Below are 144,179 nucleotides of genomic sequence, written 5' to 3'. Positions count from 1 at the left end.
ACAAATTATATTTTTTTATTTAGATCTACAAATTTTTATTGACCTAACCTTTGAAGTTTAAGTGATTTTTAACCTTTCTAGTGAAGGGTTAAATCGAAATATAGTATTAAATGACGTAATTAAATATAGTATTCAAATTTATACACGATATATAGTATTAAATACTCAATTTTATTCATTGAATTGAAATATATTATTAGTTAATACAATCATTTATAAAATGAATAAAAATGTCAGAACGATTTAAAAATTTATATTTTCTAAAATATCTATATTCAAGAAGATATTTGAATATTATCGCGATCCCCATGTCTTTTGTAGTTTGTTTTTAGATCCCGTCACAGCCTTCCGACTTTTTGGGTGTGGATGGATTTGTCATTAGGATCAACAAATTTTCGAGAATGATTGACCCAATAATGGAAATAATTAGCTTGTTCTAGCCTATTATATCTAAGATAAATAGATTTAAATTTATTACCACTTTTGATTTACAGGAAAAATATATTTGCATACCCTTACCACGAGTCAGTCATTATCGTCGAATCTTGCATCACATTATCTTTAACCACACGCAGTGTGGTATCTTAATCCCTTGTTGTTGTAGCAGTCAGAAAAATTTCATTAGTCTCCCGACATATGCCACCAATGATCCATATAGCCTCGGAGGTCAAATGCCGACCACGATTATATTTGCGCTTCTACACATGAGTTTCATCAATTTCAATAACGCGGCCGGTTCCCCCGATCTTTGAATAATTGGAAGCTATATGGAACCCACATACTTTACGAAATTTTTTGAACCTACATAAGTGAAATAAAAAACCATATTTTACTTTAAATTACCATCTAGAAATTGCATTCCTATCATAATCTAATTCTATCGAAGCATTTAAAATTGTATAACGGCCTAAAAATAATTTGGTTTTTGAATATTTTTTAAAGAATTAGTACTTATGTACAAGTACACTAGTCTTAAAAAATTTTCAACGTCCCGAATCCCTTCAAAAATAGAATATAAAAATTGGTCATTTATAATATCAAAATTAATATTACCTTTCCATATCGAATGTGATCTACATTGCATCGGTATCGCAAACTCTTTTTGTTATTTTCCACCCTCATTATGGAATTTCAACGAGTATGTTGTATTCCTGAAGGTATTAAATGGTTAATTTTTATTGACTTCACCTTTGAAGTTTAAGTAATTTTTAGGAGAATTTTGCCTACAAATTTAATTTTTTATTTAAGATATTTAAAAAAGTTTTTTCTATAAATTTTTATTTAAGATATTTTAAAAGAATCCCGGAAAAAAACCCCTGGAAAAAATACCCCCAGGAAAAAAAACCCCGGAAAAAACCCCCAGAAAAAAACACCCGGAAAATAAACCCCCAAGAATTTTTTTTCATTTTTATAGAATTTAGTTAAGACCTAATAATATAGATATATTTTTATTTGGCCTACTCTCCATAAAAAATGCTTAAATAAGAAAAACTTATGTTTAAATTGGTACTGGGAAAAAATGCCTCAATATATATATATATATATATATAAATAACTATGTAATGTAAAAAAAATTTGCTATAATAAAAATACAATACCATCTTTAAATATGATATTAAATAGACTAAATTTGACAAAACTTAGAAATAAGAAATGTTTATTTTATTGGTAAATCATGATTATGTATATAAAAATTTTGTAATTTATAATAATAATTATATGGGTTGACATCGAATATTAAAGGAAATCGCTCTTAAAAAATCTGGAAGGCTTCGCACCCCATCACGGTATTCTTCGCAAAGTTTCTTTAGCCGAATCTGGTTGTTAGAACTCTGTGATTTTGTTTTCGATGTCCAACTACCTACACGCCATCTTTCAAGTTTGGTTTCATCGGCAGCCACCTCGCATTTCATTTTTTTAATGAGTGCCCAGATTGATGGGTGTTTATTCCCAACCAGATTAGAAAAACGATGATTCCAACCTTCGCATAGATTATTTGTTCGTTCTTCATCTGAGAGAGTGCTTTGATTCACGTTCCAGGTTTCTGGAGGAAATCGAGGCTCAATTCGACGTGTTTGGGATTGAGAATTGCTTCTCATGACCTCCCTTGATACTCCATTGACACAATTTTTATCGAAATAATCAAGAATGTCCTTACCATTGCTCGGAGTAATGATCTCAGGAATGTCATTGCATTGTCCATCATAACGGAACGAATGCTAAGCCGTCCATCATGCCACAAAAAAAACTTAGAGTTTCATCGGTCCTGTATTCGCTTTCCAGACCCAGCTTCTGAATTTTTCTATGTGTACTTTGACACAAATGGTAAAAACATCCTCTAATTACGATGTGACCCCTTAATCGAAAAAATAAATATAAATTATTAAACATATTAATAATCATACCAATGATACTCTTAACAGCGGTCATAGCAGACTTTTCGAAATCCATGTATATATACCATGGATCAGGAAACAAATCCCTTTCCTGACATTTAGACATTATTGTTTGAAATATTATTTCATAAGTACTTTGAGTTTTTTTCTGGAAACAATAAACCGCTGTGATAAAAATATTGTTTATTGCTACTCTAATCACATATAATAGTAGAAAATTTTTTGGGGACATGGCAAAATTACCATCCATATACCACTCTGTCCTATATGATATTAGATTCAAGGAATCATCTGCGAACATTATTATGCGTTCTTCAACTTGTGGGCCATTATCAAATAATAAAAATCGTTTTGAGTTCTGGGAGCCACAATTTGCTCAATCACCTATAATATTTAAATTTTTATGAAAATATAATTATATTTAAACTAATACCTTCAATAACTAGGTCTTCCAAATTCTCAAGATTTAAAGGGTGTTGCATTGCTTTGTGATTCCTTAGAGTTCTTTTTATAGAATCTTCCGATAACATATGCGACTCAACTCTATGGTCTAATTTTACAATTTCCTCTGCATAAATTTAAAGAGGTTTTGCCAAAGAGTCTGCACATCGCTTCTCCATGTTAACAATGGATTTCATTGCTACTAGTCCATCAATATTTGATGGATGATTATGAGCTGTATCAAGAAACGGGTCTTGATTATCGAGTGTTTAAAAAAGTATTGCTCGGCATTTAAAAGAAGAATTCTTTGAGCAGCGCCATCTAATCTTGTTTGAGCATTTTTTTATGTATGGTATAAGAATAACCTTCAAATATGAGCTTTCCAGGATGAATAAGATCCATTAAATTTTTTTTATGAATAAAATATTTTTGTAAATTTAATTTTTTTTTTGTCTTTATACGGCTTAAAGATCCAAATTATTATTGTTTAATTTATAAATAAATACCAATTATAGCGTTTTTAATTGATAAACAATTATTATTCTTTTGATTAAAAATACAATTTAAAACATAATGATCATAATACATTTTAATATCTGTTCATTTAACTAGTTGCTGAATAATAATATTTTTAACAAATTATTAATTTGCAATTGTCTAAATACCAATTATAGCGTTTTTAATTTATAAACAATTTTTATTCTTTTGATTAAAAATACATTTTAAAACTTAATGATCATAATACATTTTAATAAGCTAAAAACTAAAGGTAGTTGCATATCAATGAGGTAAGAAATCATGAATAAATTAAAATTATCACATATATTCAAAATACCAAATGCAAAAAAATCGAGTATTTTCCCTTTGCATTTTAATGGTTTCACTGAATTAAATTGTATATTGGTGAATGTATATTTGTTTCTATTATAATAAATCACGAATTTATTTCAATATTCATCTTTTAAATATGCAATGAATTAAGTTTATATTTCTTTATATACTGGCTGCTAACAACCAATCAAGTTATATACAGATGTATTTCTAAAAATTGATTATCTGCTTAAATAAATTTGTATTTTAAAAAAATCTGTTTGGATTGGCCTATTTATGCAAGCAGTTACTTCTAATAATTTAGAATATACATAACGTTTTAAGTATCAATAGTAAATAAAAATAACCCATCATATTTGGGGGTAAATTTGGATGGTGCATCATATTCATAGGAGGCACACCAACTCCAGCAAGGCTCATGACAGTAGGAGGAGGTGGGGTGGAGGAAGCATGAATGGTCTATCAGCAAAATTGATGAGGTCATAATATTTTTAACAAATTATTAACTTGCAATTGTCTAAATACCAATTCAATATAAATTATTGCTAGATTATACTTAAATATGAGAGTGTATAAAAAAAATCTCAGGGGGTTTTATTTCCTGGGGGTTATTTCCGGGGGTTTTTTCCGGGGTTTTTTTTCCAGGGGTTTTTTTCCTATTACCATTTTGAAAAATATTTTCTAAATGTTGTATTAGGGGTAAAAAAATATAGGAATTCTTAATTCCGCATCGTTTATATATGGAGGAGAGAGGGGGTAGGAGAATTTTGCCTACAAATTTTTTTAAAAAAAATAATTTTTACTTCCGATTATTCTTCCATACAATCTTAATATTATTTCCTCTTTTTTTATAAAATGAATATTTTTAAAGTGGGTGTATATACCCAAAATGATGAAACAACTTATGAGTTTTGTCTAAACAACCATTTAATACCTTCAGGAATACAACATACTTGTTGCAATTCCATAATGAGGGTAGAAAAAAACAAGAAGAGTTTGCGATACCGATGCAATAGGTGTCGTAGATCACATTCGATATGGAAAGGTAATATTAATTTTGATATTATAAATGACCAATTTTTAGATTCTATTTTTTAAAGGATTTGGGACGTTGAAAAATTTTTAAGACTAGTGTACTTGTACATAAGTACTAATTCTTTAAAAAATATTCAAAAACCAAATTATTTTTAGGCCGTTATACAATTTTAAATGCTTCGATAGAATTAGATTATGATAGGAATGCAATTTCTAGATGGTAATTTAAAGTAAAATATGGTTTTTTATTTCACTTATGTAGGTTCAAAAAATTTCGTAAAGTATGTGGGTTCCATATAGCTTCCAATTATTCAAAGATCGGGGGACCCGGCCGCGTTATTGAAATTGATGAAACTCATGTGTAGAAGCGCAAATATAATCGTGGTCGGCATTTGACCTCCGAGGCTATATGGATCATTGGTGGCATATGTCGGGAGACTAATGAAATTTTTCTGACTGCTACAACAACAAGGGATCAAGATACCACACTGCGTGTGGTTAAAGATAATGTGATGCAAGATTCGACGATAATGACTAACTCGTGGTTAGGGTATGCAAATATATTTTTCCTGTAAATCAAAAGTGGTAATAAATTTAAATCTATTTATCTTAGATATAATAGGCTAGAACAAGCTAATTATTTCCATTATTGGGTCAATCATTCTCGAAAATTTGTTGATCCTAATGACAAATCCATCCACACCCAAAAAGTCGGAAGGCTGTGACGGGATCTAAAAACAAACTACAAAAGACATGGGGATCGCGATAATATTCATGAATATCTTCTTGAATATAGATATTTTAGAAAATATAAATTTTTAAATCGTTCTGACATTTTTATTCATTTTATAAATGATTGTATTAACTAATAATATATTTCAATTCAATGAATAAAATTGAGTATTTAATACTAAATATCGTGTATAAATTTGAATACTATATTTAATTGCGTCAATTAATACTATATTTCTATTTAACCCTTCACTAGAAAAGTTAAAAATCACTTAAACTTCAAAGGTGGGGTCAATAAAAATTTGTAGACCTAAATAAAAAATATAATTTGTAGGCAAAATTTTCCTATAAAAATAATTTAAATATTTTACCACAAAAAAAATTAAATTTGTATGCAAAATTCTCCTAAATATAACTTAAATATGCGGAATTAATAATTCCTATATTTTACCACAAAAAAAAAATTTGTATGCAAAATTCTCAAAAATATAACTTAAAAATAAAAAATTGATAAAAAAAAATATCATAAAAAAATAACATAAAAAAATAACATAAAAAAATAACATAAAAAAATAACATAAAAAAATAACATAAAAAAATAACATAAAAAAATAACATAAAAAAATAACATAAAAAAATAACATAAAAAAATAACATAAAAAAATAACATAAAAAAATAACATAAAAAAATAACATAAAAAAATAACATAAAAAAATAACATAAAAAAATAACATAAAAAAATAACATAAAAATATAACATAAAAATATAACATAAAAATATAACATAAAAATATAACATAAAAATATAACATAAAAATATAACATAAAAAAATAACATAAATAAATAACATAAATAAATAACATAAATAAATAACATAAAAAAATAACATAAAAAAATAATATAAATAAATAACATAAAAAAATAACATAAAAAAATAACATAAAAAAATAACATAAAAAAATAACATAAAAAAATAACATAAAAAAATAACATAAAAAATAACATAAAAAAATAACATAAAAAAATAACATAAAAAAATAACATAAAAAAATAACATAAAAAAATAACATAAAATAATAACATAAACATAAAATAATAACATAAAATAATAACATAAACATAAAATAATAACATAAACATAAAATAATAACATAAACATAAAATAATAACATAAACATAAAATAATAACATAAACATAAAATAATAACATAAACATAAAATAATAACATAAACATAAAATAATAACAAAAAAAAAATAATAAAAAAATAATATACCCTCCGAAAGTGGCAGTAACCTAAAAAATATATATTCTCGAAAATGAATGATATTTTATGGTTAATTGATAATAAAATAATTTGGAATTAATGATAATTAGTAAATTAAGAGAACCCATGATAAATTAGATTTCTAAAAGTATGCATATTCTAAAGTCACAATGGGGCCAACAATATGAGGGTAGAATGAGCTCATTTGTTGAGAGCGTGTCATATAATTATTTAAAATTATTTATTATTGAAAATTATTTTGTTTAATATTTATCAAATTTATAAATAGTTGCCTGATTTTATATATCACGTGTAGAACTCGTGATCTCTTTGTCTCAAAAAAGTATAAAAGGGACTAGATTTTATAATTATTATGACTTTTTGTTTTTTTTATATTTTATTTAGTAGGCGAATAAAATTTGGAATTGAATATTTATTAATTTTAGTTTTAGAGTTGAGTTGTTAAATTGTGTGAGTTATAAAATAGCGTTGTGCTGGTAGAGTTATTTATTGTATATAATTTTAACAATTGATGTTCCCAGCTTTGTCTCCCCCATTCTTTTTGGAGCCAGACTTATAGCTATAACAACGATATTAGACCAATATCCATTGGTTCAACTTTTCGCCTCCTTGTCGCTAAAATGATTAAATTCATTATAAAATAAAAGGCCTCTCACCTTCTCACCCCCTTTCAATTAGGGGTAGGAGTCATTGGCGGATGTGAGGCAGCTGTATATCTTACTCTTCTTAATTTGGAGAGCAATCCCACAAATGGAACACTTATCAAAATTGATTTTCTAAAGCGTACAACACCCTCTTTCTTAACTCATTCTTGCAATCAACGAGAAATTCCCATGCTACACCAAATTTGTCTATTCTTATTACCAATTCCATCAATTTTGCAATTCAACTCTCAAAAATAGTCTCAGCCGAGGGTATCCAACAAGGGTTCCACTATGATCCCTTTTATTTTGTCTGGCAATAAATATTATATTTCAAATCATTAATTCAGAATATTCACTCTCCACGTCTTGTATATAGACGATGGAATCATTAATGGACCTCAATTGGAAACCAATAAGGCCGTACACATTATCAAGGAAATGGGATGTGCTGTTAGTCTCATTCTCTTAACCCTCCCAAATCTGAGTTTGTGTAAACTCCTCAGATCAAAATCCACACAATTTCAAGATTACCTCCAAGGAGGAGCTATCACATCTAGGCACCCCAATAGGCGGATTTACTACAATGAGTGGCTTTCTCAATTCTACTCTTTGTATCCTTTTTAAGCCTGATGACCTCCTTAAATTGCTACCCTAGCATTAGTAATTCTTCCTCCAAGAACCTCTTTAACATTCCACGTATATTTTATGCTCTCGACTCAAGGCCTATTTTTAAATATCCTATCCCTCTAAGTAAATATGAAAAAGGAATCTAAAATTTATTGAAACAACAGGGGCTCACGCTTCATTCCCACCACTAGTGGTAGTTTAGGGATTATATCTCCCACCGATCTTGCTCTCACTGCCTTTATTTCGAGCATTCTACTTTTGAAAGCCACGATTACGTCCCACACCTCACAAAATGAATTTTCCTTAGATGATGCTATCCTATGGAGGAAACGCGTTTATGATGTCCCATCTCCCAAATTCAATAGACAGAAGAATTGGGGCAGGCTAGTTGTAGCATGCTGAGTTGAATCTCTATTTTCTAGCATGCTCTGCACAGACCGTTCTCTCTTCACTTCTTAACTTATTGGATTTGTGTATGAATTTTCTGAAACTCCAACTAACCAACAATGAGATAACCTACGCAATAAGAATCTGCCTAAATTGTACAATCACCTTTCCTCACTTCCGCTCTGGCTGCAGAATCCCGATAGACGACAAAGGAAATACCCACTGCAATTCCTTGATCCAGCGAGCATTGCATAGAAATCCTCACAATTATCCGCTTAACAGATCGGATGGAAAGCGGCCTGAGGGAATCACCCTGATTCCATGGACACGGGGCCAATTTTTGGTGGGACTAATCTTGTATAGATACATTAGCATTATCCAACTAAACTCCAAACTTACTTGAGAAAAAAACATAAAATTTTAAATATTCGGAAATATCAGAAGATCACATCTTTATCACGATAATACCTTAACTTCCTTTGGTAAGCGTGCATTATCCTTCTTCAAGGATTGGATCTTACATCTGCAAGCATACTGGCGATCCGCGAGAAGGCATCTTCCTCAGACAGAGACTGGCTGTAGCTATCCCTAAAGAGAAATTACAAAGTTTCAATGGCAGTTTTTCTCCACAGACCTTCGTTAGACTTGCTTTTCTCCCTTATTCTTATTTATACAATATTTTACCTTTATAATGTTTAATTTGGAATTTATTTTTTTTCCATATGTAAATTTTATGTTGATTTATATTTTAAAAAAAAATTATTTATAATTCATAGAAATATAATTTAGTTAACTTTAAAATAATAAATGAAAAGAATAGATAGATTCGCAATAATATCCATACAATAAAACAAATATTTAAGATATTAGTCAGTCGAGAGCCTTCCTGGTATCCGATAAAAGATTTTTTAACCTAGGTTCAGTCTGGCTGGTTCTACCTTTGCTGATATAAAGCCTTTTTTTATAAATCATTTTTTATTTAGGCGAGGAGCGAATTTTAAACATTGTATTGTTTGTAAATGTGCCATTTGAGCTCTAATTTGGAATCAATTTTTTTTCTCGTCAGAAATGAAAAATATTTTTATATATGAAATCACCATTAAATTTGCTTTTTAATTGTTTATCGATATATTATATTCAGTTTTGGAAAATTGACAAACCATATTTATTATTTAAATATATATGTCGTATTGGGATATGGAATCATGTAGGATTCGGAATCCCAACGTGGGGATTCAAGATCTTGAATCCTCAAGTTTTATTCGGGATCTTTTTTTTTAAATAATTTTTCTAAAAATATTCCGAATCCCCATGAAAAAAAAATTCCGAATCCTCATGAAAAAAAATAAAGAATATAATTACTTTTTCTTCTCTTTTTTGTGGCTGGTACCATATATTAAAAGGCCAAAATAAGGGATTTAAAAAGAGAATTTAAAAAAAAAGTAAATAGTATAAAATTAAGGCATATAATAAATGAAAAGGGATGAGGTTAAGACATTGTTTTAAAAAATATTAAAATATATTACTTTTTCTTCACTTTTTTTGCGGCTGGCACAAGGCCAAAATAAGGGATTTAAAAAGATAATTTAAAAAAAAGTAAATAGTATAAAATTAAGGCATATAATGAATGAAAAGGGATGAGGAGGTTAAGACTTTTTTGTTTTAAAAAATATTAATAAATATATTTATAAAAAATCCGAATTATTGCAACAATTTTCGTTGAACATTTAAGCAGGGACCCGAACTGTTATTTATAACGGAAGTTCAATCCGATTATTACTTAATTTTTTATTTTATACCAAACCTCCCTTATCCCCACACCCTAAAAAGAAAAAATTTCCCGGCAAAGTTAAATTATATTGATGTTCTAATGATCCATTTTATTGGCTAAACCTTCTCACTCCACACCCTAAAAATTTCCCCGACGATTTTAAATTCTATTTATGTTCTAATAATCCATTTTATTGGCTAAACCTTCTCACTCCATACCCTAAAAATTTTCCCGACGAATTTAAATTCTATTTATGATCTAATAATCCATTTTATTGGCTAAACCTTCTCACTCCACACCCTAAAAATTTTCCCGACGAATTTAAATTCTATTTATGATCTAATAATCCATTTTATTGGCTAAACCTTCTCACTCCATACCCTAAAAATTCTCCCGACGATGTTAATTCTTCTTTACATATTCCAAACTCCCCTCCTATAATACCACACCCTGAAAATTTTCCCGATGATAAACCTCTTTTATCATTTTTGAATGTCTCATTTTATTTACCAAATCCCCCCACTACATCTTAATATTTCCCGAAGAATTTTTTTTTGTTTACCTCAATTTATTATTTCTCTTGTCTTCTTGAGCTCCGTGAAGTTGGCCGAACATTTGAAAGCACTAACGATGAATCATATATCATTTTTTAGTGCTTCGTTAGTGCTTATTAGTGCTTCAATCCGTATAGTAGCTGAATTTAAGGAAAAAAAGTTATAAGCAAAAATAAAAATTTGTGCCAACTTCACGCTTAAAAGTTGATTGAAAGCACAAACGATAAAACTTATATCATTCTTTAGTGCCTAGTTAGTAGAGGTTAGTGCTTCAATCACTTTCGTAGCCGAATTTAAGAATAAAAAGTTATTGGCGAAAAAAACAAAAATAAACAATTAATGCCGACGTGCCAAAATAAAAACTAGAGTAGTACTAAACATCCGGTTTTCGCCATTATTTCGTGCTCAATTAGTAAATTTGAATTCCGTAATTAATTTGTTTAACCGTTTTTATAAAAATTGTAATACGCTAAGGATTATGAAAATATATAAAATTATAAAATATGTAATTGATTTATTAATCACATGTGGGAAATTCTGTGTTTAATTTATTATATTACTCAAAAAAATTTTGATTACTTGTAAATTTTTATAGTATGTAACACATTTCCATAATGTGAAACATTCTTATATAGTTAAATAACTTTCCATAATTATTGTAAAAAACATTTTGATTTTGATATAATTTTTTAAAAAAAAATTTTAATAATAAAACTTTAATAAAGACGAACGTCAAATTTATGAATCGAGAATATAATTTTTTATTTGGTCTAAAATTTTCTTAGGCGTCTATAAAGGTGTCAGAAAATTTGTAGGATTGATATGGCAGTAATTTATCGAATCAGGGTAACTCTCAGAATTCCTGCATAAGTATTAGTGATCTGCATCGGGCCTAATTTTCAAGCCCGGCCCGGTCCGAAATTTTTTTTAAAAAATTTACCGACCCGGCCCGGTCATGTACGAATTTATTTAAATATAGAAAATAATTTTTAAAATTACTCAAAGTAAAAGACATATGTTATATGTTGTCTAGTTTCTATAAATAAAATCAAATATTTTTATTTTACATAAAAAATTCAATAAATAATTGATAAATTTAGATATATTTAAAAAAAATTCTAGGCCCGACCCTACCCGGCCCGAATTTTTTTAAAGATATTAGGCCCGAACCCGATTTATTTTAAAAAAATTAGGCCTGGGTACGGTTCGATGGGTACTTTTGCAAATCTCTAATAAGTACAATAAAATAATAAAAATTATATAATTATTACACAAGAATGGGGTTCAATGGACCCATTTAGGCAGTAGTGGAAATAATATTGTGACTTGGTTTTCATGTATTTTGGGAGCCAATTCTACCACTTTGTTTAAGCTTAACGGTTGGTCTTCATCTTTAGTATCTGGATATCTTAATCGTAGTTCTTTATCCAGTTGTGACATCTTTAGTCCGGCGATTAATTGATCTCGAATTCTCAGTTCTACATTGTCCAAATTCGCATCTTCGGGCTAGCTACTTTATATTTTTTAAATAGCTCATTACGGATTCAGTAGGCCCGCGACTTATGAAATCAATTGATGCCAAAATAGTTCTTTCATCTTTATATAGTTGTTTTGCTATTTTATATGTCAATCCATCCTACCTCCTCTATATTCCTAGGATAGAGTAATTTTTTGATATCAGTTATAATGTTTATTCCTCCATAAGCTATAAATAATTTTTTTAAAGTGGCGTCAGTTTGAGGAATATTTTTCACATTTAGTATATATTTGATATAATCAACGTAGTCCTCGATAGAACAATCTTCCTTTAGTCCTATATAATTTTTTTTTTTAAACACAAAAATATATACTATTAAACTTGGCACGACTTAGATTTTTTTTTTTATTTCGTCGCCATTTTTTATAGTCAAAACAATAGATTCTTTATTATAAAATTGTTTCCTATATATAGTCTTTTATAATTAGGTCATTTAACTTCTACTAATATGCAATTACATTGACCTCCATAAATATAAAATGTAAGAAAGTTATATAATTCAAATAGCCTAACCTTTTAAAATATATATAAACATTTAAATATAACAGTAATTAAATTAACCAAAATTATAAATTAACGAGAGCCAGAATTTTAAATTTATTAGAGCAAAACCAAATGTAGCCCTGAAAGTAGTGTTGAGTCATGAACTTGAGTTTTGATCTTGAGTCATGAACTTGAGTTTTGATCTTGAGTCATGAACTTGAGTTTTGATCTTGAGTTATGAACTTGAGTCGTGAACTCAACAGGTTATCTTAAATTTTATGAAACTCAATTACTTATATTAGTATAGTTAATTGGTTGGTTTTGTAATACCCAAACCTGGCGCTTGGCTCTAAAATTAGACTAAATCTGCTATGAGCACGAGGCACATGTATCTTAAGATATTTCTTATTGAACTTATTAGTTAAATATATGGTTATTTATTACAGATAAATCGATAGATATAAAAGACCTATTGAATATGCAACAATTCAAGCGCCACTTTTTGAGTGAAGCTATTTCTACGTAAACGGAAATTTTAATAAATTTTATCACAATACAAACATTTGCGCTTAGAATTATTAGTGTCTATAATATAAAGTAATCTTTTATAGAGGTAAAAGAATTGTCTTGCTCTTGTTCCATATCTACCTGGTCCATAAATTTTTTTTTTATAAAAATAAAATAATTTTATACTAAATATCTGGTTAGTCCTTTTGGTAGGCTCATTTCATTATTCTTTTTTCTTATTTTTTGATGTTATTTTTTTTAATGTTATTTATTTTTCGATTTGATGAAATATAACTACTTTTCATCTAAATATTTAATTTAACTTCCATTTCCATCCATCTCCTTTAAAAATTTGTAGGCATTATTCATTTTTTTATAAAAAATTATTTAATATTTCAAAAAATCTTAAATAAAAAAAAATTATTTATTTGATTTTTTCATTGTAATTATAAAATTTAACTCATATGATTTATAAAGATTTAAATAAATAAAATAAAAATAATTTCAAAGCGGAGTTGAAAAAATAAAAATAAATAAAACAATGAATTAGATGCAAAAAAATTTAAAAAATCCCCCACTCCTTAATTAGGTGCCAGATAGGCGATTTGGTTTTTTATTTTATTATAAAATTATTTTCTTTTTTTTATTTAAGATTATTTGAAATATTAAATAATTTTTTATAAAAAAATGTATAATATTGCCTACAAATTTTTAAAGGAGATGGATGGAAATGGAAGTTAAATTTAGGGGGGGGGGGCTATATATTTAGATGAAAAGAGGTTTTATTTCATCAAATCGAAAAATAAATAACATTAAAAAAAATAACATCAAAAAATAAGAAAAGAATAATAAAATGAGTCTCCCAAAAAAACTAACCAGATATTTAGTTATTTTATTTTTATAAAAAAATTTTTTATGGACGAGGCAGATATGGAACAAGAGCAAGACAATTCTTTTACCTCTATAAAAGATTACTTTATAGACACTAATAATTCTAAGCGCAAATGTTTGTATTGTGATAAAATTTACAGTCTCCATACGGCTACAAGTATAATATATTTCTAAAATATATTTTTGATAAAATATGATAAAATAATAGGAAAATAAGCAATAGGTGATGATATGTAGGTTCTATTTTCATTTTCATAAAACTTATAATTAACTGTAATAAATTTGAACAAGCTTGTTAACCGATCTTTTTAAAACGATCGAATCCCGATTACGTTCTTTTCAAAAAAAGAGGATCGACCTTTTTTTCTATTTAAATTTCTGAAGGAAATTTCTGACCGATGCAAAATTAACTAATATATGTTATAAATTTATTATAATTGAATAATAATATAATATAACCGATGCAAAATTAACTAATATAAAAATAAATTAAATATGGTAGAAATTTATTGTAATTGAATAATAAATATAACAATTATAATATATTTATTTATAATTAAAATTAGCTTTTAATAATAAAATTTTTTCTAAATTATCATCATTTAAACATCCGCAGCGCTCCACAGGAGCGCTTGATGTCAAAGGTGTATTATATTCAATAAATATTTTTTTTAAATTAATATAAATATTAAAAATATTCATGGAATCATCTTTTGAATAAAAAATTTTTTTAACGGAACAAGCATTTTGTACAGTATTTTTCCCAAAAAAAGCATCAATGTCATCCATACATTCATTTGAGGTACCGCATATGGTTGTTCCTACATATTTTCCAAATGGGCAACTAATCTTTCTTTTACCATCATATTTTGTGGCAGATTAATATAAGGCCAATTAAGTTTAAATCTAGGGTGAATCATGGCTGCCAATATGTTACTGTCTTCATACAGTGAAGGAAATCTATATTATGAAATGATAATTAATTCATTTTATTCATATAAATCAAATCAAATATCTGCAAAACTTAACCCTTTTAAATTTTACAGTCAAGTCTGGCACATTTTGTATGGTATTTATTTATATTTGGGTCATATCATAAATATTGATTAAATGTAAACTTAATACTTAATATACAAAGAAATTAACATTGTAATTTATTTACAAAGAATATTAATCTAAATATTAGCAAATAATCTAATAAATTTTTAATGTCTTCAAAGGCCCATTAATATTTTACTAGATATCAGAGGTTTAGTAGAACTGGCTTGTTAAAAATATTTTACTAAATTTGCCAGATCTTTGCAATTTTTAAATATATTTTGCAGATATCTGATAATATAAAATAATTGCATAAAAATATATTACCTTTTATCAATACCTCTAAGAACACTATCTACAAGGGGCTGACAATACCGCAGGCAGCTAAATTTTGTTAATTTATCTATCAATATCGATAGAACGGGAGTTAGATATCCCTGCTCCATATTATCCTTCCGTTCCAAGATTTTTAACGAGATCGCCAAAGGTTCCATAACCTATAAAATTTAAATTTATTTAGAGAATATCATTGTATTACTGTTGCATACTCTTTAACAAAAAAACATTCTTCTTGCCTAAACATTGCAAATCCAATTTGATCACATACTTGTTCTACTTCTGAAAACTTTTCAGAAAGCATCTTATCTATTAATTTCATGGATTGGTAATAAGAATTCCATCTTGTCTTGTTGGGAGCTATTAAATATCTTCCCAATTTCTCCAATAAAATATCCGCCATTTTTGACGACATATTTTGTTTATTAACTAAAGCAAAACATTTTGCAAAAGTGGATCTAGATATTCGTTTATAATTGATATCACTATCTGCCATTTCCGCATCTGTTGTTGCAATAGGGTTAAGATTATGGCAACAACAACGTTGATGTTTTGGTAGGCTGTTAGTAGGAATAAGGTCATCAACGGATAATATGTCATCCAAATTTATCAATTCCATACCCTCACTACTATCTTCTCCATTTTCTCCAAAAACTCTAGAAAAAATAAATTTATTTAAATATTTTTTGCTAAATATAAATATTACTTAAATGCCTTGACAAAGTTGGTTCCATTGTCAGTCACCTGTTTAATAGGTTAATATAAAATAAATTACCAAATATATAAATCCTATATTAAAAATTTTTAATATTTTTTAGCCAACCTTAAAAATCATATAAAAATATCGCACCCTAATAAATTCATTATCCAAACTAAAGAAATAATGCCCAAGCATTTATTGGGCATAAGAAAACTTCAACCAGAAGAAAACAAAAGATTAAATAAACTAATACTGAGATGTATTATTAAAAATAATTTAGCATTTAACATATTCGACTCAAGAATTCCGGGATATATTTGCTTTTATATTTAAAAATGAAAAAATTTGGACACGACAAACAGCGAAAGTATATTTACATTCGATGTATGAATCCAAATTAAAACTAATAGCTAAATTAAAAAATGTACATAGTAAAATCTCTCTTTCAACCGATATTTATACAGGAATCAATAGTATGTCTTACTGTTCTATTACTGTACACTATATTACAAATAATTGGAAAATTAAAAACTATCTTTTAGATTTAATCAACTTCCTCATCCGCATAGTGGGCAAGATATAGCGAATTATTTATTAAAATCTCTCGAAACATTTGAAATTCAAAAAAATGTTATAGCATTAACTCACGACAATGCTAGGAATATTATTAATGCAGCTGCTATAATGAGTAATCATTATAAGGAAAAATATAATATGCCCTTCTATAGTAATAAATGCCTGGCGCATGTTATAAATTTAATTGTTAAAGAAGGGCTTAGTATTTTTGATCCCAAATTAGAAAAAATACATAAATTGGTGAAATCACTTCACCTTTCGCCCAAGCTAATGCAAAAATATCTCGAAATTTCTGGAGGCACAACCACTCGACGTGGTAACTAGGTGGAATTCTAAGTATCTCATGATTTCTACAATAAATAAAGTAATTTAACCATAATCTTAAATGTTATTTATATAATATATTTTATTTTAAAGAATTTAAAGGCTATTAAACAATTAGGGGAAGAATGTCTTCCCAAAGATGAATTTTATCTTAATATCAATGAGGAAAGATATTTAAAGGAAATTGAAACCTTTCTTAAACCATTTTTCAAGATTACTTGTGAAGTTTCTTCGGAAAATACAACTATTGGAACGGCGACTTTATTCGTCTCTTCGATAGGGAATTTCTTAGATGAAACATTTAATTCACATGCTAATGATGATATCAAAAAGGCAGCTAAATTAATGCTGACCAAATGTAAAGCCTACGAAGGCTTATTTGGTACCCTTACAAATTACATATCTAGCTTCCTAGATCCCAAAACAAAAATATATGCCAAAATCTATCTTAAATAATAAATATGACGAAGAATTTAAACAAATACACAATGCTTATTCCTGGCCACCATATCAAGCAACGGTATATGAATTTACAGATCACATTGATTCACAACCCTACTCAGTTATTATGCATAATAAGCTGCGAAAGTAAATATAAATACTTAGAAATTTAATTAACCTTGTATTTTTATATTTATTTTCAGAGATGCTATCGATAATCCAGACCCCATGAGAGATGAGATCGTGGAATATCTTAAGGAACCCGTTGCGCCAGCATCGACAAATATCTTAGATTGGTGGGCAAAGAACGCCACCATATATCCCACTTTGGCGTTAATGGCTAGGGACTATTTAGCTCAACAATCTACAAGTGTAGCAAGTGAGAGGACCTTCAGTAAAGCTGTTGATTGTATGACTAAAAAAAGGAATAGAATGGCTTCAGAAACCCTCAAAGAATGCCTGTGCCTGAGTTGTTGGGGCGTAGATCTATTGGAATAATGTAAATATTATTACATACTTTGTTGTGATTGTGTTTAGACCATATTAACATATATAATTAGTCCGAATAATGTTTTTGTAAATTTTAAACAAGACTTTTACTTGCCCTCTCTTAAAAAATTGGTAAAATTTAATGATTTTTTAATTCTTTCAATATATCTTTATATTTATTTTGAAGCTTTTCTGAAGAAAAAGATTTGGCAAATGAAGATTGAACTAACGATATTTTTTTATATTGAAATATTTTTTTATAGCTAAATATTTTTATTTATTCGATTTTTTTATTGTAATTATAAAATTTAACTCATATGTATGATTTATAAAGATTTAAATAAATAAAATAAAAATATTAGTTATAATTTATTTTAATAGATAGGCCCTGGTTCGAACTAGTTACTGTTTTGAAGAAATTAATAAATTACTAAAATTCTTAAAATGTATATAAATTTTAGTGAATAAGGCATACGCGATATACCGAAGGTCAGGACACAATTTTTTGAGAAGAAAAATATTTTGGGGTTCATAAATTCTTGGTTTTTAAAAAAAATATATCAATTAAAAATTTTAATCCTCAGAATTTGTCTCTTAATTACCTCAATTTAAATCAGGAAAAGCTTAGGCAAAATTTGAGATAATTTCCATATATAACGTTTTTTTCAAACGGTTCTGGGAAATGTTACTAGAAACCTCTTTATTTCCAAACAGGATTAATTTTAGGAATTGATTTTTTCCATTCATGTTATCAAAATTTCCGTTAAAAAGAATTTAAAAATTTTACGACTCAAGTTAATGACTAGTTCACGACTCAAGTTCATAACTCGAGTTCATAACTCAAGATCAAAACTCAAGTTCATGACTCAAGATCAAAACTCAAGTTCATGACTCAAGATAAAAACTCAAGTTCACGACTCAAGTTCGGAACTCGAGTCGTAAAAATGAGTCGACTAATCGACTAAAAACTCGACTTGAGTCATAGTAAAGCCAACTCGGATGAGTCGTTTAACAACACTACCTGAAAGTGTAGAAGAATTGAACTAAAATATGCATACGTGGGTTGAATTTTAAAAGGGATGTAAATTTGTACAAAAGTTTATTATATTGAGATGAATTTTAAAGGAATAATACACGAGGTGTTTAAAATTATCGTAAAAGTTTATTATATTGGTATAAATTAAAGAAGTATATGTTGAATTTTAAAAGGTGAAATACTAAAGAGAATATATATATTGCGATGAATTTTAAAAGCAGAGATACAAATAAGTGTTTGAAGTTTGTGTAAAAGTTTATATAATATGATAAATTCAAAAAGTATGGGTTGAATTTTAAAAGGAGAAATCGATGTTAATATTGAACTATTTGCTAAGTTTACATTAAATATTCATAATTAAAACTGCCTTTCGCGACTCGAATTGATAGAATAAAATAAAAATAATATACAATATTTTCAGAATAAAAAAAATGGATCGACATTGAATAAGTTAGGTTTGGTTTATTATTTCTTTAAAAAATTTGGACTCGTGACCTAAATTTGATCTATGCCTTATTGCTCGCAAAGGCTTGATATTTTATGTTGTTGTATAGTAAAAGCATGAACTTTTACTTAATATTAAATAGCGCTCAAATTATAGAAGTTAGAAGGCATCATTTTTTTAATAAAATGTAATTCAAAAAGTATGGTTTAAATTTTAAAAGGAGAAATACCTGGTGTTAATATTGAACAATTTGCTAGGTTTACAATAAATATTCATAATTAAAACTGCCTTTCGCGACTCGAATTGCTAGAGTAAAATAAAAAAAATGTAAAATATTTTCAGAATAAAAAAAACTAGATCGACCCAATTGAATAAGTTAGGTCATTTATTTCGTCAAAACGAAAAATTTGACAATCCATATATATATTTAAAAAATCTGGACTCGTAATCTAAATTTGACCTATGCCTTATAACTCGCAAAGGCTTGCTATTTAATGTCGTTGTAAATTGTAAAAGCACGACTTTTACTTAAATAACGCTCAAATTATAGAAATTAGAAGGCACCACTTTTTAATATTTGATAAAAGCCATCAAAGATTTAAGAAACATGCTGAGCCAATATTTTTTATTAAAAAAAAATTAGATTGAGGACGGTAATTTTTTAAAATTAGATGGGGTAGGACCGTTCTGACAACAAACCTGCTTAACAATATATATTTTGAATAATTTTGAAATAATAAATAATTTTCAAAATATCTTTATTTTATCCTTGTTTAAATTTTAAAAAAGTTTAAAAATATTACATATGACAATTGTCAGTTTTCTATGTTATATCTAAAAAAAATCAAAAAAGTTCAAAAATAACTATATTATGACAATTATCACTTTCCTATTGTATATCTTCACTGAAATTTTAATTTAACATGTAATCAATATTTATTTTTACCCATTTGCCTTAAAAAAGTTGAAAAGATTATGACAATTGTCCCTTTTCTATGGTACATCTTCACTGAAATTTTAATTTAACGTGTTTACAATATATATTTTTACCCATTTGCCTTAAAAAAATTCAAAAATTTTAAAAATAACGATTATGACAATTATCACTTTCTTGTAGTACATCATCACTGAAATTTAAATTTAACATGTTAACAATATCTATTTTTACCCATTTGTCTTAAAAAAATTAAAAAAGTTTAAAAATAACAATTATGACAATCGTCACTTTCCTGTGGTACATCTTTACTGAAATTTTAATTTAACATGTTAACAATATCTATTTTTACCCATTTGTCTTAAAAAAATTCAAAAAAGTTCAATAATAATGATTATGACAATTGTCACTTTTCTATGGTAGATCTTCATTGAAATTTTATTTTTACATCATAATAATATAAATTTTAACCTATTTGCGACACAATAAATCAAATAATTTAAAAAAATAAACGATTATGACAATTGTCACTTTTCTATGTTACATTTACATTACATCTTCATTGAAATTTTAATATAAATTTTTTAAAATATAAATTTTTACCCATATATGCCAAAAAAATTTTTATAAACATAACGAATCATGAAAATTGTCGGTACATCTCTATTGAATTTTATTTTAATTTAACATGCTTAATTTCAAAAAATATAAAAATAATAATTTACTATAACATTATAATATGAAGATCTTTGAAGATCGTTGATCTTAAATTTTTTTAAATAAAAGATCTTCAAAGATCTATGCTCAAAATTTTTTAAAAATAAAAGATCTTCAAATCTTATGATCCTCGAAGAACTTGCTCAAATTTTTTCAAAGAAGATCTTTTGTACAACTCTGAAAAAAAGTGATAAAACATATTTCTTATTTTTTAAAAACAATTTAAGCAATAACTTGGAATTAATTTTTTTTTAGAAATGAGAAAAATTTAGATATTTGTTTAATTTACATTTTAATTATGAAAAATTAATTTCAAATTATTGCTCAAATATATATTTTTTTTTAAAATAAGAATAAATTTAATATATCGATATACACATCACATCATTAAGATGCAAATTGAATGGTGATTTCAAATTTATAAATATTTTTCATTTCTAATAAAAAAAATTGAATTCCTAATTATTGCTCGAATGACTTAAGTTTTTTACAAACAATACATTTTGAAAATAATAAAAAATGAAAGTTTTATACCAGGATGTTTATTTATAAACACAAGCTCGCATAAATCGTTTGATCTTTGTTTTATATAAGAGGCACTTAAAAATTCCCTCCTGGCATTAATAAAAATAATAAAAAATAAAAGTTTTATGCTAGGATGTTTAAAAACACAAGCTCGCATAAATTCTTTGATCTTTGGTTTTATACCAGGTACTGCACTATGGTCTGGCTGACCCAACTTATACAGATTTGAAGGCCGATTAAAAAAAATGTAAATTGTTTTTGGTGAAGCAAACTACTTTTTTATGGAGTTATATATATTTTATGATTTTAAAAAATGTATATGTATAAGTATCAAATTTTTATTTTAAATTTGAGTGCTCTTTATTCAGTTCCTAATAAAGGATCACGGAATCTTATTAGATATTATTAACAGCAAATATTATTTTAGAAATTTTCACAAAAATCAAACCATTGCCAAGCTCTAGACAAAGAATATTGATATTATTAATGAAAATTAAATTGTAAATTTCCCTTTAAGATCGCAAAAGAGGTTTGATTACTGTTGAAAACTCTAATCATACCATTTTCGTTGTTAAGTCTAAATAATATATGTAATAGGGTTACACGCCAATTCGGTGCGGATAATACGGCGCAAAGCAAAGACAATTTGATACTATGACAATTCTGCACGGCAATAATTCATCGCGGCGATAATCCGGTGCGTATCTAATTAAGCTGTGATTATTATGAATATAAAAACAAATATATTATTATTCGAAATTTATAAAATTGAAGGCCGTGTTGATAGTTGTTGGTTATATTATTTAGATCCTGGATATATACATGTGCAAAAAGACTCGGAAAAATACCCAGGACAAAAAACACTGGACAAAAACAACGGACAAAAACAACGGACAAAAACAACGGACAAAAACAACGGACAAAAACAACGGACAAAAACAACGGACAAAAATAATTTAGGACAAAAAAGCATCTGACAAAAATGCCCCCATTTTAATATTTTAAAATTCTTAGAAAATATTTTAAAATAATATTATTAATTTATTCTACAAGGTTCTAAGCATCTCTTAGATTTTACCGAATTTAGTGGGCTTGGTATTTAATAAAATCCGTATTCATCCTCATCTAATATTAACACAAAACCTTATCTTTTTTTGCATCCCCAAGTTAGCCGCTAACGTTGTCCATGAGCTTGTTACCAGGCCTTAGTCTGAAATGCGTATTTCCTGAAGAAAGATGCTTATTAGCGGTTTCTCTGCAGTTCTAAGCTTCTGTCAGATTTTACTTATTTTAGTGGGTTTCATATAAATTAGTATTTCTCCTTATCTAATGTCACCCATATTTAACTTTGTTGGATTTTATTGGTTGTTTTGTGCTGCTTACAAGCTCTAAATGTCTGGATTTTACAAAATGTAGTTATGGTCTAATATTAACTCTAGCCCACTTCGAGCCTTGCCATGAACAACGTGCATACATTTAGCCAACATCAAAATTCCCATTACTCCACAAATGTGCATGATTTTTTTGGTTCCACGTCAATTCGGCGCGGAAAAATTGGCGCACGACAATTCGGCTCTGGGACAATTTGACACACGACAATTCGGCGTGGTGACAATTCGGTGCAGCGACAATTCGGCGAAGCGCCAATTCAGCGCGTATCTATTACAGTTGCAATTTATTTTAAATTACTTAGTATAAAAATATAAGGATGATTAAATAGAAGTCATTTTTAATGTTGGTTTTATTAATTATTTCTTCATATTTATTTTTACAAAAATCTCAATTTTATTTACTAAATGTGTAATATCGAAAAAAATTAACTAATATTTATACCTATTTCTTTAATGGACCAATTTACCACATTATAAGGTAAGTTGATTAGTAGCCAATATTATTAAGCCTGGAGATTTTGCGCATAGAAGGAAGAAAAAGAAAGAAAGATTTGACCTCTATCTCTAATCTTATATATTATTTTGGCTACAATCTTAATCAACCGTTTTTAAAAAGAGACCCAAAATACCCCCCTGATAAGTACTATAATGTTAAATCTTAAATCCCCTTTTCACGCCTAATTTTAGACAATAAAAAAAAAATTATAAAAGTTTAAAAAAATAATATACCCCCCCCCCCTCCTGATAAGTAATATGACCAAAATCTCGGCTTACATAACATTGGCTACTAATCAACATACCTTATAGGTAAATTGGTCAACCAAAGAAATAGATATAAATATTGGTTGTTAATTTTTTTGATATTACACATTTAATTTTTGATTATAATAGAAAAAATTAGCCTAAGCATAATATTTTTTTTTAAAAAGGATTAATAGAATTTAAGGATTTTTAATAAATCTAAAAAATGAGTCAGTCTTAATTTGATTTTTTTTGGATCATGGCTGGGTCTATTATTGAAAACGGTCGATTTAAATTCTAGCCAAAACAATATGTAAGATACGAGATATGGTCCAAACCTTTCTTTTTCTTTCTTTCTTCTATGCCAAAAATCTCGGCTTACATAACATTGGCTACTAATCAACATATCTTATGTGGTAAATTGGTCAACCAAAGAAATAGGTATAAATATTGGTTAATTTTTTTTGATATTACACATTTAGTAAATAAAATTGAGATTTTTGTAAAAATAAATATGAAGAAATAATTAATAGCAACATTCAAAATAATTTCTATTTAATCATCCTTATTTTTTTATACTAAGTAATATATAATAAATTGCAACTGTAATAGATACGAGCTGAATTATCGCCGCGCCGAATTGACGCTGCGCTAAATTGTCGTTGCGCCGAATTTTCCGCGCCGACATGACATGATACCGATTTTTTAATAAATTATGTAATAATGCACAGCGGCTGCGCATTATCATTAGTTAAATATATTTTTAGCGAAGAATCAAATACAGATGTGAAAGAAATTAATGATTTTTGTGAATTTTTGTCTGGGGGAATTTTCGCCCATGACATTTATGTTCGGGATTTAATTAATAGGACAAATGTTCAACCATTAACATGCCCTTAAATTTTATTAGTGTCATATATTAATCAATTTGTTTTGTCAATGCGATAAATTGTCGGCTCGCCAAGTTGCCACCGTACGTCGAATTGATGTGATGCCGTGTAGTAGCGCCCAAGCTAACTCAAACCAAGTTGATCCATACGAATTTTGATCGATCGGACTTGGACAGACATTTAAATTATTTTGTTTTCCTAATGTTCTTATAATTATTATTTTCAAAAATAACCATAAAATTGTTTATTATACTTAAGCGCTTAATTTTTCGATTTCGTTGAAATATTGTACTTTCTAAACAGTCCAATAAAAAAAATTGATAAAACCAATTTCTAAGATAAAGTGTCGAACCGGATATATAAAAAAAATATTCTGGGTGTGATCGGACTTGAAAATAATAGGTTCGATGAATGTATAGTAAAGGCTAAAATTTAATATAATAAAATAAAAAGTTAGATAAAATATTTAACTAGATATCGATATTGAAACTTTTATGGCTGGAAAATTAGTACAAAAAATTTAACTAGTCGGGGCAGACTTTTAGTAAAATTTTAACGGGCAGCCAAAATTTTACCTGGCCACTTGTGCAAAATTTTTTAACAGGCCTGGCTTTGCAGGTCTCTAATTTAGTATCAAAATGCGGCTAGATCGAAGGGAATTCTCAGAAACCTGCAGGCCCAGCCTATAGTCCGCCCATCCAAATATAGTATTATTACAAAAATCCTGACAGGGCCTAAAAATAAATAGTTAATTATGAACCCGGGCTGGGCCGATTAAATACTTTTTTTAATTATATCAATTGACAAATTGAAAAGGCATTCCATAGTTAAAAATATCTGGGTTGAAAAATTGGGATGGGTAAATTTTTTAAATCTCGCCGGGCCTAATTGAATCTCTGCAGATCTCTGCTAAAAATACTCTGAAGAAATTATATCAGAATAGAAAAAAGATTATCGGGAATTCAATTCACACCAGGCTTCTTACGTAGAAAATATATATAATATAAATCTATTTTATAAATAGTAATTTGATAATACTTATCTTTATTTTATATTTATATAATTCTTATTAGATTACACCTTTTTTCATCATTACATTATTTTTAATTATATCCACTCAACTCATTTTGTAAATTGGTTTGCAAGGTGTAGAATAAAACAGAAAAAATTTATAATAATATGTAAACATTATTATACTTAATATTTTATAATAAAATTTGAAGTTACAATGATTATATAATCTTATATAAATAATATTATAGTTATAATTTTATCCTGTATAATTATAAGAAAGGTGGTGGGAGGAGATATATTTAATTTAACAAAAAAGTTTTTTTATAAATTGTCATCTTGATATAATAATTATGCCCTAATTATCCCGTAACAAATGATATAGTAAATATTTATGAGTATAACATTAAAAATAATTGGTTAGGATTGACTATGATAACCTAACCATTTCTCTCCACTGGTATATATTATATAAGAGGCGACATATTATTATCATTTTCATGTATATTATTTATAGTTATAATGTATATAATTATTAAAAATTCAAATTTGTTTAATTTGGGTGTTTTTTTAAATGGGGGAGACCAGGGTTAATCTGTTAATTTTTGTCAGAATAATCCTAGGTCCTAAAATAATCGTCGTATCTGAAATTATAAAATAACAAAGATAGCTTAAATACATGGCTAAAATTATATATTGATAAAAATCTTTAATATTTAACACCCAGATTATAGTACAAAAGTAAATTTTTGATCCCCTTAACCCAGGGGCATGTTGAATCAATTTATTAAGACTTATATAGGATAACCAATATTTATTTTTTGCTAATCCTATAACATTAGAATACATAATTTATTTAAATATATTAAATCAGCTAATTTTATCTAAAAATTTTATCATAAAAAAAAGTAATATAAACTATTAATTATAAAAAACATATCTAAAAAATATATACTTGTCTCTATAAAATATTTTTTTAAAACCCAAAAACTATTATTTAAGTTAAGTCAGTATGAATAAGACATGTATTGATTCGGCAAATTTTCATTTTAAACTTATTTTATTATTATAACAGTATATATAATGGCGAAGGCGCGTAGCCAGGAATTTTCTAGAGAAAAATACTAATCATAGTATTAACTTTATTACAACAAAATTTATTAGAACTAATCATATAAAATGCATTTTACCCATTCATATTTGAAAAAATGAAAATTTCGATCACAAATAATCAAATATTGGGAGATATAGAATATGAGCGAATATAATATTGTTAAAAAATATTATAGAAATATAAACCGATTTAAAAAGTAAATCAAATTATTTTTCATAAATGAAAATTTAATCTTCTTTGCGATGGCGCAAATTTTTCAAATTTGTGCTGTATTGGGGATTAAATCTTGATGTATATTAAGTAATACTAGTCCATTCAATCGATTTCAAGATGTCGGGCTTCTGAAATTGCTGAAATATATACAGATTTAAATATATTTGGAAAAAACTTCAAAATATATTTATGCAATACTTCCTTCCATGGCGTTTCTTGGAGGATTATCAAGTAAAATTAATTTTTAGTACCAAGATTTTAATTCTGAAATTAACTGGCCTTCAGTAAAATTGAGTTAAATATTTAATTTTTTCAATTTTAAGATTTAATATTTTTTCAAAAGGATTTATAGGTAATAGTATTCGTAAATTGAATAGAGCCATTTGATGAATTCCAAATCTTTCATTGATTTTAGTCAAAAATGCATCCAAAAGGGTTTAAAAAAATGTAAAATATATTCTATATTTCGCGGGATAAAATATACACAAAGAAGATTAAATTTTTGTTAAAATTTATAATAAAATATAATCTATTAATTCATCAATACCTTGTATATTTTTTCTAATATTTTGCTATTATGGGGAGGATGGGGTTTCTTTGCTTGACCCCCTCCCCCACCATTGGTTACATGTTTGCTGAGGGATATAAGATACGTTTGCTCCCAAATCTTATTATATGCTAATATATAACCAAATTTGAACTTCTAAACATTACCGCTTTTAAAATTCGGCTGAACTGACAAGCCCTTCGCGCTGACTAGATCTGTGTTTCCCCTATAATATAAAATTAAAAGAAAAGAAAAGAAAAGGAAATATATAGAATGTAAAAATTTCCAATTTATTAGTTCATAGAGGTGACAGGGGCTGGTCAGCACCCTGAATACTTTGCTCCTAAAATACTTAACTATGGCTGTCAAAATTTTTAGCTAATATATCATTTAGGATTATTTATATTATATCATGAAGCTTGAAAAAAAAATATTAATAAAATATGAAGTAACTTTTTAAATAAATTATCCAAATCTATAATATATATAGAATATTTGCACGGATGGACGTTTTCAAGGTAGGAGAGTTCAGGGCGAGATCATAACTTATATATCTCGAGTTTAAAAAAAAAATAATTTGATTAACATATTGTTTTTATCAGTAATAAGTGGGCAATCCGTATTTAGTATTGGCCGAAAACTTTTTCACCTTATTTTTAAAAATAACTTAATACCTTTTGCTTAAGAAATATTAGTCAAATATTGTTAGAAGATTATTTGATACATAACTTATAGAATAGATATGCCTCGAAGTCTCTATTCCAAGTATAAAGTGAGTTAGATTTATTTATGCTTGTCTGTTAACCTAGGAGTAAAGTATCAAGGGAGTAAGATTTGTTCATAAAATCGTCAATACTCAAAAAATGACACCTATAATGATAAAAATGCAATATTAAACTGTAAGCAAGCATGATGTCTCCTAATCAACAATCAAGTATATATAATGAATTTTACATAATTAAATTGTTACACCATAGATAGATTGCACTCAAGTTCCATTGTGATTATCTAATAAATATTTAATTTAAACATTTTGTTTAAGAATTAATATAATGCCTAATTTTTTTATAATTACTGATGTAAGTGGCACTTCAAAATCAAGGTTACATTATACTTAAGGATAGAGCTTGTTGATATTTATGTATTTTATATTTTGCTTCGTAACAATAATAAACATACACAATGCACAATGTTAACAAACCCATAGATTAACTTTAATTATAATGCGTATTGTATTGATATATATGGAATATAATTGACACTCATTTTTTTATTTATAATATTGATTTAAAGTGTAATTCCCAGTCAGTGGTCAATAAAAAGTGATAAATAGTATTTCTCCCGATTTTAAATATTATAAAGATATTCCAACAAAATATTGCCCTTAGTTAATTATTAAAAACTAGGATAAAACTTTAACAATGAATGATATGGAAAATTTGTATTGGCAACATTATTATTCAAAAAGATTAGATTTTCAACCCAACTTCCTACATATTGATAACAACCATAAAGTTGACCATTTGGAATATAGTCTTCAAGCTCACCATGAATTTGCCGCTTACCAATATTTCATGTCCCACTATTGTGGAAGCCATTTTAGATATGCCCATTACCCAAATGGCAATTACCAACCTCCCCCACTCCAAATATTTGATAACTCACTACTCGGACTTCTTAATAGTACATCTAACTGGCCCCTGATGACAGCCCACCAAAGTTATGTCAGTTTGATAAGCAAAGCCATTTTGAAATCGCCAGATCGAAAACTCGTGCTAAGCGACATTTACCAATATATATTGGACAATTATCCTTACTTTCGGGACAAGGGTCCTGGCTGGAGGAACAGCATAAGACACAATTTATCCCTCAATGAGTGCTTCGTTAAAACTGGTCGAAGTAACAACGGCAAGGGCCACTTTTGGTCTATTCATTCGGACAATGTGGACGACTTCATCAGAGGTTCAAAAAAACTTTTAAATAATCTTCTTTATTCAGTAAAAAAACTTTCTAACAGGTAGTAACCACATGAACAATGTTTATGACCCAATTTTAAAGTTCTGCAACCGGAATCTGGCCAAAAATAAATTGAGTATATTTTAAAAAAAAATAGACTGGGCTTAAAAAATATAAATTAATTCTAAAAAAATAAATAGAAAATAATATTTTTGCCTCTTTTACTAAAAGAAAACGAGAATTAGGAATTCTCTATGATTTATAAAGCAATTGGTGATTTTTATTTTATTCAACTTTCTAAAAATTTATTTAATTTATATTTTACAATAATAAATTTGTGGCTTAAAATAAAAATCTGGGTTGGTAATTAGTAAAAAATTCAGACAATACTCGGTCTTAAAAATTTTGAAAAAATTAAATTTGTAGTGCTCTAACTATTTTAATGAGACTACTAAAACCAACTTTCATAAACTGCTCCCTATAATCCCTGCTATGGTTGAATAAAAATACTGAAAGTTGGAATAGAACTTAACTATAGATGATATATAAGTTAGCAAATTTCAAACATTTATTTTTTTTTTAGAACGCGCGATTTTGAAAAAAATTTTTGAAACACCTTATTTTATCGGGATCATAATGATATATATAAATTTCAGATAATTTCGTCAAGTTTTATTTAAAAAATATAGATATTAAAATTTTTTAATATAAAGTAAACAGTAGTTCAAAAGTTCTCGGCAAGAGTGTGTAAAGTTCAGAGTGAGAATATGATTCCGGTAGAATGAAGTCCTTCAGAATTTAAAAAAAACAGATATAAATAAAAAAAATTTTTAATTTACTAGTAAAAACTCAAATTTGCGAAATATTTATTAACTATTATTTTGGTAATCATGTTATTCTTATAGTTATAATATGTTAAAATTAATATCGATAGGTGATTTTCGACGAAAAAAAGCCAAAAAAAGAATAAAACAAGCTGCTATTAAGAATGTGTACGAAGCATTGGTATCTAGCAGTGGTTTAATGCACAATAAAAATATCGTAGCTGATTTTTCGTCGCCCATTTTAGAGTCGGGTAGTATCGAGGTTTTACCTAAGTTAAAGAATCTATTTTGGACTTTAGTTAGCCAAGCACGAGAAAGCCAAATGTTTGAATCCAATAAAAATAAATCGATTCAAGAAAATATTCCATACCAACCAAACAAGCAAAATAAAATATATAATTTGACTAAAAAATCGAATACAGAACTCAAGAACTATCATTCTATTAAAGTGGAGCACCAATCGATAGTTAATGAGATGCCTAAACAAAAGAATTATAATGATATCAATATTCTTGATGACACACTCAAATTCAAAATAAAAATGTCCCTTTCTAGACCTAAAATTTCAACTAAAGATAGGAAGAAATTTGACATAGACAATATACTAAAACTTGTTTAATATTGATCAAGTCTGTTATTGTATATAATATATTTTTTTTGTTATTAGATCATGTAAAAAGAAATAAATTGTTTTGTTATCAGCTCTTAAATGTTATATTTTTACCCATTTTTATAATTATTATCTTAAATATAATAGTAATATTATATTGTCTACCTACTACATTCATATATAATATGTACATTCCATAAAAATAAATAAATTACCTCTTTTACTTTTTAAAAATCTATAGTCATTTGTATAACCCACTACTAAAATGTTTTTTTTGGAGTAGTGTTAATTTTTTCCTTTACAAATATTTTTATAAGGACCGTACAAAAAAACTTTAAATCATTATGGACCAGTTTGGGCGGGCAGTGCTAATCTCATTGTTACAATTAATATAAAATTTTTAAACTTGTTTTAACTTTGTAAAATTTTAGAAGCTTATTAAAATGTATAACACTATTTTACATTAATAACGGATTATAGATTTTTAAAAACTTTAATGTAATAAATAAAATAAAGTATAGAATATAAAACTTTATATATTAATAAATTAAATCATAGTTCCATGAAAACTATAGTATATAGTTTCAACCGGGATATTTTTTTTAAACTCTACCTTTATTTACCAATTATATGTAGGTGTGAATTATAAACATTATAATAGATGGCTTTAATAATGTCGAAGTAAGTTTAATATGAGAGTAGATCATCTGAAGGACTGAACATCTCGGGGATATTGTCTAAGATGAAATATATTAAATGTTAAACGAGTATATAGGATTTAAGGTTAGAAGATGTTAGGTTAATTGTTTGAGAGATATGAGTTAGGGTTAAGAAGATATATTAAATGAGTTTCAATAAAATTTAATATTTTTATTAATAATTTGCAGAGTTGTTAAAAGATACTTTTAAAATGGATCTAGATACAAATAAATCGCCTAAGTGGATCCAGATATATGGTGTGAAAACGCATCTAGAGACAGATGCAATTTTTATCTACTTATATACAGGGTTGAACAGAAACTATTATTATAAAAGCACAAAATACGTAAACAACATTTTACTATTTTATTCTTATTCAATTCGAACACCATATAAAATATTAATAATAAAATGTCTGTTGAATAATATAATTTTAGTTTTACAAATTGTAACCTTTATTTTAGTTTTATAAATTGTAACCTTTATTTTAGTCGTAACTTATATTTTAGTTTATTTTAAGATTATATTTTCATTTTAGTTTTATTTATTCAAATATTACTTTTGTAAAAAAGATATAAATACGTTGTAAAAAAGTTTAATAATATAGATAATAAAAGGTAATAGGAAAAAAAACCCCTGGAAAAAAACCCCCGGAAAAAACCCCCAGGAAATAAAACCCCCGGAAAAAATCCCCAGGAAATAAAACCCCCGGAAAAAACACCCCCAGGAAAAAAAACCGCTTGGGATTTTTTTTATACACTCTCATATTTAAGTATAATCTAGCAATAATTTTTATTGAATTGGTATTTAGACAATTGCAAGTTAATAATTTGTTAAAAATATTATGACCTCATCAACTTTTTGCTGATAGACCATTCATGCTTCTTTCACCCCACCTCCTCCTACTGTCATGGGCCTTGCTGGAGTTGGTGTGCCTCTTATGAATATGATGCACCATCCAAATTTACCCCCTAATATGATGGGTTATTTATATTTACCATTGATACTTAATACGTTATGTATATATTCTAAATTATTAGAAGTAACTGCTTGCATAAATAGGCCAATCCAAACAGATTTTTTTATATACAAATTTATTTAAGCAGATAATCAATTTTTAGAAATACATCTGTATATAACTTGATTGGTTGTTAGCAGCCAGTATATAAAGAAATATAAACTTAATTCATTGCATATTTAAAAGATGAATATTGAAATAAATTCGTGATTTATTATAATAGAAACAAATATACATTCACCAATATACAATTTAATTCAGTGAAACCATTAAAATGCAAAGGGAAAATACTCGATTTTTTTGCATTTGGTATTTTGAATATATGTGATAATTTTAATTTATTCATGATTTCTCACCTCATTGATATGCAACTACCTTTAGTTTTTAGCTTATTAAAAAATATTATGATCATTAAGTTTTAAAATGAATTTTTAATCAAAAGAATAAAAATTGTTTATAAATTAAAAACGCTATAATTGGTATTTAGACAATTGCAAGTTAATAATTTGTTAAAAATATTATTGTTCAGCAACTAGTTAAATGAACAGATATTAAAATGTATTATGATCATTATATTTTAAAATGAATTTTTAATCAAAAGAATAAAAAATTGTTTATCAATTAAAAACGCTATAATTGGTATTTATTTATAATATTAAACAATAATAATTTGGATCTTTATGCCGTATATAAAGACAAAAAAAAATTAAATTTACAAAAATATTTTATTCATAAAATTTATATTTTATAAAAAAAATTTAATGGATCTTATTCATCCTGGAAAGCTCATATTTGAAGGTTATTCTTATACCATACATAAAAAAATGCTCAAACAAGATTAGATGGCGCTGCTCAAAGAATTCTTCTTTTAAATGCCGAGCAATACTTTTTTCAAGACTCGATAATCAAGATCCCGTTCTTGATACAGCTCATAATCATCCATCAAATATTGATGGACTAGTAGCAATGAAATCCATTGCTAACATGTAGAAGCGATGTGCCGACTCTTTGGCAAAACCTCTAAATTTATGCAGAGGAAATTGTAAAATTAGACCATATAGTTAAGTCGCATATGTTATCGTAAGATTCTATAAAAAGAACTCTAAGAATCACAAAGCAACACAACACCCTTTAAATCTTGAGAATTTGGAAGGCCTAGTTATTGAAGGTATTAGTTTAAATATAATTATATTTTCATAAAAATTTAAATATTATAGGTGATTAGGCAAATTGTGGCTCCCAGAACTCAAAACGATTTTTATTATTTGATAATGGCCCACAAGCTGAAGAACGCATAATAATGTTCGCAACAGATGATTCCTAGAATCTAATATCTAATAGGACAGAGTGGTATATGGATGGTAATTTTGCCATGTCCCCAAAAATTTTCTACTATTATATGTGATTAGAGTAGCAATAAACAATATTTTTATCACAGCGGTTTATTGTGTACTCCAGAATAAAACTCAAAGTACTTATGAAATAATATTTCAAACAATAATGTCTAAATGTCAGGAAAGGGATTTATTTCCTGATCCATAATATATATACATGGATTTCGAAAAGTCTGCTATGACCGCGGTTAAGAGTATCATTGGTATGATTATTAATATGTTTAATAATTTATATTTATTTTTTCGATTAGGGGGTCACATCGTAATTAGAGGATGTTTTTACATTTGTGTCAAAGTACACATAGAAAAATTCAGAAGCTGGGTCTGGAAAGCGAATACATGACCGATGAAACTCTAAGTTTTTTTTGTGGCATGATGGACGGCTTAGCATTCGTTCCGATATGTGATATGGACAATGCAATGACATTCCTGAGATCAGTTACTACGAGCAATGGTAAGGACATTCTTGATTATTTCGATAAAAATTATGTCAATGGAGTATCAAGGGAGGTCATGAGAAGCAATTCTCAATCCCAAACACGTCGAATTGAGCCTCGATTACCTCTAGAAACCTGGAACGTGAATCAAAGCACTCTCTCAGATGAAGAACGAACAAATAATCAATGCGAAGGTTGGAATCATCGTTTTTCTAATCTGGTTGGGAATAAACACCCATCAATCTGGGTACTCATTAAAAAAATGAAATGCGAGGTGGCTGCCAATGAAACCAAACTTGAAAGATGGCGTGTAGGTAGTTGGACATCGAAAACAAAATCGCAGAGTTCTAACAACCAGATTCGGCTAAAGAAACTTTGCGAAGAATACCGTGATGGGGTGCGAAGCCTTCCAGATTTTATAATAGCGATTTCCTTCAATATTCGATGTCAACCCATATAATTATTATTATAAATTATAAAATTTGTATATACATAATCATGATTTACCAATAAAATAAACATTTCTTATTTCTAAGTTTTGTCAAATTTAGTCTATTTAATATCATATTTAAAGATGGTATTGTATTTTTACTATAGCAAAATTTTTTTACAATACATAGTTATTTTACTGAGGCATTTTTTCCCAGTACCAATTTAAACATCAGTTTTTCTTATTTAAGCATTTTTTTATGGAGAGTAGGCCAAATAAAAATATACCTATATTATTAGGTCTTAACTAAATTCTATAAAAATGAAAAAAAATTCTCGGGGGTTTATTTTCCGGGGGTTTTTTTTCCTAGGGGTTTATTTTCCGGGGGTTTTTTTCCTGGGGGTTTATTTTCCGGGGGTTTTTTTCCTGGGGGTTTATTTTGCGTCGGGTTTATTTTCCGGTTGTTTATTTTCCGGGGTTTTTTTTCCAGGGTTTTTTTCCGGGATTCATAATAAAAATATATTTATCACCTTTCTCTACATGTTGCCTCGGTGTGAGGTTGGCAAAAAAGACTCGTGCATTTTTAAAAAATTTTTTTTTTCTTCCATATATTTTTATGGTGAGGTGTTATAAGTAAAAATATTAAACAAATAAATTTTATAAAAGAAGGAGGAAAAAAAAGTAAAAATTATTTTCACAATGTTTTCCTTCAAACTGATTAATATACCTTTCGATGTGTCAATTTACTTATGATTGTGATATACAATATTCAAGAGAACCCAATAGTGATGATGTTATCTTTGAATTTTTTAGTCTCAAAGAGATGATTTTTGAACAGCTAAATGAAAAATTTTATGTTTATAATGATTTGGAGTTTATTTAACTCCGGTGTATATTTATAAAAATATAACGTATCATTTTTATTTTAAAAGCTTATATGAAATGTTATAAAAGTTAACAATAAATGGACACTAAACCAGATTTCATATTTTATAAATTTCCAAAACTTATTGGACCCCTTACTGAGATTTATTTAGATAGGGTGTTAAGTTATTTTTCGAGCAGCACATTACCGGACTCCATTAAAATAAATATTTACTTAATAATTTATCTGATGATGTGTTTGATAATATTAAATCAATTTGCTTAGATATCGATATATTAGATCTTAAGATAGTGATTACGAAATTAGCTTACCTTTTACCTGTACAAGATAAAAATATTTTAATAAACAAATTCAACTTAAGCAGAATTCGATTGGGAACTTCATGCAATGGTACATAAGAGTATCAACGCTGCATAAAAAATATAATTTTTCAGACGACAGTAGGATTAAAGAAAAATTACGTACGTCTACCTTAAATGACAAAATAAAATATACATTGAAAATATTAATTTAACTTTAAATGAAATGGTGGAGTTAGGAACTAGATTAAATAGTATTAATGATAAACCAGATATTGATAATATAAGTTATATGAATAACGATAAAAAGCCTGATAAAAAAACCTTAACAATAGAAATAGAAATGACAATAATAATTATTTTAGACCTGATAATAATTTTAGAAATAATTATGATAATAGAGATAATAATATAATAGGAATAAAAATAGGAATTATGACAATAATAATAATTTTAGACACTATGATAGGAAATACGGTAATAATAATTCTAGATACCAAGATAATTATAATAACTATAACTACAACAACTATCGCTACAACAATAATAATCAATCTAATTATGGTAGAAATAATACGTGGCATGATAATAATCAAAGAAAACAGATCCAATACGTTGACGGAAATCGTAACAATTACCAATCTTATAACAACAATTCAAATAATTATAGAGGTAGTAACAATAATCAGAGAAAGCAAATACAATATAACAACAACTCAAATAATAATAGAGGTAGCGACAACAATAATAGAAAGCAAATACAATACAACAACAATGATTACAATATGAATATTGAAGAAATTATGGAAGAGAAAGTCGACTCTACAAAGAACAAAAATGATAACGATTTTAATGTTAACAACTTATCTGGGGACATGCTTAATGATAAAGATAATGCAAAGTATGCAAGTTGATACAGGTTCCAAACATACTATCATACCTCATGGTCTGGCTAAAAAACTTGGTATTATCAATGTTAAGAAATCCAAGTTACAACTTACCGCTTATGACGAAAATTTAATCAAGATCATCGGCATTACACAAGTTAAAGTGACTTATGAAGGTATCTCAAAATATTTACAAGCGGTAGTCGTTGAATCAAGAAAAAATGCCTTGTTGGGACGTACATGGATCAACGCTTTCAAAAATATTTTAAATAAATTTATAGCAAATGTTGACATTAATTATGAAGATGAAATAAAAAAATTGATTACAAAGTGTGAATCTAATTTGACTAATGGGCCAATCAACAAAGCAAGTGTCAAGTTACATTTAAAAAGAGATGTCCACGCCTAGACGTATTCCTTATTCAAAAATTGATCTTGTGAGCAATGAACTTAAAAAATGGATACATGATAAAATTATTGAGCCGGTGAATGATGTCCGATGGGCAAGTCCTATTACCGCCGTCTACAAAGATGATGGTAGCATTAGGCTTAGTGCTGATTTTAAGGACACTATATCTACGCACAAGGGATATTACCGATTTACTAGACTTCCTTTTGGGCTTAAGACCTCATCTGCAATCTTCCAATAGATCATGGATCAAATCTTCGGTGACATGGATGACGTCATATTTTATATTGATGATTTACTAATAACTGGGAAAAACGATAAAGCCCACCTTAATAACATAAAAAAAGTGTTTGATAGAATATCATCGTTTGGGCTAGTACCTAACTTCAACAAAAGTGTGTTCTATAAAAACAAAGTGAGGTTCCTGGGTCATGATATTGACGCCAAGGGAATTCATGCTAATCACGACAAAATTGGAGCATTAATTAATATGCCAGAACCAAAATCAGTTGCTGAATTATCAACATTTCTGGGAATGGCTGGCTACTATAGAAAATTTTTGAACAATTTTGCAGAAATAGCCGATCCTCTATATAAAATCGTCAACAAAGAAAAATGGGCTTGGAACTTAGAACACTCTAAAAGTTTTAATGATCTTAAGAAGTTGATTAGTCTTCCACCTGCTTTGACATACTTTAACCCTGAATTACCTATAGGGATAGCCACTGACGCATCTAAATGTGGTTTAGGAGCTGTATTATTTCATACTGAAAAAGATGATAAAGAAAAACCTATAGCTTTCGCGTCGAGAACTTTATTAAAATCCGAAATGAATTATACCAATATTGAGCGTGAGCTCTCGCTATTATGTTCGCTTTCTTTAAAGAGGTTCCAGGAATACTTAATCGGCACAAAATTTACAATTATTACTGACCATAAACCTCTAGTTCACATCTTTACCAAGGGTATTAAGGATAATAGTACCATGTCAGGCGCGTACGCAGGAATTTGGTCTGGGGGGGGGGATAATAAATTTTTTTAAGAAATAATATTTTTAATTAAAAATACTAAGCATAAATTTATTAGGATTAATAACTTTTCTAATACACAATTTTAAACTAATGTGAATTAAAAAAATTATATATATAAACCGGCATTTAAATGTGAATCATAAAATATAAAGTGAATATAACCCACGATATGAATCACCTAAATGACCCAAAATTGAAATTTGAATTTTTTGAGTTTTAATATATATAAAGTATAAAAAATTTAAATGTTGTAAATATAAATTAATACACAAAAAGTTTCTTAGGAATAATTGTATTTTGTATGTTTTGAGCTAATTTTTCAATTATCAATCCTTGCTTGGCTTTAAATGTCTATGAATATTCAAAAGATCCAAATAATTCAATCTACTTTCAGATGTTGTATTTCATAGGTATGTTTTTCACAGACTTGCAGGCCCGGCCCCTGAGCCGGACCGTATTTTAATTTTTTTAAATATACCCGGGCCGGGCTCGTAATTTTTTTTTTAAAAACACCCGGGCTGGGCCTGAAAATTTTTTAAGAAAAAATATCCGAGCCGAGTTGTATATTTTTTTTTTTAACCAAATATTTGAAATCGCCATTATTAGCTATAAATATCAAAAATAAATATAATTTATTTTAAAAAATTCGGGCTAAGCCAGCCGGGCCGGGCCTGAAAATTTTTTTAAAAAAAACCAGGGCCGGAAAAAATTTTAAAATAAAATCTGGGCCTGGTCCTGCAAATGGTACCTCTGCAAGGCTCTGTTATTCTTCTTAAAAAAGTGAATGTTCTCTCATTAGTTTACTAAAGAGCTGCTAATATATATAACCATTTTAATAATTGGTAGTATATTCTAAAATGTGTTTGAAATAAAAAGCATCCATAGCATTTTTTGGGACTGTATCAACCATAGTTAATCTTTTAATCATAGTTATTCAGCTAATAAGGCATCATAAGATATTTTAACATCTTCATGATAAAAATATAACAAATATTTATATTTTTTTTCTATCACCATATGAAAAAGGTTGGGAGAGGGGACATTTGTTTTATAATACTCTTCTACTGATCCTATATTAATGTTTTGATGATGAGCTTGCTTGCTGCAAGTCGAGGGGGACAAATATTTAACACGTATAGCTCTGCTTTTGACTCAACAATAACATATAAAATATGAAATTCTTCAACAACACTAGCTCTATTTCCTTGAGTTCTAATAAATGCTCTCCGCTATTCTCATCTTCTTAATCAAGTCAATGTTATGTTTTTAAAAGTATTACATAAAATAGTTGTATAATTAAATAATACATTCTAATGAGAAAAAAAATTTGGAATAAGTATTGAATCCAATAATTTTCTTGCTTCTGAGGAAATATTTCTTTCAAGCCATTGTGATATTTCAGTAATAGCATTAATAATCAGCTCTTCTAACTCCAAAATAGCTGTTACTGTGGCGGAGACTCGATCTCGTTGGACAAGCTTGCAATTTTTTTCTCCCTGTTGGACAAGGAGTTTCAGAGATGATTATTATTTTATTAGAAAATTAGATAAATATTACGCCACTAAAATTTGAAAATAATAGGTAAATTACGCCAAGGAAAACTTGAAATCGAAATTGATTGATAAAATAACTTAGTAGATGAATGTGATAAATAAAATATATATATATATATGTATATATGAGATAAGAATAAATATTAACAAATATAAATTAATATTAACAATAATATTTTTGAAAAATATAATCCGGCATCTGCATTTTTTGGCTTTGGGGGGGGGGGGGATTTGTTCCCCTGCCACCCCCCCCCCCCCCCCCCGCTGCGTACGCGCCTGTACTATGTTCTTAAGACTCCAGAAGTGGAATATAACATTAGGAGGATATGATTTTAATATAAAGTATAAAGCCGATAAATATAATGTTGTTCCTGATTGTCTCTCGAGATTACCACAAGAATGTCATGATAAAGCTGTTGAAAATATCACTATAATAAATGACTATGGGGATTTATCTATTAATTTTAATCAAATTCGTGATGAAACTTTGAAAGATATTGTATTAAAACAAGTCATAAATGATCTTAAGAACAACAGGCCTATAATGAACAATATCTATAAAAACATTGAATCGGAATTAAGTATTATTAAGGATTGTCTTTACAAAAGCAACAGAATCATAATTCCGTCTTCTATGAGAAAAAATGTACTACCGTCATTACATGAAGGTCACTTGGGAGCAGGAAAAATCAAATCCTTAGCCAAAGATTACATGTGGTGGTCTGGTATCAATAATGACATAGAAATGGAAGTGAAAAGTTGTGACGATTGTAACGTATATCATGACTATCTCAAAAAGATACAAAAACCATGGGTTTCGGCAACCAAACCATTTGAAAAGATACACATAGATTATGCGGGTCTGTTCTTCACAAGAAATTGGTTGATAATAGTCGATGCCAACAGCAAATTTCCAATTATTGTTCCTGTTAAAAATATTACGACCGATATTACTTTAAAATAAAATTTTAAAACTATTTCGCTATATGGAATACCTGAAACTATAGTTACCGATAACGGCACTAACTTCACAAGTAACGATTTTGAAAAATTTTGCAATGATTATGGTATCAAACATGTGCTCACATCTGCCTATCACCAGCAATCCAATGGCCAGGTAAAACGCATGGTGAGAACGTTCAAAACACATATGAAAAGGGATATTAAAATTGACTTAGACATCGCACTGACAAATTATTATTTAATTACAGAAATACGCGTAATGATACTACAGGAGTTACACCATCTCAGAGAATGTTCAATCGAGATATTAGAATTAAATGGGACTTATTAAGACCGTTGGAGGAGAAGAACAAAATAAAGGTTACCTTACCACGAAATAGAACCTTTAACGTAGGAGATTTTGTTTGGTACAAAGTACAAGGTGATGACAAATGGTGTAAAGGCATGATCACATACAAAGAAAGTGACATGATGTTCCAAATTAAGACAGATAAAGGTATTTTGAGGAGATATTTAGATCAATTAAGAATTAGAAACTGTTTTAACACGCTTATTAACTATGACTCTAAGGATTCTTTTAAGGAAGGAAGTGTGGACAAAAATATAAAAATTACTGATAAAAATGATATAACACCGATTTCTAGACCAATGCGAATTAAACAAAAACCTAAGACTACATAACTTAAAATATAAAAATAAAATAAATATTAAAATGCATTAAGTAAATTAAATATTAAAACGCTTACACTAAAACACAAAAAATGAAAACGCTAAAAATATTATATAACAATCTTATTGATTTATCATTCTTCATTTATTCTTATATCCAACTTGATGAACTATTATTTCTTATTATTCGCAACTTACTGATGATAATAACAATTTTGAGAATTGATAATAATAACGACTGAGTACTACAAAAGCTAGACAAAATCATGGTTTATAAGGATAACTTACGATAAGGATATCAAGCTTACGATTTAAACAAACCAACGTGCAAAATCGATTTAAAAAAACCAACGATTGGGACAAGCCAGCGATTACTATGACTTATGAAACAACTTGATGGTCAAAACGTTAAAACATTTAGACAACAAACTAACTATGACAGCACAATTAAACTTATATGAAGGCTTCTTTAGAAGAAGGAGAATGTTGAATAATATAATTTTAGTTTTACAAATTGTAACCTTTATTTTAGTTTTATAAATTGTAACCTTTATTTTAGTCGTAACTTATATTTTAGTTTATTTTAAGATTATATTTTCATTTTAGTTTTATTTATTCAAATATTACTTTTGTAAAAAAAATATAAATACGTTGTAAAAAAGTGTAATAATATAGATAATAAAAATATATTTTTCACCTTTTTTATCGTTCTTTCAAATAATTCTCATTTAAAACGAGAGTTTAATATTTTAAAAAAAAATTTAACATTAAGCTTATAATTTTTTCATTAAAGGTGAGCGGAATATCTTTAAAATCATTTTAAAAAATTCTAAATAAATTTATTTGCTTAAAATAATTTTTGCCAATGGTATTGTTTTTAAATTAATGAGTGTCATTACTAAGCGAGGATTTATATTTTATTTGCATGATGAAAATATTTTTCACAATCTTGAACTGATATCTATAAATTTCGATAAAAAAAAATAATACTTATATATGTTTTAATATTTTATATATAAGTTTTAATATTTTTTATATATACATATTTTTATATTTTATTTTATTATATTAATCTTAATATCTTTATATATAATTTAAATTATATGCTCATTTGAGATAAAATGAATTTTGCATTCAAATATTTTTATTTTTAAGATAAAAAGAGTTAAATTACAGTATATCAAAATGTATCTTAAACGGTATCTGTAGATACTCTTTATAAACGGGTATCTAGATAAAGGGCATTTTTATAATTAAAAACTTTAACAACTCTGATAACTGGTATAATTGACAGGTCACATGATTAAAAATGTACTTGAGTTGGATCAATTGTTTAAGTTCCATGGATTATAATTTTATAATCTATGACCATATTTAAATAAATAAAAATAGTAAATTTTATAATTACAATTTACAAATAAAAGTTTATCAATTATAATATATTAAAATAATTTATAAAACTTACATCCGATCCTTAATAGGTCCGTGAAGTTGCCCCCCCCCCTCACTTTTGGATTTTTAATAGTTTATCAGTTGGACTGATTTATACCCGATTTGTACCGTTTTCAGTTCGATTTGTACCATCACCGTTTTTGAGATATTCAAAGAACAAAGGGGGCCAACTTCACGACAGCCCCCAACTTTTGAACTTAAAAATAAAAAGGGCATAGGTCGATAGAGGATGATTTGTACCGATTTGTACCGTTTTCAGTTTTATTTGTACCATCACCGTTTTCCAGCTATTGACCGTTAAAAATATGGTGCCAAAAATAAAAAACACTCCAAATTTAATGTATACAAAATTGTATGTATAATTTATCTCATATATTAATTGATATTATATCATTTAGGAATATATTAATTTATATTTATATAATTTTAGAATATATTAATTTATATTTATACAATTTTAGAAAGTAATTTATATTATATCATTTATAATATATTAATTGATATTATATCATTTTAGATATAGAATAAGGTTACCAAAAAATTAGTAAATATTTATGAACAATGATAAAAGAAATTACACCAAAGGTTACTAGTTAAAAAATAAATGCGCTCTTGGATGATAAACTTTTAGATATATTTTTTTTATCTATAAATTTAATATTATTTTAGATTGTATCTACAATCATAGCAGAAGTAAATACTTTTTCAAATGTGAGATTTTGATGGAGCAATCAAAGAACCAAAACACTACTGTTGAATTATAACCTACAAATTCAACAGAAACACCCTCAAATTAAACATCATTATATTTCTTTAATAAAACGAAATCACATTTTATTGTGTTTATTTTTGTAAATATATTTATTTATATATATAATAAAGTAATATTCATATTATGTGTCAATTTTTGAAAAATATTTATAAATAAGCAAACTATTAAAAATTTATTTAGCATTTTTATTAAAATATATATATTTATAAATATATTAAGGTAGGATAAACAAATAAATATTAATATTTACAAATGTGTGTATATTTTTAGATAAAGCTTAATTTGAGGCATCATTAGGAAGAGAAAAAAATTCTCTATGGTTGTACGTTAAAAAAATTTTTAAAAAAATAAATTTTGAGTGTTTTTTATTTTTTATCGCCATATTTTTAACGGTCAATAGCTGGAAAACGTTAATGGTACAAATCGAGTTTGAAACGGTACAAATCGGTACAAATCAATCCCGTTTTAAAAATTTGAAAAATCTCAAATTTTGAATATAGGGGTGGGGGGGGGGGTAACTTCACGCTATAATATAAGGTTTAAAATTTGATTCCCGAAATAAATAAAGATAAAGTTTAATTTGAGGCATCATTAAGAAGAGAAAAAAAAATATCTATCGTTGTACGTTAAGAAATTTTTTTTTAAAAATTTTGAGTGTTTTTTATTTTTGGCGCCATATTTTCAACGGTCAATAGCTGGAAAACGGTAATGGTACAAATCAAGTTTGAAACGGTACAAATCAATCCCGTTTTAAAAATTTGAAAAATCTCAAATTTTGAATATCGGGGTGGCTAACTTCACGCTATAATATAAGGTTACAAATTTAATTTCCGAAATAAATAATGAAGATAAAGCTTTTGAGGCATCATTAGGAAGAATAATTCTATATCGTTGTACGTTAAAAAATTTAAAAAAAAAAAATTTGAGTGTTTTTTATTTTTGGCGCCATATTTTTAACGGTCAATAGCTGGAAAACGGTGATGGTACAAATCGAACTGAAAACGGTACAAATTATCCTCTATCGACCTATGCCCTTTTTATTTATAAGTTCAAAAGTTGGGGAGCTGTCGTGAAGTTGACCCCCCATTTTGTTCTTTGAATATCTCAAAAATGGTGATGGTACAAATCGAATTGAAAACGGTACAAATCGGGTACAAACAGTCCAACTGATAAACCATTGAAAATCAAAAAGTGTGGGGCCAACTTCTGGGACCTGATTCTTATCACTATAAAACTTAATATCTATAGATAAAATGTGAACAAGTATAATTACAAACAAACAGTTAAATCGATTACAAACAAATAGTTAAATCGATTACAAAACGTTTAGAATTAGAAACTTAACTGATTTTTCTTCAAAAGGCTCACTAAGTTGCACGTATCTAAAGAAAAGTAGAAGACATCTATTTGAATGATTTTGCTCCTAACGCCAACAATTATTTTTAATATCATCAATATTTAGACTTGAATGCATTATTTTTAAATGTTTCATTAATTTTTCAACCCTTATATTTTTTGTTTTTGGATATGCCTCCGCCAATTTGACAGGCATATTTCCTTTCCTTTGCTAGAGATAATAAAATACAAAGAATATAAAATTTTATTATTTATTGATTCTAAACTAAATATTTAAAATTTGGAAGGACGGGAGGGGGGCTAGAATGGGTATAAAAGTTACAGAAGGAATTTATCTTAAAAATATTTTACAAAATATAAAAAAGTTATTTTTACCCCTATTGGCGCACGTCAAAAATTCTCATAAAATAAAAACTATTTATCTGAGATCTCAATGAAAAAACTGCGTCAAGCCCTTTTCCTCGTTCAACTTGGTAATACAGCATTTAAACTATAAATATGAATGTTAAAAATTTCATAAATGACATCTTTGTAGGTAAAGTCAGTTTTCTTCAACACTCAAATTACACATGATGCTTAATAAATTTGTAGAAAAAAAATAAAAATCAAATAAATATTTCCTCCGATATAAGAATGAGAATTTTAAAACTAAATAAATAATATTGCAAATTTTAAAATCTACAGTGAGGTAGCCAGGACTTTCCAATAAAGTGGGGGGGGGGGGGGGGGGGTAAAATTTTTACAATGCCCCCCCCCCCCCAATTTCGATTACCAGGCCTTCGGCCGGGTCCCTCCCATAAAAAATTCTTATATATTATTGATTTTTCGGTGCTCTTTATATCATCTACATTAAAGTTGACTGAACAAGCCTAATTCTAAAATATGGCAATTTTTGCCCTTTATTAGTACCTGACTTTAACGAGTAGTAGCCAGTATGAAGGAAAAATTATTAGTAACAAGATTTTGGCTAACCTTAAGATTAAGAAGGGACTGAAAGCATTTATTCACTATTCTATCAATATTTAGATTATAACTGTATATTGATTCAATCCGTTTGGTAGACAGTATAAAGTAAAAAGAAAATTGCCAAAATAAATAGAGTGCTAAAATGGAAAATATAACAAACTATATATCTGGCGTGCGTTAATATTTAATGCCTGACTAGTACTCTCAATTCCTCACTCAAATTTGAACCATAAAAAAACCGAGTTATAAACAAAATGAAAACTATGACATCACGCTCCAAGCGTGAAGTTAGCCAATCTTTTGCAAACACTAATAGGGTTTTATTAAGTAATTTAAAACTCATTAAAATTTAAATCGAGTTATATTCCCAAGGATATAAATCAGATATTAAGGCGCACTTCTCATGAAGTTTTCCAAAATTTTAAAAGCACTAATTCTAAAGTTTAGGCTAATATGTAATGCTTAAGGAATACATTTTGTTTCTTTAATCCTCCTGAAAGACACTATAAATAAAAATGTTAATAGCAAAATAAGAAAACTACTAAAATTGATACCAAGATTCAAGATAGAAAGACTAGAAGCACAATGGCATTTAAAAAAATTAAATAAACGAAATATTTAAAATACATTTTACTATTATTGTCATTATATAAAAATCCTATCATCTTTTAAAATATCAGACTTGCTGTACTTTTATTTTTAATAACGATAAAAAGGTAGTCAGACTTGTGGCCAGGGTTTCGAATCGTTAGGCATAACGGTTCGGTTTGTTCCGGTTTTTAGTTTAAAATTTTATAAAGGTTTTGTTCCATTTCGGTGTTTTTTTTTAAATTCATATCGGTTCGGTTTGGTTTATAATTTATAACGGTTCTTTTCGGTATGTTCCGGTTTTATAAATATGATTTTTAAAAAAATTAATCATTAATCATGTATATTTTAGAGAAAAATCTTTTTAATTATAATTTCTTATTTAATTTAACCATGATAATCAAATAGATATTTTTATTAAACTTAGTAAATATAAATTAGACAAATTAATTTTTTTTTATTTTATAAATAAATAAGATAAAAACAAACATGCGTAAATAAAATGATGAATAAAATAACGCACAAATATAATAAAATGTATACTATTTATGTTTAAAAAGAGAATTAGAATGGAAATCTAAAATATTTTCTAATATTTCAGGATTTAATTTAGTTCTCTGCGCAGAGAGTTTAAACTTAAGGCTAGAAAATGCTCTTTCTACGGATAGCTGCGTAGCTAGAACTGCTAGCACAGTTATAGCTAACTTATAAAGTTCTGGCATACTCTTTACGGTTTTCCAATAATTCAAAAGATTAGTATCTTTTTCTAATCTCTCTATATTATCAAATGACTGAATTATATATTCTATTTCAATTTTCTATGCCCTGAGAATTATTCTTATTAAGACTTTCATGCGACTTTAATCATCATCTAAATTATCTTTCGAATGCGAACACGTAGGCATAATATTTAGAATTTCAATATTCTGATTATTTTTTGTATCAAGTTCAAACTTTTACAAAGATGTTTTCTGGCGATCTCTCTTTCTTCAAATGTTAAAAATATTATTTTAATAATATGAATATCAAAAGTTTATAGTAAATAATAAATTTTTTTATATGGTAAAATTAATAAAGGTAAAAAAAATATAAAAATATATTTTGCGAAAGAGGGTAAGGGATAAAAGAATGGAAACTAGGAAAGAGAAGGGAGAGAGAGAGCATAGACATAGGAGATTATTCAATGGAAGAGATGAAACTTAGGTAGTTAGAGCGAATGATGGCGGTAGCAAGTCTTTGTCGTAAGAAAAGGGACTCTTTAGGCTGATCGGTTTTTTCCCGAATCCGTTTGCCTAATTCTTTAAAAAAACCTAGAGCTTTGCTACCGAAGGTGGTAAGAGTAGAGCAGGCGATAGGTATGAATAAGAAAGAGGGGTCTATGGAACTATATTTGATAGTTTTACGAGTTTCTGCTAGAGCGAGGGCATCGACGTTGTGGTTGGATGGTGCATTTGGGTCTATGCAGGTGAAGTCCCAGACTAGTAGCTGGCCCCTTGACCAAGGGATCAAGGACATTCCATCAGGACGTTTTCCGTCGGATCTAAAAATGCCGGTCGGTTCAAGTCTTGATGGAATGCCTGCGGATTTGAGAGCGCGCAATATGATGTTATTGCAATTGGTGTGCCGTGGAAAACGGCCTCGGCAAAAGCGGCAATGGAGGCAATGTCTGCCCTTGCGATCGACGCTGGTTTCGCAGTGTTTGCATTGGTATGGTAGAACAATTTCGCAATTGAGCCGTAATCCAATGGCAAATCTTAGCTCGTCAGCGGTCAGCAATAAGTCGAGGTTGTTGGAGGGTATAGTTTCCAGAAACTCGTAACCCGATCCTTGGTTTAATTGGTGAAAGACTGTGAGATCGTCGTCATGAAGGCTCGATTTTAGGTAAGCGACGGAGCCTTCATTGAGTGGAGTATCCCAGTCTCTCTGTAAACAGGAGGAGGGTCGAGGAGTGTTTGGGACAACGGAATTGTCCCAAATGGTCTGGGCTTCAGCTAATAATGGGTCAGGAAAGTGAGAAAGCTGGCTAATGTGTGAGTCAGATGAGAGGCGGGAGGCGATGAATCCACTGATGGAAAGAGTTAAAGGTGAGCGTAAGCCGATGCCCCCGAGCTTGCATGGAAGTGATGCTTGTAGCCATGAATTATGGTTGAAGCGAAGATTAAGGATCTCTTCGGCAAGAGATTTGACGGAAGTTTCAAATGATTTTAGTGAGTCGGGAAATTTAAAGATTGAGGTGGATCGAAGAGCGTAAAGAATTTTAGGAATGTAGTAAAAGTTTTTGAGGAGAAAAAAAGCTTGATGGCGAGGGAGAAATTTAGAGATGTTTTTGAAATGAAGTAAGCTAGATGATGCGTTAGAGAAGAAGTGATTAATGGATTGCAAGCCACCGACAGGTGAGCCGAGATGAGTGAGGGATGATAGCTCGGTTGTAAGGAAGTTATGGGTGAATGGGATGGAACAATGAAGTGGACAGATCTCGGTTTTTTGTTCGTTAAGTGAAAGTCCAATTGCGGCGGAATGTGTATTAATGATGGCGAGGGCCTTGGCGACCTCGTGAGGGGAGCCGCAGAACATTCCGTCGTCGATGTACCAAGTGTGGAGTGGAAGATTGCAGTTGGTAGAAATGTTTTTGACCATTTCGTTGATTCCAATGCAGAAAAGTATCGAGCCTAGAGGATCGCCTTGCTGGATCCCTTCAGATGATGAAAGTAAGTAGTTGTTGAATTGGAGATGAGATGGCTTGGAATAGCAGGAGTGGAAAAATTGGGAGAAGGTGGGAAATGAGTGGTATATTTGTGGAAGAAAGTGGGAACGGCGAAGGAGTTGAAGGCGTTAGAAAAATCAATTTTGACGAGGATTTCGTCACTAGGGTTGGTTTGGAGATGGATGCGAGTAGCGTGTGTGGCTATTTTGCAACCTCCCTGGATGCCAATACCGAGTTGATGGGGTGCTAAAATTAAGGCTGCGTTGTCCTTAATTTTGGAAGCTATGAGTTTAGCAACGAGGCGACGGAATACGGTCCCGATCGCTATCGGCCGGATGTCCTTGTTCGGCTTTTCGAGTGCGATTAATTTAGCGCCGAACAGGAGTGGCCTGATGGATTCGGGAACAGGTCCATGTGCAATTTTGTTGCAGAATGTTGTTAGATTCTGTAAGATAGGGACCTGGCTGACTATGAGGGGGGATGTAAGGTCCTGGAGGAAGATGGGGCGAAGCCCATCATACCCGGGCGAGGAGTCGTGATGAAAGGATAGGATACTTTTGCGCACCTCGACGGGGGTGAAATTAGTGGGAAATATGTTGGGCGGAGGAGGAGGTATGAGGTCACCTCCAGGAGGGTGCTTAAGTTTAAGTTTGTTGTAGCTCTCCTCATTACTGGTTGCAATTGAGTCGTCAGATGCTAGTAAGCGGAGAGCAGATTTGATGTTTAGATTGTTTATTTTGTTAGAAATTATCTTAGCCTTTAATTGGAGGCTGGAAAGTTTTTTAGAATTATGAGGAGAAAAAGTGGATGTGAGGGTGAGGGGGTGTATGGTTGCGTCTTTAATTTGTTGGGTTAAAGATTTGTGAATCTCAGGATTGGGAGGTTGGAGAGTCGTGAAAGAAAATGAAAAAAGTTTGAGCCAATGATTTAGAGAGGAAAAGTTATTTAATAGTGAATGAAGACAGGTAGAGAGAGCTTTATCTACTTGTATTCTAGAGCCTTTGGGAATTCTAGAAATAATGGGAGGTTTGTCGGATTTTAGAAAGTTAATGATGTTGACGTGAGTGGTAGGTGGGAGGGAAATGAATGTGTCTGATGTGGTTGGTATGTGGGCGTTATTGGATGAGGTGGAAGTATAACTGTGAGTAGAAAAAATGGAGAGGGGATTTTGGAAGGGAGGGGAAGGACGCTTTTCAGACTCAGGACAAGCACTGCCTTTGGATTTGTGCTTGGTGAAAAGGCCGGATTTGGTGATTTTTATGTTTTTGGAACACGTGGGGCAGCGTTCCATTGTGTGGATAAAGAAAGGTTGTGAATAATTGTGTTGAGAATGGGGATGTGACAGAGACTAGGAAGAAATAATCTGCAGAGAATAATGATGTTGTAAAGATAAGGTTATTAAATATGAGAGGAAAGAATGGGCATAAAGGTTGTTGGGGTTGGTTGGTGTTTGATAGAGGTTGGTTATTTGTTTTAATAAATGTAATGGTTAAAGTAAATAAAAGATTGAAAGACTGAGGAACATATATAAAAGGGAGAAAAAAAGATAATTATTTAGGGTATGTTTATGAAATGGAAAAGAAAAATTATGTTGTATTAATGGGGATATTACAAGGAACGTAAGATAATTTGAGTCTTGAAGAATATATATATAAGAAAGTAAAAAAAAAAGAAAAGATTTGGTTCAATTGTGAGGAATAAATGTGTACAAATAAAAAAAATAAATATTATGCATGTAAAAAGAGAGTTGTGATTATGAAAGAATAAAAAGATATATATATATGTAAATGTTAAATTAGTTGAAATATTGAATGTTGTTAAAAAGAAACAATATATAAAAGGGGAGAAAAAAAAAATTATTTTGGGTATGTTTATGAAAGGGAGAAGAAATATTATTTTGTATTAATGGGGATATAAAAAGGAATGTGAGAGAATTTGAGTCTTGAAGAGTATATAAATGAAAAAGTAAAATGAAAAAAAAAATTAATTTGGTTCAATTGTGAGGAATAAATGTGTACAAAGAAAAAATGTGCATGTAAAAAGAGAATATGTGGTTATAGTTGTGAATGAAAGAAAGAATAAATATATATATAAGTGTTAAATTAATTGAAAGCTAAATGTTGTTTAAAAAAATATGTGAATTTATTGAATATTTAAATGTTATAAGATGAATCAATATGGAAATTCGTGAATGTATAAAATAAGTGTTAAATTGGTTATAATGTTAAATATTAAAAAGTCTATATGTAAATTTATTGATATATTATAAGTGTTGAACTAATTGAAGATTAAAAGTTATTTTTAAAAACAAGTTGTTTAATATGTTTTAAAAATAAGTATTGAAAAAAAAAGAAGAAAGTAAGATAACTTCTGGTGAAAAAAAAGGGAGGCAATCCTTGAGTCTAAATTGGGTGGATTGAGAAGACTTTTGAATATTAATGTTTGAAGTTAAATTATCCCTTTCTTTGGAATTGAATCCTCTTGAAGAATAGACATGTTTGATTTAATAGAGAAAATAGACCGGATTTATTGTTGGTACATAATTGTTGTTAAGATTCCAATTAGTTTTCCTTTACAACATTCTGTTATATTGCTGGATTCAATTTTATGAGGTTGGGTGACATAATGATGATGTTGAAGTGAATTTGTGGTTGTTGTAGAAGATGTTACTTTATATCTCTATTGTTTCTCTTTAAAAAGAGTGTCAAATGTCATAAATGCTTGAAGATATAATAATGTGCTGTAACCATCTTGATGGATGATGCTAAGGTGAATTTATAAATTGCTTCAGTTTGTAATGCCAACTAAATTCAATTTTAAGGTTGGGATTGTAAGGTGGATTTATAATTGGGGAGATGTTACTTCTGATGTGTATAAAAAAAGATGGAGTTGCTTGATCAAGGTTATTTCAATTTGTCATTGATATAATAGATGAATAGTCAAATAGGTTTTGTTAGTTGGTATTATCTATTTAGTCTGTTGTTTTCTACTTAGAGAATATGAGGTCACATTATATTGGTAATTATAATTTGATTTTTAACTTTCATGAAAAATTTGTCAATTCTTCCAGAATATTTTGTTTTAATTGGTCAAGATGATTATACAGAGGAATAGAAATTAATACTTATTTTTAAAGCCATTTATGAACTGTCCATGAATATGGTAATTTTTCTGTTATATTGCTGGATTCAATTTTATGAGGGTGGGGATGATGTTAAGGTGAATTTGTGGTTGCTGTAGAAGATGTTACTTTATATCTCTATTGTTTCTCTTTAAAAAGAGTGTCAAATGTCATAAATGCTTGAAGATATAATAATGTGCTGTAACTATCTTGATGGATGATGCTAAGGTGAATTTATAAATTGCTTCAATTTGTAATGCCAACTAAATTCAATTTTAAGGTTGGGATGCTAAGGTGGATTTATAATTGGGGAGATGTTACTTTTTGCTATATTAAGATTTCTTTAATTTTTGAATATCACTTACACCTGATATACCAGAATATTTTGTTTTAATTGGTCAAGATGATTATACAGGGGAATAGAAATAAATACTTATTTTTAAAGCCATTTATGAACTGTCCATGAATATGGTAATTAATATAAACTACTATATCACACTTCAACGATCATATATAAATTTTATAATAAATTTTTTATAAACAAACTTAAAGCTTATTAATATCTTATATATAAATTTGTTAATTTAGCCAAGAATAATTATGTCTGACTTTAAGATATCTTATCTAATTAACAGATAAATTGTCTAATCTCTTATAAATTAAGTATTTAAAGAAAAAACAACAAACCTGGTATTATTTGATATATAATGTTGATAATATAAAAATATTTAATTTGATATATAATGTTGATAATATAGAAATATTGAATATTAAAATTCTGAATTTAAAAAAACAATATAATTATAAATAAAAAATTATTATCTCATTAAAATATTTCTGACCATTTTATTTATTGTTATTTAAATTCTATGATCCAAGTTTTTATAATGAGATAAAAAATAAACCATAATATATAAAAATGAATGTAAAAAGTACTTGATTTCTATTAGATGTTAATTATTAATAGTAGAATTATTTAATTTTTTCCTAAATTATTAGCAAGTATTATTATAAAAGCTTAAAAACTTATATATATAAACTTGTTAATTTAGCTAAGAATAATTATTTGTGATTTTAAGATATCTTATCTAATTAATAGATAATTTGCCTAATCTCTAATAAAATAAGTATTTAAAGAAAAAAACAATAAACTTGGTATTGATTGATATATAATGTTGATAATATAAAAATATTTAATTTGAAAAGATATCACCAATTTAAAAAATGCCCCCGGGAAATTAAAATTTAGGTTAATAATTTAAAATTAATTATTTTATAAAACCGTATAACGGTTCGGTTTGCTCTTTTTATATTTTCTTTATAACGATTCGGCTAAGATTACGGGTCAGAAAATCATAACGGTTCATTCCGGTTTGGCGGTTCGGTTCGGTTCGACCCTGCTTGTGGCATCTTTGCTTAACATTTATTGAAATAGGAATATATTAATGATTGTTTCTTCATAATAAAATTAACAAAGTACACTTTTTTTAAAAAGTAATTTGTCAAACTAGACAAGTTATTTGCAAGATAATTTAAAATTTATTTTATTTTTAAGATATAAAAATAATAATATACTGTATAGATCAAATTATTTTTATAAATTAAATACATAGAAATAGGTTTTTTAAATTTTAAGCATTTATATAAAAATTAATTTTATGGAAACCCACAATCTGCAGCCCTTGAAGGGTCTGTGAGAAATTTTTAATGGACGACAGTAAGCAATACAATTATAATATGTAAACACCCTTTCAACAGATGATATATCTTGAATAATTAACAATGAATCACCACATTCTGTTTTTTACATAGCAAATTGAATATTGTTATTTAAAAAAAAGCCGAACTTGAGTCTTGCAATTATGACAATACAATTTAGATATTACCAGAGGCGAAATAGTGATACTTCGGCCTCAGGGGCAAATTTTTTAGCGGGCTTATTTTTATGGGGCCTTCCTTTTTTTGTGAACGTTCTTTATGGTCCCTTTAAGACTTCTTACTAAAAATTTAATTGTAGCTATTATATTTTTAATAAAGATGAAAAAATGGAAGAACAGATGGATTTCCTTTTTTTCTAATTTGGATATCTTTTTTGTTAATTATAATCGTGATTTTTTTTTATATAAAGCTTGCGAATTGGGTTTTTCATAGGGCCGTCAAATTCATTTTGACCCCTGACTGCCAAAAGTTCACGTCTGCGTGCACATTTAAAATAGTACATTACATGTTACATATAAAATGATACATGTGCAGATTACTTATTGCACATATAAAGTCAAGCATATTGAAAATATGTTTCACACATTTAAAGGAATTAAACGAATATGATATAATTTTTAAATTAATAAACCTCATATACTTCAAACTTTGGCGCAAATAAACAAGAAAGTTATCTAGTTCAATTTGCGCCAATAACTTTATTTCATCGGATGCCGATAAAAATTCACGCAATTTATCTTGTCTGATACTTAACCTTAGCTTAATTATTTTTATCATTTTCAATTTTACTAAACTTTTTTTACAATTGACTAAATGATAATGTTAAAATAAATTAATAGGCAAAAAAGATATTAATTTATGTATTTATGTGCATATCATAGCGCTCGATTACACTTTATTTTGCACTCAGGTTTATTATTAAGTTATTTTCCTTTTCAATGATGGTCTCTATCAGTCCAATAGAAATAATATCGTCAGTATTTTATTTAACCCACCTATTAAATCTTGATCTTTGTAAAAATAAAGATTTTAATTTGACACTGGATACATTAACCCATTGTAAAACTTACTTTTCACAAATATTTTAGATATTCATTTCATCAAAATACCTAGCAGCTTTAAATCAGAAAATTATAGAATGGGTGCGAAGATTATAAAAGATAGAGTAGACTTGGCATCTTTAATCATTTTCTGATAAAATAACTAAAAAAAATTTTAAATCGAAAAGTAGCCCAATTAAATCAAAAAAAAATGAAATTAGCATTTTAAATTTGCATAGATTCCCAATCAATAGGCTTACCAATCAATTATTAACTTGTTTACATATGCCAAAGGAGTTGTTATTTTCGGTTTCAAAATGGTTCAATATTTAAGTTGTACAGGGGAGCAAATTTCTTTAAAATATTTTTTTAAACTTTAGAAAGTCTTAAGTATTCTAATTTTTTCTTAAAAAATATCGATTTTCTTAAATTATCTATTTTCGATGGTGATAAAAAATTTCAATATTATTTTTTCCCCTTCTCCATTTTTTATATTTATAAAATAATTTTTTTTTGTAAAATTAGATGTTACTTGAATTCTATACTCAATTTACCATTAAACACTTTTATTTTATCGTGAAATTCATTATATTTTAAAATATATTATTAATCCGTCAAGAAAAAACGATATGAAGCAACTCTTATAGAAAATTAGAATGGAAAATAATAAAATAGTGTTAAAAGAAAATGATTCTAAAATGGATGTAACACCCAAGTCTCCAACTAGTCATATATTAAGGCGGAAACTATTTTAAAGGACATAAGAAAAAACTAAATCAAATAATGATAATAAAGTGAAAAATATTTTTAAGGACAAAGAAAAAATCAAATCAATTGATGATAATGGACTTGTGAATATTTTAAAGAAAAAGTAATCGAAATCGCACAATATAGAGGCTAAACCCGAATATGGTCAAAACGAAAAAGTGGAAATTGAGAAAATACAATCAGCAGAAATCAAGGAATCTAAAACCTACATATATAAATCAAAAATATACCATGATAACTCCTGGGACGATGAACCAGCATCTCAGACTAAATTATAACAAATCTATAAGGGAATTGGTGATCAAGAGAAATCGACAGTTAGATAAAAGAAAAAGAGGAAAACCAAATTAAGTTTAAAAAAAGCCTTGCTTATTGCCTGATCGAATTTAAATATTTATTTGTCCATCAATTTAATATGGACAATATAACCATGGTCTACCCTAAAAATTATAGACTATTATAATTAACCATTTTTATGTAATATCAATTCTAACACTGAATTCCTTGAACCCCAAAGAGTATTCTTTTTTTTTTAAATATTATTACTGTAGAGGAATGAACCCCATTATAGGATAAATATTTATGTATATTTTTACTACACAATATTGTTAAATTTTATAAAATCTATTTTTATCGAGGAAATTTTTATACCCTCGAAACATTGTTGTTTGTTGTATTCTTTACAACATTATTTCTCGGATCAAACTACATTTAAAAAAATGAATAAAATGTATATACTGCCACTATTTCTCGGGTCGTTTTGCTAACGCTAGGCTCGTTTTCTCATTGGTTGCAATTGATTATATTTTATTTGACAACCAATTTATAATAAAACATTTTTTCAATAGTTTCATCTTTTTAAAATATTTTTTTAGCATAAATATGTAGAAAAAATTTATTCAAACATTTTTTTAAAAAAAAACTAATAACCTAGTCTGTTAGTTTAAATAAATGCTTATTTATTTTTCAAATTATCAATTTGAATTACTCCAATTAATTTTAGTAAGTGAAAAGTATTAATACTTCGGCAAATCAAATTTATGATATCCACATCCAATAATCGATTACGTTTTTAACATTATTTTCATGCATTAAATGGCGAGTATCAAAGATTAAATATACCTAGGATTTAAATTTGATGTCTATTCTTATTATAAAAAATCTAAATAATAAATGGGAAATTCTGAATAGGTTTTTTTAAATATTCCCAAACCGATTAATTGACGTAATTTTAATTTATTAAGATTTTTATTTTTCACTTTTTATGACCGGCCTAAATTTTTAAATCTTTAATCTTAGTCTGGATTTTTTAAAAAATCTTATCATTTTTTATCCCGTTCCTGACCGCGTCTGCAGTTCTTTTATATATAAGCTTTTAATTCATAAAAAAATGCCGTAGTGAACCATGCAGATAATTCATCTTTTTATGTTGTGATTGCGGTCATTAAAAATTTGGGGAAAAGTTTTAAATCGTTAAAACAAAAAACGCTAAAAATTAGGTTTCCTAGAAAATTTTTAAAGGCTTTCTGTGAAAGAGAGTGAGAGCGCAAACGTAGCGCAGCGCTCGAGGGTTATTACATTATTATTAGTAAAAGACACATGCCAAGATAATTAAATTCGTTATAATGATTATACAAAGGTTTTATTATATTCCAATGAACAACAAGATTTACAATAACAAAGATTATCAGACATTTAAATTTATAGGAATCGATTAAAATTTCTAGGGGCCGAACTGATTTCAAAAAATATCTAATAAGACAATATCCTTTTCTTTTATTTAATAACAAACATTAATTAATAAAAAAAAAGCAACAAATAAAGATAAAGCTCTAAATTATATATAATATATTAATTATAGATAAAACAAAATATAAAAAATATACATATAAATGTTATCAACTTATGTAAAAAAAATTTACTTTTTTAGTAAATGAATGAAATAATATCTTTTTGGTAAAAGCTATATCAAAATATTTAAAAAAACGGGATAACATAAATACAATTTTTTTTAGCCATTTGATTTGGTCCTATAAATACCCTCTATAAATATTTTATTTCGTAAATTAATAAGGATGTCAACAACTAAATGGTTGAGAACGAAGGTATATATATCATTTATAGTATAAGAAAAGTATAAATATCCTTTAAAAAAAATGGTAGTATCAAAAGATGACAACTGTTATAAGGTATAATAAATATCAAAATTAATCTAATAATATGTTTTATGTAATATAAATGATATATTTATAATTGCATATGGAAACAGGCGAAAAAAAGTATTGTATAAAACTTTATGGTATAAAAAAAATATGTTTGCATAATATAATATTTAAAAAATAAAGGGCCAGATGGGGTAGGGTAAAGATTTTATATTGATTCATTTTTGGCTAAGGTTTTGGAAAGTGTTAATCATATCTTTAACTTTGCCTCTCTTCATAGACACCTTTTCGATGCTTGGATCAGGATCGACAACATTGTTGCTATCGTTGGATGACTTGTCAAACATGAGCATACTTTTTTGTTTCTCATTAAACTATTCCATAAAAAAAAAATATTCAATTTGATAGAAAAATTAAAATATGATAACAATTTGGGTTGATAAGATGAGGAGAGCAGCAAAAATTTAGCATTTTATTGACAGTTCGAGATACATCCAAGTTACAGCTATACCATTGGCTTCCAAAGGTCTAGCTCTCTTTAAGCCACTGATATGTAAATAAGCAGTTAAAAGGGCAATCCCCTAGAATTCTACCATTTGAAGTTTCAAATAGAAATTCTCAAATTTATATGTTAGGCTCCATGCCCTCCCCCTATAATCTTTTCTTTATATATTTTGTATTTTAGTGTTCATCAATATGATCATAATAAATAAAAATCAAAAAAATTAAATTTTTATTTAAAAAAAGCAAAGATATGTTTAGGTTCACCATTAGCTATTAGTTACAAAGATCAATTAATGCTTGTAATAAAATGAGTGAGCAAGAATTGTCGTCTATAACATCTCAAACTGATCTGATCATTCAATCCTCCTGCAATCTTTTATAAATGAATTGATTGCTTTTGATCATCATTAGCAATTATTATAATTTCCTTAATATTAACACTGTTTTAGGAGCTACTCGATCATTGTTAGCAAAATATTTGAAAGCACCTTGTTATTATATATTTTTTATATTAAGTTTAGTCAATGATTCATCAGAATATTTTTTTATGTATGTATTTTAATGAATTCTGTAATATATATGAAATGTTGTCAAATAAAAATATAAGGAATTTAAATATTTTAACTAACTTTTATAAACCCTTCATTGCATAGGTGAAAAAAAATCACGCGAGAGACTAGATAATACCCTCAAACCTCAATTAAGAAACACTATATATTAAAATCAAATTAGCTTTCATATTTTAAAAATATATTAAATAAACTCTAAGGTAATGATTTTAATAATTTAATGTTATTTTATCATTTTATGACAGCTTCTAAGTGAGTAACAAATATTCTTAAACTGACACATATAATTAAATACCATAAAATGATATCAAAAATTGAAATATTGATTAAATCACTGATACAACTAAAAAAAGTGTTTTATTTATTATGCTTAATATTTCAATGCCAAAACAGATGAAAAAAGTTATACAGATGACCCCCTACCTATCTTTTTCTTTCCTTTACTTATTCTTTACCTTTCAATACCTGACTTATATGTAGTGACCATAGGCGAGTTGGTTTAAAAAAAAGAGAAATATGGGAAAGGATAATGGTGATTGTCTCGGTTAACATATAATAATAAAAATAAAGTCAAAGATAGATCATCAGAGATATTTTTAGGAAGAAAAACAAAAACAAAATTAAAAAGAAAAAAGGAGACAGAATCAGGCGCGTACGCAGGAATTTGGTCTGGGGGGGGGATAATAATAAAATTTTTCAAGAAATATTATTGTTAATTAAAAATACTAAGCATAAATTTATTAGGACTAATAACTTTTCTAATACACAATTTTAAACTAATGTGAATTAAAAAAATTATATAAACCGGCATTGAAAAACTATAAAATAAATGTGAATAATAAAATATAAAGTGAATATAACCCACGATATGAATCACCTAAATGACCCAAAATTGAAATTTGAATTTTTTGAGCTTTTAAAATATATAAAGTATAAAAAATTTAAATGTTGGAAATATAAATTAATACACAAAAAGTTTCTTAGGAATAATTGTATTTTGTATGTTTTGAGCTAATTTTCCAATTATCTATCCTTGCTTGGCGTTAAATGCCTACGAATATTCAAAAGATCCGAATCATTCAATCTACTTTCAGATGTTATATTTCATAGGTATGTTTTTCACAGACTTACAGGCCCGGCCCCAGAGCCGGACTGTATTTTAATTTTTTTTAAATATACCCGGGTGGGGCCCGTAATTTTTTTTAAAAAAACACCCGAGCCGGGCCTTAAAATTTTTTTAGGAAAAATATTCGGGCCGAGCTGTATATTTTAAAACCAAATATTTGAAATCGCCATTATTAGCTATTAATATCAAAAATAAATATAATTTATTTTAAAAAAATTCGGGCCGTGAAAATTTTATTTTCAAAAAAGCCGGGCCGGGCCTGAAAATTTTTTTAAAAAGAACCTGGGCCGGAAAAATTTTTTTTAAAAAATCTGGGCCGTGTCCTGCAAATAGTACCTCTTAAAAAAGAGAATGTTCTCTCATTAGTTTATTAAAGAGCTGCTAATATATATATAACCATTTTAATATATTGGGAGTATAATCTAAAATGTGTTTAAAATAATGCAAAGCATCCATAACATTTTTCGGGACTGTATCAACCATAGTTAATCTTTAAATCATAGTTATTCAGCTAATAAGGCATCATAAGATATTTTAACATCTTCATGATAAAAATCTAACAAATATTTATATTTTTTTTCTATCACCATATGAAAAAGGTTGGGAGAGGGGACATTTGTTTTATAATACTCTTCTACTGATCCTATATTAATGTTTTGACGATGAGCTTGCTTGCTGCAAGTCGAGGGGGACAAATTTTGAACACGTATACCTCTGCTTTTGACTCAACAATAACATATAAAATATGAAATTCTTCATCAACATTAGCTCTAATTTCCTTGAGTTCTAATAAAATGCTCTCCGCTATTCTCATCTTCTTAATCAAGTCAATGTTATGTTTTTGAAAAGTATTACATAAAGTAGTTGTATAATTAAATAATACATTAATGAGAAAAAAAATTTAGAATAAGTATTGAATCCAATAATTTTGCTTCTGAGGAAATATTTCTTTCAAGCCATTGCGATATTTCAGTAATAGCATTAATAATCGGCTCTTCTAACTCCATAAAAGCTGTTACTACTTGATGGCGGAGACTCGATCTCGTTGGACAAGCTTGCAATTTCTTTCTCCCTGTTGGACAAGGAGTTTCAGAGATAATTATTATTTGACTAGAAATTTAGATAAATATTACGCCACTAAAATTTTTAAATAATAGGTAAATTACGCCAAGGAAAACTTGATATCGAAATTAATTGATAAAATAACTTAGTAGATGAATGTGATAAATAAATGTAATTAAATATATATATATGAGATAGGAATAAATATTAACAAATATAAATTAATATTAACAAATAATATTTTTGAAAAATATAATCCGGCATCTGAATTTTTTGGCTTGGGGGGGGGGGGGATTTGTCCCCCTGCCCCCCCCGCGTACGCGAATGGACAGAATGAACAGATAATAATTGAAGAGAAATGGCAGATGGGAAAATTAGTATGGGTTTTGTTGTTACATGGTCCAATAAAATGGGGGAAGGGAATAGTGAGAAAAAAAAGTTAAAGGATAGATTGAAGGACAAAAGGGACCATGACTTAGATATGTGAAACAAATAAGACCGAGAATGGAGACCTCTTCAACTAGATAGACCAATAAAGTAATGTTGAAATTGGTTAAAAGATAAAAAAAGGGTAGAAGTGTTAAAAAAAAAAGGAAAAATGAAAAGGTTCCGTGGAAAATGAAATAGTTTTTGTTGAAAAAAGAAGGCTGTAAGTAAGGTATAGAATCAGGAATCTAAACCGAAACACAAATATCGGTTTGGTTCAGGTTTGGTAAAAATAACGGTACAAGATTCAGGCGCGGTTCGAACCTCTAAAAACCGGTTTGAACACTTTTGTATTCAAACCTACATTAGAATTATGTATAGGGAAGAATATTTTTATTTATTCCATAATTAAAATAAAAAACACATACATAAAACCTTCATTTTTATTAATTGCACATTATAAAATAATATTTAATTTATAAATATAAAATTTTAATATGAACAATTACTAAAAAAAAATTTTTTTAAGCCGCACAATTAATATATTTTCAAAATTCGTCTCACTCATACATCTATAAGGAGATAATATAAATATAATTGTTAAAAAACATCTTCACACTAACTTGAGTAACCGGCACTGCCAGTATGATATCAGATTTGATGTGTCATTTATAATACTATATGTAAATAATTTATATATTGGATTTAATTTTTCTCTAAGCATTATAATTTATAATCTTAAATATTTAAAAATGTTGTAAAATGGCAATAAACTAAAGTTTATAAAAATTACAATCAAATGTGATTGATAATAATCTTTAAAACAATTCGAATATAATTAAAATTTTTGCAATATACTTGTAATTTACACATTATTTTATAAGCATGATTATGAGACTCGAACCGGTTCGAGGTATTTTAGAGGTTAGGTTCGGCTAGAAATTTTTTAGCGGTTTAGGTTCGATAAAAAATACCAGTTTTTAGCGGTTTAATGGTTCTGTTCAAATTCGGTTTGGATCCCTGTATAGAATAGGCAAAGGAAAGAAAAAATATAGGGAGAGGATAGATTAATAAACAAATATTAATTATATTTTTAGATGGCATGGTAATCGTGTCTTGAAATTGGTTAAATGCGGCAAGAGAAGAAGCGATAAGATTATTTAATGATATTAGAAGAAGCCCTGAAGGACCTATAAGAACACACAGAAATACAGTTGGAGTACCATATCTACTACCACCGCCAACGATGCAGAGTTTGCGGGGGAGACAACCTCATGAGATATTGTACAGAACCCGTTCTCGTAGTAAACAATAAACCGTTAATCGTCGAACATAAGTGCCCCGATTGATGATTAAACAAGGGACAAATACCGCCCCGAGCAATACTAAGGGAAAGTTTTTTGTGTGATTTATTTTAAAATATTTAATTTGTTGGATTTTTAATAAAAGTTAATTACAATATATAAATTCCATATATTCTTATTTGACAACATTTCATATATATTTATGTATAAATATTTAAAAAAATTATATTATCTTTGATTTTGATATGCGATATTCTGTCTTGTGAGACCTTTCGGATGCGAAAGGAGAAATGTAATAACTTTTCCCATAAGCGAGTTACACAAGGTATCCTATGTAAGGAGGGGAAAGCCCTTAGCCAGGAATGTATTATCCAAAAATGCTCAGAATCAATAATAAAAGCATACTAATAAAAATGCCTGAGAATTAGATCCTGGACACCTACATAAGGTTTAGCACGACAAAGAATTCACCATATTAAAAATATTAACTCCAACAGTAAAGGCTTATAATGGTTTTCTAACAATTAACCAGTATCTCCTGCTACAGATGCATTTTTTAAAACTGTTTCTTAAATATCCTATAAATATCAGAAAAAATCCATTCTCATTATAAAGACATCTTCTATAAAATTTACTGCTGATGTAGTCTTAGAAGCAGATACTGCGAGAGAATTGGATGGTATCGGAACAGCGTTTCTACGAGATTTAAAGAGAAACAATTCTTGCTCACTCATTTTATTTTAGGCATTTAATTATTTTTGCAATCAAATATACATTTGTAGGCTACCTCATCCGTTGATTCCTTTACCTTTTGAAGTCAGACTGATTGCTCAGCAGCATCAAAGCAAAGGCCCAATTTCTATAGGAGGAACGATAATCTCAAAAATAATATGCAAACACATAAAGGACCCTTCAACAAAATTGGCATAAAAGGATGCAAAACTATAGTGGAGAGCCTACAAGCATTAAAACTAGAAATGTAAATTTCCCATTGGTTCAGGGGAAATTTATTGGGGAAAAGGGGAAAATTGGGGAAAGGGGGAAAATTGGAGAAAAAAAATGGAAATAACGGAAAATTAAAAAAAAAAACCCCAAAATACACTTTGAACCTTTCATTTTTTGTATAACTATTAAATTTGGGGAACTAAGGGAAAATAAAATAATTAAACAATAATGACAAAAATACACTAAACATTTCATTTTTTTTTTGAATAACTTTATTAATTACAAGAAGCATGTATTATAAATTACATTTAAAATTCATGGAATGCCAATTGAAATATCATCATTTTCACTTGAAATTGATATATCGGAATCTGAACTCTTTTGATGATATCCCGAAATGTATTTGTGCGATCCTTTAAATGTATGTTATACCTGATATTAATTTTTCGACTTTATTCTTTCTATTTCTCGTTTATGAATGAATTTTTCCAAATGCTGACCAAACTCGCACTTGTGGGTGGTATCGAAAGACATCTTAATGCCACTTGACAAAGGCGTTGATTTGTACACAACCCTTTCCACCATATGAGTGGTTTGGTATGGATTTAGAAACCTTGTTTTGAACGATATTTTGCTAAATTACCCATCATTTTTCCAATATCGCAATTAATTTGGCCTGAAATAATATTTATTAAATTTAAAGTTACTGTTAATTCGCGGTCTGTTAATTTCACACCAAAATTTCTAGGATCCAGAAGATTTGTTGCATAATTATTCCGGCAACAAAATTTCTTTCGTTTTTAATATGTATCTTAACACTTTTCAAATCATTTTCATTAAAAATAAAAGTTTTGAGTTTATTTTATCCCAAAATATTTCTGGTACGTCAGATAATACCGCTGTATCCTATTTTACAATTATAATTCTGTTATAAATAAATTTTAAAAAAGTCAACATCTTTCTTTGTCCAATATAAAACTCCTTCTTTGTTTGTCTATAAATAAACTTGAAATTGCAATCTCTTGCAAAACTTCCTTATTTTTCACAATACTTTGCAACATTATAATAAAACCTCCTCATCTTGTCAGACTTGGAATTTTTAAGGAATTATATCTTTTCAATATTTGCCTTTCTTTAAAATTGCCAATAAAATACTATTAAATTTTATATATTTAATTATTTGTTTGGTTTTTTTGATGATCTTTACAATAAAACCTATTTGGCATAAATCTTTAATAAGCAGATTCAAGCCATATACGGCACATCCAAAGATTAGATATACTTATTTTGCCTTAACAAGACTCCAGGCCTTTTTCATATTCTTTGCATCATCAGTTATTAGTGAGATAATTTTTACTACCAATTTCTTCAATTACCTTGATCAGCTCAGATGCGATATAATCAACGAGCACTAGATCCTGTATGGATTTAAAGAAAATTGGTTCTAGAGTCATTACGTATTAATGATGGACTCTTCAAGAATGTTTGTCCAACCATCGCTAATGAGAGTAAAATCTATTAAAGTATAGAATTTGTTGTTGATAATATTTGTCACTTTATTCAAAATCTAATAATGTTTTACTAATTGTATATCTAGATGGAATTCTATAGGCTGGGCGAATTAATTTTTAAAAAAATTGATAAAATATTTATTTTCTAAATGAAAAGGGCAATTCGACATAAAAATAGTACTGTCAAGTTGTGTTTGATTTGGTTACAGTGCAAAAAAATTTCAATTTTAAATGTGCCTGATACATTATTAAAATTATTGGTATTTTCTTTAAGTATCTAGAATAGTTTTATTAATGTTTTTTGGGGATATTATTTTAATAGGATTACTGGAATATGGTATACATACAATATAATATCCTCTTCAGTAAAATTATTATTATCAACTTCATTAAATTGTAAACTGTTAATATACCTTTGACATTTTTTGATATGCTTAGACATCTTTATTGAATTTGGAAAATTATATATCGATTGACAAAATTTGCATATTTATATACCCTTTCTTATTATTAGCTGTAATTTTAATAAAATGCCTCCAGATGTTGGAAGTTTTCCGTCTACTTCAATAAATTATTATACCAGTTATATAGTATGATTAAAGTATAATGATCCTTATATATCAAATTTAAATATATCATTAACTATTAAATTCTATTATATATCATATTAATATTATGTATTTTACCTTTGTTTTTGTACTTTTAAAATTATAGATTTGAAGAGTTGCACTCAATGGTTGCACCAATAAAAAAAAAGCTTAAAGGCTCACGAGGAAAATAAAATTTATTTTAAAATTTATGATATAATAAATTAAATTATAAATCATAATTTTTGAAATAAAATATTATATTTTATAAAATATAATTATAATTTTTGCAATAAAATATTATATTTATATTAAGGGAAAATTCGGGAAAATTTTCTACCTTTAATTCTCTAATTAAAACATTTTAACAAAATCTTATTGATCTAATTTCAGAAGAAATATTCTTAAATAATTGCCTTCCCAAAAGACCTTTTATATCATTAAAAAGTAAATACTCTAAAAATTAGGCTGTGCCGATCCACATATTTTTCACCGATCCGATCCAATATTGGCTCGAACCCGATCTGATATTTATATTGATTTTTCACCACCCCCCTTTGAGCCAAATGTAACTAAATTTGCACTTAATTGAAAGAGCCCTAAATAATGTTGTGTAATAGGCCCAATTTTAACAGATTCCAAAACAGCTTAGTCTAGTTTTTATGTCAAAAAAATGGCTAATAAATAATAATTAAAGCTAGGCTTAGTGTTGTGTAACGCCGATGGACGAATAACCGAACTCCTCAGCCGATGCCTAATTTTTGAATAATTAGTTTTCGCCGATTTTTAAGGCTAAACCTAATTAGGCTTAGGCGAAGTTTTTGGCCGATTATGCCATACCAGTCCTAGGAGTACTTCGAGGGCCCTTCCGATCAAACAAAAGATAAGCTTTAAAATCATATGCTACAATTTTAAATTAAGGACCGATTCCTGGCCGCCATCTGAGGAGATGGTCTACTAATATTTTTAATATGTGTATCATATAATCTTATGTTCTTTTTAAATTTTAAATCAAAAACTTAACCAGTAAAAATTTTTTAATATTATTATTTTTTTATTTATTTGCCATTAATAATTGATATATGAAATAATCAAAAAATTTTATGAAGACGCGAAACTGTTAAAGTAGTGATTGAAAGTGGTGCACTATATTTTGTAGTTATCTACAATAGAGATCTGCAAAGTTAGGCAGGGCTTGGGCCTAATTTTATTTAAATTAATCGGGTAAGGCCGGGCCTAATATTCGGATCGGGTAAGACCTTGGATTTTTTTTAATATTGAATTTTTTATGTAAAATAAAAATATTTGATTTTATTTATTGAAACTAAACTATACATTTAAATAAATTCGGGCCGGGCCGGGTCGGTAAATTTTTTTAAAAAAATTTCGAATTCGGGCCAGGCCGGGCAAACTTTTTTAAAAAAATCGGGCTCGGGCCGGGCCGGGTCGGTAAATTTTTTCAAAAAAATTTCGAATTCGGGCCAGGCCGGGCAAACTTTTTAAAAAAATCGGGCTCGGGCCGGGCTTGAAAAATTAGGCCCGATGCAGATCACTAATCTACAATGTCGCTATTTTTATTTATTTTTTCAAGTGGCGATAGCTAAAAAAGGCTACTTTAAAAAAATAATATTTTAAAAGGATGTATATAAATAATAATTATAACATAAAATAAAAATTTTTCAAATCCTTTCACCTCTTGCATTCATTTATTTAGTGACGAAACTAACGATATTCTAGGTGAATTTACTATGGAAATTAAAGATCTTCAAAACTCGACACCAAGTTGGCCGGCCCGGCCAGAAAATTTTTTGAGTAGAAATTGTCAGGTCCGGCCTGTTAAATTATTTCCGCGGCCTGTCCCGTTTTTTTTTAAAAATCTGGGATCGGGTCTTTAAAATTTTACGAAAAGTCAAAGGTCTAGCCCATAAAATTTCATAAAAAATCAGCCCGGCCGCTTAAATTTTTTTGCACGAATTTTCCGGCCCTCACATTTAAAATACCTATCTATATATCTAATTATTCCAAATTCCAATTAAGGCTCTTATATATCTCCTCTATGTTTATCTATTAATACAAATCGTTTTATAAAAAATTTTTAATATATATATTGTGTATTTGGATTACATCATAAATAACTAATTTTTTGTGAATTTAATATAGATTTAATTTTTTAGTAGGACAGAACTTAAGATACAAAGAAATAAGCATATTGTAATTTATTTTCAAATCGAAATATTAGCTTGAAATTCAAAAAAATATATCAAAATTTTAATTAATTTTACGAAAAATCAAAAACCCTAGACCTTTCCTGAATTTTATATATAAGAATTGCCTGTTCTTTTTATGTATGAATTGTCGGCCCCGAAATTTTTTTATGTATACAAATTGCCTGACTCGACTCATCAAAAAATAATTATTAATTTCCTTCCGAGCTTTCGGACCGGCAGGGTTTTGGAGACCTCTAATGGAAATTATGACAACTTAAAAGGTTGATATTTTAAAACCTCTTTTTATAAAATACAATACTTCAATACCACCCAGTTCTTCCGTTGATATATTAGTTTAGCAAAGGATTATGGGAGGGGGGGGGGTGTTCTTTGTCAGGTGAAAACTTTTAGGGATAAATAGCTAATATAAAATTGATTAATGATTATATTATAATACTCGTCTTTTATTTTGCATATTTGTTTTGTGTTATTTATATTTCAAATTTTAATTTTACGACTATAATTTCATTGTAGCATAAGTTTTTAAAGTATAGACACCATATTTTTAAAAATGAGACAGCAACAGTGCGTTATTATTTTTTCTTTGATTAAGTGGCTAATTAGTAGCGATGCGACTTTTTGGTATTTAAATATTACACGAGATGAGGTATCTTATATTCCGACTATTAAAATGTTTGGAGAATTTATGATCTCACAACATCTAAGAAGCATACTCTAAGTTTTTTTAAAAATTAAATCATTAAAATATCTTTTTGGTTTCCATTCCCCTTCCCACCAATATTATTATCAATTTAAGCTATAGAAATAATTTTAGTCCTGTACGTTTTTTTATTCATAATAAAGCTAATTCTGCGCAAAATTGCCAATTTTTTAAATTTATGAGGTGAAATAATCAACTTTGAGTATCGACCACCGGTGTAGGCTAAAATGGAAAGTATGGTACTGATACAGTATGGGCTCGACGATGAGTAACAAAAGCGATTCGCATTAAAGAGAAATGTCTGCATAAATATTTTTATATAAATTGACGCATATTGCATCTCCTCTTTCAGCTGATATTCGGTGTTTAGAATAGATAATTGGGATGAGGGGATGTAAGGGGGGGGGCTGTATTCTTGTAAAATGTCATTGACTTACAATATTAAATTTTTCCAAAGAATATATTGTTTTATTGATTAAATTTGATCTTCCCTTCACTTCTTTCAATATTATTCTCAATCGAAAGTATTATTTCTTTTAGGTAATTTTATAATATTATTGATATTTAATTCAGCAATAAAGTATTCGTTCCAAATTGTCACTGTTTAATTCATCTTATTCAAAAATTATATAAAACATTTGTATCTTATAAATTAAGGCATCCTTTCCTGCTTCATCCACCCCAACCCTGCGAGATTACTCCCACCCTTACCATACCAATATTTTAAGGCGTACGAATTTAAAAGTTAAATAATTAATTTCTAATATTACAAAATATTACCGTGTGATTATCCTTTTTCGCTGGGCCTTTCAAAAAATTAGAATGGTCCAAATAACTTTGAGATGACCAAGACGACTTTGCCCCGGGCGGCAAAAATGTGAACCGTTTGTTTTCTTCCCCTAAAGTTTTTGAATTATCTTGCTGAGCAGAATAACTCCTAGGTACGAAACAAGACACAGGCCTCTTAAATATTGCATCTTGGGCATTTAAAAATTCTTTTAAAAAAATTATAAAAGTTTGAACTTACAGAGGGCTGGTGTAAATTAAATTCTGGTTCAGAGTTTGCAACAACCTAGAAATTACTTTTAGAATTTATAGGAACTGGTTATTGCTGCTCGGAACCAATCGAATTTAAGCCGGGCTGAGAATCCTCGTTCTAGGTTTCAGGTTTAGAGCCTGAACCTGTTTGAGGTTCAGAATACAGAAAAAATAAGGAGTTATAAAATAGAAACACCAAATTTTTTAAATTGATTTTATTTTATTTAGTATTTTCACCAGAGGTAGGAGGCAGAACACACTGTCTCCAACCCCAATAACCAAGGTAAACAAGGAGGAAGGTGCGTCAATGGGGGTGTATCACTCCTCGCTATAATAATTTGAAGTGTATATTACATCACCCCTCTCCTATATCATTTTGATGCACCTTCCTCCTTGTTTACCTTGGTTATTGGGGTTGGAGACAGAACACACGAATACAGGAATAAAATTAGTATACCACCTGTATAAGTTATTACAATAACCAAGGTAAACAAGGGGACACGGTCAAACCCGTCCGTGGAAATTTTCTGCCAGGCTTTTGGCCCGGTCGTAAAATACAATTTTTATAGTTGTCCAGCCCGGAATAATTTTTTATGAAAGAAAACGATATAAATTTGCCCAATTATCATCTTTAAAAACATTTTCAAGCTCCTGTATGGACCGTAAAAAATATTAACAATTTGTCTACCCTGGTCAAAGGTTCCCGGGCTGCACCGGTTTCTAATATTAACTATAAAAATAATTTAATATCATCCATCATTAAAAATATATATTATATTTGTATTTTAAAAATCATATTCAATATCATATCTTCCAAAATTTGAGACTTCCACGTAAGTCTGAGACAATATAATATTTTATTAATGCTCGTTCACTTTTAAAAAAAAACATTTGTTCGAGACCAGGAAATCTACTTATAGCTAAAGAAATAGCCCAGATAAAATTAAAATGTTAGATGTCTAACTTAACTGGTGGCAACAACAATAAGTATTCCTAAAATATATGTTATAATTATTTAAATATAAATTATACAAAATGATGAGAATAAAAAAACATTCTATTACCCTCTTTAAAAAATGTTATTAATCTCGAGAGTTCTAGGGGTTCAGTAACCGGTACCCACTTTTAAAAATTTTAAGAAAACCGGAACCCCAAAATATTTAGAACCAGAACCCTTTAACATTAAAATATATTTACCAGATTTTCCATTAGCGATGTGTTCATCATTCTCGGGTCTTTTAGAGTCGAAGTTACTCGAAACGGTTATGTAATCAGAGTTCTTAGGGTCTTTACAATCTTTATAGCAGGAAGCTAAGGAATCGTTATTAGCAATGGAAATGGAGCAAGCGGAATCCGGTATAAAATGATTAGTAATAAAATTGCTTCGCCTCAGGGTCAAAGCGGGTGATACAGTATTAGTATGACAAATAAGATCGGAATAATTGAAAAGTCGATGGCCTTTAGTAACGGTGACTGAAAGATCGGCGGTAGTTACACAATGTTCGGGTGAGGCGTTTTTTAGAGTAAGGTTCTTGGGGCGTAGATAGTAAGGACTCATATGGGGAGAGCACTGGCCGTTAAGTAAAGAAGACAAGAATGTAAATTAATAAATATTCATTAATAATATCTGGCAGATTTATATAATATGATAAGAAGTGTATTCAAAGTCACACGATATTCAGTAAAAATTTTTCCTGATAAGAAGGAATAGTAGGTAGTATATGATACAAAAGCTCTATAGCGGTGGAGGAGGTAAGTATTAAAGCATAGATCAAGGACAGGTGGCAAGAAAGAAAACGCCCGTAACTTCTTATTCTTAAGAGCTAGTGCGTTTTATATGCGGTTAAATTTTCAAAAAGCGGGGGACCGGGGTTTATCGGATAATATCAAAGATAATTTTAACGCCTCAAAAATAATTTCAGTTTTTCTTGCTTTGAAATAAAAATATTCATATTTTATAAAATTTCTATCATATGTAGGTTATATATATGTATATATAAGCGAAAGGTGTTATTTGATGAAAATAAAAGATGTTGTAGAATATTATAAAACTAAATTGCAAAAATTCATTAAGTATATGTAAAAAAATAATTTTGAAGCGGGAAAAAAACTCCGCACAACTAGAGGCAACTAGTATTGGTAAACGGCTCAATTTCGTCGATTTTTAAATTAAAATATTGCTTAATTATCTGCAATAAAAAAGGATTTAAACGTATCTTACCCTGTTCACAAGCGTGAATTCGAGGCGAAGTATGCAAAAATAACTGTGAACGCAGAATTACGAGTCACATTCAGCTAGTGTTATTAAAAAGCTTGATTCAGTCGATTTTTAAAAACGGTTAACTCAAGATTTGAGTCAAAAGTAATTTACACAAGCTTGAAAATTTTGCCTACAGATGTCAAAAAGGTCTGGACATCTATTGACGAAATTTCGAAGCTTATGTAATAAAATCTTAGCTAAAATCTTGATTTAGCCATTTTAACAACAATACATTCAGCAATAAATATTGCCCATATTATAATAATTTTTGGAGAATAAAAAAAATCAGTGAAAGTCAGTTGATTTTTTTTATGACATCGGTTAATATAAATTTTAATTGAACGGTTATAAGCATAGTTAAGGGTAATTTATTAGTAAAAATTCTAATTTTATAAATTTAATATCGTTTCTCATAAATTCTACTATAAATTGATTTAGGGGTAAAATGTGAAAGGAACAAATATTAAATATTTTAGAAATAAGTGAGGGTAGATGGACAATACAAACAGATAGCATCCGAGCATATTTAAGTCAATGACAGGTATCTAGATATGAAGAAAACCGGATATATATTGACAAAATAATTTACCAACAAATTATAAAATATAAGCCTCAAAATTAAAGATACTAATTTCAATCACAAAATCTTGGATTTGAATGTGTTGCAAAAAAAAATAATCAACATATCAGATTCGTGTCGAACAATAAAAATCCTAATCTTCAATCAACTTTTCGGTGTCGCAGCGTCTTTGGTTGCAGATTTTCCCCTTTTGGCCTAGTCAAATCCAAATTTGGAAATAAACTTGGGGCCAGAAAAAGCTGGATTTAAATATTTTGATGAAGAAATTTTAATATTTAATTTATGCTGAAATTAAATACCAATTAAATATTTGAGTATTGTCTGTTAGTGTTACAAATATAAGTTAATAAAATGATGAAAAATTTAATGTTATAATAATTTTTAAGCAACTGAAAGGCCAATAAATAATTTTCACTTATCAAACTGCTAACATAGATTTAAATAATATTCAAAGGCTGTATTTGTAATAAAATGTCAAGTGATTTTAAGTGATGAATTTTGATCATCAATTCCACCCTGGTAAGTAAAGAAACCTAAATTATTTTTTTTAGGGAATGTGTTAAAATCTTTTTTTGCTATTAACCGCTAAAACATCTCCCTTTTTAAAAATAATTAACCATAGATCAGATAAAATGCATAGAGACATCTATTGACAAATTTTATATGTCTAGCTCTTAGGAATAAAAATCATGAGCGTTTCCCTTTTAGCCTTGCCTGCTATTCGTTCTCAGCCACTCCTATCACGATGTTTGGAATGAGTATACGTATATGAACTTATTGTTTAGACTGTTTATTATGCATATTAATTGTTAAATAGATATATTCAAAATTAAAAATTTATGTTGATTTTTAATTCATTTTTGTCATTTCATCCAGTATTACCATCTAACTCAGGCATGTTAGCAAAAAAATGTCTTTTATTAAATCTTAAATGGCGGTCAAACTATATGAAGTAATAAACTGGGATTTTTTTTTGATTCTGTATAACCTAAATGTTTTCACTATCATAGTAAAATAAAATTTTCAGCGGAAAAAAAACGAGATTCTTGCCATCGGTCTCCCCTATATTATTATAATCATGGATGATGGGCCCAGGCAAATTTACTAGTTAATCTAGGAGAACCGGAATGACAAAAACAACAATTATCTTATTAATCGAAAGTTTTGATAAAAAAAATACTTAATATTAATTATATAAAAAAAAGAGACTAAATTCTAATATAAAAATAAACTCAAAAAGACACACTACTGAATTAAAGAGTTAAATTCGGAATTATAAAATAAGGAAACACTTTTTTATTAAATTTCATAGTTTTTATCATTACAAAAAATATCATGAAAAAATTACCAAGTAAAAATAATGAATTCTTTTTCACAAAAAATTAACAAAACTATTTTTCAGAAATGACTGACATTTCATTAATTAAAAACTAATATATATATTTATAAAAATTGATTGACATTTCTATTAAAATAAGTATCATTTATGACAGTTATGACTTATCAAAGTTTCAGAAATAACGGTTTCAAAATTTCATATCGAAATTTACCGTATTGCATGCCATAATATTTTCGGTTTAAAACACCCATTTCCTTCTTTAAACTCTTAATCGCCGTAAAAAATTTATTAGTATGGATAATTAAATTAAAACCAGTTTAAGTGCTATGTGCGCGAAAAGTAATTCATCTATAAATAAGAGAATAAAATGGAAGATTAAAAAGTAGATTTTTATTATAGTTAAAAAGTTTGCCCCCATAAATTTAAATTTTCCGTTGATTGTAAAATTCAAAAAATGAAAGAAGCAAAAAAATGATTATTTTAAATAAACCTATCCATTCCTATTCTTTTTTTTAAAATGAACTTTTGGTGGCATTTCAAGGAGAGAACTTAGTAAAGTTTAAAGTTTAGTTAATATTTTTATCTATATAAACCATATTCAACATTAAAATAATTTTAAAATCTTTTTTCAATATTTTAATATTCATAAGAACAATGGGAAGATAATTTTAAAAAAAGAAGAATTAATCTTGTTATTATAAATGCCTAGCGATTATTTGGGGAAAAATAGAAAACGCACAATCCTTTTTTGAGTTATTATTAATTATTATAAATAACTCTATGAAAAATTATATAATATTTATTAAAAAAAATATAAAATTATAATAACAATTATCTTTCGATTCATAAAATTAGCATTATGATTAATTGCAATTTGCTATTCATATTGTTGTCATTCGAATAATGCTCAAAACAAATATGCTTATAAACCTTTATTTTTTTATCCGAGGAGCAGAGATTATCCATAGTATGTATACCTCCAAAAAAAATACTAGAGAAGGAACCATTTTGGCAGATAAAGTAACTAATTCTTTCGATTTCTACAACCTCGAACTAAATGCAGTAGTACACCAGTTTTTTGAATTACGGATTATAAAGCGGTTTGAAAACTCTATGGGCAAAATATTTTTCGTGCCGTCCCATAGAAAATATGATAAGAATAAACCTCCTCATTAGTGTAACTTCTATTCTTTCCCCCAATAAAAATAATCTTAAAATTTTTCCTTACATTTTAAAAGTGGGAATAGAAAATAAATTTTTGATAATGTTTTAACATATATTATTTGGAACATTTTTGAAATTAAACAACCATGAGGAAAAAATTGGAGTTTCTAGTCATTTTGGAAATTTAATTTGCAACTGAACATAAGATGACCATATATAATAAATTTTTGTTTTTCCCCTAATTATGTATCAATCACTGACTTAATCATATATATAAAATTTAATATTTGCCTAGTTTATTCTAAATTAAAATTACAAAATAATTTTATAACAATGTTTGATATATATCTTTTAATTTAAAATTTTATTAAAATTAATATCTATATAATAATATATATAAAAGCCTTGTCACACTGTGTCAGTGACTGTCACAGTCACTAATTTTGATAAGTGACTTGTGGCCCAATCGGCAAGAGCGTCGTTTACAAATATAATGGACTTAGGTTCGAATCCCAGCAAAGATTTTTTTTTCTCAATCTTGGCAAAATATTTTTTTTCTTTCTTAATCTGGCAAAATTAATCAGATAAGATTCAAAGTTTGTAGCTACTTTAAAATTCAAACTATTAAATAGGTATTCTTATATTTTTAAATTTTTAATATTCTTTTAAAAATATCCGTTAATAACCAATAGTATTCTTATAGCATCATACCATATCAAACACTTATTCATCAAAGCATCCATTAAAATAATATCTAACATTACCATTTTACACCATAAACATATATCTATCTATAATAATATATATAAAAGCCGTGTAATAGTCACATCACAGTGTCACAATTTATAATATATATATTTAAAAAATCGACCTAGAAAAGCGTCTGTGGCCTAATCGGCAAGAGCGTCGCTTACGAAGCTGATGGCTTTGGGTTCGAATCCCAGCAATGCATTTTTTTTGTTAATCTAACTTTGTAGTGTTGTTAAGGTAACGTTACCTGTAACTAGTTACATTTTGGCTAAAAAATAACTGTAACTAGTTATATTTTTAAAATTGTAACTAGTAACTGTAACTAGTTAAAATTTTTGAAATGTAACTGCCAAAAGTAACTAGTTACTTTTAAAGATATATTCAAATAATTAATTTTATTTTTAATATATTGTGATTGTGAAAAGGTCTGATTGTTCCCAACAATAACACAAATACTTATATGTATGGCAGATGTGTAGGGATTAAAATATTGTCAACCTCTAAAGGATACTATATTAGCTAGTATTGAAAAAAGGTAACTAAAATCAAATAATTATTTATAAATTAATAATAACATGTTATAGGTTTAATAATCTCTATGATAATGACAACATCATTGCTGCAATTCTTCACCCTTTATTTAAAACTGACTGGCCTTGGATTAGGCAAGAAAGGAATAAAGCAAAAAAGGAGGAAATTTTAAATTTAATAAATACCTTAATACCTCAAAGTGAATCCCAGACGAATGAATCATGCTCAAAACCAACATCACTTGATGTAGTTGAATTTTTTGACCTAAAGCGCCAAAATATTCTGGATAATGAACTTATAGAAAACTTTATCAAATCTAATAACAACACTTTTTCTTTATATAACGATTTTCCAAAGTTAAAATTACTCTTTATTAAATATAATGTTGTTCTAACATCAAGTGCTCCCGTAGAGCGCTTATTCAGCCAGGTAAGCTGGTTTTTGGAGATAAACGAGCACATCTCCTAGACAATAACTTTGAAATTAATTTGTTGTTAAAAGCAAATAAACATTTATTAGATTCTAATTTTTATGAAAAATAAATGTTTTTTTTTTCAATGCAAATATATATTTTTATATAGGATGTAAATATTCAATTTTGCGATATTTTTTATATAAATAAATTGTATATTATTTTAAATAACTGATTATACTTTGTTTATCCTAATTTTTTTTATATTAAATAAATGCATTCAATAAATAAATAATGCGCATATAAAGGATGTATAAAGTAAGTAACTAGTTACTTTTGAAAATAACTGTAACTAATAACTAGTTACTTTTGTAAAAATGTAACTAGTAACTGTAACTAGTTATGTTTTTGTCAATGTAACTAGTTATGTTTTTGTCAATGTAACTAGTAACTGTAACTAGTTATGTTTCAAAAGTAACTTTTAACATCACTATAACTTTGTATACTATTTTTAAATTATATTAATTTCCTTATTTTTTTTAATTTTTATTATTTATGTACTCAATAAAAAATTTAATTTTGCCAGATGAGGGTTTTGTATATTGTTATGATGGAAACAGATTTCGGATTTAGATTTATTAAGAATGAGTCTTTTAAAATTGGCTTCAAGAAATTGAAAACCAATTATTTTAGGAAGAGCATCACAGATTGTTCCATCATCAAGATGCCAAATAATTATATCCAAATCAAATTTAGATTTAAGATAATGGATGTGATAATGAATACCAAGGTAAAATAAACAAAGATGTTTTCCCCCTGCTGGATCTTTTGTCAGAATCTATGACATGTGGGCTGATAAAGAAGTTTTAATGTTACAATATGTCTCTAGGAATTTTGAATAAACAGAAAATTTGGGATAAAAACAATTCATGAAATGTTCACAAAATTTGCTATTGAAATCATTATTAAAGTCTACTTTGATAATAGCCATGTTAGGAGGAAGATTTTGGAATACAAATGGCATGTGAAGCTATGCCTTCTCCCCTAACACCAAATACTAATTAATAAGTATACTTAATAAGTTAAGACCCTGGGTTTTGCCCTATGGCAATTATTTTTGCTAATAATCTTCTAAATAGCCCCTTGCAATGGGGTGGATACCACTATGTGTTTGTGAGATAATCAGGTTTGCCCCCATGATTGATTCGAATCTATTATGGCGGGTCTTTTTTTAAAAGAGTATTTTTAGGAAGGTTTTAAACATTTAAATAATTCTTTGAGAAGAATGTAGATTTTATACGAATTGAAAGAGCAAAAACCATTACGTCTGGATGTGGAAAATTAAAAGAATTGATAAATATCATAACTCACAAATCATATTTTTTTTCCCCATATTTTTCATAATATATTTGGCCTTTTCTCTAAAAATTTATAGAAATCTTGGAAGGATGAATACGGATAATCTATTCCTCTCATTTGACTATTATTCTGATTCATCCATCGTCAAATGAAGGTAAAATTTATTATTTATCCATACGGAGAAAATTTTGATAGCTAGTTTTTATATAAACTTGCATGAATTAATTTTCTTGGTGTTTTAAATATTAATATTTATTAAAATAAGGGTAGATTTAAATAATTATAAATTTTCCTTTTTAAACAATAATTTAAATGATTTTTTATATAAATTTTTTTTTAAAAATTTATTTCAGGATTTACCCACTTTCGGCATATAAAATCATCTTTAATAAAATTTAGCCAAATATGACAACTTATATAGTAAAATAAGATATATAAAATATTTTTATTTAAAAATAAAAAACTAATAATTATTTAAATTACAAGCAAAAAAAACGAAAATTAATTTAAATCGATATTTTTATTCAAAAAAATTACTCGTGATTTAAATCACTAACCCTAATTAACTTTGTTCATAGGTATATTATGTTCGAGAACAATTACGCGTTTAACTAGGTGCGAAGAATAAAGTTTTAGTTTCCGATTTTTCGTGAGACAAGAGTCACCAACGCTCTCAAATCTCAATTGTTTTCTTTGCCGTAACAGGGTGTGATCTCGTAAAAAAATAAATAAGCGGGTCATAACAAAGGTAAATAAAATTATTCTCAGGTCAGTTTTTATATTGCTGTAGGCGCATAATCAGCAGGGAGTGGGGTGGGGGAGGATAATCTCCCCGTAGCAAAAATCTTTGAAAATATATAAGGTTTTCATGAATTGTGAATTGCAAAGCATTCTATTTCAGTAAATTATTTTCTATTTTAAATTTTAGCAAAAAGTTAAAATTAATTTATAATTTTTCCATTATGTATTATCCCGAAAAAAATTTTAAGTATATTTTCTTTCATTTTTTTAAACCTTAAACACTGATATAAGAAAAAAAATTCTATATAATTTATCTCTACCTATAATTATTATTAGGCAAAATTTCTAGAATATATTATATGTTCAGATATCCAAATAGACAGAATCTGAATATAATTATTCCTGAGCAGATGTGGGAGCGAACCTAATTTTTTACTAACTTTATGGCTACTTTCGCGCTTTTTTTGAATTTATTCCATCATAGTTTTATATTTCACTAATTTCATATTAATAACACAAAATAATTACTTTATTTAGAAAAAGAAAATTGTGTTCGTCTTTCCTCTAATAAGTGATTGGGCTATAGAAAAATAATCTTTCACTGAGGTCAAACTTGCCGGGGCTAATAAAAGTTTACTATTGTTATTGATTTATGAATGATGAATATTTTAAGTTCTTTCTCAAAACTTTCATCAGAATTAAAATAATATAAAAATTCTCTAAATGCTCCATTTAAAATATGCGATTTTTTATGTGTGCAGGATGAAATAAAAAAGTTAAAAATGAGTTGGTATTATCTTATGCATATCGGCGAATCTTAAATTATTTAGCATTTTTAAAATTGTTTTATATATATCTACCTTTTTATCGTCTGTTAATTATGACTTTTGAAATTTGGATTTAGAATTGAGCAGATCCTATGTAGTGGCTACATAATAAATCTTTCCTTTAAAAAAGATTTGTCTTTTCCTAGAGTTTTGATTATTACTGTATGAAGGTTGACAAAATATCATAAATCATTGTTTCCATAAATAAACTTCATTTATACTGGAATGAAAATCTGCAATCAGATTTTCTGAGCATTCTTTGAATAGTAATAAAATAATATCTAACTGGTATATGATATTCATATCAATGGTAGCTAAATTTTAATTCTTGTTCGTTTAGCAGGTAAACTTGTATTTCATCATATGATTTTAAGGAACTTTATTATATCCTTCTTAATGGAATGGCTTAGCTTGCTGTTTGCTGCAGATTACTTAAAAATTGCACTATCTTACAAAAATTAAATGAATTATGTAATATATGGCATGAACAAGGTATATCCTTTCATCATCATTAAATGCACTTATATTCACTGCATTTTAAACAGCATGTATAAGGTAATTGCATCAATTATCTTTCAGATTGTAGGTAAATTTAAGAAATTTATTTTTCTTTTAATTGTGACTGATTATAAACAAATGATTAATATAATAAAGATAAATGAAAATAAAAATAAAACATATTTAAATTAAATTTATTACCAGATTTCCATTGCTGAATGAAATTTGAGAGAAATTATTTTTCATTCAATTGAAATTTATAAGATGGGGAAAAAACGGTTTGACTAAACTACAAATGCCTAGGTAAACTACAAATGTTTAGATTAAAATTTTTGATATATTCTCTATTAATTGGAGTGAAATAGATTCATTTTCTTATGATATTAAATAACCTATAAAACCCTGAACCTCAACCTCAAAATATCATCATGATCGGAACTAAGGATATTTTTTATAAGTTATTTATATAAGAAAATGTATCTCACTCGAATTAGAGAATATATAAAAAATTTTTACATAAGCATTTGCAGTTTAGTCAAACACCTTTTTATGTAATAATTTAATAATTTTAAAATATACTAAAACAAAAAATAATTTTAGAATATTTATCATACGTCAACTTGCGGATTTAATAATATTGAAATTTAAAATGTACTTATAATTATTTTCAATATAACTATATTAAAGGATTATGAGATAAAAGGAAATATAACTATTGATAAATATTATATTTCTTTATTCTTGAATATATCTAATAATTTAATTTTTATAAGTTATTTATATCATAAGAAAATGTATCTCACTTCAATTAATAGAGTATATATCAAAAAATTTTATCTAAGCATTGCAGTTTATCTAGGCATTTGCAGCTTAGTCAAAAAACCCGAGAAAAAATGTTAATAAAATGTGTAATTTTATTGTTTTCAAAAATTATTCCTTTTCAAAGAGAATTAAATTAGAAAAATACTTTAAAATTATAAATTTATTTACATAAAAAACAATTTTAAAAATTATAATTTACGTGATTCACGGGAAATTTAAGTTTAAGCCCAATCATCCTGGGAAAAATTTTGGGAAGGCCAGTCACGCATAATATTTAAAATTTAACAGTGATCCATCTTGTCACGCGTATTTAAACGTTCCGCGCCCACCTCTACTCCGGAGATTTCTTGTGCCTCAAGAAGAAACTACAAAAGGCATGCCCGACAAGATGGAACCTTCGATATCCATCTATTATAGCATTTTGGATCTAAATTGAGTGCCCTTAAGGAAATATCAGAATGACCCTTAAATATTCCACCTGAAGCGAATACATTATTAAATTCAATGTGACAAACGACTTTTTTTTGCATTGGAATATATTAATAAATTATCTAATTACACAACAATTTTATGCAATATTTTTCATAAAAATTTATGGATTTGATGATGTTATGAGTGTCACGAATATTATTATATTACAACTTAGAAAACTGAGAGATAATATCTTCCAATAATTTCAAGAGATTTATGTGATAGTTTAGGCGACAACAAAATAATATGATTTTGAGATTCGCAAGCCTGGACTTGCACCTAGACGACCAAATCATATTAAAGTGGACTCAATCGAGGATTACTATAACATAACCGTTTTTATTCCATTTATTACTCAAATCAATGAACAATTTGTGATTCATCAAATGGCTCTATCCAGATTACAAACACTATTACTAGAAATCCATCTAAGGATATATTAAATCTTGATAAAATTTTAATATTTAGCTCAATTATATTCAGAGGACATGGTGAATTAATTCCATGACAAATTAACATGAGTTCTAACCGGACCCCCTCAGATTTTTCTAAAATTTTTATTAGAGTTTGCATATATTATAACTAGAAAAAATAATAATATTTTAGCCTCCAACTCCAAATAACAGCTGAATATGGGCCTCGAAAGGTCGAAAAAATGAGACATTTTGAGCACAAATGTTCTCCCTTTAATTCTAAATATCTTTAGATATAATTGAGGTAGAAGCGTGATATATATTGTTTATATAGCCTAATAGGCCTTTAAAGTTAAATAATTTAAAAAAATATTTAATGTCAAAAACGGCAAATAGAAAAGCGGAAATGATCATAAAATCAAATCAGTATTTTTTCTCTTAAATTTTTTTTATAAATTGATTAATGAATAAATATGTAAATTTATAAGTTGGACCGAGTTTAGGTTTACTGTTTACAAGGTATGGCATTTTAATCATTAGTCAATTGTAAAAATTCGTAATAAATATTTGATAAATCATTAATTGTTTTATATTTACGCTAAAATCTTTCAAATATTAAATCAGAGCTTTCAGAGGTACCATTTGCATAGCCCAACTCGGATTTTTTTAAAATATATAATATGTATTTTTAATTTTTATAGATAATAAGAGATTTAAAATATTCCTCGGCTCGGGTATATCTAAAAAAAAGTTTCTAGACCTGGCCCGGCCTGGGTTAAAAAAATTTTTAGGCTTGGCCCGAGTATATTTAAAATAATTGAATTAAGGTATGTGACCGTACCCGGATTTCCGGGCCTGCAGGTCTCTGATTTAAAGAAAAGATCATATGTGGGGGGGGGGGGATATTATATGTAACTTACTTCGTTCCTAAAATTCGCACAATTTGGATAAACATATATGTTGTAAAGGCCTAAGAAATGAATGTACTTGTTTTATCTAATACAAATATTATAAAGGCTGGAAGTGTTTTTTGACTATTTTATAAATATTATTCGAAAATTTCAAAATTTCGAATAAAAGAGTCGTATGATACCTGGTAAAACCATTTTATATCAATAAAGGTTTAAAAAGAGAACCAGTTGAAGAAAATAATAATTTTATGTTGTCATAAGGAATTACAGGGTTGCCCATTCAAAAAAGGAATAGTCGCAATCAAAAAAGGAAAAGTTTCAATCATAAAAGGAAAAGCGTGAATCAAAAAATAAAAATTCCCAAAAAGAAAGGGAAAAGTCCGATTAAAAAAGGAAAAGTGTCAAACAAAAAAGGAAAAGTACCAATCAAAAATGGAAAAGTGTCAATCGAAAAAGGAAAATTCCCAAAAGGAAAGGAAAAGTGTCAATCAAAAAAGGAAAATCGTAAATTTTTTAAATTTTTATTTATTTTTGTTATTCCTTCTTAATTTATTTCTAAATTTTTGCGATTTTCTTTACTTTTATTTTTCTTACTATATCTTCGCTCAATTTATTTTTCTACCCATTTTTGATAATTCTTTTGTATTTTTAAAAATAATTTATAAATTTAGGTCCATTTTTTAACAATTCTTTACGTTTTTTTTCATCATACATACAATATTCTTTTTATAATTTTTTCATTGTAATCTTTTACATATATTTCTAACCTTTCCAATCACTTTAAGTCATTTTTAATCTTTATTTTTTTGAGCATTTCTCAATTTTTTTCTTCTCATTTTTGATAATTATTTTTTAAAATTATATTTAATGTTTGTGGCAGACAATATAATAACAATTGCTGAATTAAATTATTCGTTTGGTTATAATGTACCTTTTTAAAATTAAATAAGTTTGAACTGTAATACCAAACGATATGTAAATTAATAACATATAATCATTTTTAAATTCTTATTTTTAAAATTATCAAAAATGAGAAAAAAAAAATTGAGAAATTCTCAAAAAAATAAAGATTAATTATGTTTGCTTTATTAATTAGATATCTCCTGATGATTAGGTGAAGGAGGTTTTGAATAATTTGCTTTCGCTTTTTTTTATTTTGTATTTTACATTATTTTATGATCTATATCTCAATATTGTCCTTATGTTATTACGATTTTTTTTCCCGTAATCGTTTACTAATTATATATTTTTCATTTTATAAATTAACTACAAGATTTATTACAATTATTTATTAATATCAAATATTTATTAAGAATATTTGCAATAGACTAATGATTAAAATGTCATTTCTCCTAAACTTGATAATTTGCATATTTTATTTATTTATAATCTCTGCCACTCTCGGGTGGGGGGGGATATTAATATTTTTTATTTAAAAAAATACTGGTGTCACTGAAACTCGGGGAAATTTTAAATATTATTTTTTTTCCCAAATATATTTTTTATCTAAAAATAATAAATATACGATCATGTAGGGTAAGCGGAAAATAATTACCAATAATAATTCTTGAAAATAATTCTCTGGAATTGATTTTCTCAAAATTTTTAAATATATTATTTGAGGATTTTTATTCCATGTATATATTTATAGGGATTTTTTTCTTCTATTTTATTTATTTCGTAATTTTTAATATATTAAAAAAATGATTTTTTTCCGGGGAATTATTTTCCTAGATTTATTATGTAGAATATGGGTGGAAATATTTTGATGTAAGTTTCATTACTAAAAAGTTTTAAGAATTTCATATTTTTTTCTTGTGAAAATTTTCACAATTCTTTAATTTTACATTAAAAAGGAAAAGGAGTGTGCTTTATTAAATATTACTAAGTTAGGACTATGATTTTTTTTGCGAAAATTTTCACAATTCTTTAATTTTACAATGGAAAAGGTGTGTTCTATATTAAATGCTACTAAGTTAGTGTTGTAGCCGTTGAAAAAAAGAAGAAATAAATTTAGTATAATATACTGAATGTCAGTCATTTTTTCTGATATGATAATTAATTTTCCTTTAAGATGGGAGTTGAAAGGAGAACAACAGATGTTCCTTTGTGTGGAGAGATGGATAAATAGTATGAAATAATGTGGATCACCACAATGTAGTGTATAATTATTGTTTATTTATTTTTGTATGACTATGAATTTTTATATTATAAATTTTTGGTATTATTTAATAAAGGTTTTTGTAGTGCATTTGTTTCAGTTACTGTTATAAATTTCAGATTAAGTACCATGGCAGGGAGGAAAGTAAGGGGATTTTACAGTAAGGACTATAATTTTTTTGCGAAAATTTTCACATTCTTTAATTTTACATTAAAAATAGAGTTTATTATTTATAAAATTTTAAAAGGCGTGTGCTATATTGGATGCTACTAAGTTAGAACTATTAAATTAAATACTAGATAATTAAGCAATTTATTTGAATAAACATAATATATAAACAATGATAATAAAGATATATATAATTTTAAGGAAAAACAAAAATAGTTCTATATAAATTTATATCATATAAAAATTTAAATAATTTACTTAAAATTAACATATATATAAATGAGAGGAAGATTTTCTTCCAGTTCTGGGGATGCTCCCCTTAAAATCCCTCCATAAACGCTCAATACGTTGAGTATGGCCGATATGTCATTTGAGTCTATAAAGTTTCTGTTGTGATTGACCGAGTAATGATCATATCTATTTTCATTAAGATTGTTATAACTTAAAAAAATACCTTAAGATTTGTGCCATCGCATATTTATTAATTTTTTAAAAAAAAACTAAAAATCTCTCCTAGTTTCGATGACTTTCCAAAATACTTATTTGATTTTATGACTATTTCCGGTATTGGCATTAAATTTTTTAAACAATATTTAACATCATATAACTTTAAAGGCCTACTATTAGGCTATATAAATAAATTTAAATGATGCTTCTAGCACAATTATATCTAAAGATATTTAAAATTAAAGAGAGAGCATTTGTTCCGACTTTTAGAGGCCCATATCTCAGTCACTATTTGGAGTTGAGGGCTAAAATTTTATTTTTCTCTTAGTTATAATATTTATAATATATACAAACTCTTGTAAAAATTATAGAAAAATTTGAAGGGGTCGGGTTTAAAATTGTGTTTTTTGTTGATTTGTCATGGAATTAACCAAATAAATATATCTAAAGGCCAATTAATTTCAGAATTTAAATCATGGTATGAAAAATTAATCTTAGTATCTTCTAAAAAACGCAATGAAGAAGCATTGCATATTTTTAAAAATATGAGTTTCCCCTGAATATATTAAAATTACTGCATATTTTGGCAATAATACCAATTAGCACAAGCACAAATAAAAGGACCTTTTCTTTATTAAGGGTAAAATTCTATCCCAGAAGTACATTAGAAAACCAATTGAATGGACTAGCTTTACATATCGAAATTTAATCACAATGCAGAATGAATAAAGCAATCTCGAGGAAGATTAGATTTTCATTTATTCACAATATTTAATGTTTAATTTTATATTTTGCGGTTTACATACCGGTTTATATCTATAATATTTTTTTAACAATATTCGCTTTAAATATTTTATTATTTGTGTTTAAAGTTGTCATTTTTTAAAATAAAATTGGTTAAAATTGTCCTAGTTCGTAATATATTTTTTTGTTTATATGAAATCATTAAAATGTCAATCAATTTTTGGTGATAAAATTTTTATCATTTTTTTTATATGAATTCATTCTTCGTTTTTTTTAAAAATGAATTGAATTATTATTAATTTGTCTCTTAACTTTTAAAAAATGATTATTTTATTTTGTGATGAAAATTTCAAAAACCATTAATTTTTTCTGTAAATTTTTGCAAAATATTATTTTTATCAGTTTGTGTTAAAATTTTATTTTAATAAAAGATTATTAATTTTTGCTGGAGTCCTTTTTTTTATATATATATTTTAATAAAGATTATTTTGAGTTTTTGGAAGTACTTCTATAATTTTTGAAAGTACTTTACTTTTATAATTAGATTTTTGAAAGCTAGTTAGTTTTCTTATCTTTTTGAAAAGTTGTTTCTTATTTTTTCTCTCTATTTTGTTAGTGTTGACCGTGTCCCAGGATACGAGATCCAGGAGTTATTCGGTAATAAAAGGTTAAAAAAACCAAATTTTTTTTTATATATTTTAAATTTTTTTTTGGATACACAAAGCAATTTACATATATATATTTGGAATTAATCCGTAAAATAATTTAAAATTTAGTAGGATAAAATTTTTATGTTAATTCGGTTGTATGTAAAAAGGCAAATTTTTTAATATTCTGAAATTATTGTTTTACCACGGCAAATCTAAAGTAATATAAATTTTTAAGATAATGAAATGGGCTTTATGTTTAATTTTGATATTGAGCCTAGCCTATTTAATAAAATTTCGGGGTATCCGAGTATTACTTATCAAAATTTGTATCAAATGGATGATAAATTTAATGTAAATAATTTGTTAGTGACAATATTATTATTGGTCATAATATATGGGTTATCTATTACTATAAGATTTTTATTCGGAAAATGTATCTTGGTTGTAACCAAGGTATACGGTAATTGGGAAAAAGACACTCCAGTGTCGACTGATTGTTGGAAATAATTTAAATGTGGTTTTAAATGAAATCAAGACCGGCAGACCAGGAATGGTAGAAACGTTGACATGTAATAACGATGATAGTTTGGAAATTGGGGAGAGATCTGTAGTTATCCTCCGAGAATTGAAAGAAATAAAAGAGGTAATTAGGATTATATATCATGATATAAATATATTGATTAATTAGAATAGTAATGGTAATAAAGGCCAGATATGTGGTCAGACGGGACCAAATGGAAAAATATTTCCGATGGAAAAAATGGTTTCTCCGGGAATAAGAAAATCATCGAAATTTGAGATATACCCGCTGTGGTTATAAGGGCCACAAGGGAGACCTGTGTTGTCAAAGAACACAATTTTCGTGAAAGTTTTCCGTTAAGAAAACCGATACTAGAAAATTCTAATGTTAGAAAGACACGAATAAATTTGAGGGGCTACAATCAAATTATGATAGATCCAGTTTGTGTTTTAAGTGTAACAAACCGAGACATGTGGCCTTAAACTGTACCGAAAATTGACATATGATTGAAGGTGTAATCATATAGTGGGTAGGAGATCGAGAGGTCGAAATATTAATAAATTGTATAACCATGCTGAAATGAGATATGATTCTCATGAAAGCCGTGGTTTTAATGTAAATTTTTTTTATCCTGATGATAAAATTAAAAATAGTAAAGGTTGTAATAATTTTAAATGGGAGAAATATCCTAAGGGTATTGTTAAATATTCCGATAAAAAGGATGTTAATACTTTCAATGGGAAAAACATCCCAGTGATATTGCAAAAAAAACTATGAATATTTATTATTAAAGAACCGCTAAATTCCGAGTTGAATTTATCCAAATGTGAATTATAATGAAACTGAGGTTTCAGATGAAATAAATATTGATCAGTCAATTAAAACATATGAGATTTTAATGACTGAGAGATTAGTCGAACCTTGTCCTTGTCCGAGAATTAACGTAAGAGTTGACTCGAGGGACATCGACATGTTGTTCGACACCGGGGCTAGATTTCAATAATGTCTAGAAAAAATTATTATAAGTATTGGCCTGGGGGCATACTTGGAAGAGAATCTATGTACGTCAGGCAGAGTGATGGGTCGAAAGTTTTAGGAAAAACTAAGTTGGGAGTCATTCTCAATGATACAACATTTTTCCTAGATTTATGGGTAGTGAAAAAGGATGTGGAGACCATCATGGGGTGGGATTGAATTGTCAAGCTTGGTCCTTTAAAAATTATTGGGATATTTTTGCCATATAGAATGGTCCAGCCGTAAATGAGACTGAAAACAAAAGTATTGCTAATAATGCTTGAGATAAAATTTGTGAAATAATAGGGACGGATTTAACCGTAAAGGAAGAGAATTCAACCGTTAATTCTGATATGTATGTAATGACGGAATTAATACTTGGTGACAATATTGAAAGTAATGAAGGACAAATGGTTGCTATTCGGGTTTCAGTGTAGACCAGTTTAGTATGGGTCAGTTTCTATGGTTCAATATAGACAAGTTTTTATGGTATAATACAAGTTTTTATGGTTCAATTCAGACTTATAACAATATAAGTGATATAAGTTTATGGTGTGCACTTATTTTTCATGGGATTAAAAATTTTCTTTGTCTACCAGATGATAGTGGCGATAAGTCATTTTTGAATGAATAGAAAAGTTTTTTTTATAAGTCATTTTTTTGAATGAATAGAAAAGTCTTTTTTATGGTATTAGAAAAGTTTTTGTTCTCAGTGTTATTCGAAAAGTTTTGGTTTGGTCATATCTGTGTTTTGATCATTCACATTGATAAAAAGTATTTTTCATTGGCAAGGTCTGCCAGTTGTTATAATATTTTATCTCTTTTGGTGTAGTGGTCAGATGTAAAAGTATATATTTGTTGGAAGAAGACAGTATCAATTTGGTGAATGATTTTTTTTTATCATGGTGCTTCATAACATATATAAAAAGGAGAATATTTTTGATCGAGATAATAAAAAAAGAGAGAAGTTACTAGTCAATAACATTTAATATAAAAAAAAAATTTTTTATTTTTAAATATTTTTTTACTAACCCTTGTATTGTATTGTTTTTCTACTACTTATTTTTGTTGATGTGAATTGTGCAGCAGAAGGAAAAAAAAATAGAAGTTGCCTTTAATTTGTAATTAATTTTATGTAAAGAATAATAATGTAGCCTGGTGATTCGCATGACTTAAGCAGTTATTTTTATGGATAAATTTTTTTTTCCCTTTTATTGGCATAATTTGTTATTTTTTTTAATTTCCCAAAATTGTAATTTAAGAATTTGTTAATAAACAAAAAAAAACATAAAATAAATTTTCTTTTCTTTTTGTATACCATTTCTTCTTAATCACATGTGATCAATTATAATTCCAAAATGTTATTTTCTTTTTGTACCAAATTTACCATTTCTTCAATATCACATGTGATGAATTATAACTCCAAAAATTTCAATATAATCGTCGTTTACCCAACCTGTCGGAACAATGACAATACGTATAATTCGTCGTTTCAAGTTATTCAAATCAAGCCAACAATTACCTGATGACTATCGTATCGATACAACTAGTGATCAAACTCATGATTACATAGAGATCAAACCTTTTTATGCTATGAATATGATATGATAGTGGAATTCGTATTAGCAGATTACCGTCCTAACAAGTTACACGATTATGTCCATATAGCATACCTTTGTAAAACCATGAATATTCATTATTCTCTTAATATCATTAATAATCAAGAGGCATAGTAATAAGAAAAAATTCTCTTATTTTAGTAATATCATCCTTCATAATATCACTCAAATATATAATAAATATTATATATAATTTGTAGGGAATGTCACTGGCCCATAAAGGGGTGGCATGTCCTAGTTCGTATATATTTTTTTGTTTATATGAAATTATTAAAATGTCAATCATTTTTTTGTGATAAAATTTTTATCATTTTTTTTATATGAATTCATTCTTCGTTTTTTTAAAAAATGAATTGAATTATTATTAATTTGTCTCTTAACTTTTAAAAAATGATTATTTTCTTGTGTGATGAAAATTTCAAAAACCATTAATTTTTTCTGTATTTTGCAAAGTATATTTTTATCAATTTGTTTTAAAATTTTATTTGAATAAAAGATTATTAATTTTTGCTGGAGTCCTTTTTTTTATATATATTTTAATAAAGATTATTTTGAGTTTTCGGAAGTACTTCTATAATTTTTGAAAGTACTTTACTTTTATAATTAGATTTTTGAAAGTTTTCTTATTTTTTTGAAAAGTTGTTTCTTATTTTTTCTCTCTATTTTGTTAATAAATTTTAAATGCTTATTAGTTCCAAGGTTGGGATAATAGTAATTCCTTTTTGTAATTAGTAACTAAAAGAAGTTAGTAATTATAATTTAATGTGTTTTTAGGCATCTAATTAGGAATTATCATTTATAATTCATAATTACATTAATAATTCCTTTTTTTAGTAACTAAAAAAGTTAGAATGATAATTTAATATGTTTTTTAGGCATATAATTAGGAATTATCAATTATGATACATAATTATATTAATAATTCCTTTTTTTATTTAATTAAATTTTTATGAAAAACGCTTAAATTGCAATCATTCATTCATATTTTTTATATTTAAAACTATTAAATAATTTCAATATTTCATTATATTTTTCGCGAACTTTTAATTTGAACTCTGATGTAACTCCGAGCTGCTTGTGCATTCTACGGTCAAAGCGTAAAGACCACAATCAAACCACCAGTAATTTCCTAAAATATATGAAGGTGTATTCAATTAATTTCCTGTTCCTGATAGTGTTCCTTATGTGAAGACATCCTTCAACGTTAAAACAATTTAATGATTAAATTTATTTAATTTCAAAAGCAAATATACAACAAACTTTACCAAAAAAATTTCAAACTCATCCAAAATAAGTCATTAAATGGCTAATGATTTATTTGTAAATTTTGTTATAAAAGGTCAATAGATTGTCTTCATCGGCACCTGTGGATAGACTATTTAGTTTTGCAACTTTGCAAAATATATTATAGAACAGGTTTAAATAAGGAACTGTTTGAAAAATAGATACTTTAAAAAAAGTCATACGTTTCTAAAATATTAGTTAAATTCTATTCCATTTTGTAACACAGAATTTGATTACATTTTTTAACAGTTAAACGGATTTTGAGCTGATTTTTAAAAAACGGCTAACTCATTAGTAAAAATTTTATGCAAGTTTTAAGATTTTGCTCATAGGGGCACAAAGGTTTGAACATCTATTGACGAAATCTCGAGGCTTATACAATATTTTTGTGGCTAAAATATTAAGTTAGCCGTTTTTAAATATCGGTTCAAATCGAGCCGTTTAACAACTATACATAAAATGTATAAATATAATTTTTATAATATGGAAATATCTTATGATATTGTACTTTATATTGATAGAGTAAAACCTTTATATTTTTCAAACATAAAAAAAATGTAAAACAGAATAATAAATTTTTTTTAAATTACATTACTATTTAAGTTTCTCGATATTTTTTATGATCTTTAATCAAATCCTACTATAATTTTTAATTTTATTATAGAAGTGATAGTAATCATGTAATTATAATTACTTTAAAAAAATCACGATTACGTAATTAATTACGTTTTCCACCGTTTTTAGCAAGGAATTATTAATTATAATTAACTACAAAAATTTTGTAATTTTAATTAGAAATTAATTACATTTTTCGAGTAATTGTGTCCATTTCTGATTAGTTCTAATAAATTTTTTAAATATTTAAAAATTACACCCCCCCCCCTCTTCCTAGTTAAAAATTTATGGCTATGCGCCTGTGTCTATTATATAATATAACCCGAAATGCTGAATATATATATAGAAGAAAAAGGATTACCCGAAAATCTTGATCTGCATGTATTTCTTGATCAGTGCTTTTAATGTAATTGTCATTGCCGAAATTGAGTTGACGGGAAAATGTTTCACGAGAATAATCGTTACCCAAAAACGACTCGTAATTAGTGTGGGGCTCCTCGGTACAAATGTCTTCCTTAGCGGCGAGCCTGTCGAACTCGCAATTTGACCCGTTTTCAGTTAAGTAATCTTTATTGGCAAAAGGTATGAAGAACCCATTTTCATTCATGTTTTTGTTATAAGGGGTTACCGTATTGATATGGAGGAAGGCCGATTTGCTTTCCATATTTTGTTCTTTAGCGGGAGAAGTCGGAAGGAAGATGGTGGAGGCAACCGAATAATGTTTTAACTGGTTATTAAAGATCTGGGGCAGTCCACTAGGGTTGTATGCCTGATCGGTTCTAAAATCGGAATCATAAGCCCGGGCATATTCCTCTATGAAAAGGGTTGGTATTGCATCATGACTTTCGCCGTTTTCGTGATTGTATTGCGAACCGAAAAGCGTAATTTCTTCTAATTTGATAGTTTGCCGTTGGTCAGAGCTAATCGGTTCAACTATGTTAAAGGGCTTAACGAGATCTATGTCCGTTGACAAGTGGAGGCTATTTCTAATCTTGGGATATTCCAGTGATTCAATGATTTGCAAGGAAGTTCTCATATTGTTGGCGCCATTGAGAATATCATCTGTGCCACCATTGACGCTGGTTTCGTTTGCCTTATGAAATGACGTTTTGAGAAACGTGTGGTATTCTGTTTTTGTATGGGGGTTAGAAGATTTAAAGATGATGTCCTTCTCAAAATTCTGGTCAGAGTGGGTAGAGGAGTTAGGGGATGTGCAATTATCCATGATATCATTCGAACTTAATCCTTTTTTTAATCCGTCAGGGTTTGTTTGACGGAGTGAAGAAGTTTTTTTATCGTTTTTTAGTTTATCATGATTGGGTTGACCTTTACCATATAACAAAAAATGGAAAAATATGTTCCAAAGAATTTACATTTGCGACCTATCTTAACAGTTCATGAATCACGCGGAACAGGGGGATATGTCATAGACAAAATAAAGAAAACCTGTTAATATAAGGAATCCATAACCTGGACCCTATAATACAAAAAATCTATTCGGGTATGGAACATTTAAAAAACTACATGTTACTTGAAGTGTCCTTTCGTTTCCGTAAAGAGCACCTAATTTTTGAAAGCCAATTGACGCGAAAGGGTTCTTTTGAGTCTTTAACATCTTTAGCTTCCTTGGTCTCCTTTATGTTAAGAGCTGGGGCAGAGCTGAAAAATATCGGATCGGGCAACCGATTGAACCGCTTACGCTTAGGAGCAGGTATCGATTCCGTTTTGTCTACAGGTAAGGGAAGAGGCTCGGACCTATAAGTGCATTTTTTGCCAAAACGAAAAAGGGAAGACAAGAAAAAGCCTTTGTCAACACTATGATTGGCTGGTTTAGGCGAAGTTCTATTGACGTTTAATTTTCGATATAAATAATTTTTTTAATTCCCGAGACATATTACTAATACAGTTCACGATAAACTTTAAAAATAAATTAAAGGATTGATAAATATTTGAAAAAAATGTATCTTAACTAGATATTTTATAATAAAATATGCCATATTTTGTATATTTATAAAAAATACATTTTTTCGGACTTTTCATTGGGAGTTGCGAATTTGTAATTGTAAGGAGACGTCGACAACTGTAAAGGGGAGGAATTGAGTTGGAGCTGCTCGGATTTTAGGAATGGACGTTTTTTGAAGGAAAGCATCTTCATCTCTTCAATGATTTGCGAAATTTGAGGGTGTTGGGGTTGTTCTATAAAAATGATTTTAAAAAAGAGGGATAATTGAGAAAGACGATATCTAAGCGTTTGTTGATACAATACGATAACAATATCGGTACTATTTGTAAATAATCGTAAATAGAGTTTAGATTCTCAAATAGATAGGCATTTTTAAAAAAATTTTTTTTTGCTATTATGATTGTCATCGATAATATAAATGACGATTGCAATATTATGTTTTAAAATAAAAATTAAATGACGAGGGTCAAGTATCCGGTCGCCAGTATCGTCACTAGAAAAAGGCGCAAGGGCTTGAGCCCTCTGAAAAATTTGAATATGCCCCTGAAGCGAAAAAAAAAATTATTTTTTAATGGCTCCCTAATATCCCCCTGAACTAAAAAATAAATTTTTTGATAACCTGAACGATTTCTTTTCTTTTCTTTTATTTGATTTTATTATTTAAAAATTAATAAGACTATCTAAATTTTTATTAAATGAGTGCTATTTTAATTATTAGATTAGATTAATATACATAAATTATATTTACACTATGCCAGCTTGCAATCAAATTCTGTGTTAAAAATGGAATAACTATCACTTATAATGTCTAAATATCAATTAAGTATTAACAGTTGAAGCTTAATTGATTTTTATTATTTAAATTATTTTATAACTCAAATTAAATAAATATCATCATTTATTAATCAAAAATTAACAAATTTAATATTGTAATTTGCCGAGTTCAATACTAATCAACTGTTAATATAGAAATTTTGAATAAACTTTATATTTTTTTTCTTTTTAAATTAAATGACCTTTTCGTAAATTTTCTTTTACTTTTTATAAAATATAAGGACGAACTTGTCGAAATTCTTTTTTTATATAACCTTTTAAAAAACTTATTATTTTAATATGTAAAAATGTAAATTTAAAATATATATATATTGAGCACAAAATGTTAAATATTTTAGTGTTAAAAGTGTTAATAAAATATAATTTTTTAATTTTTATTGCCGTGGAGTGAGTGGACTTGCCCATCGTACTTCATCTACTGGTTCTATTATCTTATCATCAATCCATTTTTGTAATACTTTTGTTATTAAATCAAGTTTTTTATATGGAACGCGTCTTGGTGGTATAATTTTTGGTTGCATCTTGTTTCAAATGTAATTTAACATCACTACGATATATAGGTTTTTTATTAATTTTTGAATTGCATTCTTTTATCAATTTTTCTATCATATCATTATTACTTTCCTCGATTAGATTCACAAATTTATTAAGTATGTTTCCGAAAACTTTTATCCACGTCCTTCCCAGAAGTGCAATCTTGTCACTTTGGACTACATACGCATTTAAGTTTTGAGTTTTGTCTTCAGTATAAACAATCTCCCATTGGCGTCAATATATTCCTTTCCATTTATAAGTACATATGTTGCATGTCGTCAAGTCTATCATATCGTATAGAATTATAGTTTTCCTTTCATGTAATTTATATGTCCAATCTCTTTTGTTATTATCAAAAATTCTTTTTATACTTATTTCTATTGGTGGCGTAATGATTAACAAATATTCTGCCACCATAATATTTTATATTATTCATTTTTAAATTTAATTACCATGCCTCTTCCTAAAAATATCTCTAAGGTCCAAACAAGTATAAAAAATTTCTTTATAAAAAGTAAGTAGACATATAGTTGATAATCCACTATTATTTAAAATTGGTTACAAAATATTAGGTAAAATGCCATTTTTACAGACATATTAGACAGTTATAGAATATATTACAGTTAATATTTTAATAAACTTTACTAATCAATGCTTTTGATAATAAATATAAGTAACAATTTGCATACCATTCTTTAACGCCATCTATTTATTTTTAATAAAAAAATATTATTAATAATTAAACATTTTATTATTCATCCCACAATGGATGTAATCCTTATTAGATTTTTTTTTCTTATCATTTTTTACGTGTTTTTAGGAAAATTTTTTCTTCTTTGAAAAACAGTTTTGAGTTAAATTTTTAATATTATTACAAACTACTATTATTTTAAGACATCATATACCAACTAGACATGGCACGAATAATATATAAAATCTTAATTGCTTTCATCATATTACTCTGGTCCTTATTTTCTATTCACTAAATGATTAATTTCTAATAAGGCATCCTTACCGTGTAAATAACTCAAGGCTTCAATATATTTGCATAACTATTTCTTCTAAAGATGTTTAGTGTTTTTGTTTTATCAATTTATCTAATAAATCTGATATGAGTTTACATCGTATGGCTATAACTGCAAATTAACCATCATCTGTTTGTGTGGCTATAAGATTATTACTCATGCTGCTGAGAGCATTTGATTGCATAATTGAGATAAGCAATAATAGTCAAATGTCTAGTCGTTTATATATCATTAAAAATGGAAGATAATCATTTAGAAATTTAATATCTCAATAATTTTTCCAATTACTTATTGCCTTGTGTGGTTTTTAAAAACCATTATCAATTGAGGATGTTAACTTATAAGTATTGAATTGTTGTTTTATTATTTTTGTAAAATGTGTATTTTTAGAGATTTTGAAAAATAAATAAAAAATTGCGATTTCGTTTTTTCCATAATTACTAAAAAAGACACTCAAAAATGGCACAGTCGATAAAAAGTTTAACGGATTCAAACTTGTGTTACAAAGATTGGTACAACTTATTTAAAGAATTTACCAATGTTAACATCATCATAAAAAAAATCCCTGTTATTAACAACATCAAGATGTGATACTTATAGTGCTGTAAAAAATTTTAAAAAAATCGAACGCGTTCGCGTTCAACGTTCATTGACAAAAATCGAACGCGTTCACGTTATACGTTCAAAATTTTATGATAAATTTTTTTTTAATATAAAAAAATGCCTTATATTTTTCAACACAATATATTAGCCATGATAAAAAATAATAGTTTTATTTTGATAATATAATTATAAATACAATATAATAGAGCGATAAAAAAATAAATTTATAAAAAAAATTTCTTATTAATTTTTAATAATAATCGCTTTTCAAAATTTTCATCTGATAGGCATGAACGCTTGTTAATACAGCGTTAGCTATACTAAAAACTCGCTCAACAGGGGCAGATGAAGGGATTGCGGTGTTATACTTGATAAACAATTCTTTTAAAAGGGGGAATTTATTAAAAACATTTAATGTTTTATCCATTGTTTCAAAAAATTGAGCTATGTTATCATCCTTCAATCTGTCTTCTTCTTCCTCGTCAAAAAAAAAAGGTTATATCGGAATTGATTTTAAAACAGTGAAATATTTTTGATATTTGGGCCATGGTAATTCTAATTCATCTAATATTGAATTTTGATTTTCAGAATCTGATGATGAAATATTTATATCCATGCAAATGCTAATCTATTAAATTAAAATATTCAAATTAATAAACTTTAATCTTATCTTCTCTAGCAGTAGCACTATGGTACATTAATTGCAATATGAAAAAGGAAAAAGTAAAAACAGCTGATTAAAAAATATAAGACTTTTTTGTTAAAAAATTGGATTAAATATTAATTTTTCAAATAAATAAAAATATAAGACTTTTTTGTCAAAAAATGCGGATTAATATTTCAAATAAATAAAAATAAAAAGTGTTTTTAAAATTGAACGAACGTAAAAGGAACGCGTTCACGTTCAAAGTTCGTCAAAAAAAAAGGAACGCCGTTCATCACCTTTTTTCAAAAAAACGAACTTCGTTCACGAACGCGTTCATTTTGAACGCGTTCGTTTACAACACTAGATACTTATAGAATATAGGTAAATTTATGCGCACCAGATAGCAGAGACCTGCAGAGGTACCATTTGCACGGCCCGGCCCGGATTTAAAAATTTAAGGCCCGGCCTGGATATTTTTTAAAAAAAAATTTCAGGCCCGGCTCAGAATTTATTAAAATTATATTCGACCTGGTATATACAAAAATTCACCTATGAGGTATTTTACCATATTTTTCAGCGAGTATTATCGCTTATTATTTAAAAAATACATGTAAAAAGCTAATATTTTGAGAATATTATATTGAATTTATAAAAATTATAAAACTGTTATTTATAAAAATGGATATTTTGAGCATATACTATATTTTATATTGCATTTATAAAAATAAAACTATTCATAAAAATGGTAATAATATTTTGAGCATATACTATATTTTATATTGCATTTAAAAAAAATAAAACTAAAATTTAATTTATAAAAATGGAAAATATTTTGAGAATATAATATATTGTATTTAATTTACTATTTAATTTATAAAATAAAAATAAATCGCTATTTAAAAAAATGCATGTATAATAAATAGTATTTTGAAAATATAATCTAATTGCACAATATTAATATAATTTATTTTATGATATAAATTTTTAACAAAAGAAGATAATTGTATTATATAATATTGTAAAAAAAAATAATGAAAAATGTTGGATTAAAAACTTTCATGACTCAAAATATAATAAATGCAATAAATATTTGACTGTTTGCAAAGTAAAAAACCAGCATGATTGACGAAACCCTATACTCAAGAAAGATATTAAAAATTCACAAATTATCATGAAGAAAGAGAAGCATATCTACCTTTTCAGGTTGAAGATTACTTCTTCTTTCTTCAAGAATTCTCGTAGTGGAAAAATTCCGCTCACAGATTGCACTTGAAGCATGGAAATTCGCTTTGATGAGCCGCCCACCACTCTAACAAATTATCCACCTTAAATGTTTCATCTATTTTTTTATTTATGTAATTATAATATTCATCATCGGGTATTGACATATTATCAGAATTACCATCGCCCCATTTGTCATAAAACGATTCAGTTTGTTTAACAACAGTCGTAATTTGACTGGTGATGGTATTTCATTTACTTCCTGAGCCTCTTGTAATTTAATATAATCTTTTATATAGTTTTCCGTCATCTTGCGATCTGTCCCTGACTACATATGTAATTGCTTCAATTTGGGACAGAGAAAAAGAGAAATAAAATGATACATGTATAAAACAAATTTTTCAATTAAAAAATGCTTTATATTAAGTAAAATCAATTTTATTTCTCCTTTTTCGCTTTGAAAGGTATTACAAACTTCAAGAAGTGATATTCCTTTATTTGATTGTTTTGGTAAAATATATTCTAAAAATTTAGATATGAATTATAAAAAAATATATTAATAATACTTGAATATTGGGGCTTATTTAAGATATTCCTTTATTTGATTGTTTTGGTAAAATATGTTGTAAAAATTTAGATATGAATTATAAAAAAATATATTAATACTTTGAATAAATTTGCAGGAAATTAATAATTAGATCGATCTGTGGGTGTTAGGTAGTGTTAACCATCACCCAATATTATATTAATCATAACTATAATATAATATAATCTTATACCCATTAACTCATAATGTAAATCTTAGGCCCGGCCCGGATATATTTAAAAAAAAATTTTTAGGCCCGGCCCGGCCCGGCCCGGGTATATTTAAAAAATTTAAAATACGGCCCGGCCCAGTCCGGGCAGGACTTAGGGCCGGGCCTGCAGGTCTCTGCCAGATAGTCCAGAAAATAAAGAGGTATTAGAAATACATAACATTTTACTCAAATTTTTTAATCCTACTCCTAATTTAATTGTAGAAAGATATAATTTTTATCAATATAATCAAGAAATGAGGAAAAATTAATAGACAAAATACAAAATCTTCGAAAATTAGCAACGACTTGTGAATTTGGGGAATATTTGAATACCGCTTTAAGAGATAAATTCATATTTGGACTTTAAAAAATCCTAAAATATTACAAAGATTATCATCAGAGGATGAGTTAGATATAAATAAGGCTATTCAAATAGCTACTACGGTAGAAATAGCTATAAAGAACACAGAATTAATACAAAAAAATTAAACTACAATTGATCATTTAGAAGATGAACATGACAATATAAAAATAATTATAAAAGTAAATAATTATAATAATAAACAATCAAAAAAATATAATTACTATAATTCGAGCTACAAAAAACCAAATCCCTGCCACTCCTGCGGCGGAAACCATAGAAGGAAAAATTTATTTTTCAAGAATACCACTTGTTATAAATGAAACAAAATTGGGCACATTGCTCGAGTCTGTAGAAAAGAAATAGTGAATTTTATTAATAATAAAACAAACGAATATAATACAGAATTTTGGGTGGATGTTAAAATAAACAACAGCGATATCAGAATGAAATTAGATACTGGAGCTGGGGTAAGCATAATTAACGAAATAGATTGGAAAAATAAACTTAATTATCCTGGATTAATAAATTGCATGCTAAAACTTAAAAGCTATACGGGAACCAATATACCACTATTAGGTCAAACTGTAGTAAAAGTACAATATAAAGGACGAACATTAGAACTACCTCTCATAATTACAAAAGGATATGCCAAAAATCTCATTGGAAGAAACTGGATAACTAAATTTCCCAAAATGACTGAAATACCCGAAAGGACCATACAAATAAATAACATTTATATACAAAATGAATTTCCTCAATTATTTATTAAAGAATTGGGCTGCTTGAAAGATTTTAAGGCACAAATATATATGAAAAACGAGAAACCAATTTTCTGTAAATCACGTCCCGTACTATATGCATTAAAAGATAAAGTTGAAGAAGATTTAGACAGATTGCTAAAAATAAGAGTAATAGAAAAAATTAATCATTCACTTTATGCATCACCCATATTAATTGTTCAAAAGAATTATAAAACATTAAGAATTTGCGGGGATTTTAAAAGAACTATAAATCAAAATATTAATATTGATCAGAGACCTGCAGAGGCACCATTTGCACTTCCCGGCCCGGCCGGATATTTTTTAAAAAAAATTTTTACAGCCCGGATTTAAAAATTTCAGGCCTGGCTCGGAATTTTTTAAAATTATATTCGACCTGGTATATAGAAAAATTCACCTATGAGGTATTTTACCAAATTTTTCAGCGAGTATTATCGCTTATTATTTAAAATAATAAATGTAAAAAGCTAATATTTTGAGAATATTATAATTGAATTTATAAAAATTATAAAACTGTTATTTATAAAAATGGATATTTTGAGCATTAACTATATTTTATATTGCATTTATAAAAATAAAACTAATATTCATAAAAATGGTAATAATATTTTGAGCATATACTATATTTTATATTGCATTTAAAAAAAATAAAACTAATATTTAATTTATAAAAATGGAAAATATTTTGAGAATATAATATATTGTATTTAATTTACTATTTAATTTATAAAATAAAAATAAATCGCTATTTAAAAATGCATGTATAATAAATAGTATTTTGAAAATATAATCTAATTGCACAATATTAATATAATTTATTTTATAATATAAATTTTTAACAAAAGAAGATAATTGTTTTATATAATATTGTAAAAAAAAATAATGAAAAATGTTGGATTAAAAACTTTCATGACTCAAGGTAAAATATAATAAATGCAATAAATATTTGACAGTTTGCAAAGTAAAAAACCAGCCTGATTGACGAAACCCTATACTCAAGAAAGATATTAAAAATTCACAAATATCATGAAGAAAGAGAAGCATATCTACCTTTTCAGTTGAAGAATTACTTCTTCTTTCTTCAAGAATTCTCCCAGTAGTGGAAAAATTCCGCTCACAGCTTACACTTGAAGCATGAATTGCCAATACCCGTTTTGCCAATTTTGCTAAAATTGGAAATTCGCTTTGATGAGCCGCCCACCACTCTAACAAATTATCCACCTTAAATGTTTCATATATTTTTTTATTTATGTAATTATAATATTCATCATCGGGTATTGACATATTACCAGAATTACCATCGCCCCATTTGTCATAAAACGATTCAGTTTGTTTAACAACAGTCGTAATTTGACTGGTCGATGGTATTTCATTTACTTCCTGAGCCTCTTGTAATTTAATATTATATAGTTTTCCGTCATCTTGCGATCTGTCCCTGACAACATACGTAATTGCTTGAATTTGGGACAGAGAAAAAGAGAAATAAAATAATACTTGTGTAAAACAAATTTTTCAATTAAAAAATGCTTTATATTAAAATCAATTTTATTTCTCCTTTTTCGCTTTGAAAGGTATTACAAACTTTAAGAAGTTCATAATACCAAATCCGGGTTTAACAATCTTAGGCCCGGCCCGGATATATTTAAAAAAAATTTTTTTAGGCCCGGCCCGGGTATATTTAAAAAATTTAAAATACGGCCGGGCTTAGGGCCGGGCCTGCAGGTCTCTGATAAATTCTTTGAATTTTGTAACCCCAAATATGATGACGAGAACTTCTCTTTCTATTTGCTATAATTTTTCTCAGCAGCATTTAGTGTTCTTGAGGCGAATTCAATTGGTCTTCCTTACCCTCCTCTATATGTGATATTACTGCCCCAATTCCTATGGCTGTCGCATCTGTTGCTAATATAATGGGTAATTTTGGATCATAATGTTGTAATATAGGAGTACTACTTATTTCTAGCTTTATTTTTTTATATGCGTCTTTGCATTCATTAGTCCATCTCTAAGCAACTGCTTTTTCTAATAATTTATATAATGGTTTGCTTTGGTTGCAAAATTTGAAATAAATTTTGAATATGTTGCTAACCCTAGAAATGACTGTAATTGTTTCAAGTTTGTTGGTTCTGGTGCTTTTTTAACTGCTTCAGTATTTTTTTCGGTAATTGTAATCCCGTTTTTTGAAATATTGTGTCCTAAGTACTCGACATTTGGTTTGAAAAATTTACATTTTTCTATTTTTAGCTTGATTCTATTTTCATCTAGACATTTTAGTACCTTTTTTAAATTTGTTTCATGCTTCTCTCTATTTTTCCCAGTTATTATAATATCATCTAAATAACAAGCTACTCCTTCATAACCTTTTAATAAATTCTCGATGGCCCGCTGAAATATAGCTGGAAAAGACGATATACCAAAAAGTAGTCTTGTATATTTAAATAATCTTCTATGCGTATTGATTACAAGATATTTTTGAGACTCTTCCCCCACTTTAATTTGAAAATAGGCATCTGAGAGATCCAATATTGAAAATTCCTCTCATTTCCCAAACTGGCTAATAAATCTTGGATTCTTGGTATTGGGTATGAATCAATATCAGAGACCTGCAGGCCCAGCCCTAAGCCCGGCCCGGCCGTATTTTAAATTTTTTAAATATACCCGGGCCGGGCATAAAAAAATTTTTTTCAAACATATCCGGGCCGGGTCTTATAAATTTTTTTAAAATATATCCGGGCCGGGCCTCAGATTGTTAAACCCGGGCCGGGCCTTAATATTTTTTATAAAAATTTTTACATTATGAGTTAATGTTTATAAGATTATATTATATTATAGTTATGATTAATATAATATTGGGTGATGGTTAACACTACCTAACACCCACAAGTCGATCTAATTATTTATTTCCTGCAAATTTATTCAAAGTATTAATATATTTTTTTATAATTCATATCTAAATTTTTACAACATATTTTACCAAAACAATCAAATAAAGGAATATCTTAAATAAGCCCCAATATTCAAGTATTATTAATATATTTTTTTATAATTCATATCTAAATTTTTAGAATATATTTTACCAAAATAATCAAATAAAGGAATATCTTAAATAAGCCCCAATATTCAAGTATTTTATTAATATATTTTTTTATAATTCATATCTAAATTTTTAGAATATTTACCAAAACAATCAAATAAAGGAATATTTAAATAAGCCCCAATATTCAAGTATTATTAATATATTTTTTTATAATTCATATCTAAATTTTTAGAATATATTTTACCAAAACAATCAAATAAAGGAATATCTTAAATAAGCCCCAATATTCAAGTATTATTAATATATTTTTTTATAATTCATATCTAAATTTTTAGAATATAATTTACAAAAACAATCAAATAAAGAAATATCTAAAATAAGCCCCAATATTCAAGTATTATTAGTATATTTTTTTATAATTCATATCTAAATTTTTAGAATATTTACCAAAACAATCAAATAAAGGAATATCTTAAATAAGCCCCAATATTCAAATATTATTAATATATTTTTTATAATTCATATCTAAATTTTTAGAAATATTTACCAAAACAATCAAATAAAGGAATATCATGGCACAAAATAGTAATGATATAATTAATAAAATTAAAAATAATATTCATTCTTTTAGAAATACAAATAATAATTTAAAATCTGAAATATGGGCTAAATTTAACATCATCATAGATGAAAAAAAACATTGGCTACATACAATGTAAGAATTGTTCAAATTTATTATCTTATAATTATAAACATGGTACATCACATTTAAAAAGACATAAATGTGATGGTAAATCCATGAAAATTAATAAAAAAATTTTACACCTGAAAAACCAACCTATAAATGTAATATAAAATATTTAAAAGAAAAATTTATAGATCATTCCTTAACACTTTGCGCTAAAGATATTAGACCTTTCGAAATGATAGCTGGGAATGGGTTTCTTGAATTCAGCCAGGCTCTAGTCGATGTTGGGGCAAAGTATGGTAAAATAGATATCAACTCATTGATTTCACATCCCACCACTCTATCACGCCACCTTAAAGAAAAATGTAATAAAATAAGAAACATTTTGGTTGATACTATTGTCCCAGTAATCAAGAATCGATTTATGGCTGCTTCCACTGATATATGGTGCGATGACCATAAAAAGAACTCGTTTATAACAGTTAACATGCACTATATATCAGATGACTGGAAGTTAGTGAAGAGAAACCTATTTACCGCTAAATTTAAAGAAGTGTCAAAGACTAGCAAAGTAGTTAAGGATAAACTATTAAAAAAATTTCATATTTTTAATTTTAACACTAACGATTTTATTAATATAATATTTGTTACAGACCAAGGTAAAAATATTATAAAAGCATTGGAGTTAAATGAACGATTAAATTGTTCTTGTCATATATTATCTACAATTTTAAGAAATTCATTTAACTTCAAATATTTGGAAAGTAATGCCCCATTAATAAAATCAACAATAGATAATACTAAAATATTAGTGGGGCATTTAAAACAAAGTAATAAATGCCAGCATTTGAAAGCCCTTTATCAAGATATAGAAGTCCGCTGGAACTCTAAATACAATATGCTCAATTCTGTTTATTCTCAAAATGAAGAAATTTTAAAAGTTCTTCAAGAACATGGGGGATCGGAAAAGTATTATATTATAGACTTTCCGATCCTTCAGGATCTAGTCAAAATTCTTGAGAATTTTAACAGAGCTATTGTTGAGTTACAGTCGGACTCTTGTACTCTTTATAAAGTGGTAATTTGGTATTATGAACTTCTTGAAGTTTGTAATACCTTTCAAAGCGAAAAGGGAGAAATAAAATTGATTTTACTTAATATAAAGCATTTTTTAATTGAAAAATTTGTTTTACACAAGTATCATTTTATTTCTCTTTTTCTCTACACAGGTATCATTTTATTTCTCTTTTTCTCTGTCCCAAATTCAAGCAATTATGTATATTGTCAGGGACAGATCACAAGATGACGGAAAACTATATAAAAGATTATATTATATTACAAGAGGCTCAGGAAGTAAATGAAATACCATCGACTAGTCAAATTACGACTGTTGTTAAACAAACTGAATCGTTTTATGACAAATGGGGCGATGGTGTAATATGTCAATACCCGATGATGAATATTATAATTACATAAATAAAAAAATATATGAAACATTTAAGGTGGATAATTTGTTAGAGTGGTGGGCGGCTCATCAAAGCGAATTTCCAATTTTAGCAAAATTGGCAAAAAGGGTATTGGCAATTCCTGCTTCAAGTGCAAGCTGTGAGCGGAATTTTTCCACTACTGGGAGAATTCTTGAAGAAAGAAGAAGTAATCTTCAACCTGAAAAGGTAGATATACTCGCTGAAAAATATGGTAAAATAACTCATAGGTGAATTTTTGTATATACCAGGTCGAATATAATTTTAAAAAAATTCCGAGCCGGGCCTGAAATTTTTTTTTAAAAAATATCCAGGCCGGGCCTTAAATTTTTTTTAAAAAATATCCAGGCCGGGCCTTAAATTTTTAAATCCGGGCCGGGCCGTAAAAAATTTAAAACCGGGCCGGGCAAAAGGTGCCACTGCAGGTCTCTGGAATTTATATATGGAAAAAAGTTCACATTACAAACAAACCACAAGCCATTAATGAGTTTATTTCATCCAAGAAAAGATATACAAACAACAACTACAGTGAAAATACAAAGATGAGCTTTATTATTAGCAGGTTACCAATATGAAATAAAAGTCAAAAGTATTCGACAAATAGCAAATGCTGACATGTTATCTAGATTACCTATAAAGGGAACCCCAATATCAAAAGAAGAAATGCTAGATCAAATACAGGTGGGAGAAACACCTTTAAATGCAAGCGAAATTGAAAGAGAAACAATGAGAGATGATATACTTTCTAAAGTATGCAGATATACAATAGATGGATGGCCAATAAACTATGATGCATGTTTAAAGAAGTGTAGTCAAAGGAGAGAGGAAATTACAACAAAGAGAGGTTGTTTATTGTGGAGAACTAAAATGATAATACCACAATACCGAAACAACGAGTTAGACATGGTACATCAAGGACATATTGGAATGGTAAAAATGAAGATGAGAGCAAGACAATAAGCGTGGTGGCCTAATATAAACCAAGATATAGGAACATGAGTCGAAAAATGTAGAATGCCATGAACAACACGATATGCCTCAAAAGACAACATTTTAAAATTGGCCAAAACCACCAACAGCAGAGCACCGGACCATTTCAAAATCATTCTGGTAGTGATAGATGCTAGCGGTAGCTGGCCAGAAATAGTTCCCATGACTAGTACTACAACCGAAAGCACGATCAAAATATTAAGAAATATTTTTGCCAGATTCAGATTTCTTAAGATATTCGTTTCTGATAACGAACCACAATTCAGCAGCAAAGAATTCCATGATATCTGCGAAAAAAACGGAATACAATTAGTGCACGGAAGTCCTTACCATCCTCAGACAAAGGCATGGCCGAACGATTAGTTCGAACTTTTAAACAGAGCATGAATAAAAGAAACGAGAGGGATTTAGATACCATTCTAGCTATTTTTCTCTACAATTACAGAAATACACCAGGGGCAGAAAGTAAACAAAATCCCGCTGAAATACTACTAAAAATTAAACCTAGAGGATTGTTAGACCAAATAATCGAACGGGGGAACAAAAAGGACGAGAAGTTAGAATACTACACTCAAAAATTCGAGATAAATGAAAAAGTGTGGTCGCGCATTTACAATAATAAAGAAAAAAAATGGGAAAAAGCCATTATTAAAAGCATACTCGGATCACTACGATATGAAGTAAGTATAGAGGGTAAAACGATTATACGTCATACTGATCAATTAAGGAAAAGAACCGAAAATATATTGACTGATGAATACGAATTAGAAGAGAGACCCGAAGTGGAAGAGAGAACCGAAGAGAGAGTAGACAAAGATGACATAATAAGCAATAACGATTGAATCTAAAGGAGAGGGAGGAAGAAACTACAAGTCAAGATCGTTATCCCAAAAGAATACGAACGAAACCCAATAGATTGGGGATAAATGATAAGCAATGAATTGTTGTTTTGTATTTTTTGTAAAATGTTTATTTTCATTATTTATATTATCATATGAATTTGAATAAAGAAAAAAGGAGATTTTGAAAAATAAATAAAAAATTGCGATTTCGATATTTCCATAATTACTAAAAAAGACACAACATTAACCTTTTTTATTACTTGTAATTCTTTAGACAAAAAATTTTTTATATCCGCAATCGAAAATATTTAATATTGTAATAAATAGATAAATATTTTGTATTAAAAATATTATCTTTAGAAATGTCTTGTATTGTTTTACTTTCATAATTTGTATGCATAATAATATGAAATTCAATAATTGTTCAGAATATGCAAATTTCAATTAAAAAGGTATAATATATTAATATAAAACCCGGCCAAAGGCCAAGCAAAAGTGGGATGAAAGGCCCGCAAAATAGGACATATGGGGAGGCTTCATCTCCTCCCATAAATTTTTTAACGCCCCTGCCGGTCGCGATTGAAAAGTCTCATATTGCATGCAGAAAATAAACAAGAAAATTTGCTTTATACCACAATAAGAAACATTTTAATTTTTCAATATGAAGATTTTTATTGAATAATGAAAATATGATTAAAAAGATTGAATAATATTTGAAATAATTAAAAATAACTGGTTATTAGGTCGCCTATTAAAAATTAGAGGTGTGTTATGTGGAATTAAAGGGAAAAAAATTGGGATAACGTAATATATAATTTTTCTAAAGTGTTTGAGTCAGCAATAAAATAAACGAAACTGCGCACAAATTGAGCGTTTTAAACGCCCGGTTGCAAACAAATAATGCATTTCAAATGATAGATAAGTGAAAATTCCAGCTGACGTTAGAAACTATTATACTTATTTATTCGTTCATTTTGCACGTTGGTCCACGATCAGTTCTATAAGAATTGCGTTTTTGGAAAGAAAGCCGACAAAATCTTGTTACCCTGATATTAATAGTGAGAGATGGCATTAAAAATCCCTTCCTAGTTGTTTAATTGTAGGTAAATTAAATTTAATATATAACATGTAAAAAAATTACTTATCTTTTAAAATGGAATGTTTTGAAAATTAATGAAATAAAAAGGCAGACGATAATATAATTTACAAAAACCAATTCTTTTATAACTTAGTTAAAATTTGAATCAACGACACTAATAAAATCAATCTTAATTTAAACAAGGGATGCGTTACGTTTTTTTATTAAAAAAGCATTGCAAAACTAAAACACTCAATTTGTGCGCAATATAATTCAATTATTCTTTTCCTTAATCGTTGCACGAATGTGATTTGGTTAAAAATTAAAAATCAATATTCATTTCTCATGTTATTTTTAATATCAAATTTTTGTCCTGAAACATTTACATAATTCAGTCTGCCATTCCTAAGATTTTTGTAATTTGGTATATAATTTATTTGAATGATTAATGATGTCAATTAATTAATTATATGGTAATAAGCTAAGTATATAATAAGAAAATTTATAAAATATACCATATAAAAAATTATTATTCGCAAATTTATCGCCATTTGTGCTTCCCCGCCCCCACTTTTCTTGACTGGAGAAATGGGGGATGCGAAATAAATAAGAATGTAAAAAATTGCAGTTTCGGCTATTTGCATCGGTAAAAATTATAGATACAATCTGATACCGATACTTTATAAATACAGTTACTTTTTATTGGTAAGCCTAAAGTGTGATATCCATAACAATGTTGGCATCAAAAAAATTATCATAGATCGAATTTGCATCGTAAAAATTTTTTTTGATATTGATTGATAAATTCAATATTTCTCCATTATAAATTTTTACCCGATTATTTAAAAATGGTAAAATTATACAATATAATTGAAAAATTATAACTTAGATAAGAGTAGTAAGGAGCAATAGTAGAACTAGAAATATCAAACCCGAGTCGAATATAAAATATAATATTACCAGAGTATTTCATCTTCTGTGAAGGGGATTGCCGTAATTGGTTTATTAATTGTAAGTTAGCGTGAACGTTTTCGTTATCGTTGGCATAACTCGTGGATGTTGATGTTACTAATGAATGTGATGTGGAGAAGAATAAACATAATGCAAAAATAAAAATAGTCATGTATCATCCGTGATTAAAGCTTGTTTTTTTAATCGACAAAATAAAATTATTATCATACTTTCGAAAGGCTTGACGAGTTTGTTGCAGGAAAACTTACCCTCTTTTTCGAGCTTAGAGAGTGTTTCCTTTTGCTTGGTCACGATCATCCGTTCCTCCAGCTGCTCAAAATCGGCATTGACTTCTGGCATGGAAGGAAGATCGAATTCGTTTGTCAGCTATCATAAAATTTTAGCAACGATACATAAAAAAAGGTTTTATTATGGAATTGTAAAGAAGTTTAATTTGATAGAGGAAATGTTTTTTAAAAAAATTTGAATAAATTAAAATAAAATACCGAAATTGGAGTCAGATGTCTTGGTTTCTTGTTCCTAGGGGACCTCCTATTCTTCTGTTTTAGGGATATTTTGTGATAAGCAGCATCGTTCTTTAAGCTACAGCTGAATGAATTAGTTCCGAGTGATACTTCATAGGAAGAACCTTAAATGTGAGTAAAGATTTATGATAATAGAATTATTTATCAAAAATTTGATTGATGTTTAAAGGTACCGTTTATCAATAAACTGGTTAATTAATTTATTTTTTGAATTTTATTTTAAATATATATTTATCATGATAAAGTGCTGCGAGTTTTTTTGTTTGATTTATTAATTTAAATTAGGTTTATTTAAGGAGATAGTATCGTTTAGTAAAGCAATTAAATCTACCATAAATTTCATATCAAAAAATTTTTTTTAAACTATTTTACCATATGTTATTATTATACATAATATGAACGTATAAAAGTTTAATCTTAATTTAACTTCAATGGCCTAAAAAAAAATAAACTGTTTCAATGTAATACATACATACTTAGATTACAATATATACACACGCATATACCAAATTCCTAATAAACTTATTAAGGCAAAACTTTGTGAACCTGACGTAGTACAATTTCTCAGTCCAAGACTTAAAAACGCGTTTTATAATGTAGCATTTTTTTTAAAGTATGCCAAAACAAGAATCTCCTATTTTCAAAAAATGGATTTTATAATGTAATACGATATCTTTATCGTTTGATTTCACAACTCGTGTACTCTGGCATACATATATTATTGGTAGGAAGGATTAAAAATTTTGAAATGTTTGAAAATAATGTGTAATTTTTGATTTGTACATAACGATCAAATGTTTTTTCTTTTCAAAAAAAAAATGATTTTAGAATCAATAAAATATACAAAAAAAGTTTGAGTGTTTTATTATTATAATAAATATAATTATATTTTGGGTAAAGATCAATTAGTTCATCAATTTATATGTTTACAAATACATTTAAACGAAAACGGCAAGATATAAATTTTATTTTCCTAGGGTGATTAAAATAAAATAAAGCTAGCGCAAACTTTTGAATGAGGTATATTGAAGATAACATAACAATCACATTCTCACAGCAAGGTTTAATATTAATTACAAAATGGCTAAAAAAAGGCGACTATAATTTAGAAATTCATTTAAAGCTTTTAAAATATACAGTATTAATATGATTTGTTGTAACACATGTCAACAATGTGAATAAACATTCTTATATGGTGTTCAAACTTTCCATAATTATTGAAAAAACTTGTTGAGAAAATTAAATTTTTTTTTATTAATTATAAAAGTTTGAAAACTTAATGAAGACAATTTTTCAAAATTTGAACAGGAACGAATATAGCTTTTTTAATATTTTGGACATAGGTTTAAAAGAGAAAATGAGTATTTAAAAAATCTACTATAAAAATAATTTACTAATATTTTTACTTTTAAAGTATTATTCCATATTTTAATTTTATTTGTTAAGATATTTTTATGATCAATTCGAGACGCCAAAATTAAAAAACACTATTTATTTATTCTTATATATATATAAAATATTACACAATACAAATCAATTATAAATTCAATCATTTAAAGGAATGCATCGAATTCCATCTTCAATGAATTTTGTGGTGTGAGAATAAAAATTTGAAAAATTATATGTAAAATAGCTCCTCAAAATACGCGTAACAGTAGCAATAACTTCTATTCTGTTAATTGGTTTAGGATAATTTGATCGGTATTGATTTTTAAGCTATAATATTTTTTATGGTGTAGCCGTTATTATTATCTAATAATTCTGCTATTTTAGCTTGTAGTTCTGCGTTATCCTTCTTTTTCCGTCCTCGTTGTTTCATTATATAATCTTTTAATAGGTCGTCGTAATATTCAGGGAAGGTTTCCCGCTTGAAGCGATAAACTGAACCAAGGGATAAATTAAGGTCTTGGGCAATTGTCTTTGCTTTGGGCTGATCATCAATTGGCTTGCTCAGCCATATTTTAGCCAATTCAATTTTTTCATGACTCCAGTTACCCTTTTTTTTCCTCATAGGAATAGGATCAAGATTTGATTGTTCTTGAATATTCGAATTTTGATATCGATTAGTAATGTCAGAAAGACATCTACGGGAATTTGATGGACTGGATGAATTGCTTTGGTATCTATTTGTTATTTCAGATAACCCCCCAAGAGAATATGAAGTTTCATTAAATGTATCTAAAATTATGTATATAAAGTTAGTAAATAATCGAATATTATATTAACAAACTTAAACTGGAGAAAGATTTAAAATACTAGCGATAGTAAAATTTGACATTTAAAAGAAATAGAAATACAGATTTTAATCTGAAAAAAATTATTAGAAATTTAAAATTAAAATTGTCGAAAATTTATAAAAGTAAACATAATAAAGTTTTAAATCAAGTTAAATTACAAGTTTTTAAAAATAATAATGTTTTTCGCAACATGTTCTTTGAATTAAATTTTTTTTAAAAAGGATCTATTTTTCTCAACAAGTTTTTTCAATAATTATGGAAAGTTTGAACACCATATAAGAATGTTTATTCACATTGTTGACATGTGTTACAACAAATCATATTAATACTGTATTATATGTAAATTTAATAAATTATAACTCTTTGTCGGTAGTTTTGGTAAGATTTAGTTTAGCGTGGTAATTTTTTTTAAACTATAAAAAAAAAAGAAAACAAGATTGTATTTAAAATAAAATAATTTCATATAATATTTATTATATAAATTTTACGATGCCTCAATTGACAGAGGCGGTCTTTTAATTTTTTATCAGCGTTAGGCGGCGCGCCGATTTCGCCGCCGCATAATAAATAAGCGGCGGCTGCGGCGTGCTATTTATTTTAAAAAAATTTTAGAATTTAATTTATAATTCAATGTATTACATTTTTTTTATAATTTATTAGGGCACTCTTAATTCTAACATTATTAGTGTTGTTAAAGTAACTACAGTGTTTTGTGATGATTTAATGTAACATATTGACGATTTAATTTAAACACATGCATATATAATTATATTATTTCTTTTGTTGTACATTTGTAAAGATTATAATTATATATGCATGTGTTTAAATTAAATCGTCAATATGTTATATTAAATCATCACAACACTGTAGTTACCTTTACATATTTGCCAAAAAATAACTGTAACTAGTTATATTTTTTGATATATAACTGCCAAAAGTAACGAGTTACTTTTAAAAATATATATGTATAAATCTAATTAATATATTCCAGTAATTAATTTTATTTTTAATATGTTTTTTTTTAAATAATAAAACATTTATTAAAATTATAATACTATATCAATATTCTATGTAAAAATATATAATTAAAAGAGACTAAAATAATGTATTTAGGTTTGGTCGGCAGGGCTTAATGACCCATGTATAGATATACATTTGGATCGACAAATTTTGATTGATATTCTTTGTCGTAGGTAGAAGCCTTTTTTGGATCACCTGTGATTAAACGTAACCTTTGCTCTATTGTTGTGAATAATTTTAGGACTTTGGGTCTAAATTATCAACAGGTGTCTAAGACTACCGGAACAAACAAAAGATTATTAAGGTGGCTATATTTATTTGTTTTTGTATTTTTAGCTTTCGTGATAGAGTTGAAAGAAAAAGATCTGGCAAAACGGTCTACACATGTATAATCCCAAGCGAGGGGTATACCTTGGTTTCAAGGGACTAGCGTCATTCCATTAGGGCTGAAGCCAGAGGGTTCCAGTGTAGAAGGAATATTTGCGGATTTCAAGGGGTTTAAGGCTAACGATATTAGTTTTACAAAGGACACATGATGTTGGCGTTACCATTTCACAAAACGAAGACTTATAGCTATTTTAAGTTCTTCGTTGGTTAATAAACAAGCCTAAATTAGAACTAGGTATAGTTTCCTTTCTAACTAACCAAGGTGGCATATGGCTGAGGCTGGAATTATTTATATTAGTTTTACAAAGGACACATGATGTTGGCGTTACCATTTCACAAAACGAAGACTTATAGCTATTTTAAGTTCTTCGTTGGTTAATAAACAAGCCTAAATTAGAACTAGGTATAGTTTCCTTTCTAACTAACCAAGGTGGCATATGGCTGAGGCTGGAATTATTTGATCCATCAAAAGAGTCGTATTGTTGTCATTCTGTATACTCGGGATTGGATTTAAGGGGAGAAAGAGCGATGGAGATTTTCTTGGAACAGTTTTGAAGTGTAAGTATTCAACGCAATGCTATATCAATGATAAATTCCAGTCTCTTTGTCTTAAATTTGGATATGAGCAGCTTGGATAATCTTTGCTCCAGAGGTTTAATGCTGCCATATGATGTGGATTAGATAGTATCCAAGTCTCCAAGTGTGTATGGAAATTTAGCAACAGAGGTTAAAAAGGCTGAAATGCTTAAAGATATGGGGGAATGGATACCTACATCACCTAACTGTTGTGGAAGGGCTCACATGTAAAATTTTAGGAATATTAATAAAAAATATTTAAATAAATAAAAGACCTGATGAGCAGGTAAATGTTTTAAAATATTTTTCATTCTATTGAATTTGACAAGAAATTTATCTCTAAAATGAAATATAGCACTTTCACCTACAATGGGTGAACCTAGGTGGGTAAAGCTAGTTTTGTCCACTACAATAAAATTTTCAGGCGGGTAGTCCGATTCAAGGGTGTGATAAATTAATTTTAAAATAAATTTTTTTTTTAAATTTATTAATTTAAAATTTTGTTTAAATGTCTGATTGTGTTCACAAAAGATATGCAACAATAATATAATTTCCCTTCCAAATAGATTTTCTTTTCTTAAATTGTTACAATGCTGGGTTTTCATAATTTTTTAACCAAATTCAATTAATAAACCTATTTTTAATATTATATTTCTTAACCTATTTAGCACAATATATTCCATATTTTTTGTCCTAAAGTTGCTGGTAATATTTATGGAATTTCATAAGTATTAAATGTATTTTTTTTTTAATTTTACTAAATTAGATTATAGAACTTAGTATAAGGAACGACAAAGATTTAGATTATTTTAGAATTAAATAATTTTCGAATAAACTACTAAATTAGTAATCATTACTTACTAATAAGAAAAAATTTCAGGCCCGGCCCGGATTTTTTAAAAATATATTATATTTATTTTTGATTTTTATAGCTAATAATGGCGATTTCAAATATTTGGTTTTAAAATATACGGCCCCGGATATTTTTTTAAAAAAATAATTCAGACCCGGTGTAGTATTGTAAAAACAATACCATCTAAATTCAATACTGTATTGATTCTACAATATTGTAAAATCAATACCGTATTGATTCTACAATATTGTAAAATCAATACCGTATTGATAATTTATGACCGAACCTCAACTTTTAAGAATTAAACCTAAAATTTATGAATGAAATCGGTACATTTAAATTTATAATTATATTTATATCAAGCAATAACAATTAAATATCAAAATAGGTGAATATAAGTAACAGAAAAATATCATTTCCTGCCAATACTTAGTGACAGAAAATATCCTTCCTTTACTGCTTTAAAATATCACAAATTTTTTAATGATCAAATTGGTACACTTAAATTTATAATTATAATTTTATATCAAGCAAGTACAGATAAATATCAAAAATATTCTTTATTGCTAATACTTATAACAGGAAAATATTCTTCTTTATTGCTTTAAAATATCACAAAATTTTTAATGAATCAAATTGGTACATTTAAATTTATATTTATTCAATTGCTGCCAATACTTGCTTTAAAATATCACCTAATTTTTAAAATCAAATTGGTACATTTAATTTATAATTATATTTATATCAAGCAATAACAATTAAATATCAAATAATAAGAGAATATAAGTAACAGAAAAATATCATTTGCTGCCAATACTTAGTGACAGAAAATATCCTTCCTTTACTGCTTTAAAATATCACAATTTTTTAATGATCAAATTGGTACATTTAAATTTATAATTATAATTTTATATCAAGCAGGAACAGATAAATATCTAAAAAATCCTTTATTGCTAATACTTATAACAGAAAAATATTCTACTGCTTTAAAATATCACAAAATTTTTAATGAATCAAATTGGTACATTTAGATTTATAATTATAAATTTATATCAACAATAACAGATAAATATCAAACAATAAAAGAATATCTAGTAACAGGAAAATATCCTTTACTCCTTAAAAATGATTCAGGTAAAAAAAGTAATTTTAGATGTACGGCAAACAATTTTATTGTTAAAGAAGATATTCTTTATAGAAAAATAAAGAAGGTAAATGTGATCACAAAATAATAATTTCTATTTATTTATTAGCTTTAGTAATAATGGATGAAGCAGAGAAACAAAGGGTAATATCTGTTATTCACCAAGGATCAGATATATCCCTAGAATCTAAAGCTATTGGTGCCCACCTAGGCATTAATAAAACTCAACTTAAACTCTCTGAAAGGTATTTATTATGGTGTTAATTTGTTAATTTTGTGTTTATAGATATTGGTGGCCAAAATTATTTCAAGACACTATTGATTTTATAAAATCATGTGATAGATGTCAGAAGGCCAATACAAGATTATCCAAAATCTCTTCTACTTTGAATCCAATAGATGTACCACCTCTTCCATGGGCTCAAATAGGAATTGATCTTTGCAGCCTGCCCACTTCAGAAGAAGGCTACACATGTATTGCAGTTGCCTCTGATTATTTCACAAAATTAGTTGAGGCAGAACCTATGAAATCAAAGACAGCTGAAGAGACTTGTAAATTTATCTATGGTCTGATTTGCCACCATGGCTGCGCAACTGTAAATCAAATTATATAAATATATATTGGTTAAAAAATGTGCATTTATGATAATTTATAAACTTTTGATTTTATACAATATAGATACAAATCAATGATCAAGGCCGAGAGTTTGTGAATGAAATGGCCACGAGACTACATAAAATGACAGGGACGGAGCAACGTATTTGCAGTGCATATCATCCTCAAGCTAATGGGTTAACAGAAAGGAATAATCGTACTATTCAAAACTTAATGTTAAAGGTTTTGAGTGATGATCAAACACTATGGCCTAGGGTTCTTCCGGAGGTACTGTTTGCAATGCGAACCAGTGTCCACAAATCTACAGGATTCACCCCATTTTATATGATGTATGGCCGGAACGTAAAGCTGCCATCAGACTTAAATTCGAAAATTGAGCCAGATATTGTTAAGGAAATCAATAATAATATTGAGAATAACTTTGAAGAGAGTGAATTATTAGAAAGAATAATGAGCCTATCAGTCGTATGGAAAAGGGCAAAAGAAAATATACTAGTTGCCCAAGATAGACAAAAAAGGGATTATCAAAAAAGGCAAAAGGATAAAATCCCTTATGAAGTCGGGCAACAGGTCCTGATCTGGAACTCACGACGTGCGGATAGAAAGGGTGGAAAAATGTCCGATCCCTGGCTTGGTCCATACATAATTGATAAGGTATATGAGAACGATCTTTATAATATGAGTAATAAAGATAATACTCTATTAAAGCGAAAGTATAACTGGTGTAACCTCAAACTCTACATCCAAAAATCTAATATCGGGGAAGAGGAAAAAGAAAATTCTACCGATATTAAAATAATATTATATAAAGAGCCTAATATTTTCCCGTTACCTTACCTTGCCACGAATTATGCATGGAAGAAATATCATGCTCAGAGGCTAGGCATTCCTCATTCGTCATCAGGAATAAAAAGCCATCGAATTAAGAATTTAAGTTATCCACCTAAATTTGAGGCTGTTCTTGGTGACGGAAATTGTTATTATCGCTGCTTGAGCAAAGAGATCACAGGCAGCGAGAATCACCATGCAATTATAAGGGGATCTATAATCTCTTATATGGTGCTGTTGGAAAATAATGATATTTTTACTGATTTTATGGGGAAGGACATAATAAAACATTGGTTGATACAAAAAAACATCAACTTGGAACGTGGGCGGTTGAATTAGATATCGTAGCATCTGCTACGTTTTTCCAGAAGCCAATTATTATTTATTGTAAAAATGAAATGAAATATATTACATATTCTGCATTATCAAAAATGGACTGTATAAAAATTTTTAATTTAAATATATATTTGATAAATGCATCTTCAGATCATTTTAATCGTACTATAGTGTAATATACACTCAATTTTTTGTGATAATTATGTTTCCTTTTTTGGGATATATTTTCTTTTTATAATATTTTTCTTGTTTTTTTGAAATAAAATTATGTATATCCTTTTTATTTAAATAGTATAAGAAATCAGCCAGTTAGTTTTAATATTATTGCAATAAAATATATATATACAAACAAAAATAGTTGTTTCAGTTTAAAAGAATAATTTAAACATTAAGATTTGATTTTTCTGTATAAAAAATTTTGTATTCCATAAATATAAGTGTTAACTTTTAATCAGCTAAAAATATAATTATATATACATCTAATAAATAAAATGACGATTTTAAGAAGCCAATAGGAAATGTTTAATCAGAGTGATAGATAGTGATTGAGATGCTTGACATAATAGAAAACCTTATTTGTTTGTGATTTGCTTACTTTTGTCTATTAAAATTTTAAGGCTTGAGATTCCAATAATACGATGGATGAAGAAAATTTGTATACATTTTATTTATTTAAAATTTTCTGCAATAATTATATATACATCTAATAAATAAAATGACGATTTTAAGAAGCCAAGAGGAAATGATTAATAAGAGTGAGTGATTGAGATCCTTTGACATAATAGAAACCTTTATTTGTTTGTGATTAGCTTACTTTTGTCTATTAAAATTTTAAGGCTTGAGATTTCAATAATATGATGTATGAAGAAAACTTGTATATATTAAACAAATAAAATTTATATAGGATATTAAGAATTGTAAAATAAATAAACTCCCTTAAAAAATTATATAAAAGAATAGAAAATCATTTATATAATCATTTAAATCTATTTTAAATAAATTTTTACAAATCGAAAATGGCCGCCTATATTTTTGAAGCGACGAAAAATATATATAATAAAAAATATTTTATAATTTTAATGGCCGCCAATATATTTGAAGCGATGAATAAATATATAATAATATTCATTTTAAAATTTTAATGGCCCCCAATATATTTGAAGCGATGAATAAATATATAATAATAAATATTTTAAAATTTTAATGGCCCCCAATAAATTTGAAACGATGAAAAAATATATAATGAATAAATATTTTACAATTTAAATGGCCGCTGATATATTTGAAGCGATGAAAACATCTCTTAAAATCCATACGGTATTGATTCTACAATACCAAAATATCACTACGGTATTGAATCTACAATGATAATATCAATACGGTATTGAAACTACAATGGGTATTGATTTCACAATCATACACCGGCCTGAGTATATTTTAAAAATTAAAATACGTCATGGCCTGTGTACCCGGACCGGGCTTAGGGTCCGGCCTGAAGGTCTCTAATAAATATATTTTATTTTTCTTTATTCGATTTATTATTTTTTTATATAAATAAATTGTATATTTATTTTCAAATAATTAATTATAATTATTATACCTAATTTTTTTATATTAAATAAATGCGTTCAGTAAATAAATAATGCGTTTATGAATGATGTATAAAGTAACTTATTATGTAACTAGATACATTTAAAATATAACTGTAACTAATAACTAGTTACATTTGTAAAAATAATATTCTATTGATTTTTATTAAAACAACTTAAAATATAAATTTGGAATGCAAGCAAAAAAAAGTAAGAAATATAAAAAATTAGAAATCAGATTTAGTAAAATTATAACTATCATGAATAAATAGTATTTTATCAAGATACGTGGGACATAAAGACTTTTTGCATTGAGTATTAATCTAGCGATGGAAAAATCATTCACCTGAGTGTACTGGTTGCAGGTATACAAAGAACCTTCCTAGCTAAATTAGCTAGCCTAGGAAATTCCAGTCGCTTTTTCCCAAAAAGTTAGTGCATCCTCTTCTGGTGTACTATGTTGGCTGAGCAAAATATGGCATTCTTGCTCTATATTGCTAATGTTGTTTTAGGAAGGGAATACTTACTAGCTATTTTAGCTATATATGAACTGGATGTTTGCCCATTAACTTCAACTTGAATCTCACTCTATGCATTTCAATCATGCTCTAAAAGTTTTAACGTCTAATTAAAAATTGAAATGATGTCGTAGAATTCAAATTTAAATATTCTGAAACAATTTTAAGATTTTGAAATCTCAGATAAAGTAATGTCGCTAATATCTATATATAAAATATAATTTATTAATAAAAATATAATATAAAATAAATTACTTGAAATTCGGTAATTGGAAACTTATGGTCTTTTATTTTATGATCTCTGAGCAATCAGATTTATTGATTTGTATATATGTTTCTATTTCACTGCTAAATAATAATCCTAAATTTATTGTTGATCCCTTTTGGCAGGAAAGAAATTTCACCGATTCTCTGAATGGATTTAATAATTTGTATTCATATTCATTCGTTATTAAAAAGTAATAAATATTGTTTTCCTATTTTATTTAGAACATTATAAGAATCTTGCTAACACTAAGGATACTTTCTAAAATAATATGCTGTGCCAACGGGTAGGACAATTTAACTTTAAAGCGTTTCTTATTAATTAGGTCTCTTGTTGCAATGCAATTTATATTAACAGCTTATATCAAAACATCAAGGTATGGATCGGAATCATCAATATCCAAAATATGGTCCATCTCATAATTGATTGCAGACATTTAAGAGCTCATCCCCAATTTCACATTCCAAATCAGCTACTCGATATCTGAGAGCTGAAATGATTTCTCTAATTTTTTTAATCAGAATATTAATTCTGACTTTTTTTGACATCAACTGTAACTAAATTATAAAGTCCATGCCCTAAGTATAAATGATGCTCATAATCCCCCAATCTGACGTAATCTGACGTATCTTTTGACAATAACCCCAGCATCAGTTACCATCTGTATTCTTTTGGTTTTTAATTTAATTCCTCTTCTATACTATAGAAATAATATGGTTTCACCAGTATGCTTTTGCGTCATCTTTCTAGTTGCCAGGGTAAAAAATTTTTAATCAAAATTTCCATTTAAATAACGAAGACTAAACGTGATATAATTTCGAAGCTTGAAATGATCTGTCCATAAATCAAAAGTGATGGAAAAGAATTTCCAGAATCAATCAGATTTTAAAATGCGCCTTTATAGATAAAAAACATTATCTACAATACCCCGACTAATGGTTGTCCTATCAGGGAATTCTGACGAGGAATCAAATATATTTTTTTAGACAATCTTAAGTTATGAAGACGCCTTGGGAAGATTCTAATTCTATCGAATAAATTATTTCTGATCATTGATGGTTTTAGTATACACGATATGATCATATGAAATAAATTGAAGACAAAACATAATAATAAATGATAATGATTTATTAAATCGATAATGACAATTTCCTTTCAAAACATTTCATATATGGTGACTTGATTTCGTGACTGATTTAGGAAATTCATATGGGAATTTAGGGATTATCTAAAATTATTGGTGATTATGGATTTAAACATGAAAATTGGAACCAAATAATTCTAACATTAAATGATGTCTTTCTACAAATATTCATTAAGGACACAAATAAGAAAAAATATATTTTTTTTTTAATGTTATTACTCTCTTTATTTTACCTTCTTCCAAATTATTATAGAAATTACATATTATTTTTAATAACCTTTTATCGATAATACTATATTTTTTCCTTTTTTATTACCTTAATTTATCCTCCATTTTTTTTTTATTTTTTACTTTACCAAACTGATAAGGATAACAGAGAATATCCACTTGGAGTGATGGGGGATCAGATTTTTTTATAGTTCATCTTTATAGTAAAATTATTTATGTATACCAACTAGTGATCTGCATCGGGCCTAATCTTTGAAGCCCGGTCCGAAATTTTTTTAAAAAATTTGCAGGCCCGGCCCGAATTTATTTAAATATAGAAATTCATTTTTATAATTACTCAAAATAAAAGATATATGTTATATGGCGTCTAGTTTCTATAAATAAAATAAAATATTTTTATTTTACATTAAAAATTCAACATAAAATTGATCAATTTCGATATATTAAAAAAATCAAGGCCCGACCCGATCCGGCCCGATTTTTTTAAAAAATATTAGGATCAACCCAGTCCGAATCCAATTTTTAAAAAAAAATAAGCCCGGGCCTACTTTTGCAGATCTCTAATACCAACTAAGATTAATAAAACTAGCTCGTTTAATTTTAGAATACTAACTAAAGTTGCATTCACTCACCAGATGTCCGTATAATATTAAAAGATGGACAGTCTTCATTAGCAGGTATAAATTGGTCAATTCTATTTGCCTATTTCTATAGAATCCCATAAAGTTTCCTGTGATCATGTTTATATATGACTTTTTTGCATCAGTTGGGTGATAAGTATAGTTGGGTAATTACTATATTTTTAAACCAATTTTTAGACGGCTAAAAAATAGGCTAAACCAAGTTTTTAGCCGAAAACTATCATTTTGGCCTCTTTTTCTTAAAAAAATAGCGGTTCAAATTGAAGAAACCAATACAAATTAAAAAGCCTTAAAGTTAACGAATTTTCTCGGACAGACACCTGAAGAAGGAGCTGAATTAACCGACATTTAGCCATTACCCAACTATAGTGATAGTCATAAAATATTGTCAGGAAATTTTAAGTTATAATTCTCTAACTCAAAACAAGAATCAAGAAATCTTTTCTACGATTAGAAACTAATAATCTTATCAATTATTAGAGGTTGCTAGGTAGGGTTGGCTAATAAAAATAATCACCTCTATTTTTTAAATCAGTGATTTAAATCAGTATTTCTAATAATTCTATTTGCTAAATTTGATCAAAATACTTACAAATACTTAGATTATTTTAGAATTAAATAATTTTTATATGAAAAATACTATAGGGTTGAAAATGTTTTATTTGGTAATACCTTAAAAACAAAGACCATTAAGTGTTATATTAAATAGGTTTAAAGTGCTTAAAAATATACAAGTATCTCAAAATTTAGGTAATAGACGAAAAATTTATTAATTAAGCAATATATTTCTCATAAAACTTTTTATTACAAAAAATAATTTTTTAAATTAAAAATAATAATAATAATATCCAATAATACCAATGGTAGTTTTAGAAATTCTTCTTTATTTAATAATCAAAATATTATCACAAATTCATCATCAATATTTGATAATTCCTTTTTATCTAATTATTCCTTTTCCATTCCAGCACTTTCGCAATCTGCCATAAGTGCTAATTCTACTGGAATAAACCTTTTAAACTCACCGCTAATTGAAAACCCAAAAAGAAAATATAATTGTTGGAATAAAGAGAAAATCGAAACAGTAAAAATTGTTATCCCAACCTGAAATGGAAAAAAATGAAGATATGATATTGCCAAACATATCGATATTTCAATAGATTCGGTAAACAAATTTTGGCATATTATATCGATGGCTACAAAAATCGAATTTAATATCTTCCACCATATTCACGTCAACTAAATCCTATTGGAAACTTCTTCGGGGTCATGAAAAACAAATATAGATTTATAAATCCAAGGCGAAACAATAGAGATCAAATTATAAATAATGTTACTTGGATATTAAATCGGTAAATACCGTATAATCTTACATACTATCATAATCATGTTTAATTTTTTGGAACGTAGTTATTGAGAACAACCAATCAATTAAAGGTAATATAAATTTATACCTATTAATATTTAAAAATATATTTATATCTTTTCTCAATTTATATAAAATGATGCCAATTTTGGAACACTCATATTCAAACTAAGAGGAGAAAACAATTTTAAAATATTATATTTTCTCACAAAACTAAATTTATTGTAGTTGTACTTGTAATTAAAAAAAATTGAAATTTATATTTTCTAAATTTTAATAAATTAATATTTTATAAATTGGTTTGGGATTCGTAAACTAAATTTTTTTATAATGGGTTGTGCCTCTTCAAATAAATATTTATATTTTGTTCTCCGGCGACTTTTTATAAAAAATAAGAATAGAATCGCAAATGGAAATGTAAAAGAATGGTATTTACATTTTTTTCTAATTTTAATTTTATTTTTCAAAAATTTCTTCTGATTTTTTTTTAAAATTAAAATAAGGTTTTATATATTTTGAAATAAATATTCATTTAAACTATTTTCCTTCTATTACATAAATGAGGTATTCGTATTTTTTAAGCACTTCAAACCTATTTAATATACCAATTAATGATCTTTATGTTTAAGGTATTACCAAATAAAACACCAGCAACCCTATTGTTCTTACTTGTTTTATTTTGTATTTCATTGTTTCAATTTTTAATTAATTGTTATCTTAATATAAGTGAGAAATTATTTAATATTCTAAAAAAAATAATTAGTTTGTTAAATTCAGGACTGTGAACCCTCCTTATAAAAAAGGATTTTGGTTCATAAAATATCTCTGAACCCAGTTCGGGTTTAGGGTTTGCAATCCAGAAAAATAGACTTATAAAATTTAGTAAAAATAACAGAAGTATCAGTATTTTTAAAATTTACTATACTATATTTAACATTTACCATATAAATAATTTTATCATTATAATTAGAATGCAATATAATTTAAAAAATAATATTAAAATCTAGTTGTTAAAATTAAAAGAACGATTTTTTATGCCTAACTTTGACAGTGCATTGCAACTTTTCATGTACTCGACATTGGTTTTTGAATTTAATTGTTGAAAAGAAAACTCGTTTTCCTAAACAATTCCTAAATTTGGAATAAAGTCCATATGATAAAAATACTCTCGACTGAAGCTGTTGATTGTTTTAATATGAATTAAATGGTCCTGCTTACCATCATATATTTTTTTATTATTACATCGGAAAACATAATTTTATTAAACGGGTCAGATGTAGATTGGAATTTCATGATTGATATATAAGAGATTAGTTGAAGATATAAAATTAGCCATCTTCCATTGCTATTTCGATTTCATTGTTCGTTAAATTTGAAGGATAGAAATGTGTCGGGTAAAAGTATTATAATTTCGGCATGGTGGATTATAATAAAAACAACCATATAATAATAATTAAATCAACTAATCTAATTTAGATATAATTAATCCTTTTTTTAATTTTATCAAATAACCAAACATATTAAAAATGATTAGAATGCTTATTTGATTTGTGTAATGTTATAAATAATTGATTTATCCTTAGAAAAGGGATTAATTAAACCTTATTTATCATAATATAATTTAAAAACTAGCTTCTATAAGAAAAAGGGAGGAGAGTGAGTATACTAAACAAGCTACAAAACTAATAATCAATCAAGATTATTTTAAATTAAGGGTATTAATTACCGAATATTTTTTTGGCTAATGCTTGGGAAATAACGTAGTTAAATTAAAAATAATAAAAGCACAATTATTTTATTAGTCAAAATAATTAAATGATATTCATAATAATATTCGTTTTAGAAAATGAATGATTTTCCTTCCGACTCACTGATATCGGCTAAATTTTTTTCATTTTGTATAAACCAAATTTTTGATTGACAGTCGGCTTTTCATTTGACAAAATATCAAATAAGCCTATCATACCAGTTTTATGTAATTTTTAAGATATATATATATCAGAGACCTGCAGAGGTACCATTTGCAGGGCCTGACTCGAATATTTTTTTCAAAAATTTTTTACGGCCCAACCCGGATTTTTTTTTTAAAAAATTTCAGCCGCGGCCTGGGATGTTATTTAAAATTTAATAAGTAATGATCATTTTATAAAAAGTGTCTTGTATTTAAGATACTATCAATTAGCAATCTTGTACCTCTTCAAATTTTTTTAATAAGACACTAGAATGTGTATCTAAGATTCCTTTTTTACAAAAATTCTGTATCATTATGTAGTTGAGCACAGAGGATTTTGAGTTTACTTTATTATTGATTTTGGAAGATATATTGAGGAATATTCCCTCAAATATGGTTAATTTCAGATACTGCTAAAAATATCTTAATATCGCTCATTTTAATAAAATCAGGATGAAACGGACAAGATTAGATTTTTTTTTCTCTAACTTGGAATACAAGATTCATATTTAAATACAATTTTCTAATATAATTTTTAAAAAAATGAAGTTAAAATATTTGTATTAAATCGTAATAAATGCAAGATATTTTTAATTTTCAGTTTAAAATACAAATATACTAAATACCCTCTTATTCAAATAAATATTATCAAATATAAAAACAAGTATATTGAATATAAGTATTCATGTTACTGCTTAACCATTCCCCTATCCAACCTGCCACTATTTTCATGTCATAATGGTAACCAATACTTCTAATCCTAGAGTTTTCCTACGATAGAAATCTCCTATCTCAAACTGCAGAATATTGTATCTATAATAAAATATTTTCTGCCTGGCCATAATTTCCGAAAAAAATCTTAGAAAATTAATTAGCGAAAACAGGTCAGATATAACAAATACCTGTAATGCGTTAAATCTTCGACAAATAAAAAAAATATATATTTCGTGTCATTATAAAAAACAGCTAACTCAATGAGCTTTTGTCTTACATATAAAATCCTAATAATCTAGAATAATTTTAAAATTTCTATTTCCTAATTTAATTAATTTTAGCAAGGTTTCACTCCATAAAGATTTGTATTATAAAGTTCTTAATAGGAAATTTAATAAATTTAATATAATTAACAATTTAATCATAGCTTTTTTGTTTTTCATACTATATATATATCCATCATAATTAGTAAACATTTGATAAAAAAATGTAGAAAAAAATCTGAAACTGTTTCTGTTAGTAAAAGAACAATATCAATTTTGAATTAAATATGATGTTCAAGAAACTGAAGGAACAGGTGGAAAATGGTAATACCAGTGTATGGAAAAAGGTATCCAATGAATTAAAAATTCCGTTGCATCGGATATTTGAATAAAATAATGGAATTGGAAAGTAATTTAATGAAATCAAGAATGATGAACCAAAAGTGGTTAAAAAATTGAATGTAAATATTGATGAACATCCAGAATATTTGGATAGATAGGTGGTTATCCTAAAAGAGTTAAAGGAATTGAAAGATGTAAACAAAACCAGGATATACGTTAATTGATTAATAAAAATAATAATGTATGTAAATGTCAAATATGTGGCAAGAATAGTCTTAATGAAAAAAATGGTTTTTCAAGGGTTAAAAAATTGAATACAAATTTTAATTTTAAAAGAAATACCTTAGATAACATTATATGTAACCGTGCTTTGGTTTTCCTTTAAGAAAGGAGGTATTCAAAAAGTAAATTTTGAAATTACGAGTTAAATAAGTTAATAATGCTATACATATTTTAGTTAAAAAATATGGTATAATTTGTGAGGAGACGTTAGGACGTCTTAATGATTATCAAGTAGCTGTTAAACTTAAAGAGGGGTTTTCACCCATTTTTTTTAGCATGCTGGAGTCCTTTTTGAGTTGAAAAAGGAAATAGAAGACGAATTAGACAAATGGGTATGGAGTTATTATTCCGATTGAATATAGTGAATGGGCCACCATTGGTTCCAAATAAAACATGTAATGGAATGTTGAGGATATGTGCCGATTTTCGAGTTACTTTTAATCAAGGGATTGTGGAAGTAAAATATCCAATACCTAGGGAAATTTTGGCCAATTATTTTTCAAAGGTTGATTTCTCTTCTGCGTATTTAAAGTTACCTTTAAAGGAGAAAATTCATAAGTTGTTTATGATAATGACTCCTAAAGGATTATTTACCTTTTGTAGGTTACATTTTGGATTAAGTGTATCAGCGCCTATTTTTTATACAATGGCATCAGTTTTCCAGAGCATAGAAGAAGTTTTTATTATATAGATGATGTGTTGATTACTGGTGTGACACCGGAGCAGCATAATTAACGTTTAGTAGAAGTTTTCAGAAGAATTCGTGACAAAGGTCTGAGGGCCAGCAGAGAAAAAAATGTTCTTGTATAACAGAAGTTATCTATTTTGGATATCAAATATGGGGTGGAGGTGAAACCTCTAGATAAAATTTGAAAAATATATCTAATATGAAACCGTCAACAAATAAAGCGGAGGTTCAGTCGTTTTATAGTAAATTATTATAATAGATTTTTGGATGATTTTGCAAGGATTGCAATATCTATATATAAATTATTACAAAAGGGAATTCATTTTAAATAAGTCAGTGAACAACAAATCACATTTAAAATGTTAAAGCAGAAAATTAGGGAAGAGCCGTTGGAGATGCATTATTACATGTAATTGATGATTTGGAAAGACCAATTATATTTTTTTAGAGGTTTCTGAGAAGTGGAAACAAGATATTCAGATTGAATAAGAAGCCTTCGAGGTCATTTTTGGTTTAACCAAATTCCGTGAATATTTAATAGGTAAAAGATTTATAGTATATACCGATCATAAACCATTAATTCATTTGTTCAAAAGGGATACTCGAAAATTGATGTTGTCTCCACGATTACAACCTTGGTTGTTTAGTGGGAAGTTTTATTGAGATATCGCCGAGGTGAAGAAAATTAATTGCCTGATATTTTATCCAGGTTGGGATCGGGCGACGAAGATCTCGATATAACAAAGAATAATCATGGATAATGAGAAAGCATTGGTTTGTTCTCTTTCGCATATATTAAAAGGAGGTCATATATATTGGTAGGATCTTAAACACTTTAAAGGATAAGGAATTGAGTCTAAATTATTATTGACGGGCAAAAAACAATGAAGAAATAATTGTAAAATTTCTATTAAAAAAAATGAAAAAGTTTAATGCGGAGACATAGGGCCATAATTCTTTTTAAATTATGTAGTAAAATTGTAAATTTATTACATGCCGCGGACATCAGGGTCGGGATAAAATAAAATCTTGGGCCCTTGAATATGTATGGTGGCATGGGATGGGTAATGATATTGAAAAAATTACAATTAAATGTATTCCCTGTATTTCGTATGCCGCTATACTCCGTAAAGAGGTAGGCAGTAGTTGGATCAAATTAAAAAGACCATGGGAACGTATTCAAGTCGATTTCTTTGATTTGAATAAAAAAATCATATTTTTTAATAGTTGTTCTAGTGGATAGAATATGAAAAGGTAAATGGTTATACAACAAAAATTGTTATTAAAAAATTAAGGAAACTATGGGTCAGGTATGGTTTACCTCTATTGTTTCCGATGGAGGGCTAGCCTCTATGATTTTCCCAGACCAAACACATTTTTGCCCCACCATATCATAACAGCTCAAAGGACAAGCTGAGAGGATGGTGGCGATTGTTAAAAATTGGCTCAGAAAGGCTGGAAAAGCAAAGGGGGAAGTTTATATGTCTCAATTGTATATATCTTAATTCTGGCAACCGGGAAGGTATCATTCCTTCGGAGTTGCTTCTTGATCGAAGAACCAAGGTTCCGTTGGATTTAAGATTAAAAATAATAATTATTATATAATCTCGTTAGATCAAAGGGTCAAATTTATTATGGGCCAAATGGTTTGGACACGTTTATTTGATAACAAAGAGGTTAAGTGGGTTAATGGCGGGTAGCTCATAGAGGTTCGAGATTAAATGAAATATTGCTAATAAATAGGGTTACCGTTATTAGGTAAACGATCATGTGCGATTAGAAGAGAAATGTAAAGGATATATGTTAAATGTGCTAATATTTTTGTTTTTCCTATAACATGATAGTTTACGATTGCCTGATATTGTAGTTTAAATTAATGTGAGTAACACCGATGTACTGTGTAGTACAAAAAAATGAGGAAATTAATTTATTTATGGTATAATACTGTAGTGTAACGGGTATATAGACGTTGTAAATTATTACATAGCGTGTGGCTGAACTGGTAGATTCAAAATTAATTTAATTGTATTATGTTCAAGTAGGAACATTGCATTATATCAGTAGTATGGAATTTTGTGGAATGGAGGGTAATTAATAAAATTGTTAATTTCGATAGTTAATAGTTTGAATTCTTGTGAAAATGTAAAAGGGTAATAAAAATTGATTGAAAATAGGGATGGCAGGTTCACTGAATGCCGTCAGAAAAAAAAAATTTTTTCCTTCCCCGTTTTTATTTACACACCGCACATTATTTTTAATTGTAAATTAAGCAAAAAATAAAAGAAATCCCGGTTATAAATGTTCAATAATTACTTCGGAATATTTTTGTGCACATGTCAATAGCATTTGAAAAGGGAATAAATAAATCTATAATAATATATATAATCCTCTTAAAAAGTCAATATTTAGCCAATAGTATCCTTTTAAAAAAATATTCGTCCAATGATAATCATCATAGTAATTTTAAACCAATAATAATTCGATCATGTGATTTACAGATTATATATTTAATGGCGATGATTTTATATACCCAGCCCAAGATGCCTTATCAAAAGATGTTAAGATATGGTAATTTATGTTACAGATGATTTTCTATTGATAAATATTTACATTGGATCGATATGAAATTAATGATTTTGCTTTAAGAGCTATATTGAAAAATTTTACAAAATGTAAATCAGAAAATGATATAATAATGATTTTGTCATTCATAAATTTTGCCAATTTTTCTTCCTACTGCAAAAAATGAGAAGTTAGCTGCAGGTGAAATATTATTTTTCAAAAGTATAATTACAAATTTTATTTAGACAAATGAAAAGAAATTTCAAACTAAGAAATATAACCTAAATATTCCCACAATCTAATAAATATTTGCATTTAATACAATTATATATCTTTGTTACAATCTTTAAATTTCTGGACAAAAAAGCAATTTTTATGAATTATTTTATCATGAATTTCTTTATATAAATAAATATTTGCTTTTTAGGGAATTAGAATGTCGTCCTTAATTTGATGATAAATGCATCAGAAATTTCCCTCATATTTGATGATTAAATCAGAAATAAGCCTATATGACGTGTGAGTCAAAAATATCTTTTATCCCCAGAATTTTCATTTATTTTATAAAAAATGTTAATGAATTAGTTTTATAATTTCTGTAATTTTTTTTATTTATGAACTCAATAAAATATTATTAAATCTTGCTAGGTGAGGGATTTTTAACACTTCTATAAATTATCATAGCAAATATATATATAAAAAGGTCAGGCAACCTAAAAATTGAAATTGAGCAAAAAAACTTGTTGGCATTCCTGTACCTGTATCAAAATATATTTTCTTATAATAAAGATAATCTTGAAGAATGGGTCCATATCATGAGAAGATGCAAACTTATTCTAAACTCTGTGGAAAACAATTTACCAAGGAGTGCTTTGTGGCTTACATTGTTAATAAAAAAACCCTTAAGGTAGGATCCATTCCCACAATTTAATAAATATTTGCATTTTATATGATTACTAGCTGATATCCCACAAGAATGACAAGGAATTAGTAGTTTCTCCTTAATTTGATATGATGGATACATCAGAAATAAGCCTATTGAGGTGTGAATCAGAAATTTACCTTATTTTGGAAGAGTTATTTCTAAAATTTTCATTATTCTTATAGAATATGTTAATGAAGTATATATATACTTATTGTATTCAATATGAACAAATATTTGAAACATGTTGGAATATATTTTTTTTAATTATATTAATTTCTTTATTTTTAATTTTTATTATTTATGCACTCAATAAAAAATTTAATCTTGCTAGATGAGGGTTTTGCATATTGTTATCATGGAAACAGATATTGGATTTGAACTTAGTCTTTTAAAATTGGCTTCACGAAATTGAAAGCCCAATTATTTTAGGAAGAGCAACACAGATTGTTTTATCATCAAGGTACCAATTATTTATATCCAAATCAAATTTAGATTTAAGATAATGTATGAGATAATGAATACCAAGGTGAAATAAACGAGAACGTGTGCCTCCTGCTGGATCCATTCGTCAGAATCTATGACATGTGGGTTTTAATATATTTCTCTAGGAATTTTGAATAGTCAGGAGATTTGGGATAAAAACAATTTATGAAATATTCAGCATTTTTAAAGTCTACTTTGATAATAGTGTTAAAAGGAGGATTTTGGATATAATACAAATGGCATGTGAAGCTATTTTGCTTTCTCCCTTAACACCAAATCCTAATTGATATGTATACTTAATAAGTTAAAACCTTGGGTTCTGGCCTGTGGCAATTATTTTTGCTAATAATCTTCTAAATAGCCCATTGCAATGGGATAGATACCACCACAGTGTTTGTGAGATAATCAGGTTTGCCCCCATAATTAATTTGAATCTATGATGGCAGGTCTATTTTTAAGAGTATTTAGGAAGGTTTTAAAAGCATTTAAATAATTCTTTGAGATGAGTCTAGATTTTATACGAAGTGAGAAGGCAAAAACCATTGTGCCTGAGTGTGAAAAATTTGTTAAAAGAATTGATAAATTCATAACTCACAAATCATATTTTTTTTATTCCATATTTTCCATAATATATTTGGCCTTTTCTCTAAAAATTTATAGAAATCTTGGAAGAATGAATACGGATAATCTATTCCTCTCATTTGACTATTCTAATTCATCCATCGTCAAATAAAGGTAAAATTTATCCATCATTGAATAAGGAGAAAATTCTGATTCCCCGTCATTCTTGACGGCTATCAGCTAGTATATTATAATTGTTTTTGATTTTTTTTTATTAAAAAAAATTTTCTTTGTATATTTCTGATTTATATATTTTTTTTTCAAGAAAGTTTTATAATTTAATTTTTTTTAAATTCCTGATATATATAAAAAAAAGCATTTAAAATTTTTTTGTAATGAATACGAATTCAAAACTTATCGACTTTGAGAGCCACTGCCTATAAGTAAGGTTTGGCTTACAGGAGAACCATAGACCAAAAATATGGCCCAATGTTTCAAGGAAAAGACGATGCTCCAATTGTTATCAGAGGATCACTTGATTTCTGTGCGGGTTGCCATCCAGGAAAGGGAAACTATCTCTGGAAGCAAATATGGCAACCACATTGAGATCCAAAAATCGATAACAAAGCGGTTAGCGAGGAAATCTATAATGGATAGCTTAAGATCAACCCTGTCTCGAAATGATCCGGCAGCCTCTACATCTCAAGCAATCAAAGGGGGAAACAGACTGAGTATAGCAAATATCACAACACAATCAACAGGAACTAATGCTTCCGGTGCCGCTTACGACGGCACAAAACAAACGAGTTACGTCTGAAACAATATCGGCAGATGATTTTTGGGAGAATTGTATATTTTTATACTAAATATAATATCAATGATTTTAAAGAATTTATTATTGCAATAAAGGAATCGTTTGATATTAAATGTATTTTATTTTTAATTTCATGTAATAATTTTATATTGTTTATAGTCCATGCCTGAATTGTTAAATTATTTAATATACATGTTAGTATATATTATGTATAATATATTTTTTTCTGATAATGTTTCTGGCCCATAAGTCCCAGTTTTATGTAATACAACTGTATATTGTTGATTGGCCGAGATTAAATAATAATAAATAATATGATTATTATGATATTTAAATATATAATTTTTGCTATGATGTAAATTTTTTGATCATTATATAAAATACTTTAAATTATTTTTTTTATTTACGGGAAAAATTGATAAACAAAAGGTTTAATAGATTTGAATGTGTCCTCCAAATTTATAAAGATAAATTGAAAATATAAGTGAGCAAAGTAGTAAGATATCAAAGACAGGAGTAAAATATTTATGACTTATCAATTATATATTTCAATAATTTCCAGTCCAGATCTCCTGAAGCAATAACTTTTTACTTACAAGAAATATTCTAAGGTAAAAAAAAATTATGATGTATGATATTTTTCAATCTAAATCTGCAACATCTCTAATTGAAATATTAGTATTTGGTTTAAATCGCGATTTAAATCAAAAAAATCGTTTTTTTTCAAAAAAATAAATTTTGCCAACCCGATTGCTAGGTATGCTCTGTAGCAAATAGAAACTTAAAAAGATTAATAGTTTTCTTTCTAAAAATCTTTATTAATGAATAACAGAAGCCTGCAGGCCCAATTCATCAAATGTGTGACAAGGTGAAAAAACGCAAATGGTTAGAGGGGGGGGGGCAGATCTAACCTTAATTATTAAAGTATTACATCCTGTGTAAATTTATATATTGAGCTTTGATGATTTTACACTTATTAGGTTACCAACCCAATTAATTATAAATATAAAAATTTTGTAGATATAAGAACTAAATAAATATTTTATGTGAATTAACAAGTGTAGAAAATACATCAAAATTACCATAAATACTATAAAATTATTTAAATATGCAGGGCTGATTTTATTTAAATAATATTTATATTAGTATAAACCAAGGATACACCGATATCGATACTCGGTTAATAATTTACCTTGATAATTTTTTTAAAAAGTGAACATTATGTTGTGAATTTATAAAAAAAATTATAAGCCAGTAAAAAAAATAAGGTGTTGCTAAACTTTATTTCCTATTCCTTCTTACATATAGTTAAATTTTATGAATTTCATAAATTAATTAATGATAAATAAATAAAAAATGATAATATTTATCGGAGTTGTTAAAGTATCTAGATACTGCATTTAGATATAGATAGATTTTTTTAAAGTATCTGTATCTAGATATAATTTTTGAGGTATCTGTATCTGTTTTTAGGATATATTTTGATATATGTTTATTTAATGCTTTTTTATAATATTGCAAAATTTATTTTATTTCATTTGAGCATATAACTAATATTTTAAGACTACTATAATAAAAAGTTATATGTCATAATTTTTAAAGGGATCATTAACCGGGATCATCACAAGATTTAAGGGGATCTCTTTAAGAATTCAATTTTTTAAAGGATAAAGAACTATACGGCATTATCACGTTTGAACAATTATATAAAAAAATCTTATTTTAAAAAGCGTTTTACGAGCGTTTCGCTTTATTTTTTTAAATAATTTGATTTATATTTTCAATGTTGTTTTTATGGCTTTATGAAACAAGATATGTCTAAAATAGGGCATCAATCGATAGCTAATTAAAAGATCTATTAAACTGGAGGTCAATCTTTCCCCCATAATGGGCGGGTCAAATATTTTTATCAACACAAAATATCGATATGGGTATCAAATAAAAGCTAATTTTAATATCATTTGACTGAAAGTCTTCATTCTTGGTCTTGATGGGTATAATATGTTGTGGGTGGGGGGGGGGGGGAGGGTTTGATATGGGTATCAAATAAAAGCTAATTTTAATATCGTTTGGCTGAAAGTCTTCACTCTTTGTCTTGATGGGTATGACTTGGTCTGAGGAAATAGAGGTGGGGGAGGGGGGGGGGGGGGGGGTGTAGAATATTAGACATATCTTATTTCATAAGGCCAAAAAAAACAACATTGAAAATTAATAAATAACAATAAAATTAAAAAATGAAACGAAACGAAAGAAACGAAACGAAACGCGCGTAAAACGCTTTTTAAAATAAGATTCCTCACGATTAAAACGATACCGTATTATCATTCCTTAACTTAAAACCCTAATTTATTAGTTACCCCTTTAAACCCCGTGAAGATCCCGGATAGTTCTAATCCCTTTAAAACTTACGACATATATATAAAATATAAAAACATAAAAAATATATATATAAATATTCATTAAATATTATGTCCAAGTTTATCAATAAACCAGACTAATTTTGATATTACACATCTCAAAAAATCTATCATTTTTTTTTCAATAGAATTGGTTAATTTTATTTTATTATACTAATTTTAAAAATTTATTTTAGATAAAATTAATAGTGATGAAAAGGAAGAAGTAATAATCAATGAAGCCTCAACAAGATCAGACATTGTTTTTCCATGACCAATTTATAGAGCATATTTTAAAATAATATCTCAAAATAAAGAAAACAAATCTCTGATAGTAAAATGATTGCTATATCTACCAAAAAATAGGAAAATGTTAGCATTACCTCAACTTGTAACACATTTAAGTGTATAGATACTAAATAAATGTTTACAGTTGTAATTTTAAATTTTAAGAGAAAACAACAAACACTGTTAATAAAAATAAAAAAAAGGGAAAGGAGAATAAATCTATTAAAGATAATATTGAACTAGGTTCATTGTCCACTGATATTTTTGCCAAGAGACCACAGACTTTAACCCAAATTACTTTAGATGATTTAATAGCTGCTTTAATTATAGCGGGCATTCAGCCATTTTCAATTATTGAAAATCCTTCATTTATAAAAATGATCTAAACATTTGCTCTACAACAAAATACAATTTGAAGACAGGCAGGGTTGGTAGATTTTCCTGATATAAAATTGTTATTCATAAATGAAAATACAACAATCCCTTCAAGTGCCCCGGTAGAAGACTTTTTAGTTTAGCTTAAAATGTCTTTAGATAAACGAGGATGCCTTAATGGCCAAAATGTTGAAAATATTTTATTACTGAAATCTAATAAATTTTATAATCATTTAATAATATATTATTATCTTTTAAAAAAAAATTTCAGGCTTGGCCTGTATTTTTTAAAAATATATTATATTGATTTTTTATATTTATAGATACTAATGGCAATTTCAAATATTTGGTTTTAAAATCCCGGCCCAATATTTTTTTTAAAAAAATTGTTTTCAGGCCTAGCCTGGCCCCTGTATATTTTTTTTTTAATTACAGGCGTGGCCCGGGTATATTTTATAAAATTGGCTTAGTGGTGTATGATGTATGCTTGGAAACTGAAAGTCCCAGGTTCAATCCTGGTAAGGAACTGTAAAAATTTTCAGGTTTTTCTTCGATGAATGATGTGTAAAGGCATACAATATCTGAGCTGAGAAATACCAACACAATCACCGACAGGTTTGGGCAGCCGGGTGCTAGGATACTTGTCCAATAAACCAAAATGAAAGATGGGCAGCTGAACTTGTGGGTCATTCAAAAATAATGGTGACATCGGGGGCCGTTCAAGCACAATTTCTACCAATCTACAATGGACTTGATAACGATACTCCAGTGGGAGATTCATCGAGATTGATACTCCATAGGAGATCAAGCTTACAATGGAAACGATAAGAATCTGGAGGGATATCTTTCAATATCGATATTTCAGTGTGAGGAATACTCCAGTGGGATATCTGTCGATATTGATATGGTGCGAGGAATACTCAGGTGGGATATCTGTCTATATTGATACTTCGGTGTGATACCAAGATACAACGGCATTAATATCGATATTCCAGTGGGAGATATACTCCAGTGAGATATCAGAAATATAAATAAATAGCATGAATAATAAAGTGGAGAGAGATATTGAAGGAGCTTACCACCAGAAAAAAGGTGAAAGCTAAATAATAAAAAAACTGCCCAGCCCATGTAGGCTGGGCTTACAAATCTCTGATTATTATATTAAAATCTAAAAATCATTATTTTAGTTATATTTTGATAAATGTGATATCAAGTCAATAAATATTTAGCTCATTTCATTAATTTTCACAATAGAATACTAATTTAGGGTTATGCAAACCTTATAGAGATTATATAATAAAAATTGTTTTATATGATGTATCTAGATCCATTTAAATAGTATCTTTTAACTCTGATAATTATTAATTTTATTCTTGCTTATGTTTTTTATTGGATTGGGTATCAGAGGTATCATAAATAATGGATCTGATTGATGCTGATAACTACTTTTTTTTGATCGAATTGGGCAAATATTTTAAAAAAAAACCAATTCGATATTATAATTATTTTTTGGGGATTTCATATATATGTTAGCAGCAATATGTATATTTTCAACTTTAAATCATCTTTTGAGTGTGTTTTCATAAATTTATTAATCTGATTTTAACTGAAATGTATTCTATAGTGTGATACATACTCTATGAATTTCAAAAAATTTCAAAGTGTCTCTTGTCTTACCCACAAGGTTACTCTTGGGGATTTTTTTGCCTTTTTTAGATAATTGTACAAATTTTGAGTTGATCATAAAAATAATATAAACCAGTGTCAGGCTAGATTTTTTATAAAAACTTAATCCAGGCCAATCTTTTCAAAATGAATTTAAATTTATCAATTTATAAGTTATAAAATTTTGGAAATGGACAATTTAATATTAATTTACTGGTCAATCCTTTAAATCAAATAAGATATTTAAAGATCCTGATCAAGCCAAAATGATGTTTCAAAAAAATCATGCTTGAAAATTAAAATTATCAAGAGGAATAGATAAGAAAATGGAAAACAATAAGCAAAAAAATTTTAAAAGCAAAATAAAATTTATAAGCTAAAAAAGCCAAGAGTACCTAAAAATTTTATTTTTTATTGTTTTTTGAGTTCTAATAGGAGTTACCATCTATAAATTTTATTATATTTGAGGAAAAATTAATTTAAATTGTTTGAAATGTTTTAGGCTTATATAACAGAGGCCAGCGGGCCCAGCCCCGCCTAGCATTTTAATTTATTTAATATACCTAGGCCAGGCCTATATAAAAAAAACTTTAATATCATGTCCAGGCCAAATATTTCAAATTGCCATTATTATCTATAAAAATTAAAAATAAATATAATATATTTTTTTTAAATGTAGGCCAGGCAAAAAAAAATTATTTTTAAATCTGGGCTGGGCCAAAAAAAATTTTAATCTAGGCTGGGCTACATCATGCAAAAGATACCTCTGCATGTCTCTGATATATATATGAAGCAAATATGTATATATAAAGTTTGCAATTCAAAATATTAATACCTGTAGAATCTTCACCAGATTGATTCTAAATAATATTCAATATTTTAATTCATAAATGCAAATAATTACTTGGTGTCCCACATCATAATTTACACTACTTTCCCAAGTTCCTATGCTACTAGATTCTAAACTACTACTCTCACTAATTTGACTAGTATTTGAATTGTTCATAGTATTAATATGAGATGATGATAAAAATAATTTTGGGTAATTCATTCCATATAATTTTGTGTAATTAATATTTTGGGTCAGTTTTAAATGACTGGTTGAATGTAAGGATATAATTGGAGATGGTGTCACTAAACTAATTCCATAATCTTCATCCATTGCTATATTTAAATCTTCATGAAGAGAGTTGCTAATTTTGGATATTTTTAATTTCTTTAATAATTCATCCTAAATGTAAATTACAGAATTTCTTGAAATAATATAAATACCTGTATTTTTTTATGAGAATAAATATCTTTGGTATTTGGAGGATGTTTTGGTATAAAATCTGCTGAGAGGCTGTAAAATAGGATTTATAAAATTAATCATTTTTTAATTTAAATAACCTTAGATTTTTGGTATTTTCTAAATCATTATTTAAATCAAATGAAGGTATTTGATTAAACTCTGAAATTGATATTGACTTAAGATCAGTTAAATTATCTTTGAAATTATTAATTGTTTTATTTCTTTGCTTAAAAAATTTCATTTTTAGCCTATCTTTATCGAACAAAATTCATTCGCAATATTAAGAAAAGTCATATGATTTAAAATAAAAAATTGAAGGTAACAACCAAATTTTGGAATGTTCTTGTTCGGTTATTTATTTATTATATAAGTCTATATGTATAATATTAATAAGTAATAATTTGAAATCCAAGATTAAATAAAATATTCATTTATTTTTAAACTCTACTAAACAGTTGATAAAAATTATATTTATAAATAGCAAAATATAGGGGTCAATAAGTATTTAACTGGATTTCTAAGAATGAGCTATAATTGTATAAATATTTATGCATCTTTATTAAAGAGAGAGAGCAATTCTCGGTTCAGTTGTAAAATTTTTGATTTAAGAGCCTAATAATTACAATGACATATATATATATGATATGTCATTGAATAACTATACTAATTTTAAAGTTTGGGAGAAAAATGTTAAACTATTATGGTGAAGATGTAATTAGTTCAATATTTCCTTCGATTCAGCTGATTTCACATTTTGTAGGATTCAAATGAGGAGGCACAAGTAAGTCGTGAAATTTCTAAATAAATATTTTTCGTCACTCTGAGTCCTAAGAAACTATTGTTGTCAAGTGGCCGTTTTGGGTCGATTTTTAAAAACGTTCAAACATGTGTGCTTAGTATTTTTACTTGTGGTACATTACTTAAAAAATTAAGACTGTATTAACCAGACTGGGTAATAAACCGGCTAACAAATTTTTATAAATAAAAATTATGAAAAATTATAAAATTTTGGAAATAAAAAATTGTATCCCTTTTATAATAAATAAAGGCGCAATAAAAAAATCAGGCCGGAGGGGGAACGCCCCCCCCCCTAAAAAAATTTTGGCCCACAACCTGGCCCCCAGAATAAATCTTTGGCCCCCAAAAGTATCCCCCAAAAATTTTTCTGCCCCCCTCCCCCAAATTTGAAATTTTTTTTTAGAATTGATTATTTTTATATTTTTAATATAAACATGTTTATTTGGAATTATTTTTATATTTTTAATATAAACATGTCTATTTAGAATTAATTATTTTTATATTTTTAAAATAAATTTTGAATATTTATTCTACAAACATGTCTAGTTTGTAAATTTTTTTCTATCCTGTTTTATTTTTATTTTTACCCAATATTAAATTATCATTCATTCATTTTTTTTCATTTGTTTTTGTTGTGTATAACATTCTCTATAGGTATCACATTTATATTATAATATATAACCAGTTATTTTATTTTACAGCGTTTATTTTAAAATTATGAAGAAACAAACAGTTATTAACTCTTATTTTAAGTTAAAGTTAAACAAATGTCAAGCAACATCACCTCTACAAACTAATAGTAATACTACATCAGAAATTTTAGAAACTGATTCTTATCATAGTTAGTATAAATTTATATTATTATTTCATGACGATATAGGGCAATACCTATATATTATTATCATATATATTTATTTTATATAAGATAAGAGACAGACATTTATTATTAATATTATCATTTTTGTATAATAATTTTAATTATTAAAATAAATATATTCACTCATATTTCAAGATATGAATGAAGCCAATAATCTAGAAAATGATCCTCACTACACTCAGGAGGAGGAAGATGGTAAATAGTTTAAAATTAACCCAAATTTTTCTATTTATATATTTTTGACAATATCAATAGGAGTAGGAGATTATGGTGTTTCATTATTACATTTTGATTTTAAAACAAATAAAGACAAAGAAGAGACTCAATCATCTTCATCTAGCAGCTTAGTCTCTCATTGTCAAGAGGCAACTAGTAATTGATTTATAAATATAAAAATATTATATTTTTTTGTTAATCTTTAAAGATATAATGTTTATGACCTTTTTCTAGTATTTTATACTGAATATCTATAATTTTACTGATAATCTTCATCAGGGTTGGGCACTACATTATAGCAAATACTTGTTTCTTAAATACAAGATAAATTTTATGTTTATTCATTTTCAGCATGACCTTCCTTCAGCGTCTACATAAGCTGGAGGGCTAGGAACAGTTTGCATCCTACTTTTTTGATGGGGTAGGCGGCTTTAATGGGGGTAGAATAAATTTTTTTGGGTTTATCTATTAAATTTTGAGATGAAATAGGATAAAATTTATTGCTGTAAATACTTTTATTATAGAATTATTATATTAGAATTCATCGACCAAATCTATATATTGCAAACAATCATACATATTGTTTTTCAAATAAACTATCCTTTTAAATGTAATTTAAAAGGTTTAGATATTTCAGCAAGCTCATAATGCATAATAATTAATTCATTGTAAATAATGGAGGTTTTAATTGAATTTATTATCTAAAAAATAAATTCTTTATATTCACAAAATATCAATAGTTGGTAGTAGAGATAGATTAATTTAAGTTATCCTTTATAAATTCTTTGAACAGAGTATCAATAAATTAAATAGGCAAAAATAATAAGAGACACCGCCGCCGAAGGTGGCATGAATTTTTTAGGGGGGTAGGCAAAGGTTTTTGAAGGGGGTTTGCATCCAGTGAAAATCCTGTCATGTAGACGCTACCTTCCTTCACCCATCCTGATGACCATTATTATTTATGACCCTTTCCCTCATTACAATTTATTAATTATAATATTTTTAGTGTCAAAAAAGTCCTCTAATGGTTCAATTCAAATCCCAGGTGACCTTGGCCAGAGTAAACCAAATCAAATCAAATTAAACAATTACGGGAAAAAAGATATCCATGGAAGGCAAAGATCATTTCAAAAATCATGGTATAGAGGCCGAGACTGGTTGGAGTATAGTGTAGAAGCTGACGCTGCCTTTTGTTTTCCATGTAGGAAATACCTGTGTAATCCAAGTGATGAATTTGGACAAACGGGATTCAGAAATTGGAAAAATGCGTTAGCTGCCAAGAAGGGACTGCTAAAACACGAGAGCTCAAAAGCTCATTTAAATTCAATTACAATATGGCATGATAAAAATCAAAATATAAACAAAGGTACAGAAATAACTAAAATGTTGGGAGGTGATATTAAATCAATATTTTATTTGATGCTATTTCTTAGCATACAAAAGCTACCTTTCCGTGGGACTGGTTCAACAAATATTACGGATGCTGCAAAAGATGAAAACATAATTTATTCTTCTGGGCTATTTATAGCAATGTTTTTCTATACCATCCAAAAAGACCCTGAATTAAATAAAATTATGAAATCTATACCCAAAATGCCCAGTATACATCACCACAGATTCAAAACGAAGTAATATCCATTAAGACAGATATGGTGCTTGAACATATTTCATATAAATATAATAAAAGCGCGATGCCTTTTTTTGTCTTAAGGGTGATGAGACAAAAGATGCTTCAGTTTGTGAAAACCTGAGCGTAATAATTCGCTATATTTTTTCTGGAGAAATCCAAGAAAATTTAATAGAAATCATTAATTTAGAGTGTCTTTCTGCTGAAAGCATTACAGATAGCATTTTAAAGCAACTTAATGATCTAAATATTAATTCAGCTAATATAATAAGCCAGGCATATGATGGTGCAAACGTTATGTCTGGCCGAAATGGAGGAGTGCAAAC

At 27.5% G+C, this 144,179-nt stretch overlaps 1 protein-coding gene across 5 annotated transcripts; it reads right to left on the bottom strand.

The window, feature by feature from the left end:
- Positions 1–57,938: 57,938 nt before the first annotated feature.
- LOC135931449 (uncharacterized) lies at positions 57,939–140,596 on the bottom strand. Of its 5 annotated transcripts, none has more exons than XM_065468570.1 (13): positions 140,434–140,596; positions 140,317–140,386; positions 139,949–140,275; positions 139,880–139,904; positions 110,949–111,091; positions 110,673–110,829; positions 110,452–110,559; positions 94,640–94,802; positions 94,138–94,448; positions 92,968–93,932; positions 71,504–71,876; positions 70,049–70,263; positions 57,939–58,680 (listed from the first exon to the last, which is right to left on the bottom strand). In XM_065468570.1, the coding sequence occupies exons 1-13, from the start codon at positions 140,574–140,576 to the stop codon at positions 58,525–58,527; spliced, it is 3,156 nt and encodes a 1,051-aa protein (XP_065324642.1). In that variant the 5' UTR covers positions 140,577–140,596; the 3' UTR covers positions 57,939–58,524. The 5 variants fall into 5 exon arrangements, with proteins under 5 accessions (XP_065324642.1, XP_065324645.1, XP_065324641.1 ...); XM_065468573.1 differs by having other exon boundaries at positions 57,940–58,680; positions 92,968–93,734; positions 94,628–94,802; XM_065468569.1 differs by having other exon boundaries at positions 57,941–58,680; positions 94,628–94,802.
- Between the last annotated feature and the right edge of the window lie 3,583 nt (positions 140,597–144,179).

Source organism: Gordionus sp. m RMFG-2023, chromosome 1 (genome assembly GCF_954871325.1).
Source record: "Gordionus sp. m RMFG-2023 chromosome 1, tfGorSpeb1-WG-v2, whole genome shotgun sequence".
NCBI classification, from domain to species: Eukaryota; Metazoa; Nematomorpha; class Gordioida; order Chordodea; family Parachordodidae; genus Gordionus; species Gordionus sp. m RMFG-2023.
Note: the sequence above shows the minus strand (reverse complement) of the source record. Positions and strands in the feature narration are given on the sequence as shown.

Excerpts from the sequence above, each read along its gene's own strand:
- LOC135931449 (XM_065468569.1), bottom strand. The coding sequence starts at position 140,576 with ATGAAATTTTTTAAGCAAAGAAATAAAACAATTAATAATTTCAAAGAT. Across the intron at positions 139,905-139,948 it reads ATTATGATGTGGGACACCAA|AATCAATCTGGTGAAGATTC; the intron begins GTAATTATTTGC and ends AATATTATTTAG. Across the intron at positions 110,830-110,948 it reads GACATCTGACTCCAATTTCG|CTGACAAACGAATTCGATCT; the intron begins GTATTTTATTTT and ends ATTTTATGATAG.